The 144,179-nt window shown below is 34.6% G+C and overlaps 1 protein-coding gene and 1 long non-coding RNA gene across 3 annotated transcripts in view; one reads left to right on the forward strand and one right to left on the reverse strand.

The window, feature by feature from the left end:
• Positions 1–5,325, forward strand: part of LOC145666686 (uncharacterized) — a 7,390-nt gene extending 2,065 nt beyond the window's left edge. Inside the window, exon 2 of the long non-coding RNA XR_014127805.1 lies at positions 4,714–5,325. This is a non-coding gene — a long non-coding RNA (uncharacterized LOC145666686). The remainder of the gene's footprint in view (positions 1–4,713) is intronic.
• Positions 5,326–16,748: 11,423 nt separating this feature from the next.
• Positions 16,749–101,560, reverse strand: LOC145666691 (uncharacterized). 2 transcript variants are annotated; one of them, XM_081734181.1, is made up of 11 exons: positions 101,424–101,560; positions 96,570–96,852; positions 80,067–80,177; positions 76,974–77,156; positions 55,463–55,585; positions 39,266–39,353; positions 32,059–32,350; positions 28,562–28,615; positions 25,970–26,075; positions 22,153–22,259; positions 16,749–16,970 (listed from the first exon to the last, which is right to left on the reverse strand). In XM_081734181.1, exons 1-11 carry the CDS (start codon positions 101,485–101,487, stop codon positions 16,864–16,866), a joined length of 1,518 nt encoding a protein of 505 aa, XP_081590307.1. In that variant the 5' UTR covers positions 101,488–101,560; the 3' UTR covers positions 16,749–16,863. The 2 variants fall into 2 exon arrangements, with proteins under 2 accessions (XP_081590307.1, XP_081590316.1); XM_081734190.1 differs by lacking the exons at positions 96,570–96,852; positions 101,424–101,560 and adding an exon at positions 92,982–93,311.
• Positions 101,561–144,179: the final 42,619 nt, after the last annotated feature.

Below are 144,179 nucleotides of genomic sequence, written 5' to 3' on the forward strand. Positions count from 1 at the left end.
TAAAAAACCTATCGACATATTTAACATGTGATATAAAGAAACTGAAAAAGGGCTTCTTTATTAAGCATACTAATATTTTTAAAAATATAGTGACTTTTTCAGTAACAGATTTTTATTTATATTTAATTACCGAAAACTCTCGAAAGCAGGACTTTGGGTCGGAAAATAGAGGAAGAAAAGTATGTGGGATTGATATATGGAGTTGACTACAATTATTACTAGCTAAAAACCATTTGTTGCATTAAAAGGTATTGTTTTGTCATCGAAATAAACAAAAGAGAAAGAAACGGTATTTAAATCACATCTGTGGAACCTATGTACTAGGGAAACTATTGAATTAGCTATATTGAACTGTCAATTTTTATCACGGCATTTAATTATTTATACATATTGAAAAAGGAAGATAAGTAACACTGTGAAGAATTGATTTTGTTTTGTTTCTCTTTACGGAAAGCAAGTAGTAAGAATTATAGTTGTTAGTAGGCCTATATGTGTGAGATCTTCAGACGTGCCGGGAGACATAAGAGTCTTTAAGTTGTTTATTTTTGGTTTTACGAAACATTTTGTATAGGATATTATATGTGAGGATAAATAGATGCAACACTGTGATTAAATTATACTGTATATGGAACTTTGTGACTGTCTGTAATTAAAAAATGATAATATATTAGTATACTTACAGTTATTAGAGATGTTATGAAATGTGAACGTGAAATAAAAGCAAGGATAGGAATGGCGAAAGAAGCCCTTAGGAGGAAGAAAATACTATTTTGTGGGACCTTGAACAAAGAGTTGAGAAAAAAACCTCAAAAAGTTGAGTATTGTATTGTATGGGGCAGAAACATGAACACTACGAAAAATCGACTTAAAACGACTAGCAGCTTTCGAAATGTGGGTGGAGAAGAATAGAGAAAATAAACTGGATAGAGCGGAAGACGAGTGAGAGGGCCTTAGAAATAGTGGGGGAGAAAAGAACAACTTTATATATTATTAATGAGAGGAAGAGAAACTGGTTGGGACATTGCTTAAGAAGGAACTGTGTCATGAGGGACGTGCTACAGGGTATGGAGGCAGAGAAGGGAAAGAGGGCGAGAGTATAATTAATAAACAATATCAAAACAGAATACTCGTACGTGAAGACGAAGAGGTTAGAGGAAGACAGGGGATCATGATAGCATCTCAGTTGCGGCAAGTGACCAAACAATAATGGCAAAATACCTATGATGATGATGGATTACAGTTACAATGCGATTTTAATGTGAACTAAACAACTAATTCGTCTTAAATAGGAGATATATTTAGAGAACTATATTATTTGCTTGGAGAAAAGCGACATACGTGTTTGTATCTATGAGTTTATCATCTTGCAATTATGCTTTAAACTATTTGGTGAATAACTTTTGAATGTTTAGATTTGTTATGCATACTCAACAGAGAAGTTGTTTTAGAAATAGAATTGGACTGGATTTAAAATTAGAGTGCTTTCTTTTATCATCGAAGCCATTACAGACATGTACTTAATAGTTACTTGAGACTTTACCAGGAGAGGAGCACGGTTCTCAAACACCAAGAGCCGGCACTAGTAATATAATCGGCGGACTTGAAGTGTACCTGAGTATAAATTGCGTGAAGCTTAGAACCCCTTGTAGCGCCGAGGTTATACAACAGGAATTTCGATCATATGACTCCACAGGGAATTGAACTGACGGTCATTCACGTTGAAAGCATATACCAAAGCGGAGTATAGATGCATTTGACTACGACTTCTTTAGGCTTTCAACGTCTCGTTTCAACACCGAGATTATAAAAAAACAGAGGATTCCAATCACATGAACCCAGCGGAAATCAAACTTGATTCCCATGCATCAAAGTCACGCATAGGCACCAGTAAATCAACATTATAGATTAAACAGTATTGAGAACGACAATTATTACTATGAGAATCAATGTGCATGAAAGTGTAACGCACTCATTGATACGTTTTTAAAATAATAATATTATACGGAAAAATTACCTTGTTTCGCGTATTGTGTATGTGTACGGGTAATATATAGTAATTGTGTTTAGGATAAAACAGGTGGTTGAGAGCGAATGGTGATATACAATTTGTGGCTGAGAAAAGCACAAACAAAATGTTTCTTAATAGAAAACAAGATATGGATGCAATGAAGACATTTCGTACCGAAGTCGACTTATTTTAATGGTATCATTATTTTACCGTAGCGCTGAGTCATGGCCAAGAATAACATGAACTATACTTGAACAGGAAATGTCTGAAACACTAATTTCAAGAAGACAATGTTGTTGTGTATTTTGGTTTGATTATTGGTTTCTTGACGTTTAGCGTTTTTCTCAACTGCATGGTTATGGAAGATGCAAATCTATTTTTAATAGAAAACAGAACACCCATCGGGATTTAGAACTTGAAATTCCAAGACGACAAAAGTGCTAATGACAAGACTAGCAGAGATACATATATGTATGTTAATCTATTATTTGTAGGCAAGCAATATAGGTAAAGACATTTGTTGCTGTGATAAGTTAGTACTACGATTAGTATTATACCTACGTATATAGCTGAAATCATTATGTGTAATAACAAATTAGTGGATGAAGCTTGTAGTTCCCTTCTAAATTGTTTCCATGCTAGCCATATCTATGAGCGCAAAGAAATGGAAAGCGCGGGTAGCGACATCTATTAACGCAACAGTTAAATATTAGGATCTCGAAAAATTCTTGATACACGTAAGTGCACCCAGGGCTGTCTGTAGGGATAAGTTACTTGTTACGCACTTAACAGTAGTACAGGGGAGCGATACCCATACATTGATAGAGAACTGGTATTATGATGTATTGAAGTATTAGCTGAGATAAGAACTTAGGAAAATCAAATGAAATTATTTTGTTTATTGTCTCCCCTTTAGGTACAGTTATTAAGAAAATTGAACGGAATTTTTTTTTCTGAATCTCTCTGTGTGTATACTATTTGGAGTTTTCTAGTTTTGTATTCTTCTGTAACCTTCTACATGTACATTTTATACCCTTTACTATTGGTGTGATATTATCTTATATGTTTTCGTTTACATTTTTAGTCAACCTATATACTACAGTTTCTTCTTGTAAGTACCTGTCTTACGTTAAATCTTCTATCTTTATTTCCATCTTTGTACTTATATGGATGGATGTATTGATAAATATTCTTCATAATGTCGGAATGATATTCCATACGTCATTAGAATTCCATCGATGTTTTCATCGTGTTGCTGGATGCCTTGACTTGGTGTAGTTCAATCTGTCTATATAATACTTTTACATTTCTCACGTCTTGTCTATATAATACTTTTACACTTCACTCAGAACATGAACTTGGTTGTTTGCAGCATGAAGTTTGACGTTTCACTGCAGTTTTAGGAAACGCAGTTTGCATCTCTACGAGAAACGGACCATAATCATAAACCCTTTGGGAAACAGTTATAACTGCTTGCGTCAGTATGGTGGAACCAGGACTTTGCCGCATATTTCCGTAGGTATAATACGATTCACAGTGGCACACCCTACACGAAACTTACGCACTTGACTCATTTCTACTACGCGTGAGGCCATGAACTTAGTTTCGGAAAGGACTACACGGAACCCCTCTCAGAATCTATTCAGTTTCACTTGGCCACACAGCTCTACTACGTTACTAACGAGATACTCTTGCTGGCCTCGTGGCAGTATCACGGCAATGGGTTGTGCATGTGCGGTACAGCTGCACATTGGGTTTAATATAAATGAGTCAAACTCTGTACTCTATTCTTGTGATTGGCCATTGTAATTGTCAATATACGTCAACTCAGCATGTCTTTAGATGCTGAATAAGTTGATTTACACAATGAGCAGATTAACCAATTCTAAATATGCTTGAAGAAACATCATCTGTGAAAAAATCTGGCTTAGATATTCCTTCTATCTCAGCTAGTTATAGACTTATATCTGTGTTATTCTATATTATTAAAATAAAAGTAAAAGAAACTATGATACAAAAATACAATAAAAAGTATCCACTTGCTTCTGCTGAATCAAATGTTTTTTTCTCTCTCCACATCAGCTCAATTTCGTTATAGTGATTGCATTGAGTAATGTCTTTCATTTTGCCAATATTTATGTCAGTATTTAAGGACTCCGTTATACATAATGTAGTGTTGGTATAGGTACAGTAACTGTGTAAAGAAATTATGACACATAGCGAGATCTATTAGCATTATCACAGGCAGGCAAGAGATAGCGAAAGTAGCGATATTTATTATCGAACTGCTTATTATTAGGAATTAGTGTGACATCCGATAGTGACGTTTATTAGATATTAGGACAAGGTTTCTCTCCCGAAGCATTTGGCCCGCTACACGTTATAGGTTAAAATTGTTTTTCATTAAAAGCTCAAACTGCTTATATTTAACCAATTTAATTGTCATTCACTTTGAACAACAACCAACTCAAGCTCAATACCATATTTATGGTATTATTGAAAACCTTCATTATACCAAACATTGTATTGATTTGCAAGTGATAGGTAAGTAGTGACATCTGTAGCCACAACTGTTTATTATTAGCAATTACCGTGACTTACAGACGAGACTTTACCGTTTGTTATCTGTATTATATTATGTACTTATATGTATATAAACATGCGTAAGGTACAATAGTAATATTTATGTTATCTCCTTTTTTTAGTGTCAATTGGAGGAGTTTTTGGTCTATTTGTTGGAGCAAGTCTAATGAGTGTAATGGAACTGATTTATTTTACTGCGATTCGACCAATTTTTCTACTCTTCAGTGACAAATAAATATTCGAAAATGATGTTAACTGTATTTGAACCCAAACTAGAGAGACCAAGAAAGTGTCACTATAAGTCCTGATGAAGGATAAAGAATGCATTTTAACAAAAGAAAATGAAGAAAGGCAAGAGAAACAAATTACCTAGCTGTTTAAAACTGTGAAATCTATGATGAATGCTTTATTCTGTGGCATTAACTTAACACACTTTGAAACCAAACCATGTACGTTTTGTAATTCCACGGCGCAGTTTACGTTTTGCAATTCTATAGAACACGCGACATTGAAGTTATTGAATTAGCAAATCATAATATTTCGTGCGAGTAAACGGATCCTGAAGGATGGCGCCAATCAACTAAATAACACATTTGAAAAATCTATAAATATGCTGTAAAATAAACCTTTTTCTTACAATTTTATTTCCTTAACTACAAACGTGGCTACAAGTTGTGATCATAGCAGAATTTGTGAGTAGAATAATTCTCAGTAATATAGCAAGACAATTTCCAGTTTACTCATTCTCAGAGACGAGGGATTAAAGTTCGCGTAGTTCTACTATCCTTTGTGCTTCAGTGTTAATGGTTTATAATCCAATACGTCATAAATGTACAATTCTCAGAAATTCTCTTATAATCTTATCAACGTGAATGTAACATATAATTAATAACAGAAAAATGAAAATTAAAAAAAGTAACAAAGAAAGAGAGGATAAGAAAGAATTCTTAGTAACTATAATTATTAAACAACATTCAAGTGTTCGTAAATTTGAAATATGAAATACATATATGTTCAAACACTTTCACCAAAAAATACTAAATTTAGTTTGATCAGTTTTCTTTTTAAATTTTTCATCGAAATACTTTATATGGAGATTTTTTTTATAATTCTTTGATCTTTATTTAGTAGTAGAAAACTATATTTTTATAGTTCTACTCTCTTGAATATTGATATACAGTTTTTGTCGATTTACTGATAGGACAATTTTAAATATTGTGTTAAATTGTATTAGTTATTGCGCCATAGTCTTCGACCCGCTGTATCCCTATAAGTTAAAATGGTGATTAATTAAAATTTCTAATTGATAGCATTTAACTTATTTAGTTTGCTCACCGATCAACATGCGGTTACTTAAATAATTATACCAAAATCTAAGTATGGTTATGGTCCTATTGGTTCTAATAACAAAGAGCAAAGCACGTTAATATTTAGTGCCATCACTGTTATTTTTAAATAATTAAATTGAAGCAATACAGTTTTTAAGTTGAAATCAAATAATCATAATAGTATTAAATCAGTAAATTGCTTGCACGCTATTGACATCTACTATTAATCTCAGTTCAAAAGGCAGTGCAGGTTGCGACAACTATTGGAGAGACTGTAATGACTTAATGCGACTTCATAGAATGAAAAACTGAAAATCTTTCCTTGCATAGCTAGGGTAATACATCAACAGATAAAAGATGATATGAGGCGCCTAATATCAAAATCCGCCACATCCATTTCGCTGAGTTTCGAGTAATCTCACAAAACGTGCAGTGAAGCTCCATATACATGCGTACAAAGTCCCATATTTGAACTAGTTTTTTTAGTATGAAATATTAAGCTTTTAAAAAAAATTCTGTTTCCATGGAATAATCATCTGTTTCCTTTAGACCAAACATATAACAAGCAATATATCACTAAATTTCAGTTTAAAAAATGAATTTGGCGGCTTTTGATACTAGGTCCCTCATATGTCAAATCGTTTTTGCAGCTGTAAATCTATAACAGCAATTTCCTTTGTTTCAGTTACTAAGTTTGGCATCTGTAACCATTAACTTATTTACAATTCACAATCTAATAGATTTTTCTTTGCCGAGTTTTGCACATAAGTATGCATCAGTAAAAAATTATCTCGGTGGAGCTAAATAAACCGAATATTTATTAATTTTACTTAATGTAATGAACGTACTTAAGAATGTAAATAATATATATAATTATAACAATTCATGATATACCTAGGTATAACTCTGATATCTGGTGTGATTAAACTCCTTTGTAGGTAACTTTAAAGCCAAGTACGGAATTATGAGTTATAGGTATTTCAGTTTCTAATATTGAAAGTCTTAAATACTTGAATGTAAAGTATTAAGTGAAAGTACATAATTACAATACATACAATTTATTTTTCTTAAGAAAATCACTTTGTGCTAAGGCTTGTTTTCGAAATAAAGAATACAACAGAAAGGAAACTTATTGTGTAGTTAACTGGTTCCTAGTAAATCATTAATTCTGCACACACTATATCAGGTTAAAATAAATAAAACGACTAGAATCATAAATGATATATTTAACAAAATTAAATTAATTACATGATTAAGACTCTTAATGATACGCATTACAAAGTAAATAATTGAGTAGCATCACAAATGTTCCAAAAACGGAAATAAATTAAGTAAAGTAGTAAATAATACTATTTCAAAATTTAATAAACGACTAATGTTATAAATAATACACACACAAAATAAATAAGTTACTGAGCTCGTAGGTATTATATAAGACAAAAGAAATAAATTACTAATGTCATAAATGATAAACAAGACAACAATAAATTGACGAAGATCATAAGTTTATATACTACAAAAATTAATTAAGTAAATGACCAACATCATACCATACACACAGAAAAAATATTAATTAAATGTCTAAGATCATAAATGATAAAATCTACAAAATTAAGTAAATGACTAAGGTAATAAATTATATAAGAACAATATAAAGAAGTCGTAAACGACACATTTTACAAAAACAAATTAGGTAAATAAGTAATTTTGTAAGTGATATATAGAAGACAAAAATATTTAAATGACTAAAATTGTATAGAAGACATGGTCATAGAAATGCTATATATTACAAAAATAAATTAAGTAAATGAATAAGATCTTAACACAAATGCAAAATAAATTAAATAACTAGGTTCTTAAATTATTCACTAAAAAAAAACTTAAATGAATAAGGTCGTAAATATTATGTTAGAAGACAAAAAAGTTAACACAGGTTTAAATTACATATTATAAATAGAAATTAAATGCATACTAAGATCATAAATAATTACCAAAAAGTAATATAAATGAACTGTTGAAGATGCACAGGATGAAACAAATAAATTATATGACTAAGGTCCTAAATGATATACTAACAAAAATAAATTACAGAATAAAAATCAATTAACTAAGTTCATAAGTAATAAAATGCGAAGGTCATAAATACCTTAAAGAAGACAACAGTAAGAGATTTACTGACGGGCGTAATAAAATATACAAAGGACAAAATAAATTAAGTGATTAAGTTCGTGAACAATATATAGCACATTTATTAGAAAAATAAATAACGTAAATGTCTAAGCTCAAAGATAAACAGAATATAAAAATAATCAAGTTGCATGACTAAGGTCATAAACAATAAACAAGAAAATTAATGGTTAAGATCAAAATTATATTCTTTAAGACAAAAATACGTAAACTGACGTAAATTTTATATTACAGAAATAAGGAAACGACTACTAGTATAAATGCTATACAGAAGACAAAATAAATCAATGACATGACAGGTTGTAAATGATGCAAAGATAAAAATAAATTATTATGTTCGTAAAAATACATAGGAAACAATAAATAAGTACAGTTTAAATATGTAAAGAGATAAAAAGAACAAACTCTGCTGAATGCTGCAACTGAGATCACACGAAAGGTATATATTTATTTCTATTAATAGAAGTTTAGATTTCGCCAACCTCTGGAGAATGTTTTCTACCATCCAACTGAGTGCTCTAGAACTATGATCTTTGAAAAGTAGAGAATTTGATATAGTCACCAGTATCTATGAAGATATTAACGGATTACCTCCATTAAGAACTCGGCCAAAATTATCGTTCTAAGTATCTATGCAGAAACTAGAATTTCAAAATTTGCTTTTGTTCAAGAGTTATTTTCTATACTACGTACATGCACACTAATCCAACTTGTGTGACCCTATTAAGGTAATTAAGAACCTTCATGACACATATTTCAAAAATAAATTATGCAAGTGACTAAGTTCAGTAAATGATTAAAGTCATAAATTACATAAATACACAAAAATAAATTCACTAAATTCGTAAAGTATGTATATTACAAAAACAAGTAAATGTCAAAATATCACAAGTGATATACAGGTGGTAAAAGAAATAAATTAAATAACAAAGATCACAATTGATACATAAAACTAAGTTAGTAAATGATGTACTGTAAAACAAAAATTATGTATTTAAGGTTGGTAAATATATATAGTACAAAAAAGATCAAATAACTGACTAACGCTGTAACTATATGCAGGTGGCAAAATAATTAAATAACTAAGGGTATAAATGATACACAGGACATAACAAACATTAACCTACTCTGGTATACATGATACAAATAAATTAAACGACTAAGTTCATCTATGGTAAAGAACATTTTGACTAGTTAGTGCAAAGTAAAGTTTAAGTGAAGAATCTGCTTTCCACGTGTCTTAAAACAGAATATTGTTTTTTAATTGAATACAAGCATATAGATAATAATCCTCAACAATGATTATTATGTTTTTTTCAAAGTATTGAAATTTATATTTATAAGAAATTTACTTATATAAATAGGAAATGGAACTGATCCAACATGGGGAAGGTGCTATAGCCATCATCAAGTTCTATTTCTGTGTTTTATAAAAATGAACTTCCTGTATTAGTCTAGTGACAACAGAGAAAATCATATGTATGGGCATGTATAGCTTTTATCTTTATCAAGAACTCCTCTGTGGCTAAGCCGTTAGTGTACGCGCCTTTGGCGTGGAAGACCCGGGTCCGATTCCCTGTGGGAGCTCATTTGGTTCGGATTCCACATTAATCAGTAGGTCCCGTGTCATATAGCCTCGCTGCTGAAAGGGACGTTAAACTCAAAATCAACTCAACTCAACTGTCCTTACCAAACACTGAATTCGCGCCTGAGTGCACGTATGAAATTGGAAGATATTTATGGAAATCCCAAAATTGTAGTAGGGGAAGGGTATCTTAGATAATGTTATACTTTGAATAGTACCCTCTTACCCAAGATGTCATTTGATATATTTTGTTCAAGCTTGTAATTTCGAAGATCAGTTAACTCGGACTAAATGTATAATGTAAGTATACAATAGTAAGTAATGTAAGTCTAAATAACTTATATACTTATTTAACGTATATATGTTCTGACTGTAACGTTAGTTATGGTGTGTTTTATCAAATAGTGTTTTCAAGTATTTCAGAGCACAAAATAATATTTTAAAATTCTCTAATTTTTCAGTTTCTAACTAGTATTTAATATTTTATTTCAAAATTTAATTATTGTTAAAACAAAAAATCTGACAATACTTACACATTTCAAGATCTTAAGTGTTTGAATCACTTTCTTTCGACCATTTTAAGAGTGTGTGTTAAAATGATTAATACATATATTAACCCAGATGTAGATATTGACTTTTCAGTTGGTGAGAGAAGACAAATTAATTTTTTCGTTTTTTCGTAATAAGTGACCGTTTATCTAACCATATTTAAAGACCTATATCTTATAATGATTTAACTAAAGTTTCCAATATTGTATTATAGCTTAAGGCTTAGAACTAGGTTCCCTATTGTAATTACTAGTGTGAGTTGGAAACATGAGACAGTATATCAAGAAATGTCATTTGTCAAGTTACACACGTGTTTTAGAAATACAGCTGTTCGATCGAATGTATTAATAGTTTATATATCTGTACTTTCTCTTTCTCTGTATCTATAATCTATATGTGCTTTCTACCACCTATTACTCTAACGAGAATGTACAAAATTAATTGATGCGATTTAAAAACTTTAAGAAAGAAATTGTCTTTTTTTAAAAATATTTATTAATCTTCTGTAGAAGCGTTTCTGTTGTTTCTTACGTCCTTTTCCCAGAGTAGCAAAATGTTCTCGATAAGATTAAATCTGAAAATTGATTTTAAGAAGTTGATCTAAATATTCATTAGAGAGTATTATAAGAATAAAGTTATAAAAGTAGGAGAATAACCGTATAAAAGACAAGTAGAATAACTTTATAAAAGTTATGTAATGCAAGTTTAGCATGTCTTTTGAAAGAAATTCTTAATGAAGAACTTTGGCTTATCAAATCTCTTCCTCCTATTAAGATTATTATTTGATTGAAATTTTGAACTTAGCTATGAATCAAAATAATTTTTCTCATATCATTCATATAGAAAAGTAAAAACAGAATTTATAAATGTTTGGGAGTAGGTGGAAAGTTCAAAATACACAAAGTGAATATACAGTATGTAAACATTTTATTTTAGCAATCATAATTTTTAGAAATAAATGGCAAAATACTATTAAAATTGCTATCAAGTTTCATAGATCTTGAGATAATTCCTAGGAAAAAGACCCATGATTACTATATTATTGACTTTTTATTATTGATAGGCTATCATTTAAATAATACAAAAATGAGTATGAGCAGATATAATTGCAGTATTTATATTCAGTTTTATCAACATATCTATATAATTGTCCAATATTACAAATGTTAATAAACAGAAAACTTTTAATTATATAGTATTTGATTAACCACAAATAAACATAAGTATTATAATTATATAGTATTTGATTAACCACAAATAAACATAAGTATTTATTGTCAAAAATGTTTGTTTCATTGGCCTTGATAATGCATTTCTGTATTACAAACAAATACTGTGTTTGCTTCTTTACCTTTTCTATTTACGTATGAATTATTTTGTCTCTAAATTAATTATTGACTTCCTGTACAGAGAAAGCATGATTCATGGTCATCTCAAAGATAAATATTATCCGGTGACCCATTGGTGTGCCACGCAATCTTTTTAACAAAACTAAGACGACACATCAGTAGGTCATATGATCTCTTTGAAAAAACCAACATAATCGAAAAGAATTAAACAAAAGCTACACTGAAAAAATCATTATTTATCATTTATTATCTAAGTGATCTTGTATTATTTTTACCCTAGAGAGGTTTGGGCCACTAAATTTTCTCTAATACAAGTATATAAACAATCCTGAATCAAATCTAATAATGATAAATATATATTTACATGAGCACATGTCAATCAAAAGAAGCAGTACCAATTTTTTTTTAAAAAAATAAAATACATAAGGCTGTAAGTAAAATGACAAAGAATATACGTTCTATAGATTGAACAGAAAATGCGATACGTATATTATTTATTATTATTATTTTTGTACTTAGATACTATTGTTTGTGATTTAAACTAATTATTGCGATGACATATCTTCTACTTGAATAAGTACATAATTCCAGAGTTAAATACTAGTAGATATCACCGTATTGTCAAGTGTATTTCGGTTCAGTATGTTGGTAAACGTTTAAAGGTGGGAGGTAGGAGGTTATATACATAAGTATTAGACGAGTTAAAGAGGTATGAAGCATGACATACGAGTTAAGAATGCATCATTTATGTATTTAGATATTAACAAAAATTTGAACTAAGAATAGTTGTAAATTTATAGATTCAAATTAATATCTTATTAGTAATCTCGTACAATACTATATTTGGAAATGAACATCTAGTTTTTATAAGTAAGGCTAAATGAGACGTAGACCTACATTTTATTCTGGAAAGAAATTCATATATATTATTACACGAAATCGAACTTGAGACTCCAGCGACACTGAGAAAAGGTTCAAGAATAAGTAATACCATTTAAATAAAATATAGTAGTATGATTTATTGAATTTCAGAATTTACATTTTCATTTGTCTGTTCAGTTTATTATTATCTCAGACATAAAAAAAGTGATACACGCTACTTTACGTTCTTACATTCGGTGTTGAATATTATAAAATTAACAAGTTTCTCCTATTTTAATATAGCGAGAAGTTTAAGTGATTTATTTTGTTTTCTATGAACTTATTCTTGATTATACTATTGTTTATGATTAAAGATTTTCAAAACATAGTGCATGTATTTAATGCATTTTGAATACATTTTTTTAAAATAATTTTGCACAGTGGAAAATTATGATTATTGGCATCACTTGGAAAACAAGTGAGTTTTATGTCACAGTGTGAAACTATGGTTGACTTCCAAACTGTTCGAATTCCATACTCAAACTTGAAGTAGTATATTTATAATTACTGGTTACAATAAATTACTAGTTTCGAATCTTGTTTTTCTGGCGCTGCCTTCATAAAGAATGCATATTTGACCCCTTTCCCCTTCCCGCTTGTTAGGTATACGTACTTTTTGTCTGGCTCTTTCTGTGATTTCAGCTGCAGTATTGAACTCTCAACTCTTTAATAATAATAATAATAATAATAAACTTTATTTTCACGTGCTGAGAACAGCTAAAATACAGCATTAATACAGCACTTTGTCTTACTCTACATTATTTTAGCAATAAATATATAGTACAAGTGATAAAATTATGATTACATCTATAACATAAATTGTTAATAATAAAAACACTGACAGTGTAGTGTACGTCAATTGTTAAAACAAAGAAGTGTCAAAAATTAAAAGTAAAAAAAAAATAAAAACTACTAAGTTATACTAAAAATTATAAAATAAAGGCATATTGTAAGATATGCATTCATTATAGCTTTCTAAAATCCTACGGATTAAAATATGGTTTCTATTATGCGATTGCAATAAAATTTTTACCCTTGTACCATATGTTGGAATTTTAAAATCAACATTTTTTAAAATATAGTCTGAGGTGCATTGGTTGTCAAGTAACTTTTCTACAAATACAGATTCAATCAGTTTTCTCCTGTCAGCCAGTCGTTCCAAATTAAAACACGTTATCCAATATTCGTACGTGCTAGAATAATAGTCAAGTCCTTATTAAAACAAAGTATTCTAATAAAACACTTTTGCACCATCTCAAGTTTGTTTACGAGAGTTTCTGTTAGGCTGTTCCAAATCACTGATACATATTTTAGTTTCGAATTTAGATCATACCAGTAATTTTTATAAGAGTAGATATGTATTTGATTGACAGAAAGCAGGCCATTGATTAAACAGGTAGCCAATTATTTTTCTTGCTTCATTACATACATTTTGTATATGATCACCAAAGCGTAGTGACCTGTCAAATGGTACACCTAAATCCTTTATTGTGTCAACTTTCTGTATTACAGTACCTTGTATTTCGTATTGACTTACATAGTATTGCGATTTGTTACTGTAGGTCATGCACTTAGTTTTCAGACAATTGATATTCATATCGTTGTCCTTGCACCACATAATGATTCTATTTAAGTCATTTTGTTGCTTATCGTTGTCCTCAATATTATTTACAACTCTAAAAAGCTTAACGTCATCAGCATAAAGTAAAACATTGGAATGATTTAAGAGATGTTGGTAAGTTATTAATAAAAATAAGGAAAAGTAATGGGCCCAGAGGATAATAATAATAATAATAATAATAATAATAATAATAATAATAATAATAATAATAATAATAATAATAATAATAATAATAATAATAATAATAAGCAGAACAGTAAAAATGATGCAGGAAATACCCACAGGTGTGCAAAGAATTACTAATAATAGACACAGTAACAACAAACCAAGCGCATGACAAAAGTAAAAACGTATACACAATGTACATAAATTATTAGAAAGCATACGACTCAATATCACACTCCAGGATTTTGTACTCTTTAGAAATATACGAAATAAACGAGAAATTGTTACACAATTTACAAAGCAACATGAGCAGATGAAATAGAGCAGTATATTTGAAAGATAATCAGACAGAACTAGAGATAGATGATGCACAAATAAGGAAAGAAATATTTCAAATAGATAGTATAAACCTGCCGCTATTCTGTTTAGTACTCAACTCACTGTTTGAAAGGAAGGAAGAACTAAATGGGGCAGTAAAAACTATACACACACAGTGGTATATGTATAAAGAGTGAATCTTTGTGTTTTAACTTCTTTGATCAAGATACACAAAAATAAAATTTTACTGCATTAAGATACGCATACAAACACATGGAATTATAAGATTTTGGGACCTAGAACCTTTGCTTCACGAACTTTTGGATATGCCACTGAGTATACAAGCACTTCGGTTTCAACCAAGTGAGAAAAATAGAATACAAAATAGTAATAGACGAAATAATTCAAAATTACAAACAGAGACTGAAAGATACATATGCAAAACAAATCTCAATAATGATAACTTAAGTAAACCTGTTAATACAGCTCTAACATACCCATTCGTAGTAATAGAATGGACAGAGAGCGGATTGCCCGAACTATAATGAAAGCCCACAACAACATTAACAAAGAACAGAACACTACACCCACAAGTAGCTATAGAAAAAGTACCAGTGCAAAGAGAGGAAGGAGAGCGAGGATTAATCAATATCTGAAATTTACATTACAGGTACGTGCAAATATTAAAAAAGTACTCCTATGGAAGAGAAGAAAATTCGAAGCCATACAGTGCAACAATAGCAGCAGTCCACGAAGCATATACTGAAATGACGCTTCTTTTGAAAGTACGCAACTTCATAGTACCAGAGCACTTGACTTTAGGCATCTTGAAACTCAGTAATGTCAAGTACTATAACAAAGACCCATCCAAAGTTTCTCGAATGTTCCTCATATTCCAAAGATGTTCATACGTTCAGTATAAAGGAGAAAAAAGACGGCTATGATAAGTGTCAGTGATTATTTCAGAAGATGTTCATTAGCGATCTATGATCGATCTTACTGAACAAGTATTACAAGTATTTTCACAACATTACTTGTATATCCAAGGTAATTAAAGCCTCCTTAGAATGTGGATGGAAATATTCACCATCAATATGCAACATCCACCAATATGAACCAATATGCAATCCACCAATATGCAACAAAGAAATTGGACTTCAGGTTCTTTGTAGGAGAGGACAAAGAGAGAGGCAGAGATATCAACTTCTTTTTCTCAAAGTGATTGAAGTTTCGCCAGATCAACCACATTCACTCCCTAAATTGATTCCTTCAAACTTTGTTACACAAGACCAAACATCCTCGTTGTCAATGCTGGCAAATATATTTCTTTACAATATGTGAAATTCACCAAAAATATGACCAAACTATGCCTTTATATCACTTCAGGATAAAATACGACCTCAAGCTAAAATATGATTCACATACGCATTCAAATGACCAGTAAAAACCATATTTTCGTGTTCACAACACTCAGAAGTGTTTATATTTATTTAGGCATGTTAAAAAACACCAGGATAAAAATACATGTGGTAGAAATCAGAGCATTACATATTACAAATCAAAGAGAAATCATACAAAGGAAACAGGTACACACAAACTATACTGCGACAAAACAATGGTAACCGACAAAGAAAGAAGTACATCATAACGGGCAAGACATCACAATACAATGAAAAAGAACAAAACCGATACGCTAATAGCATTTCGAATACCAAATACAACAAATCTGCAGAAAGCAGGTATAGAAAATAAAAAAATACAAACAAGTAGCTCAAATCACCAGAGAAGAATGGGAAACCATGGTCCACCGGACGTTGAAAAAAAGTACTTGTAAGTACCGGAAATGAAGGAAAAATATAAAGAACGTACAGAAGAGCGTAAGTCTGAACACATGTAGTATTGTTTGAAACTTCCTTCAAATCCCATAATAATGTAAGAAAAAAGAGAAACATATATATTTTAATGGCCCGTGTATTTCTCTATCGCCTGGTCAGATGAATAGGACAGAAAAATACAAATATCAACAATTTAATAATAAACTAGTGTTTTTTATGCATTGCCACAAGCGTACCAAATGAAAGCTACAAAAGTTAATAGTAGTTGTACAGTATATTTGACTGTGATTATTGTAAAGGTGAATCCATACAATAAAATAACAAAGTTTCATTTTCACCTAGTTTTATAGTGTAATTTGTATCACTTTATGATTATGAAGCAGCTATTATCCAAAACTCACAAAGTTGAAGATTTTACTTAAAGAACTTAATCAATGGCGTTATGGTGAGAAAGTAGATAACTTCTGCAACACTCATGAAGCTCGCTCCAATAAATAACCCTTGAACACTTCCGACGGAAACTGTGAAAATAAGAGAGAAATGTAAAACGAACATACAAATAATGAAGAAGGTTATGATTTTAAAACTTCCAGAATTTTCCAGTCACTAAGGCTCTTTCTATATAGACACCATAGTGGCTGAGGCATTTCGGTTCCTAGCTTTCTTTACTCACCGAAATACTTTACTACCCCCATTCCTCAAAAACTATATATTTGACTCAGAACACTATCTGAACTCCAAAATGTCTTTCTACTATGTTTTTATACATACAAGAATAGTATTTGTACGATTACTTCATGTAAATATAAGATACGGAAATTTTAAACACGGTATATATTTTTTTATATGACGGCGAAAGAATTTTGATTTCCGTTCCGCAAAGGTGGAAACGATTTCGGCTCCCAAACCTTAAAGTATCTAATAAAATATATAATTCTGATATACATGATTCAGATTAGAAGTGGTGACACCTTAAACAGATACCCTCAAAATCATATTTTACATACATCGAAAGATGAAGATAGAAATAATTCTTGGGTGTCGATTGTAGTTCAATTTATTTTAACAAAAGATAGCTTCTTGACCATAATTTGAGGATATGTTTTACATTGTGAAATTTTACGAGCATTTGAACTTTTAATCCTATAAAAAATACGAGTATCAAATAAGATTATTATTATTCCTTCTCTATGGCCAGTAATGTTAGATATAGGTTCTTTAGATTATTAAATAACAAAAGGAACATAAAATTCCTTCATAGAGGTTGAGAACATTCCTCGCGCGTTGATCTTTTAAATATATATGAACTCTTTCTACAATTATAGGAGAACTTTAAAATAAATCGGTAACATAAGTGTCCTCTTTCTATGCGAAATATTCTAGTTAAGGCACATGAATGTTTATTAATCCCTTTTCTCTAATAATTCTGTAATACATTTCAGATTTTCCATCACCTTCATATAATCTTGTTGCGCTATTTGTAATTCGTACTTAAAATGATAGAATAACACTGTTTTATTAGTAACATATGAAAATCCAACACATCGTATGAAATAATACTCAAATTCAAACATTCAAATTCTTCAAAAATTACACAAAATAAATGGCATGTACTTCTTTTCCATTTGTCTGTTCAGCTTTTGCAAGTTTTGAGTTTCAAATTGTAGTACTTGTACAACAGATGAGTAAATAGTTTATGAAGTACTTTCTTAGATCATCATATGCGGGTCAGATTAACGTGTGGCGTTGTTGTTTAGTGACGACAATAAACCTATGTTTATGTACAGTTGAAAGGTTTTAGGACCTGTAATAAACATGAGCTTACAAGAGACATCACCCAAGTGTCCGGGTCCGATTTCAATGATTTTTTTTTCTGATAGAGGGCATGTATGCATAATTTGTGATGACAGAAATTTTTGACATCGTGCATGTTTTCTATCTTTTTATAATTTTGAAGAGTTGTGATGTTGTTATTAGAGATTCCTGCAGAAGTCCCTTACTACCCTTTGTAAACGGAGTATTAATGAAAAAAAGTGAAGAACAGCCATGTAGATACATATAAGGCCTTGGAGAAGTCGTATGGTAGGTATGACCTTGACATCAGCCATATTGAAATCCGCCATTTTGAATTAAGGTCAAGTTTTTTAAATGGGAATAGGTAATATGATGTATGATTTCATGTTAGGATTTAATCAGGAAAATAATGATAAAGTTAGTTTCAAAATATGAACATTTGTGGAAAAGTTACAGGCATATTAATGCTTATACTTACTACATTCATAAGTTTTTAAACGCCCTGTAATAATGATAATAAGTAGATAAAATCTTAGGTAATACATATTAGGCCTAGTAGGAAGTGGTATGGTAAGGATAACCTTGACGGCAGCTATCTTGAAATCTGCCATTTTGAATTAAAGTGAAGTTTTGAAAAATGAAAACCATAGCATGAGACCTAATTTTAATAGCAAATTTTCCTAAAAATCCAATGGTAGGCTTATTTTTTGTTCCATAGTTAATCAGTATGAATTTAGGACTGCTTCTAATGTGCACCAAACGTCCATTATTCGATCTTTCAAATTGGCAACACTCCTAATTTTCACCGCATGTTTTAAGATTCCAACTGGCAGTTTGCAATTGTTGCCATAGTTCATGTTTTCTAAATTTATTACATTTTTTAAGAGTTGCGAGGAAACTTTGCTATTAAAATGAGGCATCACATGCTATGGTTTTCATTTTTCAAAACTTCACTTTCATTCAAAATGGCGGGCACACAGATGGCTGCCGTCAAGGTTACTTTTACCGTACCACTTCCCTCTAGGCCTAATATGTATTACCGCAGCTTTTATCCACTTATTATCATTAATACGCGGGTTAGAAGCTGAGGTAAGGGATTTATGCACGTGGTACGTATAAACAATTAATATGCCTGTAACTTTTACCCAAATGTACATATCTTAAAACTAGTTTCACTATTGTTTTCCTGATTAAATTCTAGCCCAAAATTATGTATCATATTACCCTATTTCCATTAAAAAACTTGACCTTAATTCAAAATGTCGGATTTCAAGATGGCTGCCGTCAAGGTCATATCTACCATACGACTTCTCCCTAGGCCTCATATGTATCCACATGGCTGTTCTTTACTTTTTTTTTCATTAACACTCCGTTTACAAAGGGTAGTAAGAGACTTCTGCAGTAATCTCTAATAACCACAACACTTAAAAATTATTAAAAAAATAGAGAACATGAACCATGGCAAAAGTTTCTGTCATCACAAATAATGAAACAAATATTTCATTGAAATCGAAACAGGGCATTTGGGTGATGTCCCTTGTTAGTTAAGTCTAAAACAATACGGTTTCGGCAGCATATATGTGACTTTCTTGAATCTATGAAGAAAGTGCATATGGTAAATATTTTCAGAAGGAACATTATTTATGCAGAATCATTTATTTTATCATCAACCGCTATGCGAAAGGTCTGAAGGTGGAAAACAAATTCAGAGAAGGTCGTCGACGGAAATGTTGTAAGCAGGAGTTACGTTAACTTGAATAAAATCAATAAGAACAAGGTCGACCTTACCCAAAGGAGTTTGACAAATAAGTTTTGGATTATCCAAGGCTATTAAGGTACAATCTAAAAGATATGAGTCTCCAATTTCCTAAGTGACAAGAAGCTTCTAAGTAAAGTGAAAAAGAATTCGAACAAATGCCTAAAAATTGCCTTAAATTGCGACAGCACCTTATGAAAAATGATACGACAAAAATATTTTGGTTGTACAGGACATAACATACCAAGGGAAACTCGTATTTTACATTGTGTCGGCATAAGATGACATTAGACTTAAACTTATGGAAAAATTCGAAAACGTGTCTTCGTCTGCATTGCTATTTCCTCAAAAACTGCCTCAGAATCTGACATTAGATCCTTTGAGAACCCAGCTGTCATTGTCGAATCGTACATAAATAATTGTTTGTAAAAAATAGTTCCACTCATCACGGGCTATCAGTAAGGTGAGAAAATCCGCATTTGACTCGACCTTGCGAGCAGCCTCGCAGAAAACACTCGACTGACTGACAAACCATAACGTACATTTTGTTCCTAAGGAGGCCAAATCCCAAACCGTACCCAATTCCAAAAATGTCGAAGATTTTGGGGGTATATTAGCTGATATGGTTTATGTGAATCATCACCAAAGTCTTGCTTATTCTTTGTATTAGACAACAAGAGAAATGTTTGAACTATCGACAAATATTGGAAACAAGTACGTCTATATTTTTCTAACTATTTGATAACTTGTTTTATTATCCCTAACTTAATATATAAGGGGACGACACCAGGCTCAATTAATGGAATATACAATTCTCTTCTAATAACACTCGACCTTGACATGTTATTCATTATGTTTTATAGTTTAGCGTGGCAGACTAAACTTCGAGGTTGAGAGAGACGGTTATAATGATAACGAATAAAATTATGAAATAAAGAAAGTGAGAGGAAACATAATCCGGAAAAAAATACAAGTGAATGTGTTTTCTCACCAGAAAGCTAACGTAGTACGAGCTTGGATTGAATCAAGGACCCCACACACCACATATGAACGCTCTACCATTTACCCACAGTGGTTGCAAATTGTTTATGAAATCACACCAGTAGAATGCATACAGAAAAAGATACATATACCATTTCTTGTTTTGGGTACTCATCCGACTCTGGCTTCCAAGGAAAGAACTTACATTCATAAACAAAAATATTTGCAGGCTTATGTAGGTTAGACTCTAGGCCAGCGTTTCCCAACCGGTGTGCCGCGAGGAAATGGAAACGAATTATTAATTATATACAACCAAATTTCAAGACAGGAAAAATGTGTATTTGTATTTCACATTACTATGAACCTCTACAATGAAAAAAAATACTGTAATTGTAATATATTATTGTACATATATTACTACTACATAGATTGAATTTCGAAAACAGAATTTTATTAATATTTAAAAATGTAACATATATTAACCATGTTAATAAATTTAAAATTTCACTGTGTTACTTATCTGTACATTTTTAATGTTGCAAAAAGTATTTATTGTCATTGTTATGACCATTATTACTTCTTTATTGTTACAGGTTATTTCGTAACTTGAAATTTTAAAATCTCATTTTATCCTTTCGACAAAGCAAACACATACAAATTACTGGGGTTTGTTCGTTCGTTATTTAGTGATCTTCCTTCTTAGTGAAAGGTTGGATACAGTCTTCGAAAAAGAAAGTGTATTTTAAAACCCTGAGTAATATATTTCATTGGAATTGTTTTCTATATTTGATTAGAATGAAAAATAAGCATAATGATTTACGATGGGAGAAAACCAGTGTTCGAGCTTTCTTCTCTGTGAGGAGGTCAGTAATCACAGAAAAAATACGATGGTATTTTCTATTTACAAATAATAATAATAATAATAATAATAATAATAATAATAATAATAATATCTATGAGTGTGCCGCGAGAATTCAAGTTACACCCGTAGTGTGCCGCAAGTTGAAAAAGGTTGGGAAACGCTGCTCTAGGCGCATAATTTTATTTTTCATCAATTTTACAGTATATTAACAATGTTATTTAAAATATCTAACATTGCAGTTGTGGTTTCCAGATTCAGTCCTTCAAGCTATACTATGTCACTACATTATCAAGTTGGTTAATTATCTTACCTACTATATCGAGTAATCCGTGGACAACTCTTACCCTACGTCTGAGCTTTGAAAGCCTGAAATTGACATTCACTTGGTAATATTCACCCACTTCTGCGCTTCCAGAACTGGAAATGAAAATATGAAATCTAAATATCTTCATTCAGTTCAAAAACCGAAAATTTAACATTATAATTAGCATTAACCAAGAGTAATACTAAAACAAAAGTCATGAAAATGGTTTAAAATATGGCAAGAAACAGCGAAGTTTGATAAATAGATTATATGAAATCAGGGAAGAGTCAGGGATTTTTTTGCTTTTACTTTGTGTTAGCAATAATTAGTATTTATAAGGAAAATTGAATATGCAACGTTAAGTTGGCTTATGTATTTAATACTTCTATTATTATATATTATTACTATACTTGGAATATAATTTAATTTGTTTATGAGCGTAGAATGCCGAGATATTAAAGATATCGTTAGTGTAATTATTGTTTGCTGCTATTGTTTTATTGTATTTCAAATGCAGGAAGTTTACCCAAGTATTTACAGTAAGAAAGTAAGCTTATAATATATTTGAAAAATCAAAAGGAGAAAGTTGGACATCTATATAATGGTGGAAGCAGATTTTTAAAAAAGTGATTTTTACTTAACATAGTCATAAACGGTAGTTTCCGAGGTATCGTGGGTCAGGGAAAATTTATTACTTACCCGTAAAAATTCTGAAAAAGTCATGGAAATCAATGTGAAGGAATCTCGAATAATAACGTATACTAAATTTGATTTTAGTCCTTTAATATTATGATATTGTTTTTTCGTTGTAGTCAATGACGTAGGCTTTCTTTCATTTTGTAGTGGTGGGAGGGAAAGTATAAACTTCTGACCCGTTGATTTGCATAAATATCTTGAAAGTCTAAAACCTATACTTATTTATATTGTATTTGATCGGTTTAATATAATATTCGTTCATATTATGTCGCGCTCCTTAAAAGTCATTAATTCCAACCAAGGCGAAGTATGAAATACTAACACTTTATATAATATACTGTATACATAAGAACTGACAAATCTTATTACACAATGAAACACCTTATTGAATTTATTTAAAAAGCCGGATATTTTCCGGATATGAAAAAATAACTGTTCACAAGTACTCATATCTATTTAACTATTTTCCGTTCTGAAGAAATAAAATAACAAAGAGAATTGTGATTTTAACATGAAACCTTCCGAAAAGAGTGATCCTATTTTGATGCGTCGATATACCAACACAAAAATATAACATGAGAAATGTAAAATATCATATAGGTTATTTGATACATTAGTAATCAGTCGTGATTATTAATCAAAATAGATATTTATACAATAAGATAAGCTTGATAGTTCTTTAAAACTTTTACATTAGGGGGCTACAGACAATACTACTAATCAAGTTCTCGATAGTCGTTCTTTCGGAAAAATAACATAATGTTTGTCCTGTCCAAAAGTTTTTTGTGCTTTACACATGCGTCCTCTCATGACACTTTCACTGCCATAAACCCTCATATTCGTTCGGTATGTGGTCCTGAATCAAATAAGATACTTATAGTCACTTTTGACATATCATGAATATTTCTAATTTCTGAAGAAATTCAAATTTATAAAATAGTGGCTTACGTTATTTTACATAAAAATGCACATGCTAAATTGTTTAATGATACCTACCGACAGCACCTCGTGTTTCGTCAGTGGGAATATCAATTTTGCAGCTGGATTCAATTTGAAATTATTTCATCTCACAATGTAAACGTCAAAACATAACTAACACACTTTCTTAGATGGTTTGTTTCTCAAAAAATAAATTATGTTGCCTTGTTTTCGTTTATTTGACCCAAATGTTCAATTAGAAAACAGCCAGAGCAGATGTTCTGTCTTGTTTTGATCTATTGCGCGGATACGATTTTAATCTTTTTGAACACTAAGGATAGTTTGCACACACATGAGAGATTGGTAGCGTCAATGCGATTTGAAATTAACCTTTGCTTTGAGAAAATATAGATTTGAGAAATAAATCATCGCAAAATAATTTTGTCTTCATCACTAAAGCGCTTCCCAAGCTTCTTTAAGTGGCCTCTAACAAAGGAAAAACAATATTAACCCGAGAACTTCCGATGTTGGGATGAGATCTTGGCAGTAATTACAAAATTGTTCAGTTTATTGCTTGCGAATTTAATTTTTTTCTTACATTGTTAGACTCTTAATCAATGTTGTTTTTTGAGCACATTTAAATATCTTCTGGAAAAGACTTAGTGATGATTCTTCCTTTTTTGTATCCTGTACTGCTTTTTCTACTGAGATGTTGAATGCATGTGGTCTGCTAGAGTAATTTTCTCACCTTACAGAAATGCATTCAGTCTGTCCGTGGTTTCAAAAATGTGTAAAATTGTGTATAAAGACAAACAATTATGCGATGTTGTGTAGAGATGTGAGATGAATTTATGTACTCTTAGCGTCATAGGGAGACTGCTGCTTCCTATAAAGCTTCAAGAACTATAGTTAATTAAGAATTACTTCATTTTTCGACACGGTTGCTGGACATTGAGATGGCAAAAGGAGTGACGAAGAACTCGATATACGAGAAAGTTTCAGATCAAGTGACATTTGAGTATCTTCAAGATGCCCGTGAGGAAGCACCTAGAGAAAATAATTATGAATACTTTGCAAAAGGTTAAAAATTCCTTTGCTTTTCCTTATGAATACGCATGTAATAACATTAGATTAAGGTGATACTAGATTAACCCGTTTCCGCATGCCATGCCATATATGGCACATATCCTTTTTTCACTTTAGCTTTTTTGTGATTTATCAAAGGCATCAAATGACTATTTTGTGTGCTGTGTGAGATATTGACGTGTATGAATAAGACATTTTGGTATCATCTGGCATGTTCTTTGTGAGTTGTAAGTGTGTCATATATGGCACTTACTTATTTCTCGTCTGAATTAAGTGAAAAATCTAAAATTCAAGTTTTAATTCATTTTTCAAGTTCCCATATGAGGATTTCCAATACTGACTATTTTTTTTTCGCTAAAAGAAAAAGTCATGCAGAAAGAGGTTAAGTCGTAATAATGTGTATATCCGTATAAGGATATTCTTCTTTGAAAATAATTTGAGTTTTTGAAATATGCCCATTCATAACTTTTACACCGCAATAAGCCTGACCCACACATAACCTTTCCGTCTTTACTCCTGAATCCCGCAAGGCATTTACAAAAGCTTTTGATATTGCAGGATTGTAAGTTTTACAAATTTTAAAGAATGTTCCTCTAGTTTAACATATCTTACACATATACTTAGCTGTTCATTGATATGATTATGCAGGTTCCATGCGCTATAGCTCTGAACTTCTTAGCTGAAATTAATTCTTAAAGAATAAATATCTTCACTACTTCACCACAACACCATTCCTTTCAGGTGACAGATAGTTTGCATTTGGTGGGGCTCGATATGTTTTCAGGAAGGGATCAAATAAAAGTAGATAGGATGAATGTAGATGTTAATTGATGTTACACGTATTATTCTCCGAAGCTACACCTTTGTACAGTAAACACAGGAACTATTGAGACTAGTGTTCCTTACCTCTAAACGCTTCTAATGAATTGTACTGTATAATGATAATAATAATTGTTATTATATATTTAAAAGAACAAATGTTAAATTAGTAATCAAAATCAGTTTAGAGACAAATGTAACTTCTAGTCGGCTCGTGCACCCGTAGACCCCTCTAACAAAGCACTGGTTGTAGTTGTAGAAGTCGTTAAATTAGGTCAGAAACATATCGAATAAGATAACCTACCCTTTAAATGTCACAAACATGAAACTCTCTTGAAGACAGTTTCTGTAGCAATTGCACTTAAGACCTTCAGTTTTGGTCGAATGTGTGGTTATGAATTTTAGTTTTCCTGTAAAATCAAAGATCAATACATTACATCAATTTATTTAAAATCGATACGAACTGATTCTATTTTATAAAAATCACAATCAATTACAGGGTCACTAACTAAATCTACCGCTATTACACTGGTGAGTAATGTAAAGTATTAGCAGCCAACAAGAAAATACATACCACGTCAACTATGTTAAAAGAAAATAGTTGATATAATGTTTTATCTACTGCTGAACATATTTTGCAATTAAGTTCTTTCTTAAAGTCTTTGTGAGTACATTATTTCTCGCAGGAAAAAGGACAATCATTCAGATGACTTGAGATGTTTTATTGGTACTTTATATGGTTTTAAATAAGCCTTGCTAATGTATTCAGAAACTATAACCGTTTCTGTTAGTTTTTAAAGTTAATTTAATTAAACAAACTTTAGAATTCACCTGTTAAACATAATATGTCATGATAAATAGTTGCTTTCAAGCTGATATACCAAATCTTTGAGGTTTACGTGCCACGTTTATGCCGGCTAGGCTAAAGAAGCCGGTGATGATTAAAAATGAATAAAGTGGTGGAACGAAGAAAGTGGGTGGAAAGGGGAGAACCCGAGAACCATGTTTGTCCACTACAAAGTTCACTTGGTGAGATGTGGGATCGAACCGGGGACCCCATAGACCAAATGTGAACGCTCTATTGAGCCACTGTGGCCTCCAATGTATACCAAATATTACTTAGTTTCAATTCTTAACTCTTTATTGTTCGGTTATGTAATTTTATCTGAAGTTTTTCTATGTATCAGTTTAAAGTTTTTCTATTATTGATATTCATTGAAAGGACAATTACAGTCTTAATTAATGCGTGTTGTATTCATCTCAATTTGACTTCTTATTTCAGACATTATTATGTCTTCGATGCCTCTCGATGTCTTCGTACATAGCATAAACGAAAGATGCGACACAAATCAGATGCGAGAAGCACGAAAATATGCTTTATCTAAAGGAAGGCCGCTGATTAAAATAAGCACGGTACGTATTAACTAATAGTCAACTTTCTACAATGGAACATAATTGATTCATACCAGAAATGCTTTGGATGCAGTTAAATACCGACCGATAAAAATAAAGGAATGATTAAATTTGAGCAGTATATGCAACACAATATATTCACAAATTAGGAGTAAAGATATGTTACTAAGGACATCCTGACTTTCCGTAACGGTTTGAATCAACGCAACATAAAATTTACGATTTAGTTTGGGATAATTTGCATAGCAGTTATTGCATTGCTTTGGTGTGCCAAAAAGTTTGTGATGACTGGTACAGAATGTTCCCATTGTGCTTTTTATGTGCTATACTTCTTTCGTTCACGAATCAAAATATGCGAAAATTACCATTTGACTTTAAGAGAGAATTTCCCTCTATTAGCATTAGGATGTAGTATGGGATATTCAGATTTAAGTTATTTATTATTATTTTTGCATTAATTTAGTCAGTTCAGAGCAGAAAATCAGCATCGGGATTTCTGACCAATTGTTTCAGCACTGATATTGTCGAGTACTGATATAACACTACCTTACACGGTCCTTTCGTCAATAACTTCGAAAGGAGTCAAATCGACCAATTTTAATTCAGTTTTCCTTGCCGTAGCAGAATATGATTCTTTCTACAACACTGAGGTCAATTTATTCGCAATTTATTACGAAATGAATATCGAGAATATATACATATTTTTGATGGGGACTTAAGATGATCTGGAAATAATTTCTGAAATTTTTGGACTTGTATTTATCGTAACTTGACCATATTTGTGAAGTATTTGTTATGAACAGGACAATAAGAACTGTGATAGATTAATTACAAGTCTATCGCTTGGTACCAAGAATGTTATAAAATAGAGGATCTGCCATACGTATCTTCACCCTATGAACTCAATGAAGCCAAGAAACAACCGAGCTTCATCTGATTGGCTACTCTCGTTTCCGCCATGATTGTTGGCTCGAAGCATTGCGATCTTAGTAGCGCGGAGCAGGCAGAGTGGGTGTGACGAAGCTGTGACGTATGGCTTCACGATTTTGTTTTATGGGCAGATCCTCTATTTTATAACATCCTTGGTTGGTACCACTGTTACCTATATTTTAGTTACAATACCAGCCATCTGCATTTGTTCGCTGGTCGGGATATATTTCTATGCCAAAGTCAATCACACAATCACAGCTGGAATGGGGACGTGTTTTACGCCGGTAGAGATCCTTCCCATAAAGAGAGTTGGGTATGTACAACGAATGATTCAGAGTCGTTTAAGAAGAAATTTTATGTTGCCCGTGTATAACTCCCTCCAGCAAACCAATAGACACGATTTCTATCCGTGTATATTTATTTTTGTAAGAATTTACTACCCTTACTCTGATTGTTAATATTGTTTGGTATCTCTCTGTGATAAATCAGTATAATTATAGTTAAAATTTCTTTTGTAGGGATATTAAATGTTATACAGTATATGACTACAAACCTTTATTACGTTCTATACATTCCATTCCTTTGTCATCACATAATTTCTGATTCTCTGAAAAGAGAGAGAATGTTAAACTAGAAGTATACGAGTACATAGATAATGTAACAAATAATATGAATATACTGTAACTATATTTCTAGAAGTTATATCCAAAAGTTAAATATATATGAAAATTTAGAAATGCAGTTGTTATTAACTTAAAATGTTGTATTATTTTTAACAGTCTCACAATAAATCTACATGTTATTAGATGTTAGATATAGGCTATATATATATATATATATATATATATATATATATATATATATATATATATATATATATATATATATACAATTTTAATGAATGATAATGAGCTATTCATTTTTAATTGGAACAGTGTATTGACTAATGTACTAGACACTACTATCTACACAAACAAATTTCGAAAACTTTTCGTTAAAAATATAATTATTATGTGATTTTATTTTCATGGTATATATTTGACCATTTTTGGCTGAAATCTGTATAACGATTTTTGAATGATCGTTATGGGAGAAGTTCAAGAAAATCTAAGAATGTGGTGTCGTATAGTATTACAAATGAACATGATCTGAAGTTGAACAAGAAGGTGCTTTGAGCTACCACGGTGGATGCTATAACTGCATGTAGATAGTAGTAATGATTTGAAACATCAACATTTGTATTTAGATCAAATAGAATTTGTGAAATTTATATTATGTGTGAATGTAAATATGTAGAATAGATTTGTAAAATCTTTTAATGTACACTAAAAAAGAAGAAAACAATAACATACCTATCATTGTATATAGGGCATCTAGGATAACAGCAGTAACAATAACACGCCTGATTTCAACGTTATTAATCACATATCTTCAAATAGATAAGAAAATAAAATAAGGTGGAAATTCATTTGATTTGAATCTTACGTTAAACAGTAGAACTATCATTGTGTGCAAAAGTCGAATTGACGTTTGACTTTGGTTAAGCTGTTCTAATGTCAATTAATTCGTTTATAGCAACGTTGCAAACACAATGATGTTGATACACTTGAGCAGTCATGTTCTGTGCTTCTAGTGAAAGAAGAATCTCCTTAACATATCGCAATATTTGCTCGCGGAAAGCTAATTTCTGTTCACAGACTTGGCAAAAGCGCATCGTGCTCTCATTGGTTCATGGAGAACGTCAATTCTGGTACTGATTAGTTTGGATTGATATGGTCTTACTGCTGTAAATGTCCATCCGAAAAAGGTACAAAATCAAGTACCAAAACTTCGGAATTAAACATAGTTGAAACTGCGGGGAATTTCATCTTGTTGAAGAAGCTTGATTTTACAATGGGATATTTTCTCAATTGATATTGAAACCGGTAACTGGTAGAAGTAAGTTTCAACTTGTTTCACTTTTAGTACAGAGATTAGATTAAAGATGGAATTTATTCTTGGAACGCGTAATTGATTGCACAGAACTAGTACTCGCCTTTATTACCATTTATAATCTATAGAGATCAACTTTAAAACAGGAAATGCTTGATTGTTGCCACTTCCGCTGTGAGTAGAGGGTTAAGAGAGAATATGGTACCTATTCGTAAAATGCTAAATTGATTCTAGAAAGCGTTTCTCGCTATCTCTTATCGTTTATGCACTATGTGGATCAACATTGAAACCAGAAGCTGTAGTGAATTTCTATGATTTCCGATTTTGTAGAGTTAAGGTTTGAGATGAACTGTACTATTGGACGCTCAATCGATTGGAGGAAACCGCTTCTCGCTATCTATTACTGTTTTTGCTCTATAGCGAGAAATGTTAAAACTGGAAATGGTTGATTTATACCTCTTCCGATTTGAATATCACCTCTTTCGAAGATTCCGATCCCTGACTTTAGACCCGCTATGTCACGGCCTATATACATATGTGGTCAATGTGAGTCACCTCTAAACAACGAGTTTTCAATTTATGTTCATTTGTTCTCGCTGTACCTATTATAACCTCATATGTTAATACACGAAAGAGAGAAGGAGGAGTTAAAGGAGGGGGATTACTTTGAATGGAAATCGTGTTATTGCTCCCAGACATGTTCATATACTCGTGATCCATTTAAGGACATTCTCACCATTGTGACTGCCTGGCAATACCATGTGTCCTATCACCTATTACTACTTACAACGTGACCCACATATTCATTTTTTTTTATATTGGTCATCGCAATGAACAGGTGTATTTCTAGAAGTGTTCATGAGTTGGCTTATGGTTCTCCCATTGTCCAGCATATTTTCAACCTCTTTTCATATTTATTTAATCGTCCGCCTCCTTTAGACTAAGAGACAACATGAAATGTTAATTTGTTTCAAGCAAACCTGCGAGGGTAAGTTACAACTGTTTTCGAGATATCTTGCGTCTTTAAACGACTTTTCTCTCTTTTTGTTATATAGCCACTATTGTTGCTTACATGTGTCATCAGTTGTCATACTGTTCGCTACATGGGTGTGGCAAAAGGGGTACCTCGTAGCTCAGTGATAGTGTGCATCTTATGGCACGGGAATCCCACTTTATACCAAGTGAGTTTATGATGAAAAACATTGTATCTATTGTTCTAATTTTCCTTTCTTGCTGGGAAATTTCCGTTTTTTCGTAAATTCTTATTGGATAAATTCTTCCAAAATCATTACGTGTTACGTATCATTACGTATTTATCTCCTTTAGCACAAGATCATGATTGTGGTTCATGAACCTGCAGAGTAATGGTTTCATTTAATTTCTTTTTATCCACCACATTTAGTCTCTACTGTATTTATGCAACCACGACAACACACCAAAAAATCCTCCGCCATTATATATTTTGTTCAAAACATTGTTGGTGTGTCAACGCCTTTTTTTACTTGGTAGGATATTGTTCCATCTGTCATGAATCGGATCCATCTGTACTAACGGAATATCCGGGACCCTCCACTTCCTGTGTGGGACTCCCTTGTGCCGGGAGCGAACGATTGGGATCCATACATTTTTGGTGAATGGGGCTTCATAATACTCATATGCTTGTAGCGCAGTAAAATATAAGCACAGAGCAGAGTACAAGTCTGAAAAAATAATAGACCGCCTCAGTTTTATAGCTAATACTTTTGAAGATATTCCCCTTCAAAGGTAATTTTCCCACGGTTTTGGATAGTCCTAACTCTGGAACTATGCACTTTTGGCCACGGGTCCATATGAACTCTTTTTCCTTATTTTGATGTGAGGCGAAATCAATAGGGAGGTTACCAAACAATGTAGAGGCTGTGTCGCTCCTGCATGCAGTTCTAAATTATGTGTAGTAAGTTGAATTACAGAGGCGGATCTAGAAGTTAAAAACCAGGGGTCCAGCTAGAACTCAGACTATGACAGATATATCATGAGTTTTAAAAAATATTTAAATATTAGCTTAAATTATTTTTGTCACTCAGAAAAGAGGGGCCTAGGACTCCCGGCCCCGGGCTAGATCCGCCACTTTTGGTTTACCTTTGTTTTCTCCCACAACGGTGTCAGTGCAATTGCAGAGTTCCATACTTCTCTCAACTTTACATTGCCAGAGACATGCTGTATAGCTGTAGTATTCGAAGGCCCATAATCCGTCTGTTTCATCAGGAAACTTGCATCCTCTAGAATCGATCTCAAGAGTTCTCACATTCTCATCAGCTACCTCATTAGTCACGAGAACTTCAGCTTCAATCAGTTTGGGTTGACTGATCAAAGGTATTCCAGTGGAATGAGCACCATCAGTTGGGATTTCATAAGCTTCGTGTGCAAGTATCTGTTTTCCAAAATGCCAGTTTATTATTAAAATGTATGTAACTTACGTATATGTTTCTATAGATATATAAGGAAAAATAGTGTGAGAATCTAACACCTATAGGAACACAAGTTCATTATAATGTAAAGGTACACATGCGATCATGTTGACCGTGTAAGCATTTTTAATGTTTTTTTTACCTATTGTACTATTTAAACACATCGTAAAGCAACAGAAAGGTTAAAGAACATTTAAATTAACAAACAAAGATTATTAGACCTGACTGATAATAATGTATTACAATTTCGAAATATTTACAAATGCAGAAACTTGTTAGTATTGAAAATTATCAAAAATTAACATATTATATACTGGTGTAAGATAAGGTTCACAAACTCCCTCAGTTTCTTTGCTCACACTCACACACATTCTTCAACACAGTATGTCAATTCTTCTCTGACATTATCCACATATTGCGAGATTGCACTTGATGCATGTGTGCTATTTTGATACATTTTCTATTACTTCCTGGTGGGCATTTCTCACATATGTTCCTTTTCTGGAATCGATCACCAGTCGCCCATACAACCTATGGAGTAGCATTATTTTGCGATATTCTGCGTGGTGATAGGGATAAGGGAGAGAGGAAGGTATTGTGAACGACGAGCGCCAAAATCAGCCAGTTTTGCCAATATCACAACGTAAAAGTACCTATCAGTCAAATTGACTGATGTGTACTTATAGGTGCTAAGTATATAGCGAAAAGAAACGTAAACACCTATTCTATGATATGAGCATGAAAATACTGACACGAATTTTAGGGTGAAATGATATAACATTATGTATTGTGCAATCTTCACTTTCTCTATTTAAAGACCATCAGAAAGAATGCCTGCACGAACTTCAATATTTCTTTACTTCCAAAGAATCAAGCCCGCTTATTCACAAATCTTGGTGCTATGTAGATCGTTATCGTAATGAGACAATAAATATGATCGTTTAGAACTACTTCCTATTCTTCTGTAGGTAAATACAAAGTCTGGTGAAAAGTTCTGTCTCGAGATTAGCAGCCCATAAAAATGAAACAAATTACGGAAAGAAAGAAATGTGTAGTGTAATATATACAAGGATAAGTAAGAAGTCAATGTGTACAGGAGTCATTGAAATTGTCGTGCCTGGATACAGGCTCGCGAACGACGCAGCCAATCATCAATGGCAACAAGGACCGCATGCATGTCAATATCCAACTGCTATCACTATAGCAGATTTCAAGTGATCCACAGTCATGTAAGATTCAGCACACACCCTTTTCTCCTAACCTGACCAGATCTATTTGCAAATTCATTTAAGCTCTGGACTGAACGAGGACCCTTCTTCGGTGGTGGTGAACGAAATTTTATTTCGACGAAACTACTCCTGCGTCGTCTTCATATTCTGAGCTGTTCCTCATGGAACTCCCATTGCTTAACTGTGAACAAATGGTGCCAAAGGGTTTCCCCATCTTGTCAAGAATATCTTTCTGGTACCCTTTGGGCTCCATTTTTACACCTTTTGGGCAAAAATTGACTTCAGTAAGAACCAAGTACGACATACTAAGTCAAACCATCACTGCAGCATTATGGGCTCGCTGGACTCGAGGAACTTGTTCATATGTTGCAGTATTGGTTGTATGATTATGTTTATTGAGCTGTTCTTCAACTATGAAAATTTTCTCATCTGTGTACAAAATTTGTCAATGCTTGTTAACCGCATACTTCTGCAGGATCAACATTGATCTGCCACGTCACATTCTCATCATGTGCTGATTTAAAAGCTGGCCTGTCCTTCTGCAATAGGCAGCAGTCCCATTTATTCATTGATCACCCTTTTTGTTAATAATCCCAAAATGTTTATTAGCAGGGAACTGAGTTTCTTCTTAGAGGACCGAATTTTAAGCGATTCTTGCCTTTACTGCTTTAATGACACCTGGTGTTCTAATGGAGAGAGATCTATTGGTGCGACGATTGTCCTCGACAGACGATGTTTCATTATATCACTGTATGGTACGTTAAATGAATTTCTGTGTAATGTTCAGTATCTGTAGTAACTCAAAGATGGTAGTAGAGTTGTGGTACTTTTTCACCTATTGCGCATATGCAAACTGTTCCGGTTCCTGTTCCAATTCCAGTTCTTGTTCCAGTTATTCTTCGGCTCCGATTAGTGTTTCGATTCATGTTTCAGTACCACTTCCGATTCCGGAGCAGACTACGCAACGTGTAGTCTTTTACGGCTATGACCTATTGTATAGATTACACGAGAAAGGCTACAGGCATGAACACCACCGGAACACGCATGCGCAGAAACATTACAATTCGAATTACACACAACAGCAAGAATATGAACATAGCAGAACGACCATGACCTTCCGATAGTGGATTTTCAACCATGATAAGATCAGGGATGTACTTGTTCTCTTTTACAAGCACTTTTTATGATGTGAAAAAAGACTCTGGCAACATAGTAGAGCAAAGATTAAAAAATAACAACGCCATTTAACAATAGAGCACAAGTCTGGTTATTCAAATCGGTAAAAAGATAATTTGCGCGTAACCAATTTCGACGGCAACCAGATTTAATAATTTTTGTTCTGTTTTATTGTCCTTTTTATATGTTGATAAAATAGTACGGCTCTTTGCTAATATATATATATAAAATTAAGACTTATTTACAAAACTAACGTACTGCATGTTATAATTCATGAATGCGTTTAAATTGACTTAGAAACAGATACAGTATAGAGAAATGTAGAGAAGCCAAAATAGTACATAGATTTCAAAAAATAAATAGCAAAAATGTAAATATTTTACTCTTTATAATACAATACAATATTGGCTTGGGAATATATTAAAACGACACATAAAACAAAAGAAAGGAATTACAATATAATGTTCTTCTGTAGATAAGTATAGTGTAAATAATTCATTTTAGAATACATACAGATTAAACCATTATGGCAAAAAAACATCATCAACGAGACTTTCTAATTAAATAAACAAATAATCAATTTTAAACAACAATAAATATCACACTCTCCTTATGCTTATTTTAAGAGCAAACTTTAAAACTTACCGAATTTTATCTTTATATTCTAATAATTGGATAGATCTATTAACAATTCTTCTCCTTCCTGCAAATGATCTAATCTTTGGCAAGATCTCACTTTAAAATTCGTTTGTACTTTTCCCATTAATAGAATATCGACCTCGTTTAAAGTATCCTGGTTCCAATTGAACTCCTCCATATTCTTAAAAACGTTATCGTCTACAGTAACACTACTAATACATGTAAAAGAATAACCATTAAAATAACTTACACCACCTGTTACCAAAGTAGCAAAACTAATATGTTTTGGGAAATAAACAATTGTAATCTCATTATGCTTTTAAAACAAAATCCTTCTTTCTTTAGGTAATCTGTATTGGAATATAACTTAACAAACATACTCTTATAATCACCTTTTAAATAACAAACAAGCTTATTTTCTTTATGGTTTTTCTTAGCCACCAATGCACCTACATATTTAAAAGACTTAATCTCTCTAACAGTAAAAGCAAACATAAAATAAGTCAACTCAATATCAAGTTCGCTCCAAAAATTAGAAAACAAATTCTTTAGCTCTTCTTCTTGCTGTTCCCTGTCTTTAATAACAACTAATAATTCTAGATATCTACTCTTTCTTTCTTCTACGGCTTTCTTATTTAAATCTCGATATTCTACATGCATCTGTTGTATTTTTAGCTCTTCCTATTCTTGCATTCTCTTCTTAATATACTGCAAATATACCTTATTAGGTGGAGATATTTCCCGAACAGTAAATGGATACAAACGGTTGGTAATGCTAATCCTTTTTGGAAACACATAAGGAAGAACATTACTCGTTCCCACTAGACAAAGAGCGGCAAGATTAATACTTTTGGAAATAGTAGAAAAGAGAAAATTTGTCTTAGTAAAGTATGTATTCCCGTCTTTAAATAACACTTCTGCTGGATACAATTTCGATTCTCCTTACACTCCTCTATAGCAATATAGTTAATAGGCAATGCATTTAAACTAAAAGCAGAAAGTACGAACATTATTTACTTCTCTCTACCTTCTCTTTTATCCGGAAACATTAATTGGAAGCGTTTTAACTTTACAGTATGTAAATTACTCCAGTAACCAAACTTAAAAGCTGTTGTGTCTTATTAACTACTAAACAACTGTTCTGTAAAGTATCCGTTAGCCTTATCTACATCCCAGAAATCGGGTCTTTATAAAATGGACCATCTGTAAAATATTCTTTGGTGTGTAACATTAGGTCTAAACAGTCTTGTATCGCATCCCATTTATTAGAATTTATCCAATCTTCAGTGGAATAGTTAAATATAGTCGCTTCCAATCTCGTGATTTCATTTTGTTGTGCCAAGTTACTCTCGAAAGTATCCTGTAAACACTTGTCTGGACAATGAACAAAATCAATTAAATGGTTACCAAAAATTTTAGATACGCCTGGAGAAGTAATCTGGCAAATAAATTTGTCGTAAATTTTATTGGAAGAATGGAAAAAATCCATCTAAACCCATGGAATCATCGTTGTTACAAATAGTGTCAATAGGCTTGTCCTCGAAATTAGTTACAGAATAGCCTTCCATTCTAAAATGAAAATTAGCAATAAGATACTGTTCCGTTTCTCTCTTAATAAAAATACCTGTAAAATCCTGTGTAATATCGAAATCTAAAAGAAAATAATATTCTGTCTGTAAACGTTTTAGGACCTCTAGTGAACGCTCTAGTAATTTTTCTATTGGCACATCTGCTAATTTCACCTTACATAGTATATTGACCGGATCCTTATATTTCTTAGTTATATTTCCCAAATATTTTTGCACAATTTGCTGTTCATCTCTAGCTCTTTTAGTACAAGAATATAGGAGGAGAGGTAATTTTGCTTTAACACCGTGCAAAGCTAAAGAAAACTCAGAGAAATTAGATCGTATAAGTGTTAAAAGAACTACAAGCTTCCTTCTTAATAAGAAATTTAGTGTTAACTCTTTGTCCCCTCGCACATAAATCCCATGAACTTACCTTAAAAAGAAGTAAATTATCACAAAATGGTGGTATAATGGGTTCTAAGGATCGAAGTATTGGGTTCTCCACTGGCATAAGTAATATCTCCAATGTTTGTAAGTAAATTGATGTTGTGAAAATTTTCTAGTAGTAGCCATTGATTAAACCTCTCTGCCGTTGTTTTCTCTTAACCTAATGACTCTCTAAGAGAATAAACAGTAGAAATTTCTGCGGCCATTTATCATATAAAAAGAAAAAAACAAGAAACTTAATCTGTCGCTATTATTGCTGGGACACTAGGAAAAAAACTTGGGAAATGTACACTATAATAAACAAATTTAAAACAGAGAGAGAACCTTAGTACATATAATACAAAATAGACAGTTGGAGAGTCTTATGCAGAGAAATTCATTTTTAAAAAAGTATGTTATTGCCCTTGTAAAACACGCTAACAATTGGAAGATCTTGTGCAATGTAACCTATTTAAAACTGCTGCTATTGTTCTTGTAAAACCTACTATTAATCGGGAAATTAACTGTATACTATGGACAGTTATTGTTATCGACGTATAGTGTAATACAGCCGAAATTCTCTTAAGACTGCACCAAAAACACAAGGGAAAAGTAGTATTAACTGTTGTTTAACATTGATATTTATTTTGTTTATTGAATTAGAAAGTTTCGTTTATGGTGGTTTTTTTTTTGTCATAATGGTTTAAACTGTATGCATTCTAAACTGAATTATTTACACTATACTTATCTACAGAAGAACATTATATTGTAATTCCTTTCTTTTGTTTTATGCGTCTTTTTAATATATTCCCAAGCCAATGGTGTATTGTATTATAAAGAGTTAAATATTTACATTTTTCTGTTTATTTTTTTGAAATCAATTTACTATTTGAGCTTCTCTACATTTCTCTATACAGTATCTTTTCCCAAGTTAATTTAAAAACATCTATGAATTATAACACGCAGTACGTTAGTTTTTTTAAATGTTTTATTTTTATATATATTTTAGCAAAGAGCCGTACTATTTTATCAACATATAAAAAGGGCAATAAAACAGAACAAAAATTATTAAATCTGGCTGCCGTCGAAATTGCTTGCGCGGAAATTATCTTCTTACCTATTTGAAAAGAAAGTCATAGTCTTTTATAATGGTTGAAAACAGTGGTCGTAACAGGCTACTCGTTGCGTAGTCTGTTCCAGGAACCGGAACAGGTACTGAAACTTGAGTTGGAACTAGAATCGGAACTGGAACAGAAACCGGAACAGTTTGCGCATGCGCAGTAAGTTAAAAGAGTGCGTCAATTGCCACTACTCTACTGATAGTTATCGGTACGTGTCAGCATTCTGTAAGACCAAAATTGCAACACGATCTTCTTTCTTTCCCTACCCCATCTCCACTCTGCAAGAAATAAAGGATAATAATGGAGTTGTAAGAATAACACTAGGGTTTCATTAGTTTCACCATAATGCTAGAATATTTTCATACATCATTTGTAGCTATTGGCATTTTGCGTACATGTTTGAGAAGAAAACTTTTGTCCAGACTGTGTATAATATGAATAGAAATTGGCTGAAATTTTAGTTTAACGTTGCATTGTTATGCTTGGTAGGCTAAAGAAGACGGATGATTAATAAAAGTTTCGTGCTCTTCCATACGGAATCCTAAGACGTACGCGCAATCCACTAAACTAGCGGAGATGGCATGGATCGATCGATAGGTACCAGTAAATAGAAAAATAGGTAGGTAGTTTAATGATAGCAGTATAAAAAGTGCATTTGTTTTAGGATTCTTACTTCTGATCGTTGCAGTTTTAAACGTTCTAAATTATGTTAAACTTACTTGTTTCTTCTTACCCATTGCCAACGCATAAAATACCAAGTTCAGTTCTTTGTTTTCATCTATAAATCCACCTTCAACAATCGAATCTCTAAAAACATAAAGTAAAGATATTTCAAATAAATAATATGATAAATACATATACAAAAGAAAGTTATAGAAATACAGTATATTACCCAAACTATACTAACAAGTTTGTTGCCAAGATATTGTTCAGGCTCTCTTTATTCCTCCATCATTTTTAAATGTTCATAAATATCGCCGAAACAATGAAAATTATTGAAAATTTAGCAATTGGAGGCGTCGAGTATTTATCAAACGCTATTGAATAAATTAATACATATTTCCAAGTTTTAGTTTACCGTGAGGATTGTGATAACAGTGTTTAACATATACAATGTTACAGAAATAATACTGCATAAGCTATATTTATTTTGTAAAACTGGATTCTAAAATGACATTGGAATTTAAAGGTTGCCTCTGGCCTTGGACTTAAAGTTTTTGTACTAAATTTTGAGTTTTCTACATATAATCACTTGATAACACTGCAACAATATACGTATTTTTCATAACTATTTTCATGTTATCGGCTACCTCTCTGCGCATTTTATCGCGTGATACGAAACATTTTAGGCTGATAAAGAGTTTCAGTTCGAATAAATTGTACGAAAACTTTGTAATTACTGTATAATGGTTAGTGGCGTTGGAATGTGTTTTCTTGTGCTCTCTTGTGGCTAAGTATTTAACATACGCGCATTTGGTGTGGAACACCCTGATTCCATGCTTGGTGTGAACTCATGTGGTTCGGATCCAAGATAAACTGTACGTTCAACTCTTATATAGCCTCGCAGCTGAAAATCGCACTAAACTCAAATCAAAAGCAATATGCTTCTATGTTAATTGCGTTGTGATAATTTCAGCTGACATTCGTGTGCTATAGAGAGGTAGAAGAAGTTTCGGTTTGCTTCAATATTCCGATGATCGATGAAATTTCAGAACTGACAAGACAGAGTTGGAGTTAGCGCAAGCAGATTTTGAACGAGGATTTGTAAATGGAATGGGATACTGTTAATCTTGTTCCTCGTCTGATCACACAGAATCAAAAGAACATCCGTTTGAATTTGAGGTAGGAATAGAAAAATAAGATTAAAAGTGACCTTTATATTTTGACCAAGGTCATTACAGGTGATGAAAATTGGTGTTAGGTGTATGTCACAAAACCAAGCAAGGGTCTAGACAGTGGAAGATCCCGACTTCTTCCGATTAAAAGAGCGAGAGAAGTGAGGTTGAATGATAAGATGATGATCATTGTCTTTTATGTTCATGGAATTGTGCACTGAAAATTTGTGCGCCCTGATCAGACTGTTAACCAGCACTTTCCTCTGGAAGGTTTAAGACGTTTGCAGGACGATGTGTAGAGGAAACGTCTAGAACTCTAGCGAGCAGGTGATTGGTTCCTTCACGATGATAACCACCAGCACACAAGACGTCTGTGAACCGCTTTCGAACTCATAGGGAGAGCTCTTACTCTAGCCTCCATATTTACCAGATCTAACTCATGCGATTTTCTTCTCTTCCCGATATTGAAAAAGGAAGCGTTTGGATGATGTGGAGGCTGTAAAGAAAGCTTTGCAGAAAGCAATGAATGAAGGAGATTGAAAGAATGTCGTAGAAAAACTTTTTTTCTTGGAACAGAAGACATTTGTTTTGGGTTCCTCTCATATTATAGCTGTTAGAGAATCAAGACAAAAAATGGACCATATATACTGTGTTACGTTTTCATTGAAACTCAGCGAGTGGGTTAAGGAAAAAGGACTTTATATTCCATCTGTGATATGCATGGTTTAGTGGGAGTCTAGAATCACATTACATATTATTATATTTCTGTGTGGTTTATTTTTATTGAGAAATGGATATGCATGAAAAGAAAATCAACTTTTGTACTAATATATTCTATGCGATAAAGCTTGTATCTGTCACAAAGAGCTTCCTATTTCTGAACCTCGAGAAAATAGAACACTACAGAAAATAACAGTCTTCTCTAAAACTGCGAAGAACACAAGCTATTAACTCCCCGCAACAAGTTTAAAGTCACTCAGAGAGAAATTTTGTCACCTGTATGGAAACGTTAATATATTTTCGGAAAATTTTAATAGAGAATGGGATAAAAACGAACTTCATTTCAGGGTGGATGCTAATTTTGCAAGGAAAAGGATTCGGCGTAAAAAGCGCTTTTTAATTAAAACTGCTGTGATGAAGACTCGTCTTTGCAAGAAGCAGTGTAACCACCAGCAAAAATATTTCGTACTAACCCATGCAGAAAAAAAAGTACTATATCTCGGGACAGTACTAAAATTTTATCTATTCGAATACTTTTTTAAACCTGGAATGTCCGACTTCCGTCTGTCTTCTTATGAAAATGTCCAGTAATTCAGGGAGTTTGTATCAGTTAATAATTCCGCATATGTTTCATAGAATTTTTCTCTTGTTAATATTCCAATAATATGTGTGTTTGCATACAGGTAAAACACATCTTCTTCAAGACTAGTTGCAAACCATAGACTTCTCGTGTCAGAGCCTGTCTTAGAAGGTTGGGGTCACAATTGGAAACAATTTTGGTTGTTAATAGTCAAGTTGCGATGTACTGCTTGTACTGTACTTGACACTGAAAATATATTACACTCTATCGCGGAGCTCTATTGGGAGTAGCTGATCCAATCGGCTTAAGGCCAGCCCTACCTCTAGTCATAATAGAAGGAGAGCTTAATGTGATCAGAGATCTAGAATTCCCTAAAATTAAGATAAAACTTTTTGGGTATCATGGTTATAACAGTGGAATTATGTTAGCATTCCGTTAGTATTCGTATAAATGTTAGTGCTCCCAGTAACAATATGAAATACTTTGAAATCGAAGATGATCATGACATACTCCTTAAGGCCTGTGTTGAGTTGAATAAGAGGCACAATTCTGAACAAATATTAGATAAGGTCAGTAGGTATTTCCATTATGTTATTGTATTGCATCATACGTACAGCTAGACAATAGAATTTGAAATGGAAAATTGAGCTGATCAAGCTCACTATTAAACCAACATGAAAATTGCTAGGATGTGCATCGTAATATACATTCCAGTTAACGACCTCTATCAATGTGCAAGAGTATTTCTTAAACGTTTTATGATATAGCATCAAAAGTGAAACTGTGTCTGGGGTTATAAGCGTTTGTATACATATATTTTTATTAAAATCTATTTTTAAGCACCTTCTCTTCGGCGATTTACATCAAGACGAAAAGTTTAGTGATGTACTACTTAAAGCTCATGGGAAATATAGGCTCTTCAAAATGTATGTAGTATAAGACAAAGGACACCACTCACTCAGTTCAATATTCTGTTACTTCAAAAGCAAGAGTTAGTCAATTAATTTCAGTATAATACTCGTGTTTAGCAAACCAAAAAAGATAAAGAAATTATATTCATTTCTTTGTTAACATCTAACTTTTGAAGAACTGGTGATCAGTGTAATCCTTTGCCAGTAATTCAAATTTAACGTTTTTACAAGAAATTGAGAGAAACTGCAAATACCCGGGCGTAAGAGTTATGGATGCAATACAAATACTCAGAAATTCTGATAATTACAGCATTCCTAACAATAAAAGCAATGGAAAGTCCCAAACAAATTTTCTTACTTTTACCGCATATCGTCGGTAAATCCACGTACAAGCGTATCTGCACGTTTTTAATTTTACAGTAAAGCGATTTGAAATTCTTCGTATACCTTACTACTCATTTCATTTTCAACACTGGTGCGAAGGCTTGTACCAAGAAAGCGTTGACCTTAGTGTTTCTGAAGATAGTATTAAAAGTATAACGTTATATAAAGAATTTCAAATCGCTTTCCTGTAAAATTAAAAAATTGCAGATACGCCTGTAAATGGATTTACCTACGATATAATAACAATATATCCAACACTACTTCTTTTCAGTAAAATGTTAAGTCATTGGTATAAGTAAATTCATTGGATTTCTTAGAATATGAGAATAGAGAAATATACAGTATCTGTAATAGAAAACCGGCAATTATTCAAATAGAGACTCCGAAAATTCCTATTAAATATATATTATTACATTATATCATATATATATTATATTATATTTGTTTACATTGGAAAGAAACTGATATTTGGCGATTCTGATATCTTTAGTTCGAATAATCGAAGTTATATTCTATCTTAAAAATAAGTATTTATTTGTTGTTACAAGTGCCGCTTTCATTTACGAATAGATGTGATGGTACTATCGCATCTTTTTCCCTAGACCTTGGAAAGAGCCAAGACATGCATAATGGTATATTTTTGTTCTTTTCTCATAGATGCACTGTAACAAACAATTTATATATACTGTATATGGTGGACCATTTATAAGATGGAAGTATCGAAGGAGAAACTTGTTTGACATCTTCGTAGTACCGTCAGATTAACAGTATTGCCAACCTAAAAACTTATATTTTTTCAAATAACATTACGTCAGATTATTAAATATTCAAAATACATGTTAGAATACAACTAACAATGCAGCATTGATAACTCAGCTGTGACACTGCAGTATCACAAATATCTTTTTCGGAACAAATTTTGAAAGCTTTTTCAACAGTACTACAGTAATAATGCAACTGAAACGGAGAGGGTAATGCACATCCAAAGTTCTTATTATCGAATATTATGATTATGACATGACGTATTTCAAATAAAGTTAGAAACGATTGAAAATTTGACTATATTCGAAACTTTTTATTAAGAAAAACTGCTTAAGAGGCCGCGGTGGCTCAGTGGTAGACCGTTCACCTCTGGTGCATGGGGTCCCGGGTTCAAACCCTGCTTCCGCCAAGTAAACTTTGTGGTGGACAAACACCGTGTGCGTGGGTTTTCTCGGGGTTCTCCCCTTTTCCTCCCACTTTCTTCATTCCACCATTTCATTCATTTCTCATAATCACCGTCTCCTTTAGCCTAACCGGCATAAGCGTGGGACGTAAAACTCAAAGATTTCATTTCATTTTCAAAACTGGTTAAATAAATATCACACCCAATTACGTACGTGGTTTACAAAAAAAAAAAATAAATAAAAAACGGGGTTCTACCGTTTACAGAAATTTGATGTCTCAGTTTGTTCTGGTGAAATTATAAACATTGGTAAAGTTTGAAATATTGCTGAGAATTATGTAATTTCGACAATTTGAACTTACAACTACCCACCCCCCAAAAAACTGTTGGTATTGTATAGCAACATGAAATTATGTATGTTACTGCTATTTATGTTAAAACTGAAAGCGAACAATTGGACAGTTTAATATCATATTTAAAACCAAATTACTTTAAATTCATTCAAATTATTAATTCAGCCTATACAAAACATTTAATCTTGAGTGTACATTCTCAGACGAACTTGTGTAAGCTTTCATATTCACTTTGTCATTGTAAATCAACCAACAAAGATAAGATTAATGCTTCTTCTTTCCACATAACATTCCTTTCTACTTCGCAAGAGTTTCTTAGTTGAATGAACGCTTAGCGCCACTCTCCCTTTTGAATAAAACTAGACACATACGTGTCGGGTGGGGAGGATTGCGTGCTACAATGAAATTTAGAGCTATGTCGGTGGTAGTTCAATATCAGAAGGGCCACCCTACCAAATTGGTGAATGAAGTAGCCAGACGAAGAGTGTTCTGGGAGGAGGCAGCAGTTCTCCAGTAGTCAAGTTGAAGGAAATCACAGTGATTGGTACGGCAACTTGAACATTAGTTCCAGGCATGGTCAGAGTGACTTTAATGGCTGGTATACTGCGGAGTAGAAGGCAACAGGAAACCACCACACTATTTTTCCCTAGTTTGCTGACTACAGAAAGAGAATAAATGTACAATGGTCTTTCGCAGGCCAAAATATTGTTCCGGAGATAAAATATTTCCCCCACACGGATCTCCGGGAGGAGGATGGCTTGGGAAGGACTATTGGACAAGAAGATAGCAATGTGGTGAAGATAGATAGCGAAAGAAATACATGCAAGAGCAGAAGGTTTAAGATAGGGAAATGGAACGTACGTACCGTGTTACAGGGAAGGAAATTAGAAAATCTTAAATGAAAAATGAAACAAAATAATCTAGATTTGGTAGGAGTTCGTGAAGTTAAATGGGAAGGTAATGGATGCTTGAACAGTGAAGGATATAGAATGTTATGACCGCAGGTAATGAAAAGGGCGGTCATAATAGTGTAGGAATAATACTTGGTAAGGGCTTAAAAGACAAGGTAATGAAGTGGAAAATGTTGATGATCTGAGTTATAATGTTAAGACTTAAAGGAAAAATGGATCTAGTAGTGATACAGACATACGCACCGACGAGTTCGCAAACAATCGAAGAAGTAGAGGAAAATTATGAGAAAATAGAATAAATTATAAACAGAGAGAAGAGGGGCACATGTATAATTATAATGGGAGATTTCAAAGCAGTTGTGGAAGAAAAACAGGAAGGTAGTGTCGTAGACAAATATGGTTTAGGCTAAAGAAATGAAAGGGGAGAGGGAGTGGTCAATTTCTCTACACAGAAGTCACTAATAATTGGGAACACATGGTTCAAGCAGCATAAGAGAAGATATACATGGGAATCTTCAATAGATGGTGGAAGATGTCAGATAGTCTATGTTATGATTCAGGACAGACATCGCAATAGCTTGAAGAACGCGAAGGCCCTTCCCGGGGCTGACATTTTATCTGATCATAACCTTGTGCTGGTCGAAGTGGATATTTAACTTTAAAATGTAGGCACAAGAAGAGTAGGCAACAAATTGTTGAATACTTAAAAGTTGAAAAACGAAAAGGTAAGAAATCTTTTCGTTGAAAAATTCGAAGAAAAATACTCGAATGAGGAAATGATAGGTGCGGATAGTAGCAGACGGTGAAAGTATATTAAACTTTGCATTTGTCAGGCTGCAGAAGAAGTAGTAGGTAGTAGGTAGAAACAGACAGAGCAAAGGAAGAGTTCTACAAGAGAAAATATGAGGACATAAAAGAATTAGAAAGAGTTGGAAAATATGAGGAAATGTACAAGGAAATGAAATCTATAGAACTTCAAAGAAAACAAGAGGGTATTATAATGGCAATAGAAAGTAAGAATGGGAAGGTAGTCAGCGAGAGAAGTGAAGTCTTAGGAAGATGGAAAGAACATGTTGGGGCCTTATATGAGAGTAGGGATAGACCATGTGACCTAGCTGTTGAACTAGGCGAGGATGTTAAAGGGTTTAGTATTCTTCAGGATTAGTTTGGAAAAGCTGTATGCGAGATTGGGAATGGAAAGGCAAACGGGATAGATAATAATCAGTTGAATACATTAAGAATAAGGGAGACAAGAGCAAGAAAGAATTGTTCAGACTGTGCAACGAAATATATAAAACAGAGGACTGGTCAAAATACTTCCTGAAGATAATCAAGATACCGATGGCTAAGAAATGGAACTAAAAGAGATGTGAGGATTATAGGACTATAAGTCTCATATCTGATGCAGCAAAAATTTTGCTTCGAATTCTGAACAGAAGGTGGTATAAAAGAACAAATTAAGTTGAAGAGGAATAGTTCGGGTTCAGGAAAGGTAAAGGCACAAAAGGTGCAATTGGATTATAAAGGGTGATCGATAAAATGCTTATAGAAAAGGAGAAAGAGGTATATGTGATATTTATTGATCTGGAAAAGACTTTTGATCGCGTAAATTGGAAATTGTTGTTGGAAGTTCTAAAGAAAATTGGATTGGATACCAACAAGTAATGGTTAGAATGGGAGAGAACATAACAGAGGAGAGTGCAATTGAAAGGGAAGTTCGACAGGGATGCTGCCTCTCTCCAACAATATTTAATATCTATGTAGAAGGGATAGTAAAAAGGAACCTACAAAATGAAGACGCATTTCGGTAGGAGATAGAATGATTAGGTGCATACAGTTTGCAGATGATATGGTGCTTGTTGCAGAATCTGAAGAGAAAATCAATATGTAAAACAAATTGAGGGAGGACTGTGAAGAATATGGGATAAAAAGAAATGTTAGAAAGACAAAAGCATGGTGATTGGAACGAAGCGGTCGGTGTCAAATATAGAAGTATAAAGAAAGAAAATAGAACAGGTGACTAGTTTTCGATACGTGGGTAGTAGGGATGGCCAGACGGATCCGGATCCTATAAGATCCGGATCCGAAGTTTCGGATCTTGGATCCGGATCCGGAATTTTGGATCTTGGATCCGGATCCGGAATTTCGGATCTTGGATCCGGATCCGGAATTTCGGATCTTGGATCCGGATCCGAAGTTTTGGATTTTGGATCCGGAATTTCGAAGTTCAGATTCGGACTCCTGTTTTGAATATTTTAGGCCTTAGATTGAGATCCAGAACTAAAATATCCATATGTATAAAATTTACTAAGTGAATTTTATCTAACTCAGTGGGAAGAAAATGCAATTTAAATGACAAAAGATTACATGAAAATCTTATTTTCACATTTTTCGGGGTTAGACCACTGTTGCGCACACCCCATCCATCATTTAGTCTTTAGTATATCTTTAAGCGTACTACAAGTATGCCACTTTCATCTCAAGTCAGTAGTTGTATAGATCTGCCTTTTGTTATACTATATTAATCAAGTTAGGATTAAAATTCCATTGTTTGTGAGACCTATGATAATATTTTCAGAATGAGTTAAAACGTTGAAAAACTGCATAGTAATGTTGCATATTTTCTTTGTGCCACATTGGAAATTAATGTAGTCTATCTGATACAGTCGGCTTTTATGATTAATCCAATGATCTGAACTCCTGCAGCATTACGCTAAAATCATGGATGTCTTTGAATTTTCGTCATTATTTCTATTTTTTTATTACGAGCAAAGTATATATCATAAGCGGTATTTTACATAATACATATAGACGCAGATCAGTCAGTTGATTGCTTAAAGTTTATAGCAAAGCTATTACATTTCTAAGACACTGGCGGCCTTAGAACAAAATCCATGGCTTTCCTATAAAATCTTAAATATCTCTATATGAAAAGGGCAAAGTCCTGAGTGAGTGAGTGACAGATCATCGTACAGGCCAAATCGCTTAAGCTACAAATTTGAAATTTGGATAGTTTATAGGCTTTGTGACGTAGGGTACCACTAAGGAAGAACTTTGGGAAATTCGACGAGGAAGGGGGGAAATGGGGTGGAAAATATTGATGATTCTTGACGTTAGATACTTCAAATTTGGTATTTGGGTTTCTCATTGAAAATAATTTGATACTTGTTTAAGTGTTTTTTGATATTTAAATTAGTAGGGGCAGAGAAGATGTAGAAAGTAAAAGAAGGGGTAGTAATTGCAATTATTGCAATTAGTATAATAATATGCCTATATCTCGGAAACTTAAAGGGTTAGAAACATGGAATTTGATATTTGGACTTTTCACTTAAAATAATTAGATACGTATTTCAGCGTTTTTTTGATATGTGGTCCAGAAGAGAAGAAAAAGGGCGAGAAGAAAATTAAGTGGGGATTACAATTATTTTATTAATATGTTCAATCCTTTGAGGTTAGAGACTAGAAATTTGGTATTTATATTTCTCATTGGAAATAATTTGACATGTGTTTCAGTGTTTTTTGACGTTTTAGTAAAAAGGAAAAGAAAAGAGATGGAAAAGAAAGAGGGTGGGGATTGTAATTATTATAATAACATGTCGATATCTGGGAACCTCTGAAGGTTAGGAGCATAGAATTTGGTATTTGGACTTTTCATTTGAAATAATTAGGTATGTACTTCAGCTTTTTCTTATGTGTCTTAGAAGGGAAGAAAATTGGCGGGGAGAAAAGACTTTTATATCTCGGAATCCTGGAATGTTAGAGAAATGAAACTTGTTATTTGAACAAAAATTCGTTATGAAATGAAATCCTTGAGTTTTACGTCCCACGATTACCCCGGTTAGGCTAAAGGAGACGGTGATTATAAGAAATAAGTGAAATGGTAGAATGAAGAAAGTGGGAGGAAACGGGAAAACCCCGAGAAAACCCACGAGCACGGTGTTTGTCCACCACAAAGTCCACACGGCGCGAGCTGGGATCGAACCAGGGACCCCAAGAACCCGAGGTGAACGCTCTACCACTGAGCCACCGCGCCGTTTCGAAAGTAAGTTCTGTTTGAAAGGAGAGGATGTCAGAATCTCTGATTGACTTCGAGAAGATCAAGATCTACTGGTTGAGTGCTTGGTAGCAGTTGGAGGAGGACTGACAACCACCAAAGGAATGCATGGTGTAAATGGTCCACATGGGCCCCTGCTTACCTCCCTTACTCCTAAGATCTAGTTTACTGGTTGAAAGTTTGGTAACCGATGAACGAGCAGCCAGCAGAGAAGTGTTTGATGTGGATAATCCGCATGAGCTCCTACTTGCTTCTAGTGAGAATCCAGTGTTACTGGTTGAAGGTTTGTTAACAGATAAATGACAATGAGCAACCGGCAGAAGAGTGTTTGAATTGGACAGTCAACATGAGCTCTTACTTGCTTCTAGTGAGAATCTAGCGTTACTGTTTAAAGGTTTGGTAACAGATGGAGGAGGACGAGCAACTGGCAAAGGAGTATTTGATCTGGATGTACCGCATGGGTCCCTTTTTACTTCCAGTGAATCATCCGATGAACGATTTTGGGCTCTATTCAGGTCTGATGCTTGATTTTTTGCTTCAGGAATGCTTTCGTCTTCAGACCTGGCTTCTACATTTAAGTCTATCACATCCACAATAGAAGAAAGAAAATCTTCTTCAGTGAGCACATCTGGATTCAGTAGGACAACTTCAGATTCTTGAAGGCTGGATACCAATGGTTGCAGCTTTGTAGTCATCATCATCATAGGTATACTGCCTTTATTGGCAGATCTTTCTGTTTTTATATCATCCATTAATTGTAGTCTCCTTCGTCCCTTCCCTCTCTTTCCCGCCACCGTATCCTCTAGGACGTCCCTCATGATACAATATATTCTTAGGCAATGTCCCAACCAGTTTCTCTTCCTCTTCCTAATAATATCTAAAAGTGTTCTTTTCTCACCCACCATTTCTAACACTCTCTCATTCCTTTTACGCTCGACCCAACTAATTCTTTCCATTCTTCTCCACACCCGCATTTCGAAGGCTTCCAGTCGATTTTCATCACCTCTACGTAATGTCCACGTTTCCGCCCCATACAGTACAACACTCCACACGAAGCATTTTATGAGTCTTTTTTGTAGTAAGCCTCAGTAAACAAACTCGTGGGATGTTGGGATGGATGGTTCCTCATCCATTTATCACACACAGTTGAATATCAGGATTTCATCGGGTCAAAAAAAGGAGCGATCTAATAGTTTCAAATTATGACTGGGATTTGGTGGTAAACTCAACATCACTATCCTATTTTGCCTGCAGAAATCAATCGCTTCGATTGAAATGTGAGAGCTCTGATTGTCAACAAGTAAAAATACCTTTTTCGTAACCGAATTTGATCGCACATGTTGGTGTAAATAATATAACCATTCTACGAAAAGTTGTGAGTTGATGAACCAGAATTAGATATTCCCACAGAACCTGGCGGCGAGCCATCGAATAATTCTTGTTTCATTTGTTTTGTGGGAAATATCTGGGGAATAAAGGAACCAGATGCACTCACCATGAAACAGCTGTTATGTTAACTCCAAAATCACTAGATACAGTTTTATTCACAACTGATTTTTAGTCGACTTTTGGAACTTTATGAGGAGCCGTGTTTATTCCAGTTTCGTACATGTTGTAGATATCCCGTGGAGAAAAGACGTTTTGTCTTACAAGATCTTTTAGACAATTAAAAAACATTCAACTTGTGGCTTGCTAAAACCACGAACTCTTCCCAGACCAGTCTTTGAAGGCTGTTGCAAAGCAATTGTTAAATGTCTACGACGGAAAGACTCTGTCCAATCTCTTTCTGCCATTCGATTCACACGACTAAAGGATATGGGGCACTTAGTTACGTTCAGCAAAATTGTATGCCATTCTTCTTAGATCTTTTAAAGTTAATTCATAGAAGAATTGATCCAGTAATGTGATATATTACACTAATTCGTTCTCCATTTCTTCGGTAAATAGGCCTACTGGCTTTATTGTACCTAAAGACGTTGCAGATTCTCATTCAAAAAAAGAAAAGAAAAATCCTTAATTCTCCTTATATCAGTAATAGGAATGCACAGGATACAAAAAAATCAGATAATATTTAGACCCTTTATAAAAATATATTTCCAGCTTATTCCATCAGTTACAGAATGCTTGTCACTTACAAGGGTAACTTGAAAACTTCCCGACCTATCCTTGATGAAGCTACATATTGTCAAATGTTAGGTTAGGTTAGCTCCATAGATCCCTTACCAATCATTGGACTGATACCGCCTTATGCAGAGTCGTTTTAACGTATGATTACTAAAGGACTGACCACTACAGGAAACATACGGTAGTCGAACTTTTTAGTATGGCACTAATCACGCGTCAGAACGACTCTGCATAAGGCCCATTGAAATTTATTACTGAAGACTACTGATATTTAAGATAAAAGAGGACAAAGCGTAGTATTTCTGAAACCTGAATAAAATAAGCAAGCGTAACGTTATTCAATAGCTGCAGATATCACTATCTCGCACGTTTATCTGTTTCGAAAACTCAAACACCATCTTAGATACTGTTATGTAAGGAATGGAATTTAGAATAAAAATTTATCCCTCGTACATAAGAAAATATCAGGATTCTTCAGAATTCTTAACGTTAGAGGCTACATATGGGAACCAGTATTCGTAAAGTTTGCCGTCACTCTCTATTACAACGGAATCTACATTCTTTTTTGATTGTTAGTTCTAAATCAAATTGGATTCTTTTTCATAGAACAGAAGGGGCAAGAGTACGCACGCGTACCCTTGCCCCGTAGGTATCTGCGTACCCTTGCCTCCTCACTACACAATTGACTTTCCCGTGATGTTGTACAGCCAACTGTTGGAAGAAAGTCAATTTACTCCATCCTGTCAAACAATGGATATGTTAGAAACTAACGCTTTATAGTACTTTGAAATCGTTATAAAATTGTGTAAGTTATTCATTAACTACTTATGTTCCAATATTATATCAAACTATTAGAAAAACATAAATAATTACCTAGATAGTTTGTAGTTTACCGCAGCACACTCAAATTTGTTTAGGTTCTAGACGCCATTAACATCAAACTCCACGTGACGCATTATTGCCATACGCGAATATATTCACCTGATTTTAGGGAATCGTATCCTTACCCCCCACGTACTCTTGCCCCCCTCTACTCTACAACCTATGCAGAGTTAATAGTAGTGGATTACTAATTACAAAGATACGTGTTACTGCTCGAGGCTCCATATGGTATTTTGTATACATTAATACATTGATTTTGATACCTTAATTGCCATTTGGATTACTAATTACACAGATAAGGTGTTACTGCTCGAGGCTCCATATGGTATTTTGTATACATTAATACATTGATTTTGATACCTTAATTGCCATTTAGAACTTTATTTCTACTACAATTCTTAATTCTATCTGGAGTGGTACGGTCACAGAGAAACGTATTTTTAAAGAAAGAAAAAAAAGTTTATCAAGAGCAAGAAAAGGAAGTTGCTAATTAATTTGATTTGATCTATATTTTATGGGCTGTTCTATTAGCAATGGCCTAGCCCATCACGACTAGGAAGTGGCCTCATTCAGTGACCACAATAACTCAGAAAGAATTAGGAAACTAAGCAGCCTGAGCCTAATGAAGAAGCTTGTGCTTGAGACTGTTTCATCCCAGCATTTGACTAGTGTTACAGAAAACAAAGGACAAATTTTTCCACTAGAATCGAATCTGACAATGAGATTGCTCTCACCAAAGTCGACAGTTTTACTCAATCAAATTTGGAGTAATTGTGACATATTAAGGCACGAAAACCAAATATCAACAGATTGAAGAGAACTCAAGGCTGTCACACGAACACATACCAAAAGTGTCTTAAAATCTTATTTTAAGCATAGGAATGAAAATCACTTTGTCAATAATTTCGAAAATTTTGCTTATTCGGAACACCCTAATTTTCTGACACACAGTTTCGGATCCGGATCCAAGATCCGGATTTTCGGATATCCGGATACCGGATATCCGGACCCAAGTGGATCCGGATATCCGGATCCAAAAATATCCGGATCTGGCCATCCCTAGTGGGTAGTATTATTAGTGGTGTGAATGTGAAATAAAAGCAAGGATAGAAATGGCGAAAGAAGCCTTTACGAGGAGGAAAACACTACTTTGTGGGACCTTGAACAAAGAGTTAAGAAAAAGACTTATAAAATGCTTCATATGGAATTTTGTTTTATATGGATCAGAAACATGGACATTACGCAAAAGTTACGAAATGACTGGAAGCTTTCGAAATGTGAATTGCGAAAAGAATGGGGAGAATTAGCTGGGCCAAGGTTCTTAGAATGACCCTTCCCGAATGAGAGGGGTCTTAGAAGTGGTGGGGGAGAAAAGAACGATTTTAGATATTATTAAAAACTAGTTGGACCATTGGCTTCAAAGGAACTGTATCATAAGGGAAGTGCTTGAAGTTATGGTGGCAGGAAAGAGAGAGAGAGGAGGCGAAGGAAACTACAATTAATGGACGATTTCAAAACAGAATAGTCATAGGCGAAAACAAAGAGGTTAGCGGAAGAGTGTAGAGCATGGAAGCTTCTTAATTGCGGTAAGTGATCTGCTGATACTGGCAGAATACCCAGGATGTTGATGATAGGAGACACATTTCAACGGGGTAGTTGTGATTAGTTTATTAGAACAGAAGAACATTAGACGAGAACAGCAACCAAATTGGAAAGAAGTTCGCTCCAAACACTTGGCCTATAGGTTCAACGCAACACAAGTAATCTATAACAAGTGTCCAAACTATCATCTAGCCCTTACTCGTCATCGATTCTCATTCCGTGCCCATAATGGGATTTGACTAACTATGTTAGGCAAGGGTTCACTTGCACCAAAAATTATGAAATACGGTGCAGCGGTCTAGGGGAAATTAGCCGTCAAACTTTCTTACATTTCATTTTTATTTATATAGAAAATTCTCCCCTTCGGTCCCGTAAAACGGAAAATTTTAAGAACATTCGTATATTTGTTTCCTTTATTTTTAATAAAGTATTTTATATACCGAGTTTCATCTTCCTATCTTGACGAGCTCGTGAGAAACTGGAAAATTATGACTTCCAATTCCCCCTTCGGATATGCATTTTAATACAAGTAATATGATAAAAACCCAGATCGAGATAGTTGATAGCTATATCGAAAAATTCACTTCAAACGGTTCACTGTTTAAGCATGATTCGGTCACACACAAGATAACTTTCTCTTTTATATAATAAACTAGTTGAAATGTCTGTTCATCGCAAGGGAAGAATAAGTTTATGGGAAAATATTTGAACCCCTTAACTGCTTAACATCTCATCTCAGTGAAAGTATAATAATAAAAATTAATAATGTCACAATTTCTAACTCCCCCTATCATCACCCCACATGGCGATGGGGACTGAATTTGAACTTAGATGACATCGGATTGTCACTATTCATCTCAATGATACCGAAAACTGTCACTAATATAAGTTATTTTCCATTTTTATATGTCTCTACCTTTTTACCCAAACTGCACTTTCCCATTCGGACGTTGGATAAATTTGAACTTCAAACGACATGTGGAGATTACCACTATTCAACTTAGGAATCCCCAAAACTACTGATTGGGCACTAATTTCGGTGCTTGTCGATTATTTTCACTTCTTCCCTCACCCCTCATTCTAATACGGAGAGAATGTGGACTTAAATGACATCTGTGGGGTAACTATTCATCTCAGCGACCCCGAAAACTATGGATTGAATACTAATATCTTTCGTTTTCGATTATTTTTACATGTCACCCCTTTCTGCCCGTACCTTCACCTCTTCTCACTCTTATACTAGTAATGTTATAGAAACTTAAGATAAATCCACCTGTATTGTTGTTGTTGTTATTATTATTATTATTATTATTATTATTATTATTATTATTATTATTATTATTATTAGTAGTAGTAGTAGTAGTAGTAGTAGTAGTAGTAGTAGTAGTCACATACCTTATTTGGTAAGAATTTCCAGTAATACAATTAAAGGTGCCAACGGTCATATTCTTTACATAACGACAACATGGTATACGAACTCGATTAAAGGAACAATTGATATACATCGTTTCACATGGTCTAAGGAATAGACAGAAGAAAGTTTCAATTCGATAGTTGTGTCGTAACAACAATTTTATAATATTATTATCGTTTAACGTGATTTAAAAATGTCCAAACACTAAACATATACTAATCAATACATACAAAAAGTTACATACAGTATGTCAGTACAGAAACTCGTATAAACAGTATATAAAATTGATGTAGTATGTCAGTACCGTCAAATGGGGTGAATAGAAACATGGGGGTGAATAGAAACAAAACTCCCAGATTAGTTTTGGATTTATCTGGACGATAAATTAATCAAGAAAACTGAAATTTCTTAACATAGTCTTATACGGCTAAAGTGTTCAGGGCAGAGACAAAATGTTTTACTGAGTTGGGAACACTGACCTAGACGAAAGTAGCATAAATGTGTTACTGAAATCTTACACGGTATTTTAGCGCTCCTCAAACTTTCTTGGTAAGTATGACATTTTCATATTTGTTGCATTTGAACATATGCCTATTTTGTAGTTTGTTGTTTCATTTACTGACGTTCATAGTAAAAGTTCTCCTTTTGTAAATTATTTCTAATCAAAATTTAACTTTACTGGGTTATTGTTATGATTTTTAATTAGTGGGGTGAATAGAAACACTTCTTGAGGAGTGGAAAATTCTTGAGAAGCGGAAAAAAGGACCTGAGGATATTGTTACGAAACTGTTGGGTTTTATTAGGAGTTCGTCAACACGCTTTAAGTATATGATTAGTTTCGGGCTACTTCGTGGCTAGGCGGTTAGCGTACGCGCATTTGGCGTAGGAGACCCGGGTTCGATTCCCGGCGGAAGCTCATGTGGTTCTGATTCCACGTTCATCAGTAGGTCCACGTCTCATATAGCCTCGCTGCTGAACGAGACGATAACCTCAAAATCAACTCAACTCATGATAAGTTTCCCTGATGATTTCAGTGGTTTAAATCTTATTCAAATATCATCAGAACTGTATGGTCGTTTGTACCTATATTGTGCATTGTATTGTTTTATAAGTTTGTAACTTATATAATACTGGTCTTATTGAACTTATATCTTGCAGGTATTAAATAAATAGTTCGTTTCAACAAATACGCTGTTTCTTTTAACCTTTCCAATAGTATAAAAGAAACAACAATGGAAATAAAGTCATTGTTTCTATTCACCCCTACCCATGGGATGAATAGAAACATTAAGAAAAATCAAGGTGAAGAAAAGTGGATTTGATAAATTAATGTTACGTTTACTGAACTTCATTAGCATATTAAGACCTTTTGTTTGGAATAATCTGATACCGAAATCTTTAACATCACCAGACTTATATACTCATATAGCCAAAAATGTGTTTCTATTCACCCCATTTGACGGTATAGAAAACTGGTGCTGTACAAGTGAAACTGATAATGAAGTTACCCCCACCAACCTCCTTATTTCGACGCTTGCAAGAGAACTATACACAGTGTGATGAATGAGATAAAACCTACTATTATCATTAACTCCTGAATTTCAATTTCTGTTGAAATAAAATATTGTCGAAAGATGAGTTATATCTTATATCAGAGGATCGAAGTGAACAGAACTACTTGCTTGACGATAAACGTAGATTTCGAGTAGTCTTCTTTGCCATTTCCCTGTCTTTCTTTTCACCATCCCCTCTAGCACGTCCCTTATGATAGGGTTCCTTTTTAACCAATGTCCCAACCAGTTTCTCTTCCTTTTTATAATAATGTCTAAAATTGTTCTGTTCTCCCTCACTATTTCTAAGACTCTCTCATTCGCTTTCAGCTCGACCCAGCTTATTTTCTCCATTTTTCTCCATACCTACATTTCAGAAGCTTCCAGTCGTTTTCATCATTTTTGCGTACATGTTTCTCATCCATACTGAACAATACTCTACACGAACCATTTTACGAGTAGTTCTGTCAACTCTTTATTCAAGGTACCACCACAAAGTAGTATTTTCTTCGTCGTTAAGGCTTCTTTCACTATTTCTGTCATTGTTTTTATTTCACGTCCACACTTCATAAAACCACTAATAATACTACCCACGTATCGAAAACTATTCTGATTTTCACGACGCTTTTCACCCCTTGTAAACAATGCAGACTGCAGTGCACAAATGTTGCCAACTAATTAAACAAAAAATGTTATATGCAATTTTGTGCTAAGAAATGAACAAACTGAATGGGGAAGAACAATGAGATTAAAAATGAAATGGCATGGGCTTGTGATAGGAGAATTAGGAACCATTTTCTCTCGTTTGCAGTGGCGTACGCACTGCTCTCCTGAATCTTACAACTACTATGTAAACGCAGACACGCATCAGAAGAAAGAAGGGCAGAACGTTAAATTTCTTCTAGCAGTGTAAATTACAACTAAAACTTACTATCCCCACTCCTAACGTTTCCTCTAGCTGAGAATCTACTTAAAATGTTAGGATTCAGATCCACTATTACATGATGACTTAATATTCCTACTAGCAGATCAGTGGTGGCGATACTGGCTTCGGGGCCTCCCCGCAAAAACTGAACAAAAGGCCATGTGTTACTCGAACTTAATTTACAATTTCCATATGTATTACTATTGTGCCATTTTACATTGCTAACAGTATTACCACTATGATTACAACTATTACGAATAATAATAATAATAATAATAATAATAATACAGTATAACCAGGGTTAACCGAAGTAAAGTAGGGGCCTTATTTCGGATATATTTGTTTGTTTGTTTGTTTGTTAAGTCATGGACATCTATTACCGGGCCTGTACTAGGGCTACAGTATTTTTCATTTATCTGAAATGTTTTGAAGATCAAATAACTTGAAAACTGTTTGTAGGCTACACTTTCGTTCTTTATTAAATTTAAGGAGCTCCATAATCTAGTGGTTAGAGCGTTGAATTCATATCCACGTAATCCTGGGTTCAATCCTCCGTTGGAGTACTAAAAACTTTTGGCATCTGCCAGTTTCGTGAGAAAAACTGGGGAGTGATACGCCTGTTGGGAGAGGTTGACGCAATGGGCTGATAACCTGTTCGTTACTCAGGTGGTCGAGGTCCATCAGTCGTTAACAGATGGCATTGACGCTGGCTCAGGACTTAAGGTCTGTTACGCCAGTGGTTCAGGCTTTAGTTTTTGTAAGTTAAATGAACATTTTTAGGACTACAGTACATCTATATGTAGTTAATACTGTAATAGTTTATCTTTCTAGCACATGGATTAGGCATAGCCTAGCGCGCCACCGTCCTCTAGATTATTCCCGTGTAGTGCAATACATGTTCTTTTGGATCGGGGAACAAAAATAAGAAGGTAGTCAAGGTCCTATTTTCCAATATCCGCTCGCTCAAGACAAACCGGGTATTACTTGAAACCATGGCATCCTCCCTAAATGTAGACTGTATTGCACTCAATGAAACTTTCTTGAAAACTACTGATCGGTACTACTTTCCACAATATCACCTCTTACGGTGTGATCTCCCTAACAACATTGCTCGTGGTGGAGCCGCTCTTGCCATCAGGCACTCTTTACCTCGTCGTCTTATCATCCCACCATATTCTGAGCAATACTCTGAACACGTTATCAGTACCGTCTATTTTTCAGCTCTTACTTTGACCCTAGCAACCATCTATGTACGATCTACTCAACCATTGCCATACCGCTTTCTCACTTACTTGGATATCAACTTTAAAACATACGTAGTTCTTGCGGACCTCAATTATCACTCACGTACTGCGGCGCAAAAGCAGCGTTTCCAGGACTTCCTTCAAACTACCCATAGTTCTTGTCTTCCTCTGCCACACCACACTCGGCCTGCGAGTCACACCACCCCTGACGTGGTTATCATCAGTAACAACCTACTGCCCAAATCTTCTGTGGAGGTACTTAGCTCCGTAGGCAGTGATCATCTCCCGGTACTACTTACAATAACTCCATCTAACACCCAATCCAGGGAACCACCAGCCTCAATTGCAACCTACAATTTCGCCAAGGCCGAGTGGGAGAAATATCGAATGTACATCACGGAGAACCTAGCTTCTACTTCCACTGCAGTCTCGTCTCTATCTGACATTGACAATGTCTCCACATCTCTTAGTACTCTCATTGCAGGCGCTACTGAACACGCAGTTCCTAAACGTACCTTACACTCGCATCGCCCGAGCCTACCACATCATGTCGTCACTCTACTTCACAGGTCTCATGCCTTTCTGACCGAATACAGGCGAACTCACGATCGACACTTTCTTTTACTCCATCGACAGTTTCAACGCATGGTCCAACACTACATCATAGCCCGGAAACGCTTAGATTGGCGAAATTCTTGCAATGAGTTGCGCAATGAAACCAATGCCACTAAATTCTGGCACCTGTTTAAACGGCTCACTTATCAACGCCGGGGTTCCCAATATCCTATTCTGAGCGATGGCAATGTTCCTACTACCGATTCCGAAAAAGCGACCGCCTTTGCTACTTACCTTGAGGATGTCTTCACACCACATAATGCTCCATTATTTTACCATCCATCTCACCGCCGTATTACCACTTTGGGCAATCCTGAGCGAGTGTTATTTACACCAGCAATAGACCATAAACTTGATCACACTAATCCTTTGACAGCTCCGATTACTAGTGCTGAAATCGTCACTGTGCTTCATCGACGCCTCAATACAGCTCCTGGTGCCGACACTATTACATACAACCAACTTCGGCAAGCCGGAGAGGCATTCCACCATGTTCTCGCCCAGTTGTATACAACTATTTTAACAACTGGCTATTTTCCTCCTCTCTGGAAGCTCGCCAAAATTGTGGTTTTTCTGAAACCTCAAAAAGATCCTACCAATATCGGCTCCTATAGCCCAATCAGTCTCACCAACGTCTTCAGTAAGACCATGGAGCGCATTTTGGTCACCCGCCTTCATCCTTTTTTAGAAACTCATCATGATCTGCCTACAACGCAAGCCGGCTTCCGACCATCTTTCAGCACCACGGATCAGCTGCTTAAGCTTTCGACCCTCTTGACTAACCACTTCAACAAACGACTACCTTCTGTCCTAATCTCATTTGACATTGAGCGAGCATTTGATACGGTATGGCATCAAGGCCTTCTTTTTAAACTGCTACATCTTCTTCCTATACCGTACGTCCGCCTCATAGCCAATTTCCTTCATCAACGCCCAGCTTTTGTACAAATCAACCAGGCTCAGTCTCACCATTTTGTTCTTCGTGCTGGGGTGCCACAAGGTTCCGTGCTCTCCCCCTTACTCTATATCTTATATGTTGCAGATATGCCACAACCTCGGCCACCCATCCATGCACTAAAATTTGCTGACGACACAGCCTATCTCGCTCTGTGTTCTTCTGTGGATCGTATTAACACTACTCTCCAACCAGCAATCGATCAGTTGGTCACCTGGTGTCTGAAGTGGAAACTTAAACTAAACCCCGCCAAAACCCAAATGGCCTTATTTGCCCGCAACCGCAACAAATTTTGTCTAACACGAAATCCTGAGCGTCTCCATCTTACGCTTCTCGGTTCACCGTTGACCTTATCGAACAGTGTGAAATATCTAGGCGTCATTTTCGATAAACATCTCACCTGGAGAGCCCACCTTTCTCAGTTACAAACTAAAATTCGACGCCGCATAAATTTGTTGCGAAGCCTCTGCGGTACCAACTGGGGTCTCAGCACCAGGCTTCTTCTTCATACGTATAAGGTATTTGTCCGCCCAGCTCTTACCCATGGTCATATTGCTTGGTTGTCTGCTCCTCAGCACTTCTACACCAAATTACAAGTCCTGGAACGTCATGCTCTGCGCACCGCTTATTTCTTACCGGCAAATACTCCTACTAGGGAGGTCTATCGGCACACCACCATACCCACGCTCTTAAAACATCTCTATCGTCTCCGCACTCGCTATATACAGAGCCGTATCGCTGAGGCCCATCCAATTCTTGGTGCACTGCTCGATCAGACTCCTGCACGACCACTACATGCCTATCCACCAGTTGACCATCTACTTGCACTGCATGAGCTTGACCAGGCCACGCCAACCTATAACCCACGTCGTCGCATCTATCAAACCCATCAGCATATCTATCGTCCATAATCTCTTCTACCCTGCACTTCTTGTACTGCATCTAAAGATATAATCATGATCATACATCACCACCGTCAATAACTTCCTGTATCCCATCTATAAACAGGCACCTCTAACATTTCAGTTTTTCTCTGGCCCCGGAGAAGGCGTTACCTTCTGTGGCCCGCCCAGTTTCGAGTGGGAATGAAATTGCAGTTAAAAAAAACTATTTTGGATAATTCATATTTCGGTTATCCGGAATTATATTGTAACTATATTCCACACAGGAAAAATTAAAGTAGAATATTTTTGTGTACTAGCGTAAAATATAGTATTTTCATTGCTCAGAATAAAATGGAATGGAAACTCTTCTTGTGTTGTCACACCGGAACACGAAACACACACACACATAAAAAAAATAAAACTAAGGAGAGGTATTGTAAGCATCATTATCACTATATTTCACTTGGCATAGAATAGAACACTAAATTTTTAAGAACTGTTTACACGATAACCTTCGGTTCTTCAGGAGCAAGAATTTGTCTATAATTTTATCCGTTTTTTCCATGTTCGATGCTCAAAATGGAAAGCGCACGCAATCAACCTTCTGTTCCGGTGCTCCGTAAATAATTCTTGATAATTTTTAATTTTGAAAAACTTCTGTCTGCTGCAGCAGTTGTGACAGAAAGTGTGAGGTACAGCTGTAAGTCAGTTGTCAAGTCCGGCAATCTACTGAATAAGCAACTGTCTTCTTCAATTAACAAGTTACAATGTCTCGAATTGTTTTCTTGGTAGATATTTCCAGCGAACACAATAATTTATTGAAATACGTTATAACTTATTGTAATACACGGTAATTGTAGTCTAAGATTCACGATAACGAAAATACGGCATAATAGACTCATATAAATAATATTGTAAGGATTCCCACGTTACAAGAAAAGCACATGTATAACGACACGTGCCATTATTTACAAAAGCAGACGATACACTAAAGAGGAAGACACGAAGGAAACCGAAAGAAGATGGACCATACAAAAGGATCCGAAGGGCGAACCACCCGAAGAGGACAAATAATAGAGGGGCCACGGAGGAACCCGGCATCAGTTTGACCACTGACCGACTAACCATTACCTGCTCCGAGGTCGCACTGGACTAGGAGTACACCTTTCCTAAGCCCTATGTAGCACTGGACTAGGGATTCTAACTACAACTAAAAACCTCAAGAAGATGCCATGAGATGAGAGGGTTTCCCATAAATCTCACCTATAACCTAGCAAGTGTTCTCAACACTGCCATGAGCTGAAGGAGCACCCGCAAAACACCAATCTCCTTCATCTGGTCAATTAGGAGAAAATACACTATTAATTACTCTTTGGAAATTAGACATTGTACTTAGAAATTTCATAATAAAATTGATGAAAGAAAAAAGACACGCACGGACCGCTATTTGTCTCTACCTACAAAACATTTCAATAAACAAATGTTACACTGGAAAATAAAATCTTTGGAAAATCGCAAAGATCAACCTGACATTCATGTTCACACTCATATCTTATTATTTAATTTTAATGATTACTTCATTATTTAATTTAGTGAAACTGTTAGAATTAGTTATAGGCTGTGGAGAAACACTATCAAAATGCATTAAAATTATAGGGTAAATGACGTGTGAAAGGTGCCTTGATAAGCATACTTTGTAGGGGCCCCCTCAGGTCCGGGGCCCCCCGCGCCGCGGGGTCTGCGAGGCCCTTTTTGCCGCCACTGTAGCAGATCTATGGTTGGTTGGATGGATTAAAGTTTATAGTCCCCTTCAACACTAGGTTCTATGAGATTTGGACCTACAGCCGAACGAGTGATCCGAACTACATGAACTTCCTCCGGAAATCGAACGCGGGTCTCCCGCCCGACGACGAGTACGCGGATCATATAGCCACAAAGAAGTTAATTATCAGACCTAGAAACATGTACAGTTGTACTCACGACTTCTATTCAAAATTGAGCTCTTTGGGGGCCGCGGTGGCTCAGTGGTAGAGCGTTCACCTCTGGCACATGGGGTTCTTGGTTCGATCCCAGTTTGCGCCAAGTAAACCTTGTGGTAGACAAATACCGTGTGCGTGGGTTTCCTCTGGGTCCTTCAGTTTCCTCCCACTTTCTTCATTCGAAGATTTCATTCATGTTTTCATCATCACCGCAGGCACGTAGCCAAGGGGGGGTCCGGGGGATCCGGACCCCCCCCCTTCGAGACCAGAAATGAAAAAATTAAGGAAGGAGAAAACAAAATGAAATGACAAAAGAAGGATCAGCGTTAAAAATTAAAAAGAAAACTATAGGAAGCTTTTGCTTACTCTTTCTTATGAGGAGATTTGTATTACTTGCAATATGGTGGCGAGGTAAGCGAGGTATTCTGGAAGAGTCAGGGAATTTGAAATTTCAAGAAAAGTTATGGAATTCTCAGAATTCCTGCTACTAATCAGGGAGATTTCAAGCTTTCGAAAGCATAAGTGCCGTTGTGTAACAGCGTGGACAATTTTAATCATAACTTTTCGTCATCGCATCCTTGCAGTATGAAACATGTTATTTCAAGGACAATTTTCTGTTGCTCCTTTAACCTGTCATTTGGAACCGACAGTAGTTGACGGAATAATAAAAACAAAAAAACTATGTTGAAAGAAAGTTCTGTTAGCATTTGATTCAACAGAGAAAGGAACGCATATATTTTAAAATCAGTTGAATATACACATGCTTCGCACAGGGGCTGTATTTGGAAGTCAACGCCTGTGGGAGTATTACCATTGATCTCAGCGACCGCGAAAACTATGGATTTGATACTAATATCGGTTATTTTGGGCTATTTTTTACATGTCTCGATATCCACCCCCGCTGACTCCCGGCCCGCATACTTGCAAGTCATCGCTAATGGAAGTGTCACCATTGATTTCAGCGACTGCGAAAACTATGGATTTGACACTAATATCAGTCATTTTGGATTACTTTTATATGTCTTGATATCTCACTCCCCTCCGGTGACCCCCGGCCCGGAGCCGAATAGCGTGAATTTGGAAGTTAATGCAACTGGAGTTTCACCATTGATTGCAGCGACCTCGAAAATATGAACTCGACACTAATAGCTCAAGTGGTAGAGCGTTGGCTTCGCATTCGGGAGGTCGTGGCTACGAATCCCGCTGCCTACCATCCTGACTGAGGTACTCCAGGGGTTCCCTCAGTCCTACCAAGCAAATGCCGGGATGGCACCTACTAAACAGGCCCTGGCCGATACCTTCCCAAATCCATTCTGAGCTGTATCTGGTGATTGTTAATTAATTAAATAAATAAATATCGGTCATTTTCTACTACTTTTACATGTCTCGGTAAACGCCCCCTGAGACCCCCCTAGTTCGAATTTCGACAAAAACGTTTAACTCTGGTCTGGAGCCTGGACCAAGGTATTCGTGACTAAAATTTGGTAACTCTCGGTCCACTCATCTGGTCCCCATGCCGCACACAGACAGACAGACAGACAAACACACAAACAAACTCTTTATTCTATTTATATTAGAAGATAGTTTATAAGACAGTATTCAGTATGTACTTTTTATAATAATTGAGGTTTTAACGAAAGGAAAATTGTTATATTTGAATAAACAGGAGAAGGACGTAAATATTGCAAAATCTTTTTCAATACTTTTTTTTTATTATTTTGTTCGAAATTCCTTCATAGTTTGTTATTAAAATACTTGCCAATATATCCTCATTTTATTGTCCTAACAAACCAATATATGTTGATGGTAAAGTAGTTTAGATTGATCGACCTCCTTGGCCTTCAGAATTTCATGTCAATCCTTCCCCCCCCCCCCCGTTACGAAATCCTGGCTAAACGAACCAATATATGTTCCAGTAAAATAGTTTAGAGTGATCGAGCCCCTTTTGTGATGACCACAGTATTTCATGTTACGGACCCCCCCCCCCTTCACGAAATCCTGGCTACGTGCCTGATCACCGTCTCCTTTAGCCTAGCCTGCATAATAGTGGGACGTAAAACTCGAAAAATTTCATTTCATTTCATTTCAAAATTGAGCTTCTTGTACGTTTACATTATAGGCGTGCGAGTGTTTGGAATAAGCAATTGTTCATTCTGCAAGAACTTGAAAACTAGTGAGTTTACTTATTTATTGAATAGAGAATTTATTATTTTATTTCCTTTGTTATATGTAATAAAATACCTATAAAATATATTTTGAATCCTCGTGACTTATCCTTTCATTTGATGTCTAACAGAAAAGTTACGCCACAAACTAATATCAGTCATGAGAGAATGAAGACTCTATCGACATCTTATTCAACAAATTCCAAGAAACTTTTTAGATTCTACATAGGAACAAAGACATATTACTTAACATGCACATAGTACCTCCTCTCAATTTCACTGCCGACAGAAAAATATGACTCAAAAGTTATGAACATTTCTATCCAATATTATAAAAATTCTTAAATGTTGAAGATTCCTTTGTACATTATTTCATTTCTGGCACCGAATATTCGGTTTTTGCATCTTTTAAATGGTCATTTATTCTGATCGCATTTTAAAAAGGCGATATACAAATTATAACTGAAAAAATTAGCCTCATATTACTTCGTAGTGAATCACTAAACCAGGTTTTATCCTCTTTAACTTATCTCTATCTCCCTGATACACATACTCTCTCTCTCTCTTTCTTTAATTGACTATTTCCTCATCTCTAATGAAAGGTCAAACAAGGATCTGAAATACTATAAGGAACTTATTATCTTCAATTAGAACAGCGGGTTCACTTGATTTCTCGTTTTCATTTTCTTAGCCCATTTTCATGAAACGACACAACTTTTTGACAACCATTCTTTGAGAAAAACTGAAAAATAAGTATGAGTTAGCAACATTGAAACTGAGACTAATAACAGTTTATTCTTCCATGAGCAAATAGTACACAACAAATGCAATGTATTACGGTAATTCATGTATTGTTAAGGCACAGTAAGAACATTTAGGTTTCGAGTCAAAGTATGTATCTATATGGGATCGAAATCTTGAACCAAAATCGAATTTGTAAGGAAAAACTGTTACAACAAATGACAAAACACAAGAAGTGCGCCCAAGAAAGCCAGTAGGTTACGTACCTGCTGCTCCGAGTTATTCTGTTAAACATAAAGAAGGCAAACCCGTAAGTGCAGAAGATAAGAAATACTTTATCAAACGATATCAACGTTGTTCAATTCACTTGAAGAAAATTAAGGCCTATAATAGCCAATTTTCATGTTCTCATAGAATATTTATTTACTTACTTTGTAGTACTGAAGTTAGTATTTGTACATTCGCATGCTAAGAAAGCACATCAATAAATTGAACTAAATGAAGAAAAGTACCATCTGTTTTTCATGGATATGCTTAATTATTTAGGTAATACATGAAAAAGAAATAATTTCCCATAATGATAAATATGGTTGCTGTTACATACCAGCGCCATCTCTTTAACGTTCAGTTGATAATTTGACATAACTCATTGTAATTTCATCTATAATTACAGTTTGGAGAAGAATAACAATGTTCAGTTGCTCTTAAAGCAGGGGGGATTATATAGTATTGGGTATTTGCCCTATATCACGGCAATGGTGTGAGAGTGACACGAGTAATGCATATCGCAGTAGCAGAAATACATGCACGTGCTGCAGCAGAAATATTGCGGGAAACAGACTAAATAATTTCCTCTTCACCAATCAGCAAATAGTCATGCGCGCAGTGATACAATATCAAGTTACGCGGTTTGTTTTTGAAAGGTGCAAAGGACTGTGAAAAATGCTTTAGTCACCTGTTCTATTTTGATGTACGGTGATTCGGATGATGAGTGTGCTACATTAGCATTTTATCTGAGAAATGTACTAGTCACTATTTGAATGCATGGTTTTGTCATCACCCTTTGGAAGCGTGGTAAAGGATGAAGATGTTGAGGAGAATATTCCTCATCAAGCCACTGTCTAGATAAGAGATATTAAGATACAAGTACAGCACAGATCAAAGAGATATATTCTTTTATTTTTATTTAGTTATCGTTTTAGTCTTCGAGAAGAGTATAAAACGATTTTCGGTCAGTTTCCAAAGGATATGTACAAAATCCGATATGAATATAGTGCAGGTAATATGTATATAGAAAATTGACACTATAATTTCTTTCCTTTCCCTATCTTATATTTACCGGCAGTCTATGACGGCCTAATATAAAATTCGTTTAGATGGTAATTTATTTGCTTGTCATTAATTGTTTGGATTGTATAGACCTCAAATGTTTTATAGATATTAAGAATGAGTTATCTTCATCTTTTAAGTGCTTTATTATTATTTTCTACTTTTTAGCACTTTTTTAAAGTCGTTTAATATGTTTCTGCTAGTTTTTATTTTCTGCTTTTATAGTGCGTTTTTAAAGTAAGTTATTTTTATTTTCAAGTTTGCAAGATGATATCGTCGCATGAGAACCAGAGCAACGTAACTCCAAAAATGCGGTTTTCGTTTTCTTCATGCTTGGACATAAGTTTGAAATCCCCACTTGGTGTAAATGGAACGTAACGAAATCTATTCTCCTTGACGATCATCTGTAGTAATTAGTGTTGTAAAATTTCCGGAAATTTTGAACTTGCTGGTAAAAACCCGTTTTTTTCCGGTTTATTTCCGGAAAAATTGGGAAAATAACAAAAATCGTTGTATTAGGTTACTTCTACTAGTAATGGAACAGTTTTTTTTTTCAAACTCGTGAAAAATGTAAGTTGAGAAATATCAATATTGTGAATATATATAAAAAAAGAAGCATTAGAAAATAAAAGTGTTGTAATTATTCTTGAAAATTAATAGTCTACACTCATTTTCTTTATGTGCCTTTTCGTCGTTTACTCCTGGTTGTGCATTAATTACAGAACGTTTACAATTGCATACATATCTACTATCATGAAGCGTTTATACTGCAACAAGTAGGGCTCTGGAATGAAACGGAGTTCTTAATGTGCTCTTTGATCTGGTGAAATTTTGTTAATTTTAACCAAATTACTTCCTAAAAGAAAGAGCAGTAGGCAAGTTTCACTAACACTCATGCACTAAGACACAATGGCGCCGACTTTCCAAAATTTCTGTGGTGCATAACAATGGCGGGACGTGTTAGCCTATATGTTTTTAGGAAAGTCTCGATATTTGATAGATTTGTTTTTATTTAGAATCTTTTATGAACACTGAAATATAGGGCTATATTGTGATAAAGCAAAATATACCGGTACCATAAGGATAAGTTGGGGTTGCTCTACCTAGCTCAGTCCGTAACATGTCTGATTTAAACTCAAGAGAAATGGGTTCAAACCCAGGTCCAAACTAAAAATCTTGTGAGTGCGCCCCACGCACAAGATTATTTGTGAGAGTGCCGGAGTTCCGGAGCACCCACGTAGTCGGCGCGCATGCTAAGACATATAATTATTATTATTTAATATTAAAATACAGACTTTAATGTAAACTTTATGTATAAAATTTTGTATGTAAACAAATACGTGTTTTCTAGTGCGACACATTATCTATATGTACATATAAAAATGAAAGTGATTATATTTGTAACTTAACAATTCTTGAACCACCAGATTGATCTCGATAAAAATTTACAACCTATTTTCTAGATGAGGTTTTCTAGATGAGATGGATTTTACCATTTCACTTTGAAGGTGTAACTTGGAGGAAGAAGTTCGGATATATATTGAAAATTACCGATCTTAGTGTCGAACCTATAGTTTTCTGGGTTGCTAAGGTGAACAGTGACATTTCCAATAAAGATTAAATTAAAATTCAGCACTGTAACTTGGGGCAAGAGTAGGGGAGATATATATATCTAAAATGATCGAAAATGACCAATATTAGTGTCGAATCCATAATTTTCGGGGTTGCTGAGATGAACAGTAACACTTTCGATGCGGTTCAAATAAAAATTCAGGCCCGCAACTTACGGGAGGTGGAAGGGTATATATAATGATTGAAAACAGCCAATATCAAGTGTCGAATCCATAGGTTTTCGGTGTCGCTTAGGTGAACAGTGACATTTTCGATCCAGTTTAAATCCAAATTCAACGCCGAAATTTTAAGGTGGGGGAAGGTAGTGATATAGACTGCTATAAAAATGATCGAAAATGAATGATAGACTATTATTGTCGAATCCATAGTTTTCGCGGTCGATGAGATGAACAGTGACGCTTCTAATGCTGTTTAAATACAAATTCAGCGCCGTGAAATGGGGCAGGGGATATATATATATATATATATATATATATATATATATATATATATATATATATATATATATACAAATGATAGAAAATGATCGATATTAGTGTTGAATCGATACTTTTTGGGGTTGCTGTGATGAACAGTAACACTTCCGATGGCATTTAAATGCAAATTCAGGCTCACAACTTCAGTAGGAAGACACATATAAAAATTACTTAAAATAGCCTATATTAGTGTCAAATTCATAGTTTTCGGGATTGCTGAGATGAGCAGTGATATTTCCGATGCCGTTTAAATCAAAATTCATCCCCGCAACTTGGGGGCGGGTAGATATATAAATATGATCGAAAATGACCGATATTAGTGTGGAATCCATAGTTTTTGGGGTCGCTGAAATGAACAGTAACACTTCCGATGTCGTCTAAATCAAAATTCATCCTCGTAACTTGGGGGCGGGGGAGAGGGGAGAAATATACATAAAAGTGATCGAAAATGACCGATATCAGTGTCGAATATATGGTTTGAGGGTTGTGAGATGAACATTAGCAATTCCAATATTGTTTAAATCCAAATTCAGGGCCCAAGCTTTGGGAAAGGAGAAAGGGTGGATATATAAAAATGATCGAAAATGGCCGATATTAATGTCGAAACCATAGTTTTCGGGGTGATAAGATGAACAGTGACCCTTCAGGTGCCGTTTAAATCCAAATTCTGCCCCTATTTTCGTAAAGAGGGAAGGTGACATGTAAAAGTAATTGAAAATGACTAATACTAGTGTCGAATTCATAGTTTTTGGGGTCCCTAAATTTATTGGTGACAGTTTTATTGTCCTTTATACCCAAAATGAAAGTATTCTCTCCGTACGAAGAACATTTATTCTGTTAGTCTTTAAGAATAACGAACGGAAGTTTCACATGTTAAATTCTTTAATATATTTGTGGCTTCTCAAATTTAGACTTGTGCGGTGCATGTGTTTATATGCAAATAAGATCATGTCTCTTTTAGAGTTGTTCGAAATATATACAAATAATAAAGACGGATTTTCATCAAGAATCAGACAACTAAAAAAAAAAAATTAAAAGTTGTTGCTTTAAGTATTTTTCCTGCTAGCGAAATACGCTGTATATATGCTGCTGACACGTTGCAGCATCAGGCGAAAAAATAGTTTTTAAATTATATTTTCCGGGTTTTGCCAATATTTCTGAACAAAAGGTTTTTTTCTAATGGGTTTAAAATTTCCAGAAATTTTACACGGAAGAAGGAAGATACGTATTTCCATAAAATATTTTATTTTAACATACTGGTATTAATTAAAATGATTCTGGCCCTGTTATTTTAACACTTCCCTGCCATAAAACGCTGACTTTATAAGATTACTTAAGATAATTAAATGTGTCTATATAAAAATTAATCTAACTAGGATTTATTTTAGTAGCTTTCATAGCCATAACTCTATTCTATCACAGTGCTAACTTTAAACAAGTGGTGCAAATATATTTGTTGCCATAAAATTTCCCTACTCTAATACAAGAAACATAAGTACTTAATGATCTTAACCGTAAACTAGTAAATATAAAATAGTTTCATTTTAAAAGCATAATGTAGTAACATATTCGAAATTTTCAATTTTTCCCAATTCTTCCGTTTTTTTACAAGCTCGGGAAAAAACGGTAAAAAACTTTTTTTACCCAAAATTTCCGCTTTTTCTCAGGCCTTTACAACACTAGTTGTAATGTAGATCAATTACCATCTTATTAAAAACTCGTCTTTCTAAGAAAAAAAAATATTTTTGTCGTTTCACCTGTAAACTTACGAAAATGAAGTTAACGTTCCTCTGGTTCTCATACGACCATATGTCCGTTATTTTCACGGGGAGATTAGCTTTCTGAAAAAAATCAGTTTCTCTCCTCCTTAGGATATGCATCTAAGCGAAAGTGCAATGATAAAGCTACATAACATAAATTTCGAAATACCTTTGCCATAAAATACGAAACATCCTATTCCCACAGAATATGACCTTTAATCCAAGTGGCATGATAGACACCGAGCGTGAAGTAGATAATAACAATGTTCCGAAAGTCATTTCAAACGAATCAATCAATTTCCCGATCCCAAGAACTATGGTTTTGCCACTAGCCTTGGTCATTTTAGACATTTGATTCCACTCCTTCAACCTCAAGTCAATTGGGGCTAAGAGAAAAAAATTAAAAGAGAAAAAATTACGAATATTTGTGGGTCGATTGGTCTGGTAACATTAAGTTGAGAAAAAGAGCAGATGACTCTGTAATCTATACACTTCGTACAATAGAGGATATTCGACAACTAACATAATTTATGAGTAATAATGATAGAGTGATTGCAATATGTTACCAGAATGTACGAGGAATTAATACTAAATTAAATGAAGTATATACTAGTATTTTAACAGAAAACTACGATTTCATTGTATTAACAGAAACATGGTTGAATAATAGTGTATTTGATAGTGAATTCATTGATGACAGATATATAGTTTTTCGACAAGATAGACCAAATAAAATAGGAGGAGGTTCACTTATAGCAGTATTAAAAAGGTTTCAAGTACAAGAAATTAGGATAAATATTGAACATGTACAAATTGTCTTATTAAGATGATAACAGGAGGTAGTACTTATATTATTGTATCAGTACTTTCCACCTAACTCAAAAATTGAATCATATTATGATTTTTTTAAAAAAATTTGAGGAGATCACTAATTTTCAGTTCCGTAATATTATTATCGTAGGTGACTTTAACATACCCTCAATTACTTATTCCAGTTTTAATCTTATAACTGGAGGTCATATTTGTGTTGCGCTTGCAAACTTTTTGTCTTTGTTTAATCTTCACTCATACAATAATATAAGGAATAATAATGGAAGAACATTAGATTTATTATTAACAAACTTAAAAGATATTAATATTACTAGGAATAATTGTCCTTTAGTAACTGAGGACTTACATCATCCTCCTTTATTAATTGAATTCTCTATTACATCTAAATATTTAAAAACAAAGTTTAGTCCAACTATTATCTTTAACTATTGTAAAGCTGACTTTTACAATTTGTATAAGGATCTTCATAAAATTGATTGGGATCAGATATATCAATATGATAATTCGAATGATTCATTAGATTATTTTTATAAGAAACTTGATGCTGTAATTAATAAGAATGTTCCTAAACGAAAAATAAATAAAAGAAGATCTTATCCATGTTGGTTTACAGCTGAGATAATAAATCTTATAAAACAGAAAGAATATTTTAGAAGAAAAAGGAATCTTCCAATTTTAATCTCCTCAAATTTGTTGAATTACGCAAAAAGTTGAAAGGTATGATAAGTAGATCTTACAAATTATACATTAGTAAGGTAGAGAATAATATAATTGAGAATCCAAAAAAATTTGGAGTTTCATAAATAATAAAAAGAGGGATAACAGGAAACAGAATCAGATGACTTGTGAAGGTAAACTGCTTAATTCCCGTAAATAAATTGTGGATTCTTTTGCATTATTTTAAGTGTGTTTATTCCTCGGATTGCTCTTCTTATACAATTTCTGAACCGAGTTATCATGAAACAACCCACTGTTTAAATATTTCTACTATCACTGTAAAAGATTACGAGGTATCTGTAAAAAAATTAAAATCAAGTAAAGTGAGTGGTTATGATGAAATACCTACTTATATATTTAAAGCATGTGGGGAAGTTCTTCGTGTTCCTCTTTTATATATATACAATAGCATCTTGAAATCTCAAATATTTCCAGATATTTGGAAAATTAGTAAAATTGTACCTATTTTCAAGTCGGGCAATCCATGTGAAGTAAAAAATTATCGGCCGATTTCACTTATATCTGTTCCTTCGAATATTTTTGAGCATGTTAAATCTTATATATCAACTTATCAACATGGCTTTTATCCGAAAAGATGTACTGTTACTAACTTGGTCACATTTACTCAATTTATATCTGATTTTTTCAATGATGGCTACTCTGTGGACGCAATATACACTGATTTTGCTAAAGCATTTGATAAATTGGATCATACCATTTTGCTTCAGAAGTTGTCTAATTTTGGTTTTTCTTATAGATTACTAAAATTAATTTCTTCTTACTTAAGCAACCGGAAGCAGTTTGTAGTATATAAGCAATATAGATAGTTGTTACATATGGTCGCTGCAAAATAAACTTAATTTTAATATAAAGAAATGCTTAGTCTGTACATTTTCAAGACAATGTACACCATACACCCATGAATATGTTATAAATCGTGAAACATTAACCAGAGTAAATTTTACTAAAGATCTGGGTGTATGGCTAAACAGCAAACTTACATATGAGTTACACATTGAAAAAATAGTTAATGATTCTTATAAAGCACTTGGTTTTGTGCTACGAAATTCTAAAGTTTTAAATAATATTCAAACTGCATTCAAGCTGTTTAATAGCTATGTAAGAAGCAGATTAGAGTACGCAAGCGTGGTATGGAATCCTTTTTATCACTGTTATATTAAGAAAATTGAAAGAATACAATTTAAATTTTTGCGACATATGTATTACAAGAAATATAGAAGATCTTCATATGAAGAAAATATTTCTTATAATAATTTAGTTAATGAATTTACTTGTGATACATTGGAATTAAGGAGAGAAATAACAGATCATTTATTTTTGTATAAAATTATAAATGGCCTTCTGGAATGTGATAAGTGTTTACAACTATTGAACTTCAATGTTAAAATGAAGGCGTTACGTAATCGGCAACCATTCTATTGTAAGAAATCTAATTCAGTGTCTCATCAAAACTCACCACTTATAAGACTCTCCAGGAAACATAATGCCACTAAAGGAAAAAATGAAATCGATTTTGCAATGACAATGAAAGTATTTATGGCGAATTTAAGGGAGAATTTAAGTACATGAAATAATAGTACTTGTAATTGTGAATAACGCCTAGTGTTACTAAATTTAGAAATTATTTTGAAATGTTGAATTTATATTGCCTTGAAGAGATTATTGTTGTGTATTTCATGTATATATGTTTTTGCTTTGTTTCGATTTATTGTGTTATTTTATTCCTTAAGTCTTTTTTCTTATTTTTGTTATTGGTATATTCTTCTTCACAGTATGCTGTGGCTGTAATGTTGTGCAATGGTTAAGAATTATCATGTAATTGCAAATATTTATATTATATTAATTATTTGTACAATGTAATTTCGAATATGTATATTATATTGATTATTTGTACAATGTGATAGCTTATGTATATTGTGATGTATGTTCGTAAATCTGCATATTACTAATTACATAGTTATAATGCCTATTGTAATTGGAGCTTAAGCTCTGTTATAGGTGATAGATAATAAAATAAAATAAAAAATAAATAAATTGTACTTAAACAGAATTTAGATTGCCACTATTCATCTCAGCAACCCCGAAAACTGTAGACTGGACGTTTCTATATTATTTTTTACATGTAATTAGTTCCCACCCATACCCGTAGAGGTACTAAGGATGTCTTATGCTATGGATTAAGATCAATTTTAAAAACAGTCACTAAGTAAGAGAAAAAAAATAAAAAAGAAAATATCATTAGCGGTCTAAGAGACCGGAACAAAGAAGGAAACCATCTAAGAGTTAATGTATTTTTTTTCTGCTTTAGCTCCTTGCTAAAAACGTTTGCACATAAATGTTGGGGGTCCGATGGTTCAGTGGTAGAGTGCTTACATCTTGTTCGTAGGATCCCTCGTCCGATCCCCGCCCAAGTAAGTTTGTAGTGGACAACGGCGTGTGGCCGATTTTATAGGGGTACTCCAGATTCTACTCACATTTTCATTCCACCAATTCTTCCTTATCATTTACTTACTTTAATCGTCGTCTCCTTTAGCCTAAAATACATAATCGTGATACATTAAACTGAAAGATTTCATTTCATTTATATCACTGCTCTAAGAGTTTTTTTTTTTCTGACTGTTCCTATGTATTTAACATTACGAATCAAATGGTAACTTTAGAACAAAATTCCTATGTAGGCTAACCATGTCATCATACATTTTAAATATCGTTGTTTCTTCTTTCATTTATTTTCAAAAGACTATATTTTCAAAAGTATTATTACACGTACAAACATAACAGATATATATGAAAATAACCACAAACTCACGAAGTTTCCTGCGTCCTCTACAAACGTTCTATATATGCCCATTTGATCACACACGGGCCGGAGTGGCTCAGTGGTAGAGCGTTCATCTTTGGTGTATGGGGTCCTTGGTTCAATCCCAACTCGCACCAAGTGAGATTCGTGGTGAACAAACACCGTGTGCGTAGGATTTCTCGAGGTTCTCCCGTTTCTTCCCACTTTCTTCATTCCACCATTTCACTCATTTCTCACCATCACCATCTCCTTTAACCTAGCTGGCATATCTATGGGACGTAAAACTTAAACATTTCATTTGGTCACACGTCACCCGTGACCAAGTCGTCCAAGTGGTAGTCGACCAAGTTCCACACAGTTTGTGGCGTAGTGCTGTCAATGTTCTGCACTGCATCATTGGTGGGTTTCCTAAGCTCGACTAATGATTTGTGTAGTAATGGTACGTAAACAAGTTCCTTAATGTACCCCAAAAAGGAAGAAGTCACAGGGAGTTAAATCAGATGATCTGAGGGAGGGAGACAAAGGAACAAAGACAGGCCATCTTCACCAACTACTTCATATGTTCTAACACAAAACTCTTTTCTTGCCATACAGGTATTAAACTCGTGGTGCCATTTTAGATAGGTATTAAACTCGTGATCCTGCCTGGTGCCACTTAGAATACAGAATACAAACTTGGTGAGTTTGTGGTCATTTTCATATAAATATACAAAAGAATTTAACACTATTGTTTCAGATAGGCATATCTATTCACCCATTAGATCACATTTTAATTTTATAAAGCTATCTCTAATTTAATTAAACTTCTTTTTCACTGTGAGAAAAATATCATTATTACTGAAAACACACTATGCATTATAGTACATACATTGCGGTCCAATTAGGGCGACCCCAGTAACAAAAGCTGAATGCTAATCTGCTTCCTTTGGAGTTGTCGCTAAGCGGATCCATCTCGTAAGCTACTGAATTGTAATAGTAGCTATTCCAAAGTGAAATGGATATAAATACAGATACTGCCAGAGCCAGAATCCATATGCAAAACCAAATCAATCTGAAAAATAAATAAATAAGTAAAATAACAATCTGTTTTCTTTATTGGACTGAAATGCTGAATAATAAATGAAGGTGCTAAGAACAGAAGTTATGTAAATACACTTCTACAAAAATGAAACAATCGAAATTACTAATTTCTTTACATATTATAAAAAAACAGTTTTAAGAGTGTTCAATCTCAAGAGAATTGTTCAAACAGTTTAACTTTTAGTAAGAGGTGGCAGTCAAATCTGTATTGTTAGCTAAGGGCGCCGATGCTTATGTGGGCACCCAGGATTTTTTATGAATATGAATCTTTTATATGTATCTTTTATTGTTATATGTATATTTTATGAATGGGCTCCCCCAAAGTTACAGAGAAATCGGCACCCTTGTTGTTAGCTCAAGGAGAAGAGGAAGAAAACCAAGGACAGGGAATGCAGTTTCCTTGTGGACTATATCAAGGATCTCCTCCAAGTGTTACAGAATTGTATATCTTTAGTAATGCATACGGAAGACAGAACCGCAACCACACTGTAGTGTAATTTCTACTCTATATGACAATGCCTAAAAGATTTAACAGTATTTTCCAGTGTGTGAGCACCCCTTTCGTCCATACGAGCGTGACTTTAGCGTTCCTAAACGTATAGTTAAAAAAAAATGATCGCATTTATTCGAAGATGGATTGCTTTGCAGCTGAGTGAAAATGGCAGACTAAAGAGTGATGTTCATCAGGAAATGCTACTGATTCGAAGAATATAATCGATTTTAAAAACTAGTGGCTACATTTCTTGAAAAATGTGTCTGCAGTAATGAGCAACACAAAAGAGAAACTCTCATTGTCTATATATCAATATCTGAATTATAGTGGCATAACCCAGGATATGTTCTGATGTCTCTGTACCTAGGTACATTCATGGTTCGTTTTTTATCACTCAGGCTTCCTAAGGGACATGTAATTTCCAAGACTCCTAAGCGGAAAGCGTACAGAGAGCGTATTCCTCTCAATCAACTCAAAATGAAGAGCTTGCTAAACTCATACAGTATACTTACCATTAGAACATCAAGGGTTTTACAAGACCATTATTAACTGGCCTGAAGCAAATAACAGCGGTTCAGATAACAACGATTCGAGAAGTGAATGAAATGGCTTGTTATTGCAAGAGCACACAGACATATCTTCTATTACAATGTTGCCTAAGTTTATTAGAGTAGCATTTTTGTGTTTTTTTCTACAACTTTCATTATTATATCACAGTTTAAATTAATTTTCCTGTTATAATTCATGTAAATATATTAATTTTAAAAATTTATCTTAAATGTCGGAACTTTCAAATACAATTTTGGTACTGGGTTAAAGAAGGAAGAAACTCCATCGATATTAACTCTTGCTAAATGAAATACCATGCAACTTATTTGCTCGTTATTGACTTTTACATGTTCTTTGAAATCAACAATTTTGTAATAGATGTCGAAGATGTATGAAACATCGTTTCTATAAGAACATATTTTGTCAATTTTACCAAATTCAGGATGAAGCAAGTTCTTCCCTTTTCAACTTAGCGATTCGTTCTGTCTTATAAAGGCTACATGATAAGCGTATATATTAAGTTCAAGACATATTGTATCGTAAAAGCTTTATAATAGAGAAAAAATGCCTAGTTCTGATTATTACTATTATTAATAGCCCTTCCAGCTTGTCCAGTACCTAGGACGTGCCATTGCTTCAGGGGTCCCACGTTCGATTCCTGTTGACCGAGATTTGAAAAATTTGAATTCATTATGGTGGTTTGAATCCCACCTTAATCTGTAGGCTTACATATCATATAGCCTGGGTGCTTAAAACGAGAAATTTCAACATAGTCAAATAACTTAAATCAAAAATGTCCGTGTACATCGGGTTACAACAGTAGACAGTTCGTTATTTTTAAATTTTGCCAAAATTGATTTATGAAAACTATTATACCACACCTCATTAATTTTCGTTTTGGAAATTTCAATATCCAAGATGCTCCTCGTAGTGGACAGCCAATCACTCAAAAGTGGATGATCGTTCAGCTAAATTGCTCCTCAAGTAGATTGTGTCATGTTTGTGTTCAAACGATGTTGCACATGACTTGAAGAAGAAAATTTCCAGAGCAGACAACTCTGCCGGTAAGCAATAGGTCAGATCAATATTTCAGTCATTTAACTGACGGAACGGCCGATGTTAGTGTAATGACAGCCATTGCCTTCAGAGCACCCCTATCCCCATGTGAGCTTACGAACACTAAACAATATTATTGATGGCACATCTACATATATTCCTTTACTCCACTCGAGCGATTGTCTCTGTCATCTGCGTATCGATAGTAGCGAAAGACAATACAGTAGGGAATGGATGACACTAAAGGATGAAAGTTATTTTTGCCTTCTGGGGTACAGAGCTAGGTTTTGGTGTGCCTGTAAATGTGCAACTAAGCGAGGAAAATCCCTTGTTAGTTCGCAACCGTCATAAAGGACGCAAAACTATAATTCTAATATGGGAGAAACAAACTGCAGATTTCCTTCGCCTCTGATCTTTAACAAGTAGTGCATCACTACGTCATCAATTCTGTTCCCTGATCTTATTTGGACACTTTGAGGGACCCTACCTTTCATCTTGGTATTGTCCGTTCCTATACTACTAGAGCAATCGAGTACTTGATATTAGCTTTCTATCCTGGTCATCTCGGAGAGGTTAGATGTGCTGTTACGGTAATTTCTTAAGGTGCATACATGTTGTGATGACCCATACAGTATTTTGGAATAATTACTATCCACCATCACATTCTTCTTGTGTATCAACCTTGGAATGATCTATGAATTTCTACTGGCTGTTCTGAAAAGCATTTCCACTGTATATAATCATAACGCTAAATTATGAAACAGTAATTTAAAGAAAATATACCTGATACAGGGAGGCAAAGATGAATAGCCAACAAGTTTCAAGGCATCGAGCGTGGTGTTAGAGACAAATTCCTTCACAGCAGACCAGAATCCTAGTAAACATATTCCATCTCTAAGAAAGAGAAAATAAAACAAAGGTGCTGTAGCTTCCAATATGTATCTTGCTCAACATTTATACAAATACTTTAACATAGATATAAATTATATATATATATATATATATATATATATATATATATATATATATATATATATATATATCCAAAATCCATGTCATCCATAGGATTAGGGTGGTCCTTAGGTATATGGGAAAAAATAAATTTTCGAATTTCTTCCGCTGCACCCCCTCTTTCTTTTCCTTTGGTAATAGAAACATCATACACAAAATTTCACAAAAATCCATCAACGTTAACCCGTGCCGCATAGCAGTTGATTTCTCTAAAAAGAAACCCATTTGAATTTCAATGGCACTCGATTTGCTATTTGTCAATAAACGTATAATAATTATCACAAATGTAAATAGGACAATATAAAGCTTTCCTCTGTAATTCAGAATTGACTGGGTTTCTAATACAGTCGGTTGGTTATCAGGTAACAAGCTACAAGCATCATGATCATCGTCCGTATATATAGTACTTATGGTAATGCACAGTGTTATGAACCAGTGTGGAAAAGATATTTGGATCTGTTTCTCATGACACTTGCTTCGTTGGTAAAATTTACATGAGTTAGAAATCAATCAGGTAATAAATACAAGTAAAAAAATTAATGATAATGGCTGATATTCCAAAAAGTGGACAAAAAATATATTTGAATCGTAGATCGACTTAATGATAACTTTTACCTTTTACGCAAGGTAACTTTTCCACATCCTGGAAACAAGTTTCTATAGTCTTTCACCACTTACAAAAGGAATTGTTTCAGTTTTACATTTTTAGTTAGAACTGCATTGTGATTTTCCATTTACTTTACGCTCTTTTCGCTGCGTCATTTGTAACATGCAGCTTATCAACTACTTTTTTCCCGAAAAGAAATTCATCATTTGTCGACCAACAAACCGGATCAAGGTCTAGAAAACCTGTAGAAATCCGAAACCTTTCGAAGAACTTCTTCGAATTTCTTATCACAAAATCAGCAATTTCTTTTTCTTCAATATCATCTATTTCACTAGCGTGCAGTTCAAATCGCTTCATCGTTTCATATGAACTGTTACTATTTTTAATTTTTTCTGCTATTTTGTGTTTTGTTCATTATTGATATTCTCGTCAAAAAATAAAAGTGCTCACACTCCTCTGAGAGGTACCAAAGATGTTAGGAAAACTTCAATAAAGTCACTCTCGAGACATCAGAGTTTATGAGTTTGTACGTTTGAAGGCTCTTCAAAAATTGTAAATCTTGATGTGGTGAATAAGATGCACTTGGACAAGAAAACCAAGCTTTTTAGAACAGGAAAAGTGCACACTTGACGTGTTGAAATCTCGGCCACTCTTTCTGGAAACTTTTAAAAATTGGCACCTCTGGACCGGAAGAAACTGAAACACATTCTTCAAATACACACTTTAATATCAATTAAAAAAAAAATGTGATGCCTACACAGAAGATATAAAAGACCTTTTTTTCCAATTTTTGTTCAAGAAGAATACAAGCTCCATTGATACGTCCAGTATTAGAAGAAGTTGTGTACCAATGCCTCTGCTGTTGCGATCAATATGCGCATTGAGCTCTATCAATCACTTCATAGCGATCAACAGCAGCAACGAGTCGTGGAGTAATAAAACGTACTTTCCCTCTTCTTCTTGAAGATCCTATCACTATCTCATCAGAATCTACTCCTTCCATTGGAATTGTATTTTCTGTGCTGTGGTGAGTATCCTTGATCGGTATTCTTGCTTTAGACCAAAACATTTCTGTTTCACGAATTGCTAACCGAGCATTCTCTCTTAAAGGTAATTTCACATTCGTATGTTATAAAAGAATGCACCAAGTACTTGTCTGTTGGACAGTAACTTACAACCCAATATCTAGTCACTCGTATTACCAACGAGGTAAATACAACAACGATAACTGATTTGCACTAGACACCGAACACATAATGATCACTTTGTTCATTTAATCACATGTAATGATACAAGACCCACAATGAAACTTCAAATCCCTAAAAATAATAATCATATCAAAAGATCGATCATAAATGCAAAACAAAAAAGAAAAAAAAATTTTTTGTCCGTCGTCCCGTTTAAAGGGTTTTGCCCTTTCTTCGGGTAAGTGCTTCATGAATAGACAGGTTGATTGCACTTTAATGTGGTTGGTCTATGAGTTGTACATATTAATATTTATTCATTTATTGAGTACACCTACATACAGAGAGGTGATTGAAGGGTGAAATATAACATATAATGAAATCAAACAATATGATGGGAGGCCAAGTGTGCCACAAAAATACTGTAGAAAATAATACATTTATTAGCATGTCGTGATGAATTATGGCGAAGCAAAACTGTATGATTGTAGTGCAGGATGCAGTGGGCAGAGAAGTAGATGAAGATGGAATGCAGTGCTCTGAACGCCACACACAGGGTTATGTTAGTACTGACGAATGCAAGTTATCTTCTGGTCCTGGGGCGATTCAGGAACTGATGGAAATAGAAGAAGCCCATGTTAATAGGTAGTTACGGTGCATATGATGGGTAGATGAATGATGAGAGCTCACGTGGTTCATAGATGTGAAAGATTTCGGGATCCACTGCGGCATCATCTAGTTGTAAATGATAGAAAGTCATGAAATGCTGGAGAGGAGTATCGACGTAAGTTGGAGGTGCGTCGTGATCCCGATCGTACCGTAGGATATCAAGTAACATGGGATGCTGCTGGTCAATTCGCTTGCAAACGTACCGAGTACGAAGCTGTTCGAGATGATGCAATAAAGGTGGAAAATCAATCAGCTCGTAAAGTAACCGTGTCGGATGCGGTAAGGTGATGCGATGCGCTAGGCGTAAAGCATGACGTTCTAGGATTGCCAATTTCTGATAAAATTTTGGCGGGGCGGATGTCCAGGCAGTGTGTCCATATGTTAATGTGCTGCGCATAAAGGCCTTGTAAGTATTAAGTACTGTTAAAGCTTTTAGCCCCCAGGTTGTAACAACTAAGCGCTTGAGTAGGTTGAGCCGATTTTGTGCTTGGCGTACGATCTTGGTGAGATGTGGATTCCAGGTAAGTTTGGCGTCAAATATGACACCAAGATAAGTCAGAGTATTTGACGCCAGTACAGGTGTATTATCTACGTGAAGGTTTAATCGACTTGGATTCCTGTATATTCGTGAACGGCGCCTACGTGGCAGGAAAACAATAGCCTGAGTTTTCGTAGAATTAATACTTAACCGCCATATATTACACCAGTGAACGAATGCGTCAATTGCCGTTTGCATGGTTTTACTGATTGATTGCACTGTGCGGGCCGCCGTGAAGAAGGCGGTGTCGTCAGCAAACTGAAATATGCTTATGTTGTGTGGGACAACAAGGTCGGCAACATACAATAAGTATAATAGAGGAGACAGTGAGGAACCTTGAGGAACGCCGGATTGTAGGAAGATCGGATGAGAGAGTGTTCCGTTAATAGAGATATATGCCAGCCTCCCTAATAAGAAGGAATGTATGAACCTGATATATGATGATGGTAGGAGATAGTTATGGAGTTTGTAAAGTAAACCAGGGTGCCAGACTTTATCGAATGCTTTCTCTAGATCAAAGGCTACCAGACAAGAAGGAAAACCTGTGTTGTATTGATTATAAATAGCCGTGGATAGTCGTAATAGTTGATCCAGCGTACTAAAATGAGGTCGAAAACCGGCTTGGTGAATAGGAAGTAGGTTATGAGTTGCAAGGTGATCGTGCATGCGGCGGACTAGAATTCGTTCCAAAATTTTACAGAGGCAACTAGTGAGGTGAATAGGGCGATAAGACTGGACGTCAGACGGAGGTTTCTTAGGTTTCGGGAAGAGAACAACTTTTGAGTATTTCCAGTCGATTGGAAAAAATCCAGTTCGGAGGATGAAAGTATATATGGTGCTGAGAAAAAGAAGAAAAGAAGGTGGAGCTTGCCTGATGAGTACATACGTAACAGAATCAAATCCTGGGGCAGTGTTGCGTTTACGGAATAATGTTTGGCGAATGTCGTCTGATTGGATCGGAGTAGTAAGTTGATTATTGGGTTCCAAAGAGTGGTTGATAGATGGGCGCAGAAAAGCAGAAGAGGGATCTGTAAGTCGGTTTATTGACTTTTGTAGGCGTTGCGATGTATGCCAACTTGGGAGAGGTGTAAAAATATCTTGAAAAAATGAAGCAAACGTATTAGCTTTATCCCTATCAGTGATGACTGCCTGATTATTTTGAACAATGGGGTATGGTGTGCGAGAAACTGTCCCTGTGAGTTGATGAAATTTGCGCCAATATTTACTAGGGTGTGATTCACTTGCAAGTGTGTTACAAGTCTGAATCCAATGGCGTTTCTTATATGCAACAATATAGTTATGCGTAATCCTAAGGTATTGACGATGAAGCCGAAGCGCTTCACGATTACCTGTAGCGAGATACTCGCGATGTGCTCTACGAGAAGCGGATATGAAAGGTAAATAATGGGGAGGCAATTTTGGTTTATGCAATTGTATTTCTGTTGTTGGAATGGAGCGTTGTGCTGCTTCTTGAATAGATTCAGTAAGATTAGCAATTGTGTGATCAAGATCGTATTGTGTAGTAGGCATGAGCAAGTTATTAACAGCAGTGTCCAGATCGGAGCGATATTGTTCCAAATTGGCTCGTTTGTAACAGAATACTTTCTGAGGAGGTATGTTAGATTGAGAGCGAGGAGAACAGTGAAGTGTAAGTTTGATAGGCACATGATCACTACCAATTGAATCAAGCACTTCGATATGAATACTCTGCGAGAGAGATGTTGATGTGATGACAACATCAGGAGTAGTTTTGCTGACGGGGCGTGTAGGTTTCGGTAGAACATGGAACTCAGCAACTGTTTCAGTGTGAAGAAAGTCTAAAAAGTTAGTTTTGTCCCTCTGTGACCGACTATGAATGTTTAGATCCGCCATGATAATGTAGTGCCGAAAGTTAGAATCGATGTATCGAAAGAATTCGTAGTTGATTGGTTTGCCTGGTCGAAAATATATGGTAACGAAGGTAACAGTGCGGCCTCGAAAATAAATAGTCGTGACATTATGCTCAGGAAGGTGGAGTGTGAGCGGAAGTGGAACTGTGACTGCTCTATAAGGAAGGCGTTGGCTAACACCTATAGCTGTACCTCCGTAGACTCTTGGACCAGATGGAGCATCATGTCGGAGCAAGTGATATTTCGGAAAGTAACAGTTCAAATGTGGTGCGAGGTACGTTTCGTTAAGTGCAAAGGCTGCAATTTGTTCTTCTTTAAGAAGTTGTGTAAAGAGCACATGATGTGTTAAGACTGATCGAATGTTAAGAAAAAGTAAGTTATAAGCCATAATGATACGTATTATTCTAGCGTATGCAGAAGTACCCATATTAAACATAGACTTCGAGTGGTTGAATTTGAAAGTGAACTGTAGGTCCGGAATATGTAGCATGAAGTTGTAAGTTAAACAGTAATTTGGCTGCATACATGATCTGATTCAGGATATGGTTGCGATCAAAAGGATGGATATTTTGTAGAGAAATAGTGAGGAAGCGTAATAGGTCTTCAACAGTTATTGGATGGCACAGCGAATTTGCTGGCGGTGTTGGAGTGTCAACAGAGCGTATGGGTACAACGAGTTCTGGCTTAGCTGGATCGGGTTTAGGTTTAGCTTTACACTTATAGCTATAGGTAGGGTGTCCCTCAGAACATCGAACGCAATGTGGTGGCTCCTTAAGATTAGGGCAGCTTTTTGTGGGATGGTCAAGTGAACAGTAGCCACATTTGATGGTGTTCGGACACTCAGATGTTGGATGGGAATTGTATTGTTGGCATTTCTCGCATCTAACAGGCAGAGGTGTAACGACGCCGGTATATATATGCACCGTGGAGAAGCAGTTGGTCGATCAGTTGTTGTTGATCAGTAAGAACGCGGACTAAGTATGTTGGACCCTGGTTATTCTTGATACGTATACAACGCTTGACAGGTAGTCCTTCTTGGTGTAATTCGGAGTAAATCTCCTCATCAGTGAATTCAGGTTCCACTCCCCGTATGACGACAGATAACATTGGAGGACGCCGTGGTGGAGGTGGTGTTTTTCGTCCGCTGGAATTTAAAGTTGATATTTTTGCTTTTAACCCAAAAATTTCGAAAGTAGCTTTGTTGCGGACATGTGTAGCGAAGTTCGGATTTGTCGATTTCAGAATGATACCCCGGCGCGTCTTGATGATTTCTCGTATTTCTGGACGAGGAACATACTTTACTAGTTGTTGAAAGACAGCGCGCACTGTGTCGTATTTTGGATCGAAATCAGTTAGTAGGAAGTTATAAATTGTTTCTTGGTTTAAAGTTGATTGATTTCCAGTGGAAGTGGATGCCCAATCCATATTGTTGCTGACATTAGTAGCAGTAGGATCTGTTATTGGTGTAAGCCGTTGTTTCTTGGGATCTAAGGTTTGTTCGAGATCTGGATCGAATTCGTTGTCCGGTAATGACACAGTTTGCATAAGTGGTAGGAACCCTGGTGTTAGTTCGTACTAGCCGTGTAGTGCCGGTAACAATACGCGGTTGCGTTTTTTGGCGACCATGTGGACCAATGTTCAATGGAGTTGTTTGAAACAGAGCCGATGGATCGGAAGCATTGCCAGAGTCCGCCATAGGGATGAGAAGTCCTAGGGCCAAAGCCGAAGAGGAAGCACTAATAAAATCGGTATCCGGTGGAGATGCCAAAGTCGTCAATTAGTTTCTGTGATATAGGCCTCCGAAGAGGAGAATATCAAAAACAAATCGTTAGCCCAAGAGAGTTGCAAGATCGTCAACAGTAAAGTCAATTAGATAAGTTAGCCTCCGTAGAGGCTTAAACCAATTCGACGGTTGTTTCCTTAATCCTCAGTGAGGCAAGTAATCCAACCGTATTTCAGAAGTTCGCGATGGGGATGGATAATTCAGTGACTCGCTTATTTTTCTCCGCCAGCTACGGATACCCTATTTTTTTTACCTGGTTAGAGATTCCAGGTGGCCAGTTCAAAAAGAAAAACGACATACATGCTACAAGTAGTCTAAAATAATTTTATTTACAATAACAGTTGTAATTAAGAACAAAGGGGAGAACGATTTAGTCATAAACGGACGTAAAAAATAATTGTTTGACATTTGTTTATTATTTCCAATTTAATTTTGTTCATAAATCTGCTTCAAATTACTTAAGAAATGGAATTAAGTAGAATAATCTAAGTCTGCAAATGTATTGCCATCTATTGAGCAACATAGGAAACTACTGTTTCCTAAATCTCATTCCTATAAAGATTAAAATGTCTTTGCGGCACCATTTATCGTTGTCATAACGAACTCAAATTTACAGATAACACTATTCTCATTAAAAGGAAAAGGATTAAGGGGTGCGGTCTCAGATATACACAACTTGAGAAATAACGAACGAAATAATAATATGACATAGGATTTTATGTGGTTCCAAGATTAACAATTCTGTAATATGCAGGTGTATACCCCGTTTCATTTATCTTAGGACTATGATTAAGTTTGGCAAACTGCTAGTCCGGAATAGTAGCTTCCAATAGCCAGATTAACCTTGTTATCAAAAAGAGAAGAAATCGACTAGAAGAAATGATACCTATAATGGTTATCAGTAAGTAAAATAACATGATAACCCAGTAGCATAAATGTTTGTTTTGTGTTCACTTCCCAAGATCATGCTCTGTGAACTGAAGAGGGTGCGTGAAGTTGCATCCCGCTCCACCTCTAGGTAAAGACTTGCGAATATTATCACGAATTTATGCCGTAAATTTTAGAATTTGTATCCCATTAACAATGAAAGAATTCAACAACAATGGTGGGGGCTAACTTCATACTAGTCCCCTCTATCTCACATTGGATTTAAACCTATGCCAATATTTAGATGTTAAATTGTGCTGATATGTGCCGGATGTTTTGGAATTTGTACTGTTATGCCCCACTACTGGCATTAACAGTTCTGTTTTTATTTGTTACTCGTGAGAGTTTATTTTATTTACAGAATTAGTTTATAAGTTAATGTGTTTATGTTATGCAATTCGTAATAGTTATAGTTTGTTTAATTTTTCTAAAGTCGTAATTTCCTACTGTATTTAATTGGCCACTTTATTATTTACCTGCACCAAAATTTCTATTTACCTATTTAATACACTCAGTGGCGTATTTAGGGGGGCTTCCGGGCTTAAGCCCCCTCCGAAATCTTATTTACCGTAGTAAAGTATATGAAATATCTTGCAGAATTTTCACATTTTCAGTCAAAGCCCGTCCCCCCCGAAACAAAATCGTAAATACGCCACTGACTCTGAGTCAAATAAGCAAAAGGAAAATAAACATATATCTGAACTGATTCGAGCTAATAGTACTTATTTTAGGACAAGTTGTTCGCAGCACAAAAGTCGCTAGATTTGTAAGTCGCCATCATTCCTAAATCACCAAAAAAGTCGCCAATCGGAAAAAAAAATTTTTGTCGCTATCCTGGAAGGCGAATCCCCTAGATTTAGGGACTTTTCCCCCAAATTGGCAACACTGGAGGGAAATGAATCGCGGCCTATTACCGCGTGAACCTACCGGTCGCTTCGAGAACCATCATTGACCACCGAAACTTTCAACTTTGCTCTTTCCATTGGTATAAAGATTGGTCATTTTGGATATGTACTTTAATTACTACGAATTTTTAAAAATGGGTCCATTATTTATAATAACCATGTATTACGTATATCTACATATGCGTAACTCCGTTTTTCAAACGAATGAGCGACGTAAATTTTTCTATTTGAATAACAAGAAATATTTGAATAACAACAATTTAAGCTTGCATACATACCACAAAACTAAGGATAATGTCACGTGGTTAAAGCGAATATTTTCTATGAATGAGATCCAGATTTAACTCCAAGAGGAGGAACAGACTTATACAAATCTTAGAAGTGATATCTAAATTTAAGCAGTAGGACCCTCCAATACAATTGAAGTGTTGAAGAGATCCTCAACTCAAACAATAAACTGAGTCACCTTTTGCCATTATGAGTAATATATTTAAAAAGTATTATTATTATTATTATTATTATTATTATTATTATTATTATTATTATTATTATTATTATTATTATTATTATTATTATTATTATTATTGTCACGTATGGTTTCTGAACTTAGTCTTTACTTTGGTACATGAAGTTGTTTCTTCTCCATCTCTCGATAAAAGCTTTCGAAAACTATGCCGAATCAGTGCTTAATTTGCGCTGATTTGTGCCGTAAAGCTTAAAATTTGTTTGCCAATAACAACAAAAGAATTGAACAACAATTGGGGGCGAGTAACTGCACACTAGCACAATGATTTGTGCTATACTCGGAGAGGGAAAAATGAATAACAATTGTTTGAGGAGAGGTGTGAAGTTAGCCCCCACAGCTTGGATTCGCTGCACAAATACAATTATCACAATGAATTGTCTTGTTTCTTTTTCAGTCCAGAAAATGTTTTTAAATCCTTCCCTCTTCCACTTTCAATTAATACCTTACAAACAATTAAAGATTTGATAACAAACGATTTTGCAGTACATATTCAAGTATCTGAAGATAAACCCACCGTAATGAGTGGTTTTGTTATTTTCTGTTGAAAATTGTATTGAAAACTGTTATTTATCAAATATTACTTATTATTTATTAACGGTTTGGACATAAATTCTGTTTATACTGCACGAATACAAGCATCAAAAGGCAAATACATGACACTGGGTGCTTTTAAAATTCCAGTCCAGAACAGGGGTAAAAGTGTGGGGGTACGCGGGGGACGCCCTCTCTACTTCCAAAAATAAGTACGGAGTCCCCCCAGTTCCTAAAAATATTACAATGGACAAAAATGCACGGGGACTGTAGGAAGTCATATCGCTACCTACCGTCCCTCTACTTTTTCAGATCCACTTTTACCCCTTTTCCAGAAAGTATGAAGACTATTATTTCATTCTTTCCGCTCACCTTTTAATTAACGCCGATAACCAATTAACGGTTTGACCACAAATTCTAATGTCTGCTCCATAAATTAACACTTTTAATTCTATAACACGTGGCACATATCAGCGCTGAACATCAGCATAGCTCTGAATCGATTACGGTTGTGAGAAGCTAACTTTACCCCTTACCTATCAAACCATTGATATTCACTTTCCTCTTCTGGATATAGCACAAGCTCTAAAATATGCCACACAATTCAGTACAAATAGACCAATAAATATTGGCATAGGTTTGAATTGAATCCGAGTTGGTGGAGGGTTCACTTTACACTCCCTCCAAAGAAATTTGTTTCACATCTTTCCCCTTCTCTTACAGGACAAATTCTAAAACATACAGCACAACGTAAACACTAAAATACGTATTGACATAGATTTGAATCAAATCTGAGATGGTTAGCGTGCTATCTTCACACTGGTTCATATTAGTTTTGACATCTTAAATAACTTGATCTAGTAAAACAAATCGCTGAACAATGCAACGCTTATTTTAAAATAATAACTGTGTGGCAGTTATTATTTTAAAATAAACGTTGCTTTCTTCAGTGATTTGTTTTTCACACCTCCTTCAAATCATTGTTTCACATTTGTCACCTTCTTGGTATAGTACTGACATGCTCTTAATTCACCATAACTTCCAATCCTGTACGGAAGTAGCCACTTTTGAAATATTCTTTGTACTATGTTTATATATATATTGATTTGACTGGGTCGCCACCATGCGTTCTGACGTGGAAAAGTCTTCTCAGAAGATTCCGGTAAGTGTGGAGATACTAAGTGTAACAACAACCAGGAAACAATCACATCGCGCGGGCACTGAACACCGCGACTTCACTATTATCTGTGGATTATGTATGATTGATTAATTAAACTGATAAGCATTAAAGAAATCAAATGTCACAGTAACAAGGAGACAAATTTATGTTCTAATGGAATTACAATAGCTTCTTGTAGGTGAAACAATATACATAAAACTGAATAAATTGAAGCAGCATAGACAAAATTACACATAGCTGAATTTATATATATTTCACATCATCCTGAACGCTATGATAATCCAACGTAGTAATTAGGTTAGTTTTACAGAATCAATATTTATCTTCGGAAGTACCAGACTATGTGTAACAAACAGCTTAATGACTCCTGGACATTACATTTTACTTGTACTTGTAGAATGTCGGCTGTATAATGGATTTATTCCTTATTCCTAGATTAGGTTACAACTTCATGCACAAGCACTCACTAATTGATATGTATTTAGTGTTAAAATTATTCTTCCTCAGCTTTAGATTCGCTTTCATACTAACATTGTAAGAATCCGGCAGAAGACAACTGTATATATATTCATATTAAACTTCATATTAATTACATGATTTCAATGGGTTAAGTTTAGAGTTACCCCTCCGCTTTTTATAAAAATCAGGAAAATTTACAGGAGAAATGAGGTAAGAAATGATAATTTGAAGTTTTTATTTGATGTTTAGGAATGTAAGTTCAGCATGAGAGTTATGTTTAATACGAGAAAAGATATGTGGAAGTTAGTACTATTTGCCGGATGCGGAGGCATTCGCGGAAGGTTTCAGCAGTATGGTAGTTGTAAAATATGGCGAATATGACGAACAGATGTAACGGATGCTCAAAAGTAATGAAGAAAACTTTTTAAATTTTTGTGAAGCCCATGGAGTACTAAAGTTAAGTGAAATGTAACAATTTTTAATACTTTAAGGACTTTTTTGTGTGTTGCCAAGTCCAAGGGCACCTTCAGACTGGAGGGGCAACTCTAAACTTAAGCCATTTCAATTACTCTTAACACATTTAATTGTATAATTCAATATCCTTATTATAATTATGTATCTTTTTTATCTTAATAAATCTTCGCCTATGTCGAAATTATTCTTACTTTGCCGTCAATTATACAATGCATAACTTCATAGCTTCGTAATGCTGGATTAACTGGCTAATCTTGAGTTATTCAACTCCTATAAATCATACTAGGTGCTGTGCTACTGAATACCATTATCGACATTTTTTTAAATAATATATTTGGCCATTAACATATTAGCTTTACTAACGATGAAGGTCACGCCAATAGCATATATCATATCAGGTTGTATCTCCCTCCGAAGAAATTCAATTTTAAAGAAATAGTCATTGCGAAATACTAAAATTTTGTTTGCTTTGCATTTGTTAAATCATATTTTTAACTAAATCGTATTTATCTGGTATCACGGCGATACAGAAGAATAAGGGCCTATGCCCCCAGAAGAGATTATTTAGCTACTCATATTGGTTATTTTCAGGTCCACCATTATAAAATATCTTCAATATTCTAATAATTTATCTAATTTTCTGTTATTTCAAACATTAATAATTGTTCTTTTTTATATCATATTTTCTTCTTTTTTAAAACATTTTTAAAGTACAGAATCTCTTTTCTCTTCTTCTTCTCGCAATTAATTAGATTTAATTAATTAGTGTATTCAGTAGCGTATTTACGATTTAGTTTCGGGAGGGGATTTGCTAACTTTCGGGGGGGCTTTGCCTGAAAATGTGAAAATTCTGCAAGATATTTCATATACTTTACTATAGTAAGTAAGATTTCGGGGGGGCTTAAGCCCGGAAGGCCCCCTTAAATACACCACTGCTCAGAGTAGATGTTGACGAGCTGGGAAAGTACATAACATTTATCTCTATATTCTCGCTTTGATTGCTGTTATCCCTTACCTTCTAACGGGCGCCAACTCCATATTGAACCACCAACTAGAAAAAGCATCAAGGAAACTGTTTACATCCCACCTCTACCAATAACTCTGGACGATCTGCGGAAACGTATCACAGCTGGCGTGCACTCAGTAACAGTTGATACACTTGCTCGTGTGTGCCGTGCAGCAGACGGTGGACACATTGAACATTTATAATGTATTGCACAAAAAAAAGAAAAGAAAAAGAAAGAAAGAAAGAAAGAAAGAAAGAAAAAGAAAAAAGAAACTTCAACTTTCCATTGGTATAAAGATTGTTCATTCTGGACTTGTACTTTAATAAATGCACATCTTTAAAAATGGGTCCAAGGCAATCATGAAAAAGAGCTCTTATAGATAATGGTAGCAAATATTCTGCAGAAGTTTTTCAATACATATGAAAAGACTTCATTTAATAATACTGTCCAACCAGTGACGACGCCAGCTTTACGTTCTTAGGGGGGGGCAAAGGAGGGGCAGATACATTTTGGGGGGGGCGACTATTTGCCATACCAAAAATGACATATTTATTACGTTTGACTTATTTTACATTACATTGTGTATTTCGTTGCAGTTTTTGTATTAGACTTATATGATTATAAATTAAACATATTTCAAGTAAAATGTGTAACTAACAAATAAGTAACGTCTGCACATGAAATATTTTTCAATGAAACTTTTGAAGCCTAAACATAAATTGAAATACTTTCGCGTATGCTACAAGAAACCCATTCCTCTAGTACTATATGCTACGTATCTCTCTCTCTCACCTCTCTCTCTCTTTCTCTCTCTTTCTCTCTCTCTCTCTCTCTCTCTCTCTCTCTCTCTATATATATATATATATATATATATATATATATATATACAGAGAGAGAGAGAGAGAGGGAGACAGACAGAGAGAGAGAATTTACGAGGAGCTGCTGGAAATGTCGTAGTCCAATCCAGACGGAGTGTAGGTACTAGGTAGAAAAATGAAACCGTAGTTTAGAAAAACATATCTTTGTATGTACAATACAAATTTTCATATTAATAATGAAATTCTTATTGTTTCTCAGGCCTCTAAAGTGATTATGTATGTCCAAACAGCGAATTTCACGAACGTCCAGATCGTAACTGTTATAACATTTTTGTTCCACCAAGGAAAGTCACCGAAGTAAATTAATTAGGAAATCAGCGAAACACCACGGGACGATGCTTCGTTATAGAAGTGGTGAAGAAGTGGCTTAGTATAAACGTGGCGATTTCTCAACAAATTATGCTTTACATCCAGGATGATTAAAAGCAATGACTCTTCCCAAAATCATGGATGCAATTTGTGACATTATTCTTGAAAATTGCAGCATTTCTGCCAGTGGTGGATATTGCCCGGGGCCGGAGGGCCTACGCCGCCTCAGTTTTTGAGTGACAAAACTAATTTAAGCTATTATTTACATAGTTTTTAAAGTGTATAGTAAACTCACGATATACTTATTATAGTCAGAGGTCTGGCTGCAGCCCGCTTTCTCAGTTCTATGCATTTCTTTGGAACTCGTCGGTAGCATAATTCAGAATGCCTTGGGTATGCGCAAGGTCTCGGCATAATGGGTTCTCAAAAAATCTGTCAGGAGAATGAAACAGTGGCGGCATTAAGAGAAGTCTTCTTCCAATTTGACTGTAATACTGACCAATTTCGCTCGCGAATAGTAATCATAGATGAAATATGGTTGTACCACTATGATCCTGAAACGAAACAACAGTCAATGGAGTAGTAACACTCATTTCTCCCTCGCCCCAAGAAGTTCAAGACACAGAAGTAGGTTGAGAAACTGTTTGCAACATTCTTCTGGGATAAGTATGGAGTCTTACTCATAGACTACCTACGCAACGGTCAGATATTTAATCCAGAATCTCTACATTACTTACAAAACTGAAAGAAAAATTCAAAGTTCAACGCCGCGGAAAATGAAAACAAAGGAATTCTGTTCCTTCAGGAGAATACACCTGTCCATCAAGCCCCTGCGAACACAATTGACATTGCATAATCAAGGATTTCAATTTCTAGATCATCATTCTTATTCCGCAGATTTAGCTCCGTCTAACTATTACGTGTACTTATTTCCCAAACTTAAATAACACTTGAAAGGACGCCATTTTAGATCTGATAGGGGTAGTGCTACGAACAGTGGTGCCAGGAAATCTTCAGATTTTTTAACTTTTCTGCAAAAACTGGAGCACTGTACAAGGTAGTATATTGACTCTCGGGGGAAGTGTAGAAGAAGTAAAACTTCACTATTCCACGTGCACTCCTTCTGGGTTGGGCTACGAATTTTTCAGCAGTTCCTAGTCAATATGGTAGACGTCACGTCAGTATTTTGAAACAAAATAAGTAAGCGAGCACTAGTATATACCAATTACTAACGAAAGATAGCACTCTGACAATACGTTTTATTGGGAATCAATTTAATTCCATAAATTTATTATTATCATTTGCAGGAAGGGAAAACACAACTCTTTTTATCCCCTTCAAAAAATTAAGCCCTGGTAGTTGAATATTGAAAACCGAGAATAATGTTTCAGAAGAAAGAAATATAGAACCTTTAAATAAAACAAAATATGAAACTGAAAACTTCAAACCTGGATAAATACAAACAAGTTACATAACTGGTTTTATCTTTCTTTTGTTTCCAATCGAAGTTGAAGTCGATCCAATGAGAAAAAAAACAAGTCGACCAAATCTACTATTGTTCGCTAGGCATGATAATTAAAAATCATAAGAAAGAAGTATAACTAAAATTTACCTCAAAATGCGCTAAATTAGAGAACAGAAATATGCGTGCATACCCAGACGCTCAAAGAAGAAAGCTTGAGGACTAATCTGTCACATAGTAAATGCATGGAAAGTAGACTACAATTTGACAATGAGATTGGTTATGATACTGATATAAAATACTACATGTAGAATGTTTAAAGATAGTAGGAGTCTGGGGAGGCAGTCTAAGTGGCAGTCAGGGGGACAGAAGTAGCTACTAGGGAGGCGATCGCCCCTCTTACCCCCCCTCTGGCGTCGTCACTGTTTCCAACTTAGTGGTGCTTTAACTATCGAAAAAAATATAACGAGTGCACTGTTGCTAAGATCGCATGACAACGCGAACAACCCTATCGTTCAGCCATATCAATTAGCAATTAAATTATATGGCGGGTAGATGTGTAAAGGGCATTAAGTCAAAAGTTAGTGTTTTAGAGAAGTCGTATTTGAAAGTTCAGATGTAAGTCCAAAAATCCGGTTTTTGGTTTCAGACATAAATAAAAATGAGTCTTATTAACATGAAGAACTAGAACAGCTAATAATTTTCAGAAAACCGGATTTTGGATTTATGTTTGAACTTTCAAATGTGATTTCTTCAAAACAATAATTTTTTACTTAACGCACTTTACATACACACCATTTGGAGAAGGGCAAACTTACTTATGCACCACCCTTGAATGAAATTCAAACAACACAAACTTTATATCTGTTCAAACAACTAATGTCCATATATAAAATTAAACCAGCTCTCTCAGTAAGTTTAATTGTGTAATAACTTTTAAAATGTACCTTGATTTCTCTTTCCAAGTACTCGATTCCCATGATTTCCTATTGATATCGCTTGATTTGCCTCCGACATATACACGTCTAACATGATGTAAATTTGAGTTCTGCTTTTTGCTCTTCGGAATGACCCTATTCTTCTGTAGAAGTTGTATCTCAGACTTCTCTTTCATCTGTTTGACTTTCATGTAAACATATCGAATTCCTTGAAACGTGAAGAAGAAACAACATTCGATTATCGAAATTAAAGTGCACCCAAAGAAAAGTGCACCAACGCCTCCGAATGATACTGGAAGAAAATAAAAATATAAAATGTTAATAAATCTTGTCATTCTTTATTTTGTAAATCACTACCAAAGTCAATTACCTTAAATTATTTTTGTTCCGAAATTACTTAGAGATAAAATGGCCAATTCTATATACCAGTGATGAATCATGCACTTTGATGCACAGACAAGTAATTTACATTGTTCATATTTTTATATTTTCATATATATTTATATATTCCATTCACATATTAATTATGTAATATTGTAAGGTGAGAAGTTAACAAATTCAAGCCTGGTCAATATTATATTTTATTATTACTACTTAATTTAAATGTGATATTCGAGTTTATCACCACAAGTCCAAGATTAATTAGAGTAAAAAAAGTTTGAACAATGTCTAAGATATGTAGGGTTTGATAGTTTTACTCTTTACCATGTCGGTGCGTGATTGGACAAGGGGAGTAACAATTAAGGAATAAAGGAACTAAGCTTGGTTCCCACTCAATCTAGTATTTAAATAACTTTTCTTTCATTAGCGATATTTATAGAAAATAAATTATATTCTTCCTAAATACAGTTTTCAATTATTTTAAACTAAAAAGCACGAATCTGCAATTAATTTCGCATGTAATACAAAGTTTATTCCAAAATGGAACAGTTTAATATTAATATTGAAATGTCTTATTGTCTGTCTTAGAACTTTTTTTCTGTATTGCAACCTATATATTCAAAATCTAAGGGAATTCTATAAAAGTAACCAAGAATGTTCTGTCGTTTCTTCACTCACGACTTTGAACATCGATATAGTCTAGGATTCAACTTAACAAAAATGCTCTCCTTTTCGAGTTTAAGGGCCAATCATTTAACAATTTGGCATCCGATATTTTTTGAATATTTACCCATCACTGACTAAAAAAATTCCGGAATCCAGAAAAAATATCTTACGGGAAGAGAGGGAAGTAAACCCAAATTTTACCCGTTTCTATTATATTAACTATATCTCCGTAACTAATGAAGTTAGAGCATCCGAGCCTTTTTTATTTTGTTTGTCTAGCCGTCTTCTACAATTTAATTTCAGTGCATCTTTCTGCTAAAATATAATGGTTTTCTTGTTATTTTGATTTTTACTCAGAATTGGTTGCGCGTGACGTCAGCTTTTTAGCCACAGATTCTTTACAACATCGAATTAGGAAAAATGTTTGCTCTAAAAGTTTCTCGTCCAAGAAATGTATACTTCTAGTAGTGTAGGACTGATAGTGCCTGAGTTACAAGCGACTTTATTCTGTCATGTGCGAAACTGTTCACGGCACGGCCCAAGAGTTACCTTCCCACAAACGGTGGATATTAGCAGCTTATGATGATTAATATATATGTAATTTTGTCTTCCTGCAAGTATATAATCCTGATTATTAAGTCTGTCTATAATCTAACTAAAATATCCATTTTTAATACCAATTGAGGCCTCAGGGACTTTTTGCAAAAATAACCCTTGTCAAAAAATCTGAAGAATGAAAACAGGTCTCCAGTATACACACTATGAGAAACTCTACGAATCCTTTCTTTATACGTGCTATGATACCTTTTAAAACATGAACAAACACGCAACTTTGTATTCATTTTACTGAAAGATATCATATTTTGACAAGGTCTGCTTTTCCTACAAGTCCTTCCGTTTATGTATTACAATGGTACTGAACGAAATAGAGAAGGAAGCAGGTTCCAAATTGTCTTCCAAGAGGGGGTCACGAACAGTTTGCCATCCATGTCTTTTAAATATATTACCACCTTTCCCTCTTAATACTTATTGTAAGGGTAAGAAAACAGCATGAAATAAGAAATGCCTAAAATACTTAATAAATGATCAATTTTTAAAGTTTTAAATCCTATTTACAAAAGAAACACTTGCCTATTATTAAAATTGTGTATAGTTGCTGTAATATAATACATCTATAATAAGAAAAGTATCAACCATATACTTAAGAAATCTTTACACAAGAGAACAAATTATTTGATTTATAGAATTAGTTCTCAATTATGTTATATCACTCTTATATCTTCAAAAAGGTAAAGAAATGTGTGATGGCTTTAATGCATCATTCAGTTGTCTTCATCACTCTGTTCATTAACTGATATTGAATTTCTACACTCGTCGCTCGGACAATTGGAGTGCACAAGAAACCACGATTCTTACATTTGCATTTCAAAAATACACACTCAAGTTTCTGACAGCTACACATGGTAGTCCTTAAAGATGCCTTGGGAATATATTCGAGTGTTTTCAAAACCGGTTTCCGAATTTGGTCCTCCAAGTACCATCCGGAGTCTTCTGGGCTTGGTAGATCGATCTCACACTTACCGGCGTTTTCTCAAATAGCTTTTTGGTAACGGGATCACTTTATATGTTGTTTCAGAGTATCACTAGTTACAAGTAATTTCACTTTCGTAAAATTTTCGATTTTTAAGTTCCAATACACGAACTGAAGATACTATCAAATTTCTATTTTCTTTTTCCTGAATATTCCCGCATGGTTGGGACAAATATAACCGCCATATTAAAACTATTTTATACAGGGTGTTCCAACAAAGTACGATTTTTTACAATTTCACGAGATTTTGACCTTAGAGCAAGAACTGAAGATATTATCCGATGTTGATTTTCTTTTCTTCTGTGTATTGTTACATGCCTACTTGAGAATTAGCGTTCGATAACATCCACCAGAAGTAACCTGTGTTTATACAGGGTGTTCCAAATGTAAGATTTTTGACAATTTGGTAAAACTTTAACCTGGATGCGCGAACTGAAGATATTACGCGATTTCCGAAAAAAAATACACTTACACGTTTCGATAGATGGTCCAACTTTTCCGCACTACTAGCATTCGATTTGAAAGAAATCGGTTTTCTCGACCCACCCTAATGGGTATATATTCAAAAAATGTCACATGCCAAATTGTTACATGATTTGCCCTTAGAACTCAATTTTTAAGCTCCGATGCCTAGAGTAATATGTTACCTAAGACGTACATGGAGGATCAAAAGTAGTCTGCATTAGCATCGACGATTTTCTGCCAACGTTGTTGAAGGCCATGGATTCCATCGCGTTAAAACTTTTTGGGCCATGAAGCGAGGAATGTATCAAGTGCGTTTTCCACCTCTACCAGGGTTTTGAACTGGCGTCCTCTAAGGTAATTGTCCAAGGAATCGAACGGGTGATAATCGGACGGTGCAATTTCCTGGGAGTATGGTGGATGCAACAGTGTTTCCCATCCAAGGCGTAGAATGGTGTCCCGGGTCATCGTAGCCACGTGGGGCTTAGCGTTGTCCTGTAACAAGGAGACTCCTCTGCGATTGAGAACTGCTTCAGAGTTTTGAGTTGTTTTTTTTAATACGGCTCAACTACTGACAGTACACCGTTGCATTGATACTCTGACCAGCTGGTAGCAGTTCCCGATGCACGATGCCGCGAGCAATTCACCGAACACATAGGAGAACCTTGTTCTGCTGTAGTGCTGGTTTGGATGTTTTGGAACCAGTTCATGGGATTTTAACCAATGATGACGGCGACTTGAAGCTTCGTATAGGAGCCACTTCTCATCAATGTCAACAGCCTGTCCAGCAAATGCCCCTTCCTCAGACGAGGCAGCAAAGAAACACATGTATCTACTCGTATCGTCTTCTGGCCCGGAGTCAAATCATGTGGGACCCACCGACCCAAATTGTAGTGCTTCTCAAGTTGATGGAGGTGCTACCGAATGGTTTCTCCACTTACACTGAATTCTAGTTCCAGTTCTTCACATGTCTGGCCACTGTTTTCCTCAATTGCTGCCTGAAGATCTTCACTTTGAACGTGTGTTGGTCTTCCGGAATGGTGTACTTCTTTGAGTGTATCGTCAACGTCCTTAAACTTGTTAAACAACCGTTGAATTGTCCGCGTAGTCACGACACCCTCACCAAAGGCTTGACACATCTTCCGTTGCGCTGTAGCAACATTTGACCCCAATTTGAACTCTTACAGTCACACCCTTATGACGCGTTGTGGAGGTCCCATGTTCACTCTGTCCTTCACAAGTTCACGATGTAACTGAACTGCCACAACCAGGTAGTATGTTGGATATACCCACACCAACAACCGACCTTCGCCGTATCTCCATTCACATTCAATTCATGGTGTGAGGGCCAATAGAACATAGACCTCCACAAGAAGCGACAGAGCATCCTTGGTTACCTTTACAGAAGCTTGGGTGAATTTTTCTTTCTAATACATATGTCTAGACAAAACATTGTCAGTATAACGAATAAGCACTGCTAATAATGTACTATTACAAGAGTACAAGTTTCAGATGGGTAATTTTCTCCACCTTTCTTGAAACGTACATGTTATTCTGTGAAAGTAGACGCTTTTGTTTACTTTAGCGTGAATTTAAAAGTCGAAAATAGGATAGACCAATCTTGTATGTCCTTTATATTATTTAGTTAGAACTAACAAGCTGAATAGATATTAAAATCGTACTATACTGTAAGACCGCACTTTTGCTGAATTGACTTAACTACTAAGAACTATGAGTCTATCTATTAAAATCTTGAAGCTTACCTAACATTTCCAACTTTCCAAAAAGTACATCTCTTGTGTACCCAATTGATGGAAAAGCGCCCATAAGGTATGCAATACCATGTATACCAGAATATGATCCTCCATACCTTCAAAAAAATTACATTTTTATAAGTTATTAATGTTTTAAGAAGTGTTATTTATTAATTCTTGTTAAAGTGATTAATTCTAATGACATTATTTCCCTGACAACAGGGAAATATATTGTTACAGTTAGTAGTTACTTTTTTTTTAAGTTTCAAAAGTTTAATAATGAAGTGATGGTTGTCTTGTAAACAAGGTAATTAAATTTTACAACTACTTTGTACAAATTAATGAAAGTTCTTTAACGGTTTATATGTTTGTGACATATATTACTAGGTTTATATTAAAATTACTAGGTTTATATGTTTGTGATCAAGAAAAGTTTACATTTTGTGCCCAATCCTTTCGGCACTGAGTTCTCGGCAACCATAGCCTCTAGAAAGATGTAGTTTTCACTGATCGATTGCAAATTTTACCATGTGTGCTGTAGATTGTTCAGTTCTAATTATATATTTTTAAAAAATGGCCGTTATTTCAGTATTACATTTTTAAGAGTACACTGGAAGTGTTCAAATTTTAAAAAGCACCATATCCTACGAGTTATATATTCCAATACCACACATTTGTAGGGTAACTGTCCCAATAATTGACAGTGTACCAGTAATTGACACTGTCGTCTTTTTTTCCGACGCAACAAGACTGCGGGACTAGGTACAAGCAAATGCTGCCACCCTTTCTTCCTTTGAAGTGTTGTTAATCCCCCACTACTGTTAATATTTGCCTCTAAGTAGTAGTTCTCCAAAGAAAACAGAAAATCGATGGACAGTGCAAAATAGTACTATAATAGCTATATTAGCGAAAGAAATAAACATGTTTATCCAGGTGGAAACTTATAAATCAGCTTGATAAGTTGGTAGAAAATTATATGGTTCATTAGAATAAGATATTAGGAGATTTCAATTATTGGGTCACAAGGTGTCAATTATTGGTGAATCTCACAAATCTTGGTGTCAATTACTGGTACAGTGATCAACTTTTCGGATACATATTGTAAAAAATAATAATTATTAGTCCATTATTTTTATGATGGTCTATATAAATGAAGGAAGGATGCCTTCGTACCTCTACGAGAGATCAGTAAGCCAGGCTCATTTAAAGGGTGAAGAAACTTGCAATTTGTCAAACACTGTTCTTATACTGTCAATTATTGGGACAGTTACCCTACAAAGGGTTAGCATATTTATCCAGTGTTTGTTTCATGACCAAATAATAATGAAAAACGAAGGATAACCATTTCTCCAGTCTATGATGAATCTTCATTGTTTGAAGTGTTTTGCCTAATTAGCACAATATATCACTGACAATTAATTATGTGTGTCATGTAATTGGTTATTTCGCACTGCATGAAGAAGAAAGAAAATACTGGTCATACAAGAATTAGAAACTCCAACTGGAAATAGGCTCAAATCTTGCAAACAGTGTGAAATAGTAAAAAAAGAAAATAAAATCTCCCCTTTATGGTACCCCTTTCCGTCTTTCATTTGTGTCTATAAAGGGGCTGTACATATGTTGTGAGGAATAACAAGGAGATTCATGCTCATATGTAAATGTAGAGGGTGCTGGTCCAGCTAGTTAAATATTAAATTTGTATTTAACAAAATTTTATTTTATCTAAGGGACATTTAAATAAATTGGCGGAAGAAAAAATAAAATAAAACTTAAAATTCCTAAAGTTCATTTGAAAGGATACAAAAAAATCTGTATATAGAGTAAATCAATAGGCTAAAAGAGTAAGAATAGAACACGTCTTTAACATCGTTAAAATTACATTTTATAAATTTGCTAGTTAAAACGATAAAATGTGATGAAGGTAATTTTAAAAATATGAAAATTAGATACAACAGTTCACGTGCGCAAAACGGTTGAGTAATCTAGGTTAATTGAACTAACATGGTAAGAGTTAAAAATGAAAATCATAATTTAAATTAGAGATGTTAGCCACAATAATAAATTTAACGGATATGCTTCTACATATTTATTCATGCCGTATCAAATGTATCGCTTTAAAGAAAGAATTCTGTTTGTAGCTTTATAAAAACTTGATAATATATCTGTCTAGAAAAGTTAAAACTTATTAAGTAGATATTGATATTTTAAAAGAGGTCTTTCAGTTTAAAGAAAAAAGTCATAAAGTGAAACTCCAGAATTTTATTTTGTGTGATTAAAGAAAACACTTATGATAGTCGATAATGTTTATTGTCATCTTTTATTTTATACTGAAGAAGTAGCATTTAATATTCCCTCAATTACCATAAAGAACATCTCGTTTCTTTGAAAAAAAAAAATATGATCTTTTAGATATAGTTACAAACTAAAAGAAAGAAAAATTCTGAAAAACAAATGTGACATTTACTGGGGATTTCAAGTAATACGTTGGTACAATTTTTCAGAGCTGAATGGACGTACTGAATATGGTTAATCATTGTGTAACAGATGACTTTCATTAGAAGCAAAAATAGTGATTACTTGGCAACGAACAACTCATTAAAATACTACTTTCCTAGCCTATATTGAACTTCATTTCTCAAATAGCCTTATATTAGAATCTATTGAAAAGATTTTAATATTTTGAAAAAAAAAATACTTCAGTGCAGTTGTACATTTCGATTTATTAGCTTTTATTTGGAGAAATTATACTTATATGTTCGATTTTTTAAAAATGTTACTTAGTTCAGAGAACAGTAAACCTCAGAAACCCCTTCCCGCTTCTTGTACCTCTATTACTTACTTAGCTTTCGAAGCCAGGTTTGTTTCATAATTCTCCTCATCGCAGGACGGGTAGCATTCACAGTTGTCTTCATGATCTGGAATCAAGAATGATAGTCTATGACTTTTAATTCCAGTATAGCTGGAAAGCTTACTTCTATTAGCTATCACTTAGCGTAAAGTGAACTATAATGATGCGTTCATAGTGAAGAAGGAAGCGAACACCAACAGTAATGTCAATAATAACACCAGAATAGGCTATACAGTTTTAAGTAAGTTTTGCAATAAACTCTCTATCTTTTGGATCACTCTGCTAAAGATGTAGTAGGTAAAATTGAATATTTGTGTCAATAAATTTACCGAAAGAAAACATTATGATACGGAAATTGCGTGCTTACGGATACGGAATTGAAATCCAGGTGGAGTCCCCTTCGTTGAATATGTACCTATGAGTCAACATTGCATGACAAAATGGATGGTAATTGTAATGATTCCTTAAACTATAACAAGATTCCGACGAATAATTATAACAGGCACTTTCAACTAGTGTGTATGTTGTCTGCACATCAATTTTAAGTATTTCATATTAGTAATGATTTAACTTTTATCTTACACTTAAAATAGATCCACTTTTACTTCATGTTATCTATATTACGGTAGACAAAGTTTTATTAGTGAGTATCTGTAAGTATGAATATGGCATTTTGCTCTTGTTTTATTTAACTAAAATGTACAGGAAAGATCTCAGTGATGTCCTCCTTCGATTTCCAGGATAATAATAGCTGTCGCCATGCTTCGATTCAATGGCATAAGAACTAAAGTAAGATTAATTTAAAAAAAACAATTCGATTAATTCCTATAATTATAAAGGTAAAGCAAAGTTCCTACCTGAGTACCATGAAATTTATATTTTGCAAATAGAGAGCATATTGGCTTTTCACACTATGTAAAATTACATATTGTTTCTTTACATGTTCCGCTGTAAATTGTTTAGAAACAATAAAAGGTGCTATAATTTTTGTATAATACTTATCTGTAAAACATACTTTAAGGAACTATTCATGTATCCACTATACAGAGGTTGATAGATTTCAATCCGAAGAAATTGAAGTTGTTGATTTCCTAAGAAATTCCATTCTACCCGTGCCATTCATGCTCGATGTAATGGCCACCGGTATGGACCACAACAAAATATCACAGTTTTCACTGGAACAGATTTTACTGTAGCTGTACCAGAGGTACATTGCGTGCAGGCTTTCTAGAGTCCATTTACCATCTGAATCTGATGAGCTGAACTGTGATAATTGAAAAGTCTAAAAGCATAGTAATTTATAGAAATAGCATCAGAAGTCTTAACGAGAGAAGCCTCGAATAAAACTGCAAGGATATCAATTTTATCTGACATTCGCCGGTTAAACGCTAGCAACGATTTCACTATATGACTTGGATCTTTGCTTTAGTACAGTTTTAGACAACAGGTGTTCTTGTCATACAATGTTGGTCTTTCACTGGGGACATAATGTTCTTGATAATACTTTAAGCACCTTAGGACTTTTAAATTTCCCTCTGTAAAAAAAAAAAAAAAAAAAAAAAAAAAAACTTTAGAGAAACTTTCATTGCATTGATGCGGAAAATTACATCGATTTCTCTCATGAGCATGTCTGTCTCTTATGACCCAAGCGTTTCCACAGTCACTTAAAAAATTCTTTCCTGGACCATTGTCTTATTGCAGCGAAATAGACTTGGTAATTTCAAGACTTTGTCTGATAATTGGATATATACTTTACAGAGTAGAAGTACGTATATACCACAAGGGTTAGATATAATTCTTGCAGTACTCTAATACGCATCTTATCTGTATTTAATACAGTGCAATGAAAACAGATAAACATTTAAAGTAGGATGTTTAAATGTTTTGTGTGTCTGCAGAAAACTTCTTGTCAGTACCATGTTTTGTTCTTAGAATCAAAGAAGTTAGTCATTGCCGTTTCCGTCTCCTGCTGATTGGTGAAAAATTTTGATTTCAAGATGTATGCCATGGACGGAAACATTAAAAAATCCGAAGGAGTAACTTAAAGCCTATATGTCGGGTGTGACTTCAGTTTGATTATGGAATCACTACTTTATCTTAATATTAGCTACTCATTTAGAACTGTACACATTATCTTGGTAGAAAGTATGAATTATGAAGAATTATGAACATCATTTCCTTTCTTTTCACGGAGTAATAACTTTCAATTTAAAATTATGAATTATTCCTTCCAATTAATTATGTTTTCAACTCTTTCAAGTATTGTAGTGTTAGCCTTAGCACTTCGGTTTGTTGAACACTTGTAATCAGAATATTAGACAAATTACGTAATATCTACCTAATAATACTCTACGTTGTTTACATTGTCTACGTTTTTTTTATGTGAAGACGCACTTTTACGCGTAGACACTTAGAAGATAGAAGAGTAGTTCATACGATCCTATCATTTATATCCAATCAATTCATCTGCGTGAAAGAAAAATACAGAAGAGCGAATTATTTATATTATCGAATCGTTTCTTACCCATTCATAAGGTCAAATGAGTTATCGGCGGAAAAGAAAGTTCAAATGAAATGAAATCTTTAAATTTAACGTCCCACGATTATGCCGGTTAGGCTAAAGGAGACGGTGATAATGAGAAATGAGTGAAATGGTGAAATGAAGAAAGTGGGAGGAAACGGGAGAACCCCGAGAAAACCCACGAGCACGGTGTTTGTCCACCACAAAGTCCACACAAAGAAAGCTCATTAGTTACAGTGATTCAGATAGATGAATATAATGATCAACTCATTTCTGTGGACCGGAGGAAATGAATCACTAATAAAATAGTATTACTCAAAAATCATCGTCAGATCGACAGCATGCAGCCACTTTAGGTATTAAATTGTCATACAATATACACAACCTAAAACGTCAGATCTACTTGGTTCAAAGTTACCTCATATATAGTGAGAAGAATTGAACTTTGCTAGCAGATGAACAAATATACTTTAAAGCACTGTCCTTACCAGCAGTGTTCTCCTGTTCAGCAAAACATACAAGACCCTCAGCATTGCATTCCTTATACCTCCCTGAAAGATAATAGTAGGTTGCAATGTAATTTGTTTCATTACACCTAGTTTTCATTTCTATTTTCGAGACTAGTTATTTCTACAGGATGCCCCAAAAGTAATGGCGAAAGATGAAACCACAGATTCCTGGCATCAAAACAAGAAATTAGTTTATATTACATATAGTCCGGAAGTGGACAGGGGCGGAGCTAGACAGCTTCGAATGTAATGGGAAAGGAACTTGCTGATTTACAAAACCGCATTGAAGATGCATATGAACAGTTACGCAACACACCGGGAGTGATGGAATGCATTCGATTATTGTTAGTATGTATGACCTAGTAGTTTGTAGTACTATTCTGTGTAATATACTACGTTACAAATACAGTACGTCGTTGTGAATTCTGGCTGTTAATTCATTACATGACACGACTAGTTACACTAATTCTTATTTCTACCCTCTCTCTGCAAGTTTCTCTCTAGTATATCACTTTCCGTTACCCCTGAGATCATGCAACCATACTAAGATATCTTTCCTTTGACTTCTATAGTTTTGTAGATGTACGTACAATCGTACCATGGATAACAATTCATTTTCTGTATGGTTTCCGTCTTTACTGCACTGTTTCATTACCCCTACCGTACAGGCATTCGGTGAATCTCTAATTGACATATGGAAAATCTCTGGCGCAGTTATGTAAAATGCGTTTAATATGTCAAGCCGATATGATTTTTATGTTTTTCTGAAACCCCTACCTAGCTCCTATTATTATTCCGCTGGCAGGTATGAAGATCCTTTACCCCCACATTCAAAGCTGTCTAGCTCCGCCAATGTCCATTTCCGGACTATATGTCATATAAACACTTTTTCTTATTTTGGTGCCAGGAATCTGTGAGTTTATTTCTCACCATTACTTTTGGGACACCATGTGTAATTGAATAAATGTAAAATATTGTCTGAATTATAGATAATTTCTAGTTCATATAATAATCATGCCTACAACGTGATATTCAGTTAATTTCACCTTTTTTAAAATTTATTTTGCAAGGCAACCCAACGAATTGGACTGTGATTGTAAGAGCTGCTCTGACATCGACCAATCATCTTATAGTGACGTTAGCAACTCCATAATGTGGAAGTCTGCTTTGACCGACAATGATATGCACAGAAGAAACGTCTGATCTGCTAGGAACTTTTCTCTCAGTAATCAACTGTGAATATATATGTATATTTTACATATATATATACAGTGTGAACAATGATTTTATCTTGATTATCCTCTATAACGGACAAACCAAAAGAAAGTGAAAAGCAAAACTTTGCACAAAACAACTACAAGAAGGGGACAGCTTTGTGTGTAATTTTTTTTTAAGTTTTACGTCCTACGGTTATGCCGGCTAGGCTAAAGGAGACGGTGGTGATAAGAAATGAATGAAATGGTGGAATGAAGAAAGTGCGAGGAAACAGGATAACCACGAGAAAACCCACGCACTTGGTATTTGTCCACCACTAAGTTCACTTGGCGAGCTGGGATCGAATCAAGGACCCCATGCATGTGAGGTGAACATTCTACAATTGATCCACCACGGTCCCAGTACGTATTAAACAGAAAGATCCAACAGTGTTGCCAACCCAATATAAAGTTATATTTTTCAAGTGGCACTATGTCAGGTTATTGCATATTTCAAATCAACGTGCCAAACGTAAACTTAAAATACTACTGTTATTATTCAATGTTGCAAACTAAGGATATTATAGTATCACAAACATCCAAAGTTCGGAAGCCTCTAAAGCACATATAGCACAACGGAGATGCACAGCTTAATGCACATCGAAAGTACTTTAGTGTTGGATACCATGGGCATTATATGACTTGTTTCGAATGAATAGGAACAAAGTTACCAGGGCTTGAAAATTTTAATTTTTTGAAAGCCTTTAATTCAAAACAATGTCGAGATAAGTGTCGTATCTAGTTACTTGTATGTAATGAATGTGTAAGTTATTTTGCCGTTTATAGCATTTCGTTATCTCTAACCGTTTCGGATATATGATAAAGATTGATAAAGTTCGCAACACTGCTGAAAATGACGTATTTTTGAAAATATTTACAATTATTGTTGTTTCCCTTCTCTTCTATAACATTACAGCAATAGCTTTTAATAGTTGTAATTACAAGTTCTAGCAATTTCATGATTTAAGCAGTGTTGCAAACTTCAGCGATATTTATCATATCTCCGGAGGAGTTTGAGATATGGAAGTGCTATAAACGGCAAAATAATTTACACATCCATTACAAACCATACAAGTAACTAGATATCATTTTTATTTCAGCATTTTTGTTTTTAAATAAAGGCTTTTAAGCCCTGGTAACATAGTTCCTATTCATTCGAAACAAGTCGTACCATGACCATGGTATCCAACACTAAAATACTTTCGATGTGCATTATCCTGTGCATCTCCGTTGTGCTATATGTGCGTTACATTCTTCTGAACTTTGGACGTTTGTGATACTATAATATCCTTCTCAGCAGCGAGGGAATCCGAACCACATGATCTCTCAGCGGGAATCGAACTCAGGTTTCCCACGCCATACTTACAGTTTAATGTGGAATCAGAGAAACAAATGAGTTATCACTAAAAATCCTGACAAGACACACAGTTACGTGGATCGCCAAAAGTATATTAGCGATATAGAAACAAGGGAGGTCACTAGCTTCAGTCGTTCTTATTTTATAGCTATTATATTTCGCGTGATTTCATATTGTTACTATTTCCTCATGAAAAATAATAAATTAGAATCAGGATTACATCCAAAAATATTAATTAGATTTCCGTAGCTCTACAATTTCACTGTTCAAAACGTTCGATCATACCGGAATTCAGATAATAAAATATCTACAGCAGAGATCTAAAACTGTGTTTTCGATTCAAAGTCTACTGAACATTGTAGAGGACCTATATGATCATAATAACATTGTTAAAAACCGCAAATTTACAAACTTACTGGTAGATACATTGGCTACCTCTGCTATTTGTACACTATATTCAAGTCGTGAATCTTCAATTTTATATCCCAAGATTATGTCCTGTTTATCCCCAAAATAGCCCAAGAGAAAAAGGAATATAGAAACAGAAGGAGCTCGGTAAAACTTATCGACACCTTTTCCACTACAAACTCGCATGACGTGATTGTAGATCAGGAACAGGCACGTAGCCAAGGGTGGGTCCGGGGGGTCTGGACCCCCCCTTCGGATCCAGAAATGAAAGTATTAAGGAAAGATGAAACAAAAGATACGAGAAAAAGATGAATCGGCGTCAAAAATATATACCTACAGCAAGCGTAACGAAACATTCCGAATTCCATCTATCTCCATATTAATCCTATGGACTACAAATGACGATCGATAAACCGGTTCAATAAGATAGACTCTCAGATAGAACTTAAGAAATGCCCAGAATCACCAGTAATATAATATGAGTTATTTTGAATTTCGCGGCACCACTAATCCATTTTATAGCATGCCTTTACTCCCGAAAGAGTATCTCGTTCCTATCCTTGATGGCATTAAACGAAGATTAAAAAAAGAAGAAAAAAGACAAGTAGAACCGAGTTCGAATGACCTCGGAAGTCTATATCTTTGCAATGCTTTTTGATTTTCTTTTACTCAAGATTTCATCATAGTCTTTCTGATTAAAATACTTACTAACTTATCCTCATTTTATTGTCCTAAAATACCAATATGGGTACGTTGCGAGTAAAATAGTTTAGATTGATCGATCCCCTGGTGTGTATTTAGCCCTCCCCCGCCACTACGCAATCCTGGCTAAACGAACAAATATATGTTGCCAGTAAAATAGCTTAGAATGATCGAGCCCCTAGTGTGATGACCACAGTATTTCGTCACGGACCCCCCCTATTGCAAAATCAGGAATCATTATAATTCAAAAATGAGCTCCCTAGTTTTGTTTTCATATTTTTGTAAACACCAAGTCATTGTACTCCAAAACGAAAGCATCATATCATACGTATGCAATTCATAAACTGTTTACATTACGAGTAATGAATAATGAGCTTCCTGTTGGAGGCTCTCTTCTGCTCAGTGAAACATTGGTGGGTTAAATTAGTGGGTCAAAATTAAAAACTAAATCCTTAATTACAAATCAACTAATATTTGAATCAATCGTTCAGAGAATTATACTATTTATCAGATACTAGTGTTACATATTTTTTGTGTATTTTATAATTTGCTATATATTCTTGATGAAAGAAAACCTTATCAACATGTCAACATTATCCCATTCAAAGTTGGTTTCTCACCGAAGTTGATGTTTCGAAATAACGCTCTGCATATTTATTAGCTCCCTGGATGTGCCAGTTCCACTACTATACTGTACAATACAAACACAATAAATTTGATTTTTTATTATATTAGAACTAGATATTAATAAAAATGTTGTTGACAGCAAAGGAAGAATGTAATTATTTTTTATCCATACTTCGGCACGCATATAAATAGAAAATTTGAAATATGCCGAAGCATATTGATTTTTACAAAGTATGGAGTGTCTGTAGTTCAACTATGACTGAAATTTAAAAAAGCAAATAATTGATTAACCTTGGTTTAAGTAAAAGTAGAACACAGTAAACAGTATGATATTTGTAATATAAATGTGTTTAAATGGAATTTTCTGCCTTTACAATTAACCAAAGCAAGTGAAAAAAGTTCTGCTAGCATTTAGCTTTTACAACCGATTGCCAGTTACACCAGCGATTGTAAAAATTAACGTAGCATTATGCAAGGTGTAATGATATTTAACGTATCATCAAGAAATATAGTGTTTCAACAATATATGATATGAATGATAATGGAAAGATTAATGAATGGAAACTCAGCGTAATTATGTCATTTCGGTTTTGTTTAATAATTCATTGTCATAATTGTGTATGGAATTTGACAATGTAGTATATTTTGTGGATTATTGAAAATAACAAAATAAATTTTAAAGAAAGATTAATGATATAACTTAATGAGTATTTACATTCTTAATAAGAGTTGTTCAACTAACAATATGGTTATTTGATAATGTAGAATCTAAGAATATATTCGATTAGATCATTTTATTTATTGCAGTTAGTCTGATCAGTGGCTTCCGCAGTTTAACTCGCCATTATACAACAAAATAAAGATAAATAAGTATCTAATTTTAAAGATACGTATATGAAAAGGCTTATGTTCTGAAACGATGTGTGTTTGAATTAATGAAATAATTCTTTGATGAATTTTGCATGTACCACTAAGTACGACAAGTAACTAACGTTAAACGCAGAAAATATTATTTTTAATATATTTGGGAAATAGATATCCTTTTTTGTATTAAAACTTCTAATTATGTGATACATTTCGCGAAACTAAAATAATAAATAATTCAGTTTTAACATATGAATAGACTATTAATTAATTGATCGTTTATCTTCGAGTTCGAGGTTTTTTTTCACCAAAGTCGCTATCACAGCAAGCTGATATGTTTCATTATAATAGTCCTAACACCAACTTGCTTCACTATATTTTACTCAATAACTAATTTTACCTTGGAAAATAATTGATTTGAAGCGTGCACAAGGTTAATCCTTCGCTTCAGAACGACAAGACCCGACACTTCTTTACAGCATGTGTGAGTGCTTGGAATAGAAAGATGATGTGACGGGTCTTTACATAAATATATATGTATTTTTTCCAAAGACGAAATATTTCCTGCTCATAAGTTAAAGTTAATTAACACAAGTGAGTGTGGTACTTGAGAAAATGGACTAATCCAAAGAGTTCAGGGCAAAAAGACTCTAGGCCCGGGATTGGAGTCCAAATCTTGGTGACAATTATTAGAGCAAATTGAAGCCCAGGGAGACAGAGTACAATCAGTACATTCCTTCACTGCACTTTGAGTTTTAAAAGGACAAACCACACTATAGATCTAAGAAATGGGTGTTCGAAATGAAAGTTACGGTGTCGGTAAGTCATATTTTCTTGTCTGATTTACAACATTTTTCTTATAAACAGAACAACTGTTTCAATTTATCACTAGAACTTTCATAGTCATCTGCTAAAATTTGTCATCTTACTTCACATTTTCTGTTAACAGATTGGCTTATCTAAATTTGGATCTTGTGTCTGTCATTTTTTGTAACAAACTGACTCAAACAAATGAAACTTTCACCCGCTATTTTAGATGCTCCTCTCATTATTTAAGAAAATATGTTAATAACTGTGAAGAGAATATGGAGCACCAGCACAATGGGGATACAACATGTTAAATATTCTTAAAATAACTACCAAGATGAATTCATATCATGTTTACGAACATTTACTGTTGTGAAATCGAGGAAATCTGATCTAAGAAAGCTAAGTATAAAAATGCGATTTGGCACTTTTTCTCCCACGGATCTCTTCAAATGTAAATGATTACATTTTTTTCATTTAGAGACATTGAAAAAACAAGATCATTTTAATACGTTGATATTGGTATAAAGCATTCAAGCTATATATATTAATTGAACGTATAAATATTTCGATATCAACTTACCAAAGTTATAAAACACATGCGGAATACATTTGCACCTTTGTATGGTCTGTTTAAATCTGCATTGTAACTTACACCCATAAGGAGTATAGATAGGACTTATATCCAGGTGATACTCGTCTTGAAACACACATTTTCTCTGAGTCACAGTAAGCTCTTTAACTGCTGGAGTGCTTTTAACAGCAAACAAATTTACTTGAAAAGCGTGGATCAACTTATCTCCAGGGTACACATAGTAGTTCATAGATACCTGGGGAAATTCATCTGGAGATGTGAAGAAAACCTGAAAAGTAGGTGTTTATTAAAGAGATGGAATTATATCTGCTTGATTTTTATTTAGATGTTGAAAATGACGAATATGAAATTAGAGTAAAAAGATAAAAGTATGTATTGACAAAGTACGTATACTTAATTAATCGAAATTTGATACTCAGTTCGATAGATGGCTACAAACAATAAGTTGGTAGCATTTTTTCAATCTTCCTTCTCATCTACTCAGAAAATGTATGGTTCCTTATTAAAAGTACTATTACTGATTCACTTTATATTTTATCTGATAACAGTTCATAGATTTGATTTGATTTGATTTTGAGTTTCGTCTCCCTTACAGGATTGAGCCTCTATGAGGCATGGACCTACAGTTAACGTAGGATCCAAACCACACGAGCTTCCGCCGGTAACCGAACCCAGGTCTCCCACATCAAAGACGCGTACACTAACCGCTTACCACGAGGGAACTTCAGTTCATAGGTTTTGAGAAATTGGATTTCATAATTATGTGAGTAATGAAAACAATACCATTTAATGAGGAATTTCATGTATTTGTTAATAGTATACAAAGACTTTTAGTTATATATGTTTGGTTTAGGTAGGGATGTTTGATTAGATTAAATTCTGAAATTTATATCTCCCGTAAGTAGAGTGGTCAGCAGTTCCTCATAAGTCAGAAAGTAGTAGAATTAGAAAAACACTAATTTCTTGAGGTAATGTTGATAAGTATTCGGCTCATTTGTGAATCTAGACTTTTTTGTGCCCAAGCAACTTAAAATATAATGTGCCAACTTCCAATATATATTGACAGATTTGAACAAAAGTAGCACAAGAAAATATATAACAGCACAGATCGGGATTCTCTTAATTTGAAGATTCGAACATATTGACCACTGTAGAAGACAGGATGATCCTAGTTTCAGTATGGGATATGCTGAAAATAGTTTGATGGTCAAAGCGACAAGTTACCTGTAGATTACATTCAAATCCTGCAGTGCAAGCACGACGCAATTCGTAAATTTAGTCAGTTTGAGCACGCAGTGAGGCGACGAAAGGTCTGGTGGTTATGCCGCAAAATAGCTGTTTACGTGAATTGTGACGCATCAATATCCTGTCAATGATGTATACGATTGTAGGCAGTTGTTTGCACAACAGGCGTATCGTGTAAACGAAACCGATGAGCGTTTCAAGAGGATTATTAGGACCACTCTAACTGACACGACACCTAGCACTTTGCAATCAGAGCTACTGTGGCATTATGAAATGCACAGTGGCAATAGCAACACGTCCCTTTAACACGATATCTTCCCATCTCCAAGAACGTCTTCAGTGGTATCTGGAGAAACTGTACTCACGAGGCGAATGGAGAGAAAATGATATTCAGCAATACAAATCGTTTCTGTCTCGCTTATAGTGGCGATCGCGCTTGTCCGTAGACTTGTAAATGAGAGAGAAAATGAATGACATGCTCGTACTCGACATATAGAAATCGTATTAGCATTATGGTTAGAAAGGCAGGCTACACACCTGCACTTAAATATACAATACGAAGAACGAAGGAGACTGAATTGAACCCTTGTTTGCAGAATGTATAAAGGAAGCAAAGACATAAAATTACGAGGGTAAGTCAACTGAAAACGATAAAAGTAGAAATAAAAATCCGCATATGGCGCCAGTGAGCTGTAAGTTGGCATGCCTGTTTACGATAGTATGCCGGATGTCTCCTAGGTGGCAGCAGCCGGCAGATGTACAAACACCGGCGCAGCAACAGTTCCAAAATGGCAGCCCCACTAGCCACATGCACCAGCGAGCAGCGAGGAAACTTTTTGGATTTCTGTGATGAGGAGTGGCGCCACTCCTTGCTCGCTCGCTTTGTTTCAGGCTGATGGTAATGCACTCATGTTTCGTCACCAGTGACGATTCGTTACAGGAAGGCATTACCGTCATGTTCAACACGCCACAAAAGGTCTTCGCAAGCATCAACACGTCGCTGTTTCAGTTCAGGCGTAAGTTGTCGGGGCACCCATATTGCAGACACCTTATGAAACTGGAGAACATCATTCACAATATGATGTGGCGATCCATGACTCATGTGTACACATGCTGCAATTTCGTCTATTGTCACACGCGGTTTTCCAAAACGATGGCTTCAACGGCTGCAATGGTCTCTGGAGTCACTAAGCGCTGATCCTGGCCGGGGCGTGGAGCATCGGCCACAGACGTAACACCATTTCCAAATTTCCGGCACCAGTAATAGATTTGTGGCTGTGACAAACACGCATCTCCATACTGAACCTTCATTCGCCTAAAAATGTCAATCGGTTTCACACCTTCACTTCGCAAAAACCGAATCACAGAACGCTGCTCCTCGCTAATGCATGTAGCTAGTGGGGCTGCCATTTTGGAACTATTGTTGCGCCGGTGTTTGTGCATCTGCCGGCTGCTGCCACCTAGGAGACATCCGGTATAATGTCGTAAACAGGCATGCCAACTTACAGCTCATTGGCGCCATATGCGGATTTTTATTTCTACTTTTATGGTTTTCAGTTGACTTACCCTCGTATTAGGAGTACAGTTTCTCTACGATCTCGTGGTACGATTTTCTTTCACAAATGTTATTACTTCAAAAATAACATAGTGGTAGCTTGTACTTAGAACGTTCTTTAGGTTAGCTGCTTAGTTGGCTTTGAGTTTAACGTCCATCTCAGTTCCGAGGCTATGTGAAACGTGGATTTACAGATTAATCTGGAACTGAACTACATGCGCTTTCACCGGGAAGAGAACCTAGACCTGTCGTGCAAAGATGTTAACCATATAGGGACGAGGAAGCTCGGGACAAACTTTAGGGTTTCTGATATCAGAGTTAAATATATGAACAAATTTGAGCATATTAATATGAAATTCATATTATTAAAATTTTCTATTGCGTAAAGGTTTCATTGGCTACTTGAACGTTTGTGGAATAGATTGGCCCAGGGAAAGTGTCATCTTTTATAAAATTATATTATAAAACAAATGTACTTAAATTTACTTAAAACTACTTATAAACTTGTTAGAACATAGGCGCTAGACAATTACATAGTTTATCGAATTTAACGTGTATAGTTGTTTTCCACAACAGACGATGAATATAAATAACATCTGTAAGGCGTAACACAATAGAACACTTCTCTATGCATAACGAATTATTGTAATTTATTATTCGCCTCTAAAATTGAAATTTAATTCATTTATATTCAAGTACCTTAAATGAATTGATTTTAAACAAACGAAAAGTGGCGGCTCTTAAAAAAAAAGTTATGTTGGTAAAGATTTCAGCGTCTTAGCTATAAACTAAGGGAAGAAAACTTCATACAGCTTCAGAAAGATGAATACAAGAATTATTACATTAAGTAGCCTTTATTCCTTTACTTGCTAGAGATAAAATTTAGAGCTTTACCAATGTTACTTCCCTCAAGAGCCAGCAACGAGCATGATTATAATAAGGCCTGAAAAATCTTACTTTGTGTACATTTGTTTATTTCCCTTGATATCTGTTTGATGCCCTCCTGTACTTACAATGGCTGGATCTGCTCCGTCCCAGTATAAACCAAAAGGACGGGAAATGTTTCTGAGGAACTAGCTGATACGATATCTCAGTATTATTATTCTGTGTCTTGACATCGATTTACTAAGAATTTCACTTTAGTATGGACAACTCCAAAACTGCATTACTACCTGCAATTCTCCATTTCCTGCAATAGTAGGCAACCCAAAAAGGGTAGTTGGATAGGTTGAGAATAGCAAGTTGAAGTTTGTGATTTTGATGCCATTTTGGGGGCATAATATCCCAGGAGGGAACATTACTAAAACATGCTGCTTAGTAAACAAATAAATTCTGTATGTGAATAAACTATTGCAAAATAAAATCAAGATTGATATTACGTGGAGAAAAAAGTGAGGACATGGTAAAAACGAGAAGAAATCACGCGCTTGATGATGGTCTTAGGCTGGGAAAATTTAAATGTTTCATGCTAGATCTCAAAAATTACGCATAGTTCAGCAGTTTGGCCTGTTTTTGTTTGTGTTCAGTTGTGCGAAAGCTCGTGAGTGGCGTCTGTTCCATTTCTATAGATCCATGATCATTGCCACGTCTACAGAGCGAACAATTTATCTTGACCATCCGCTATAGCGGACAAACCAAACAAGAAAGAAAGTGAAACTTTGCACAAAACATGCTATCTTTGTATGTTTTAAGCAGAAAGACTCAACGAACAGTGTTGTCAATCAAATATAAAGTTATATTTTTTTCAAATGCCACTACGTCTGATTAATACGTATTTAAAATCAACGTGTCAAACGTAAACTTGAAATATCACATCTATTATTCAGTGTTGCAAACTAAGGATGTTATAATATCACAAACATCCAAAGTTCGGAAGCCTCTAAATTAAATACAGCATAACGGAGATGCACAGGATAATGCACATCCAAAGTACTTTAAAGTTGGATACCATGGTTATGATACGACTTGTTTAGAATGAATAGGAACGAAGTTACCAGGGCTTGAAAATTTTATTATTTTTTTGAAAGCATTTATACCAAAAAATGCTTACATAAGTGCCATATCTAGTTACTTGTATGATTTGTAATGGATGTGTAAATTTTTTTTTCGCATTCGGTGCTTAAATTACAGCACTTCAATATCTCAAACCATTCCGAAGATATGTTAAACATTGCTGAAGTTTCCACCACTGCTTAAATAGTGTAATTGCGAAAACTTGTAATTGTAGGTACTAAAAGCTATTGCTGCAATGCTATAGAAGAGAAGATAAACAACAATCGTTTTAAATATTTTCCACAAATACGCCATTTTTAGCAGGATAGGATAGGTAGGCGTAGTGCAATCTTGTGAACACATTAACTTAAGTAACTGGAATTGGATTTCAATGATACTTTGCTGATGCATTAAGTGCCTTAATACCGCAGTCTAGTTCCACGATGGGTGTCTGGGTGCAATGGGAATCAAACCTCCTTACCATATATACATGGCAATTATCATGGTGCTAGAAAGACGAAACAAGTGCCATTCGCTTTTGCACAACTAAACACAAATAAAGCGATCCTAATTGCTGAACGTGGTGTAGTTTTTGAGTCTAGCATGAAATATATCAAAACATTTAAATTCTTCTGGGATACGACCATTGTCACGCGCGTTCTTTCTTAGCGTTTTTTACCATGTTCTTACTTTTTCTGCATGTAATATCAGTCATTATTTTTTTTCAATACTTTATTCACATACAAAATTTCTGTGTAACCTAAGCAGGAACTTTTAGCACTTTGCCCTTCTGAGATATTACGCCCCCAAAATGGCATCAAAATTTCGAACATAAATTTTTCGGAACCCTCATAAATCTACGATGCCAGTACATCAAAGCTGTGGATATTTCTACAGGTTTTTACATGGAATAGTATTCAGCACAAAACTTATCAACCCCCACTTTATGGCATTCCAATTTACAGCCTCTTTAAAAGTGTAAGTTGCCGTACTTTTTCTAGTGATTTCATGTATTGGTTTGCAACACTGTATATTTATTTACGAGCTAGAATATGTGTTCTTCGTGTACCTCAGTCTCTCCTCTAAACATTTGTTTTTGTTCGGAGTTCGTATGATACGTACGTCCTGAGTAACTGTAATTTTCGTAAACGCTTGCAAATGCAAAAAAAAAAAAAAGGCACTCCATCGACCACAAAGATGGCCACCATTCAGGAACACTTCTACATAGAACAACGTGAATGATGTTATTGACCTTCTCATACACAAGGTTCATTACACTCCAATTTCTATAATTTTCGGAGATGCTTTTCCCATCTTTGGCCCACTTCAGATGAATAAACCCCAAGCAATTCAGACAAGATGAGTGGTAAGAAATAGATATTAGAGGAAAAAATTTTCAAAAAAAAAAACTCATAAAAAATGAAATGTTACATAGTGTAAATGTTTAATATAAAAGTTTAACACCACAAAAACAAACATCTACACGACGGAGAAAGAAACACAAACACAGAATAAGAGACACTAATGGCGTAGCAGTCTTGAGGGTCTCCCATGCAAGATAAAGAGATGGGACCGTAATTTTAAACACAATTGTTATAATAATAATAATAATAATAATAATAATAATAATAATAATAATAATAATAATAATAATAATAATAATAATATTGCCTAAAAGTATGTTTGCATATAGCGGTCATGTGTGCACTTTTTCTCAATAAACGGTCCCAAAGGCCAAAAGGGATGGAAATCTCCGAGAGGGAGGAACAAAAAAAAAAAAACTTTCGGATGACAAATTCCAGGATTCTTGTTTTCGGAAACAAAAATTCTGGCGACTGCAAAATCACAGTATATAATATTGCAAATTTACAAGTGGATTTATTTACATTGCAGTTTGCGGCAATAAACAATTCTCGTTAGAATACATTATTGTAAATATTATCGCAAGTCTTACGGGTCAAGTATACCTCACCCTTTCCCCTCGCATATTGATATTGAAAATTTAGGAAGTTGATATATCGAAGTCGGTATATATGCGATATCGAATCTTGATATATGTCAAAAAGGATATCGACGATTTCGATATATCGATGTATCTCACAGGCCTAGATCCGAGAAATGATGCTTGAAATATACTGTAATCAATAATCAAAATCGAAATATGTTCTTCCATTTTCGTACCCAACTTTGAGGGGGAAGGGGATGAACCCGAAAAAAATAGAAAGCCAACAAATTACTTAAAATAAAATTAGTTATGCTTTATAACGACTCTATAGAAAAGCGTCGTCAACCTGGTCCGTCTTGTAAGATATAAGTTACGAAGCGATAATTACTTTTCTTTATACAAGAATCAACTCAGATATTCAAAGATCATTATTCTCACCTTTATTGATTGATATGTCTTAAATATTCCTTTTTAAAACCGTGAAATACATAAATTCACTTGACTAGGTCAACACATAACATGTACATAGCCACAACTATCCCATAATAATCTCTTACATATATTAAAAACATTCTTCTTTTTTTGTTAATTTAAAATGAACATTCTACTAAGTATATTACATATTTATGAGCACTTTTTGCCCACGGTACAGGTAAATATTATACAAACTAAAGTATTTCGTTATAGAAAATGTCGCCCGACAAAGGGACTGAATATAAAAGTCATGAGTATGCTTGGCTTTTATATTCAAGAACCACTGGTCTGATTAGATTAATGTTCGTACATTACATATGTTCTTTATATTTTGATCACACCTCGTATATATCTTCATTACTTTTTGGTTAACCCTCATATATATATAAAATATTAGTTATTATCATTCACATAAATACATTTACAATAAATCTTTGATTTCATTAATATTTCTATTTTATTACATCATTATTTATTCTTTATCATTAAAAACATCGTCGCTTAGAAATATAATTAACGAGGGTGAAACACAAATTATCAAGATTACTAGTTTCGATCATTATTACAAACGATGATGTGACAAATAATATTTGTTCTTTTCGGGCGCATTGTATAACAAATAAGTTAGATGTTGCAATTGTAATGTATACATAGTAGCATTAAGATGTCCAAAATAAAGAAGAATTGCACTCAAGGTAGTCATTGAATAATTGACTTTGTAGAATGGATCTTATTCTTAACATAATCTTTGATAATTAAACACAAATCAATCTGATATAAAATAATTTTTGCCTTTAACTAATTATAAATTGAATTATGATTCTTCACATTAATAAGAAAGAATAAAAATTAAACATAACCTACGTTTGAATAATCAAATGGAAGTAAATAACTTTATTTTACAGAAACAAAAGACACCTTTTTGTTATTAAATAAACACATTTTTCATTATTATTGTTATTTTTCATTCTTATTTATTTGATCAAGAAAGTTGGGTGCTACTAACTCTTTAACTAGATGCATTTCAAATATTTATAACCATCGTTTTCATTATCAATATTAACACAAACTTTAAAACGAAAATTCACAAGAATCTATAACCAACATGGGTTTAACCTAATTTCGTTAACGGTAATCATGTTACATTCGCACTGGCATATGAATCTAATAAAGTGCATTGTACCGCACAATCGTGGTTAGGTTCTACATTAGGTTGTACATGTCTTTCATCGTGATTTGAATTTGGATACGAAGTACCATCTCGTGAACAATGATTATGTCTATACATAGGATTGGTAGCATCTCTAGGATTTCGACATGTATTTCTATTATTTTTGTGTCTACTTCGGTTGATTAGGTTAGGCGGATTCCCTACATAACCTTGTCTATTTTGTTCATTTTGATTGCTAGAGTATACTCGTCTTAGGTTCGGTTCATTATTATTCACACTTCGGATATTCAAATTCCGAACAGGGACCAAATGATCTGAATTATGCTTATTTTTACCCATTCCTGATTGTGTTAGATTCATAGCGTGGTATTGAGTTTCGTAGCATTGTACAAGCATTAATAAATGACTGAAACTCATACACTGTGTGGAAAATAAGATCTGCTGTAATTTAAATGGAAGCAAATTGCGAATCGATGCAATTATTCTTGATTCCGATTGCAAAGGATTAACAACCTTTAATTCATTATAGACATTTACAACAAACTCTACAATAGATTTGTGCAATCGAGGATTGAAATGTTGATTTCTAAGAGTGGCATCTCTGTTTGCCAGCAAAAAGTCATTTTCGTAATTCGCGATCAATGCCGCTTTAAATTCCTCATATGTACTAATGTGATCACGTATTGCCTTAAACCATAAGGAACAAGGTGGGAGTAATACATGGGGTATTAATTTCATGTATTGTGATCGGTCGATAGACATTATATTGCATTCGTCTTGGAACTTCTCTAAGAAAGAACTAGCATTTTCATTGCACTTACCACTAAATTTACTCATGGCTTTGATTTCGCTCATCTTGACACTTAACTTTACCTTTCTTTTCTCACTCCTTGTTCTTGTGGTGTGATTGTTTCGGTCCGTAGCGTGCTGTGTCATGATACCATTTATATTTCGTTCGTCAGTGATCTTCGGACAATTTTCCTCTAATATAATATCCTCCTCAGATTCTGGCGAAGGCGTATTTATATCCGGTGATTGAGGAAACTCGAAGCGATCACTGCCCAGATTATTGCAATAAATGTTATCTCTAGCCTGTAACGTTTTAATTTCTTCCTGCATAGTAGCCAACTGGATCTTTTGATGTTTAACGGAAGATTCTATTAACGTTAAATCCTTTTTTACAGCACAGATTTCATGATTTTGATGATCGTGCTTTTCTTGACACTCGTCGGCTAACCTTTTTAACTTCTCTTCAAACTGCGAGGATATGTCGTTCATCACCTGGACGATTGTTTGCTTCGTATCGTCTGATTTCAGTTCTATCCGTTCTATTCGTTTACTTAATTCTTCATACTGCTTGCTAGCTTCGTTGAATTTCAATTCTATCTTCTGTTCCATGGTCTGGTTAGCTTCATAGAACTTCTGTTCCATGTTTGTGTTAGATTCATTGAGCTTCTGTTCCATGGTTTGTTTTATCTCAGTCGTCATTTGCATAATTTGTCGCTGCACAGCTAACAAAAGTCGATCCTCAGATGACAAACTTGGTGTTGCACTAATTTCACCTGGATTACTGGTATTAGATTCATGTTGCCCTATTTCACTATCCATTTTTCTTTTGATGACCTTACCGCTTCGTAATACGGTTAAGTTTGTATTCATAAATGGTAATATCAAAGTAAATTCAGCCCTACTTTCCTTCTTCGGGTACTGAATTTTCAAAAGTCCCGGGTTTGGTAAACCAAATTTTTATAACGACTTTATAGAAAAGCGTCGTCAACCTGGTCCGTCTTGTAAGATATAAGTTACGAAGCGATAATTACTTTTCTTTATACAAGAATCAACTCAGATATTCAAAGATAATTATTCTCACCTTTATTGATTGATATGTCTTAAATATTCCTTTTTAAAACCGTGAAATACATAAATTCACTTGACTAGGTCAACACATAACATGTACATAGCCACAACTATCCCATAATAATCTCTTACATATATTAAAAACATTCTTCTTTTTTTGTTAATTTAAAATGAACATTCTACTAAGTATATTACATATTTATGAGCACTTTTTGCCCACGGTACAGGTAAATATTATACAAACTAAAGTATTTCGTTATAGCTTCCCGTTAATAGAAAACTATTTCTGCAATTTACCATTTACTTCCGTTTCTGATTGTCATCACAAATAAGCGACAAGACACATACTTCACATACTATAGCAATATACTCTATAAATGTTCATAACTAAGGAAACCGGAAAATGAAATTCCTGTGATAATAAGTAGAATGCTCTGAAAAACAATCATAAGTTATTGTCCTTTCTATCAGTACTTTTGCCACACTCAGAACTATAAAACCAATAGAACCAGAAATTAGTCATTTCATTCCTTTTCTCCTTCAGACTAAAAGACTTCTTCATTTGGCTGAGATTGTTATTTTTTAAATATATGTTCGCATTCAAGGAATAATTCTGGCTATCGTGATTTCGAGTTAATTGATACACGAAAGTGTAAAATTTGACGACTCTCAAATCTCGACAATTTGTTAAAAGATATTTCATATTTCACGTTGCTATTTCTTCGTTATAAAAAATACTTCTGGTTGACTATATTCATGGTGAATTACTGAGTTTATACATTTAAAATTATTGAATAATGAATATTTTTAAACATAAAAATTATTACAGTTGTGTAGAATGCAGTAGTAGATTGATAAAAATAGAAAAGAAATGAAAATTTTGTTTATTTGTGGAGACGTGCAAACTGAATGTGAATAATAATAATAATAATAATAATAATTATATATATATATATATATAGGATGCTTGAAATATTCATTATGTCTCTTTCAAAATTAATACCAAACTTGGGGTCAAATAAAATACTCTACTTTCAGTAGAAATGTAGATATCCGAGAAACATCTAGCATAATGTCAAAAATTTAGCACATGCTTTGCTTTCGCGTGGTTCGGTTGCAAATTCGATAGTGTTCATTGGACGTACTGATCCAAAATATATTCTAATAATCCCAATAGGTAGCATAGATCATACCTTTCATTCTATACTACTAATGCAAACTAAAAGAAAGAAAATAAATAAAAGAAAGGAAAAAGAAGAAAATGAATGAGTTCTATTTTACTGCTAAATTTCTATCAGAAACACCCCATAGTAGAAGTTCAAACTGTATCATTATGAAAAGTTACAAATGTGCAAAATGAAAATTGAATGAACCTCTGTTTGCAGCCATTATTTTATGCGAAAAGGTGATACTCCCTGGCGAGGAATCGAACAGAGATTTTCAAAGTGATATGATAAAAACAACGTTAGATCCTGGGATAGATTTTACCATTTCATTTTGGCAAATAACGTAGGGGTGGAAGGAGGGAAGATATACAAAAAATGAATAAATATAAAAATAAAAGTGACCATGTTCGTGAGTTAATAACTCTCGAACCACCAAATCGATCTGAATCAATTTTCAACATATATGAAGTTTGAACCTGGGACATTTTCTATCATTTCATTTTGATTGTAGAACCTAGGAAATAGGAGGGGCAGGAGGGTAAATATATGAAAACTTCCTGGACTATCTGATCAAACATTTAACATAAATAAGGGTCGGATCTGCGATGTTTTAATTTTACTTTGAGAACACAATATAGGGGAGGGGAAGGGGGACATATATATAAAAAAAATAATAATAAAAGTGACTGTTGTTGTGACCTCATCACACTTAAACCACCGAATCGATCTTAATCGAATCGTCAACATAAATGGGGTTCGGACCTGGGATAGTTTTTATCATATCCCTTTGACGGTAGAACTTAGGTAAGCAGGAGGGGAGGAGAGAGATATATAAAAGTAAATAAAACTTAATAACTCTTGAACAACTTGACCGATCTCCATCAAATTTTCAACATAAATGACGTTCGAGCCTGGAAAGTTCTTTTTTAATATTTCCACTTTGACGGTATAACCCAGGGAAGGGGGAGGCGATATTAATATTAGAAATAAGTAGGACTTAACTCTTGAACCACCCAATCGGACTCGATCAAATTTTTAACATACATGACATTCGGTCCTGGGATAATTTTTATTATGCCGTTCCCCGCAACATAGGGAAGGGAGAGAGATTATACAAATCTCCGAAAACGACCTAGATCAAAGAGCGATTTAGTAATAGTAAAACCGGAACATATTACTATTTTTCCTTAATTTAACCCACCGAAATCGGAGTTTGTGTTAGAGGACGTTTGAAATTGGAGTCAGTATCGAAATTCTCAATTAAAGATATTATTAACGTGTTATTAAAACTATTTTGCTACCCATAAATATTTTTAATTTTGTATCATATTCAATCATTCAGATAACAATAGTGTCATGCGCTTGCGCAAGACGTTCGGGTCTGTTAGTATATATATATATATATATATATATATATATATATATATATATGCACCTCCTTCCATCAACCCCTCTAAAACACATTGTCAAAATAAAATAATAAAAATCATCGCAGGCCCGAACCTCATCTATGCTGAAAATTTGATTGAGATCGGTTGGGTAGTTCAAGAGTGATGAAGTCACAAAGATAGTCACTTTTATTTTTAGTTTTTTACGTATATATCCTCTCTCCCTCTATATGTTGTGCCATCAAAGTCAAATGGCAAAGTCATCCCAGGACCGAACCTAATCTATGTTGAAAATTTGTCCGAGATCGGTTTGGTGGTTCAAGTTATTATGTCACTAACCTAGTCACTTTCAATTTTATGATATAGATTATTATTATTATTATTATTATTATTATTATTATTATTATTATTATTATTATTTGCGTACTTTTGAACTTGCACGGTGAAATTACTGCATAATGTTAATGTTTCTCTAATTTTCGTGGATTTTATGTTATTTTGTTTACTAGCGGGCACTAATTTGTCTCTAGGTTGTCTAATAAATTAATTTCGTTGTGTGCTTTGATCTAAATAACCTTAGAGGAAGAAGCTGGTTCGTTCCAAAGATAAGGTCTGAAGAAAGTAATATTTTGGTTACAGTTTTAGATAAACTGATAGTGTAGGAGTAACGTAATGGATTTACGAGTAGTACAGCTATTCAACATAGGTTCAATTTAGGTCCACGCCGAAGTTGTCTTTTCACAAAGTGATCGTGAAGAATCGACTTTTCATACTAGACGAGCAATCCTTAAGAATGTGGAAGCAAATATCAGTATCATGACAGAGACGATTTACGAATGTTGATTGCGAAAGAGAAAGGAAATTACTAGGACGTTCGAAACAATTCATTGATCTGCAGTATCCATTTTTCGTGTTATCATTCACAGAAAGTAACATTACACCATTTGTTAAACCCAGTTTGGGTAGAGCAATCGATGGAATAGTGGTATCGGCCAACGGCCAAGAGTTCTAAATGGTAAATCTCGTTCGATTCCCCGCCAGGTAGTATAACTTTTTTCACATAAAATATTGGCTGCTAACAGAGATTTGTTTAGTTTTCCTTTTGAACATTTGTAAATTTTGAATACGATATAGTTTGGACTTTTGATATAGGTTATTTCTGATAGAAATTTAGCAGTAAAATAGAACTCATTCATTTTCTCTTTCTTTTTCGTTTCTCTTATTTATTTATTTTCTTTCTTTTAGTTTGCATTAGTAGTCTGGAATGGAAAGTACGGCCTACGCTACCTATTGGTTTATTGGAATGTATTTTGGATCAGTACGTCCAATGAACACTATCGAATTTGCAACCGAACCACGCGGAACAAAGCATGTGTTAAATTTTTGACATTATCCTAGAAGGTTCCTGGAGATCCACAGTTCTAATGGAAGTTGAGTATTTTATTTGACCACCAAGTTTGGTACCCATTTTGAAAGTGACATAATCAATGTTTCAAGCATCCTCTATATTATTATTATTATTATTATTATTATTATTATTATTATTATTATTGGTATAATTGCAGTACAGAGGATATAAATATTCTTATCATTCGTATTCTTGTTCCACGCGTACTTATGTCTTCTTTCCAGAAAATTTAAAACTACACACAGAATATGCTTCGTTTTGAATAGACTCGACTTCAGTTGGAGAAAATTTTGCGAGTCGAATCAAGTTTCAAATAAAACGCGTTCCAACGTCCTTATGACTTTCCCTAGAAAGCAGGAACAGTAATCATACAAGCCAAATGTCTTGAAACTCTGCCACGGAAGAGTATAGGTGTACAAACACTTATTATTGATATTCAGTTTTCACGTTACAATAAATAAACAATATTTTCATGTACTTCCTATTGTTATGCGTCTAACACTCTATTCTGAATTGTAATGATTTTTATATTTAGAAATAATTATTCATTTTTCAAAAATTGTAAATGTATAAGTTCAGTAATTCACCATGAAAAGAATCAACCGGAAGAACTTTTGTAACGAAGAAATAACTACATGAAATGTGAAATCTCTTTTAAGAAACTGTCGAAATTTGAGAGTCGACAAATTTTACACCTTCGTGTACCGATAACCACGAAACACCAATAGCCAGAATTAGCCCGGGAATGGGAACTTACATTAAGAAGTCTTTTAGTCTAAAAGAAAAAGGAATGGAATCTCTAATTTCTAGTTCTATTACTCATGTAGCTCTGAGTATATGGCAAAAGTACTGATACAAATAAGGACAATAAATTATGACTATTTTGTAGAACATAACCCTTTAATATCGCAGGGATTTCGTCTTTCGGTTTGCTTAGTTATTAACGATTATAGAGTACATTGCTATATGAAATCTTTGAGTATTCCGTCCCATGTTTACGCCAGTTAGGCTAAAGGATATGGTGATTACGAGAAATGATTAAAATGGTGGAATGAAGAAAGTGGAAGGAAACGGGAGAGCCCGAGAAATCCCACGCACACGGTGTTTGTCCAGCACAAAGTTCACTTGTCGCATGCTGGGATCGAACCAAGGACCCCGTGCACCAAAGGTGAGCGCTCCACTACTGAGCCACCACAGCCCCTGCTGTACTATGTAAAGTATGTGTCCTGTCGCTGATTTGTGATGACAATCAGAAGCGGAAGTAAAAGGTAAATTACAGTAAAATTTTCTATTAATTGTTTTATATTAAGGGGAAATATAACTACTTTTATTTTAAGAAATTTTTTGGCTTACAATTTTTTTCGGGTTCACTCTCTTCCTCCTCAACGTTGGGTACGAAAATGGAATAACATATTTCAATGTTGATTGCTGATTTCAGTATATTTCAAGCATCATTTCTCGGATCTAGGCCTGTGAGATACATCGATAATCGTCGATATTGTTTTTGACATATATCAAGATTCGATATCGCAAATATATCGACTTCGATATATCAACATTCTAAATTTTCGATATCAATATTCGAGGGGAAAGGGTGAGGTATAGTTGGCCCCTAAGACTTGCGATGGATGAAGAAATAAACCTTAATATTTTCAATAATGTCTTTTAACGAGACTTGTTTTATTCCACAAACTGCAATGTAAAGAAATCCACTTGCAAATTTGCGATGTTATATACTGTACTTTCTTAGCCGGAAGAATTATTCTGATCACGAAGAAAAGAAACAAAAAAGCACCTGTCCAAAGCAAGTGCTTCGAACTTCGATCTAGAATTTATCGGAAATTTCCATCCCTTTTGGCCTTTGGACTGCTCATTGACAAAAAGTGCATACATGACCTCTATATGCAGACATACTCTTAGGCAAAGTCAGACAATTTAAAAAGGAAACGAGGTTTAATAATAATAATAATAATAATAATAATAATAATAATAATAATAATAATAATAATAATAATAATTATTATTATTATTATTATTATTATTATTATTATTATTATTATTATTATTATTATTATTATTATTATTATTATTATAAAAATTGGGTTTACAACTAGGGTCCCTTCTCTATATCTTGCATGGGAGGCCCACAAGTCTGCTACGCCACTGGTGTCCCTTATTCTGTGTTTGTGTCTCTTTCCGTTTCGTGTGGATGTTTGTTTTTGTGCTATTAGGCTTTTATATTCAATCTTTTACATTATGTAACATTTTGTTGTTTTACGTCTGCTTTTTTAAAGGAAAGAAACTGCTTTCCTCTGATATCTATTTCTTACCATTCATCTTGTCTGAACTGCTTAAGTAAGATAATTTTGTAACTTTTTACGTAATCCATTGCTCTCATGATAATAAAATCGTCATTCTTAACAATTTATTTTATTCTCTTATTTGCAGTTTGCCACACTGATATATTTGTAACGAAATTCAGGTTTGGATCAACGCCTTTCCAATTCTCAACTTCTCCAATAACCTTGTATTTTGGATTGCCTTCTATTGCCCGAAAGGGAGAATGCACTTTTAGAGTCATATATACAATGTAGAGTAAATCCTATGAATAAGTAAGTTATGTTCTTTAGTTTACATTGACATATAGGTAATAACCCAGCTAATTTTCGGCCGTACTTCGACTTCACGAATCTTGACTTTTAAACTTTATAAATCGTGCACCTTCTATGCATACGGAAGACTAATTTCACATAACGTTTGAAATGCATATTGCTTTTGAAAATTTACATTAATTGCTTTCCAAGAATTATTTTAAAACTGCGTTTTAAATTATACAATTTTATACTAATTTAATTAGGATTTACCTTCCTAATAAATATTAAAAAAAAAACTTACCCTAAGTCCTTTTTGTAGGTAACTAAGAAGATACCCAAATTTCATATCATGCAAGTCCTGAGTCGGGATTTTGTGTTTTGGTTTATCGTTGTCCGGTAACCTACAAATTTAATAAAATATTAATTTATTCATGTATAGATAAACTGTTGTTAGAATTCTTAAAAAGTCGATGAAGATTCATGTTTATGAAGAAAGTCAGGCTAAAATTTTAAAAAAATGAGACTGCTATGAGGTTGGTTGAGATAGAAAGTTTTAATGTTACGATTCACTAGTCAGAGATACGGGCTTTTGAGGTTTGTAAAAATTGAATTTTAGTGTGTTTTGTGTTGATGATATATCCCATATTTTATTTTAACCAGGTTGAGGTTCGTATTGAATCTCTAAGGACTTTGCATTAGGGTTATCGAAAAACCTTTTCTCAAACTGCTAAGGTGGGTGTGTTGAAAAGTACCCATTTGTGACCAAATAAATATATATTTTTAAAAGGTTTTTTGGAGGTCGTTTAGGTGGCCCGCATCGACCTTGAAGTTTGGATAGTGATTTGGTTATATAACACGTACAATAATTTCTTGAAAATGTCTTCAGTTGGCTACTTTATGTATTTTTCAGCATTATGATCGTTTGTTGTTTTGTTTCTGACAAGAATGTTATATTCATGTTTCAGGGCTGATTTCCTATGCTGTTTACTTGGTTTAAAAAATCAATTTTAGGCTAAAAATACTAAAACTAAAAGTACTAAAAATACAAAATAAAAATACTTGTTGATGTTTTTCATTTGGTTCTGACTTTTATTCGAAAGTTTTCAAAAAGAGACTGCACAATTGGTCTGGACCTTTTTCGCTAGACTGCGCAGATAAACACCACTCGAAACAGCTGAACAGAGATCCAAAAGATATTGTTGGTCCATGCTTAAATCCTTTATAGCAAGAAATCCAGTCCAGGTGGTTAACGACGGCATACCGACTGCTGCGGTTGTATGTAAGCGCGCTCCACCTCTGTGAACAACTGCAGCTTATTGTAACGCACATAATAAAGATGAAAACACCGGTGTAGTTTGAAATCAAGGAGGAACCTTCGATAACTGACGAAGTAAGGCACTTCTGGAATGTAATCCACTGGTTCCGACTTCTTCGGCACCACTTGACAGATTTGATTGATAGAGTCATTGAATAAAACGCATTCTTCGCCCATCCTGAAAATCTCCTGTTGACCTCAATAACCGACAAAATGCCACACATAAGAAACCTTGGTTGGCAAGAAATTGAGAAAGCAAAAGGATTGAAAAGAGGCAAAAGACTTCGCAGTTTTATTTTACCAACCTCAATTTTAATGCAGAACATTTGATGTGAATGATTGGATTTCATTCTCCCTCCACGAACCTCCGTTGACTTATAATATTACAAATGACTAAAAAATAGCGGAAATTCAAGACTTACCCTTCTACACCGTAGTAGTGGAACGACTTTTAAAAATTTTATAGAGGCTGTGATGGCTACATCAAAACGAAATTGAAATCTGCGGAAATATGCGACATTTCGAACAAAAAGTGACTATAAACTCCAAAGAGGAAGCTAGGAGAAATTCTTGGTCTGCCTCTTAATAAATTCATGTTTGACAACATAGTTTGGGGTGAGTGAACCTTGCAGTCCAGCCACCACCTCATGGCGAGTTCTGGATTATTTTCAAAGTATGATAAACTTATAATTAAGAAACTGTTATCAATTAGGAAGCTAATTCTTTTATTTAGTCTTTTAAATAAGAAAACTTTCGAACAAAACTCAAGTGAAAACCCATTGGAAAACATAAATAGAAAAATATTTTTAGACTAAATTTGACCATTTATAACCAAAAACATAAGTAAACAGCATAGGAAATCACTCCTGAAGCGCGAATTTAACATATTTGTCATAAACGACCATAATGTTGAAAAATACATAAAATAGCCAAATAATGACATTTTCGTGAAATTGTTCGGCGTGTTGCATAATCATATCTCTATTAAAACATCAAGGTCGATGCACGCCACATAAACGACTTTCAAAAATTATGAAAAAAGTCAGACACCTTTTTGGTCACAAATGGCTACTTTTCCACACTACTCACCTTAACAATTCGAAAGGAAGGCTTTTTTTTCGATATACCCTACTACGTATACACATATTGACACGTTTTTTTTTGTTTTTTTTTTAAGCGTTTTGTCCAGTTCCTAATATTTGAGAGTTAGCATGAACTTGACTTTACATGTATATTTAATCTAGTCGAGTTTCTTGTTGGGCTAGATATTACTTCATTTCTGGTGATTTGACTAGCAACTTTTGGTGTTTCATTCTAGTTACATAGATATGGTGAAATTGGTGCTTTTTGTGTAGGAGATATATTCAATATTGTTTTCCCTCTAGCTGAAATTCTGATTGGATCAGGCAGTACTCTTCATGAACTACACATACTTGACCTATTATATTCAAGCGTTTGGACTGCTCTAATACCAGTAGCAGGGCGTATCCAAATTTAAAGACTAGTATAAAGTTGGCTTTACAAGAATTCGGGTTAGTTCATACTTTTGTTGTGTTGGTAGTACTCATTTGGACTCATTCGGTTAGCAGCTTTTCGCGTTCGGACTCCTTTAGTTCCAAAAATGTGGCTTGTTTGAATTTTGTAAGATGTGAAATAGGAGCTGTCCCGTGTAGGTATATCTCCTTTACTATCTTCAATTTAGCTAAGATTTTTATTGGACCATTGAGTACTTTACAGAGCCTTGTTGTGAAGAGGGTAGATATTAGCCTTATCTTTGCATTAGCATATAGTCTAATGTATAAAAATAAGATTCACAAAGTAATTATTCCTGTGTAAACAATTAAGACGAATTTTGTAGGGATACGTATTTTAAAATATAAAATAATAGCAACCAAAGTTTTGTAGTTAAATATCACATTTCAATAAAATTAATAAATAGTGACATTAGATCAAAGAGATTTGAAGAAAGAGAGAAATCAAAATATCAAGTGAAATTCGAAGAAAAGTACAAACACTAAATGTTTCATTAACATTTCAGGAAAGATGTGCGTGTGTTGGAAATAAGAACTAAAGCTTTCCTGATGTCGTGATGAATATAGTTGTTCTCGGGCGATTAACCACATGAATTTCACGTTGTCCAACGTTTCGAGAACGGCCAACATTGTTCTCGTCTTCAGGGTAAAGTATGAAAGATCAATGACAAGACAAGACAAGTCGATTTTCCACTCTCACACAGGGAGAGTGGGAGGGTATCTAGCCACTAGGCTACTTTATCCAGAGCATAATAAAAATATGTATGCTGTTTTGTAAAGTAAGACAGTGCAGAGAAAATGGCATCTTATGTGTGTTGGCCTGAACTGGTGGTCCTGTTGTTTATTGAAGGTGAGATGCGTGTTCTTCTACGGAAGCCTATATTATATGGATGCTGGCAGGAAGAGAGCGGAGTTTGGTTGGTCAACAGCGATGCCCAATTACCGCCAGTCTGTGATCTCAATTGTGATTGTCTATTTGACTAAACCCTGTTCGGCTTAAGCTCTAAACTGTGATAAACAAAGCCACGTGAAACTAAATCTCGCTGATTTGCTGTTGGCCTACCAACGCTTGTACTCCTGTAATGTACCATTACAGTTGAAAGTAATGGCAACTTTTTTTACGCACCCTGTACCTAGTAATTTTTTTAGTTCGATTTCGGTTTAATTACACAATTTATTTATTCTCCTTACTTCAAATTAAATGTAATGAATCGAAAGGTTTCGTTAGTAATCATATTTTAACTGAATAATATATTTATTTATATTTTGATTATTTGTAAATCCCATTTTCGCATATACAAGTTGAATAGTTACAAGGTTTACCATTCTGATGACATACCGAAACATAGTTCCGTCATTGGATATAAATTTTCTTAATTTCAGACCAATGTAGATTTTGGCCAGGTACCTAAACTTTCCCTCACCCCCTCTCACTAGTCCATAGTCACTTTCAGATCCGGTTATATCTGGATTTGACAAATTTCTATTTGTTTTGTAATTTCCGCGGCTGGAAGACTCCGCCCTCATTGGTGGAATTTTCCAATCCCTGTCGTTTTCGGCGCAACGTTATCATAATAATCGAGGACACGTCGAGGAGCACCACTGCTCATCAACTGGACTGACAGTTTAATTACATCAAGGTAAAATCTAAGTTAATTTAATAGTTAAGAAGATTGACGACCGTTTAGGAGCACCAAAATATGCTTTTTTTATTAAATAAACAGTTCATAGTAATCCAGTGAAATATCAGACAGATTCCGGATTTCTGTTTATTAGGAAGCCATGTTTGCTGCCCAAATAGGATAGACAATATAGGAGAGTGATTCTTGATCTCTTAAAACTCAGGGATTAGGGAAATACGACCTGGTTTCGTACATAGTTTGTATAGTAAATGTGATTTTTTTTATTTTTCAGTAAGTGCATGTACGTAGTAGGTTTGATAGTTGTAATGTTAATTATCATAATGGCAGCTTAAGCTAACAAAAAGGGGCTCCTATTTCTCTCTCCAAATTGAACCATTTCTAACGGGGAATGGGTTAGTTATTGTTTGTTTTAGGGCCCTTTTCCCCTCTCAGGGGAAGGGTCCCTCAATAAACCTCATTAAGGTGCCCCCAGGGCATCAATCTTTAGCAATCATTTTGTAAACAATTGGTCAGGTCAATTGGACCTAGGGTTAACTCTTCTCATTTTTGCCCCCCTAAAGTTTAATAAAGCCAACTCTCTATACCGACAAGGGAGTATTTTCCTCAATACGCATGTAATTAAATGGTGCTTGTTTAATTAGTATTTATGTGTAGTATTTATAGTGGTGTGTGTAGTCAGTAGTTCTGTGTGAGTGCGTGATTTCTACTGTTAGGACAGTGTAGTTCACATGCGTTAGTTTTACACCATTTGTCTAACTCAAAGCACACTAAACGAGAGTAAATATTAGATTTCTGATTCATAAGTACAAGTATATATTTCAGTACACGGTAAATTATGTCTCCACTACAGCGCCATCGCGTTCGTTTTCTGTAATCAGTCGTTTGTTGACATTACGTCATCTCCCAAGTTAGTGATCTAGATTGTTTGATTTTGGCCCCTTATTTCTAAATTACATCCCGTGGACATGGTTTTCGGTTCAAATGAGTGTAGGTTTTGATGAAATAGCATGAGATCTCGTAGTTCTGAAATTTACAGCTTGCTAGGTCAAGTAGCAATCGAAATATCCACTGAAAGAAAGAACGCCTATTTTCTTAATATAAATAGCCCACATGATGTTACTGTTTGTTTCAAAATGTAATATTAAATTCTCTTTTCTCGTGGCTGTAGAAAAATTCCATTGTTGCTTTAGTTTTATCAGCAAATCAGAAATAAAATGATCGTTGACAACTTAACTTTCAGTTAATACACGTATGATTTTTTTTAAATTGCGAAGTAAATATAATTTGGGTGCTTTGAAACAAAGAGTCCGTGGTTCGATGAATGTTATCGTGTAGTAGTTTAAGTGCGATAGATTGTGATAAATATATATTTATTAGTGTGTATTATAAATATGTATACGGCCTGCGTGTAAAATGTATGAAATAGGGTGTCTATAAAATATTACTTCGTGTGGAAATGAGTAAATAATAATTAAATGTAACGATATAATAATAATACGATTATAATGTGAAGTGAACGAGATGATATGACACCTATATTTAAATGGATAGGCCTAGTGTATATTATATAGTGAGAATATGAATATGTTTACTAAAAATCTCTCGCGTTTTGACTTCTACACCAGTACATTCATCCAACCGAGTTTGCTATTGGATAGTAACGTGTAGTCGGGAATTGTATGTCACTTCGCATTTAAGTACCTCATACTAACAGCCCCGGATCTTAAGCCTTTCAACAGATAGGGTAGCATCATGTGGGAATTACTTTTAAAGGTTGACAGAAATGATAATTAAGAAAAATAACTGCTATATCCTGTGATCATCGAAAAGTACAGGTTTGGTCATTTGTACCGCTAACATTCATTGACTCTCCGAGATTTTTTCTTCGTTGCTTACCTTATTTATTGTGCAGTGTTCATATAGCTGACAGCTCAGTTCGGACTATCCGATTAAATCAACCACTACTAAATTAATATTTATGCCCATGGCGTACCCGGACGTCGACCCATGACCCTCTTAAGTATTTTCGTTTCTTTTCTTAGTTTAATTAGATGATGGAAATTAACGACGTCCCAGACTTTGGCATGTCTGCGCAGGGTAGCCATCGGTGATGTTTGGTCACTGAAATCACCGATCCAAAATTTATTTTATTTTATTTTTTTATTTTGGCAAATTATCATTAGGGATATCTTAGCTATTACTTTAGTTTCATTACTATTCTGGACTTTCTTAGTTTCTAAGAGGTCGGATGTTTTTTTTTCTCTTTGAAATTCTAAATTAGCACCTTCTCTAACCTTCCGGTGAATTCCGGGATCTGCAATGGCGTTGACCGGATACGGTGAGTGGTGGGATTTCCCTAAAGCCTTTGTCTTTCCGAAAATCCCATCGAGGACACAGATTCGTCTCGACGTTGCAGACTTGTTTTTCGGCTATTTATTTGGTAAGCCGAACCCCTTTTGGCACAAAAGAGAATATTTGGTTATAGTATGTTGTATACGTAAATTCGACCACTTATCTTTCGTAGTTGTAGTGTTCTGTCTCCTCTCTTTTTACCTATCCTTCTTCTATTCTTTCTCAAAAGTTTTTTTATTTTTTTTATTTCAACCTCCCCCCCCCCCGGTTCTGAAACTCATGAAAACATACAATATTCATATCACTTATTTCGATCGTATGTACTAACTGAGACATCGAGGGATACAGTTCGTGGAGGTATTTCAGCACAACTCAGGACCATTTTCGCGATATTCAATCCACCATGGGAGGGGCTGACGAGAAGGTACACCATGGTTTCAGATTGCTAGAAACTTACTTGTTATTCATCGATCGTACAAATTATATCCATTGACTACTGATTTCTGGTTTTCTTTCTATTGATTGGTTATATGGTATGTATGTATTAGTAGTTTGGGCCCACTAGTTTCAAATAATCTTGATTTTTTTCTTTCTCTGTATATACATATATATATATATATATATATATATATATATATATATATATATATATATATATATATGTACTTACATAGTTTGAAAAGTTACGTGCCTGCTCTATTTGTTGTATTTCCACCTCTTATGTCAACTTATTAAATAACATCAACTATTTCTTTATACGCGGATCTTTAGTAAATTGAGAATTATTATTGACTATCGGGTTTACATATAAAGTCCAATGTTGCAACCTTATGAGAAAAAAAAAGAATTTTGTTAGTCAGGGTTTTTGTTTATTTTGAGCCAAACAAGCGTGAATACTTGTTGAATATAAAAAAGTTATGTAGAATTTAAACGTCGACGAAATACTAAGATTGATATTAGAGTGAAATTTATTATATTGAGTAAATTGAATATATATATATTCGCTCGGTATTTACCCTGGTTGTTTTAGGTTGTCATAGATTTTTGACACCCGACATTGACCAATTATTTGTGATGTAAAGTATTACCGCGTAACTTATAATTAATGACATCTTACTGATTTGTTAATAACGTTAGTAACTATTAAATTTTTAATAACATGTTAAATATTGCATGTAAATAGAAAAAGTAGCAGGTCGTAAGAAAACAAATCCCTAACCCTTATCCAAATTTATTTTGCGAGATCATAGTGAAATCAGTAAACTTCGAAACAGTGCGCCCCACCAACAAATCCTTCCATCAGTAAACTATGAAGCAAATCCTTCCCCTACGATCGGAACCATAACCATTTGTCGTTCGTCAGTTCAGTGACTAAAATCTCTTGACTCCATGATCTATACTACAAATAGAAATTCAGTGATCTTAATTTGAACCGATTTTGGTTAATAATTTACTAATGTGAATACGGGACCTAGATAGGTCCAAAGGCCTAATTCCATTGAAATATCATATAGCATTATGGAAATATGTTCCTAATGTCTGTGACTGGATTTGATAATTTTTTTATCTTAATAAATTTTGAAATTTTTCTACCAAGTGCGTCAAGTGACGAAATGGAAAATATATATAATATGAAGAAACTATTTTTTCTTTCGTCTGTAGTTAAGACAAACGATTAAATACTCTCATGGACACCAATCACAGTGAATAAAGAGAGTTGAAAAAGGAGTTACTATCGACGTGAGAACAAAGACTCATAAAATTGTCGAAATTTCTCCTCTTGGGACAGAGACTCAATAAAATGCTACCAAAGTTTTTTTTTAGATTAATTAACCAATTATATATTTCTTTCTTTTCTTTTTCACCATGATATGTATTCATGGTACTGAACCTGAAATATGTTTAATGTTTAACTTTGATTTTTTTCCTTCTCTCTTCGTCTTTCGTTTTGTCGATTTTTTTAAAATGTAATCCAATTTTTTAATATCTCTACAAGAAAAATGTGTTATTTGATATTGGTTGAAAGGAACAGATTCCTGTGCATGCCTATGTATTATTATTAATATAATTTTTTTTAATTCATGTATCAAACTTTTTCTGTTATGTCAAACTAAGTTTTCTTTTCTTGAAATATAATAAATGTCTATAGAGATGTAGTTAGGTTAGTTTAATTACACTAAATGCAACCTTAAGTATACATTGTCCTGTATGAATGTGTGTGTGAGTAAAATGTAGGTTTAGTTTTAAGTGCACCAATTCTTTTGACATACTGTATATGTGTAACTTACTACAATTAATGGTAGTTGGCAATTAAAGTCTTTGAATGCCAATACTAACCTAATTTAAGTTGGCTCTATAAAGGAAGCAAAAAGGACCGAAGTAGCCTGAACGAATGATCATCATGAGAGAACTTTGAAAGTCAAAATCTTCGACAAATATATGTATTACTTTGAATTTTTTTAATTCATCTCTGCGGTCAAGAATTTCGGAAATATTGAATAAACTGTTAAATCAAACTTTCTCATCCATCTCAGATCTAGATTGGGATAATTCGGTAGTTGGGGTTACATAGATCTAGGTCTGGGAAGTACGGGTTGACGGAAGTACGGGTACGGAAGTACGGTTATATGCACGTGATAATTTGCTCCTCCCCCTGGGGAGTGGAAGTGATAGCCAATCGAATTTGTGACGAGCAGAAGGATATAAATATTTTGTTTATCGGAGTTTAGAGCTTACGCTGAACAGGGAATAGGTAGGTTAACATGCTCTGGTTGGTTGTTTTGTATACGCTTTCTTCCAATGAAGGGAAACCATGTTTGGATGAATTCAGATCGGTTTCCCTATTGAGGTTCCTACTTGTTTCAGAGAAAGAGATGCTGTGGTCCGTCACTTACGCTATGCTCTGCCAATCCTGATTTTTCTGTTTGCTGTCGTTCGTTGTAATCGGAATGTTGTTTTCGTCCAATTTCATATATACGTCCAGACTCTTCAATATAGGTCTTCCCACATTCATATAGAATACAGTACATCCTCGGTGTTCTAAATCCTAAATTAACTTATTTAAAGGTGTCCTAAGACTTAAGGTGTCTTAAGGAAGGAAGAACTTATTTGTCAAATAAGTCAATGGATACTCAATTATAAGTTTGAAAAGGGGGCTCGGTGGCTCAGTGGTAGAGCGTGCTTGGGATCCCTGGTTCGATCCCAGTTCGCGCTGTGTGGACTTTGTGGTGGACAAACACCGTGCTCTTGGGTTTTCTTGGGGTTCTCCCGTTTCCTCCCGCTTTCTTCATTCCACCATTTCGTTCATTTCTCATAATCACCGTCTCCTTTAGCCTAACCGGCACAACCGTGGGAAGTAAAACTTAAGGATATAAGTTTGAAAAGCCTATAAGACGTTTATCTGAAGAAAGACTGAGGGGCATCCCTAAAGGATTAGGTTCCCATTCCCAACAAATTCAATGCTCAACACTTATAATATTCCATTCTTTCATATCATTCTAACTTATTTATGTAAAATACATTGTTAAAATAAAGAAGAAATACATGTCAAAATTCTGAACCGTTACACTTGTTATTTTATAATAGTTAACTGGAATGATTTATAATATCTGACGATTCCAGCTCGCGTCAAATTAGCTTTGTGGTGGACAAACACCATATGTGGGAGTTTTCTTGGGTTCTCCCATTTCCTCCTATATTCTTGGTAGCAAACTTGTAGAAAAAGTACAGGGTGTCCTAGAAGTCCTTCCCTGATTACAGAAATTGATAACTCAGGCTGGAAATAAGATAGAAATATGAAACTGGTGTTGAATTGTTTACAAACTATAAAAGTTTTTGTCTGTGTTAGGTTTGTTCTGTTTTACCAAGTCTCAATTTTTTTTTGTTTTAGGTTTGTCGTACGTAAGTAAGAAGCCCAAGAAGCCATGCCAACAAACCATGAGAAGGCACAGTGTGTCCTGTGGTACCATGAGACACGATCATCAACCACGGTGCAGAGACAGTTCCAGACAACATTTGGGAGGACTCCACCTGATGTCAAGAGCATTAAAGCCTGGTATGAGAAGTTCAAGAACACAGGGTCGGTTGCTGACCTTCCGAGGTCTGGTCGACCAACAACCTCAGCAGACACGGTGGAGGCTGTGCGGCAGTCTTTTCTGAGAAGTCCTAAGAAATCGGTGCGCAGGGCCTCACGTGAATTACAGATGCCAAAAAGCTCTATCCATGACATTTTACACAAACGTTTATTGTTTCGTGCTTACAAAGTGCAACTCGTTCAGGCCTTGTTGCCCGACGACGGTACACGTCGATATGACTTTGCGGTCGAAATGCTATCACGAGCTACCAAGGGTGCTCATGTGGAAGTGTACTGATGTGACCAAAACTTTTATAGTTTGTAAACAATTCAACACCAGTTTCATATTTCTATCTTATTTCTAGCCTGAGTTATCAATTTCTGTAATCAGGGAAGGACTTCTCGGACACCCTGTACTTACAGTATGCGAGTGTTGCATCATAAATTTAAATAATGTCATGCAGCTTGAAATTTGCATTAACTCAGAATCCTTATGCTTATTATCGTGTTCAACAATATATTTCCTACCTGTATGTTTCCATTAGCTCGGAATGTATACCAAAACATAATCCATACGGGGTTCTTATTGGTTGCTTCTCGTAGGTTTGTTTCAGGTAACTGTGTATGATTGCTATTTTTGGTGAATTCGCCACCTATCAACACAAAGACAATAATATATTTTGTTAGTGATCACAATATATTAATTTTGTTAGTAACATTAACATAGATATACAGATCAACATCAGCAAGTCTGAATATAAAATCAAGTCCCGAACCAAAAGTCTAAAATACAAAATAGAAAGTAAAGTAAAAAAAAAAAAAAAAAAAACCTTCAATAAGTTTTTACACTGGCGTTCTTGCCTTGTGCGCGGCAGAGCAGAGTTCAATTCCTGGTGGATTTCAAGTGATTTCTGATATGATGACGCAACAGATTAAGGTTTCATATGACACAAAGCTCGAAACATGTTATACTGCAACCACCATCATCAAATGTACTCTGCAGATTACTAATAGAGTTCTTGTTGCGACTTTCATAAATCTTCGACGGTACTACGTCAACCTCTTTGATTTGACACTAGGTTTGAATTTCATACTATCTTCAAAACTATAACTAACATTTCTGTACTGTTTTCCTCGTTTAACTCAGCAAATATTTTCCATTTTTCTCCATATATTCATTTCCAAGGTGTGGTGGTGTTTTAGTGTTTTAGTTATCAGACAGTTTCCATTTTTCTCCATATGCCTCTTTCAAAGACCAGTGGTCGTCTTTCATACATTCTTCGTAATACAGGGTTATTGTAAGTGATTTTCCTGCTGTCAAACTTTAATAAAACTTACGTTTATTTATTCACGATGACATCCAACTTATGCTAAACGAAAGGAAAACTTAAAAAGTTCTAATAGCCTGTATAGCTTATGTTTAGCTACGCATTACAGACGACAGTAAATCAAGCTGCAGGAAATGAAAACAAGAGAGCATTTTGGGTTTTCAAATTGCACGCAAAAGAAAAATCTGTGAGTTTTACGTCCCACGATTATGCCGGTTAGGCTAAAGGAGACGGTGATGATGAGAAATGAATGAAATGGTGGAATGAAGAAAGTGAGAGGAAACGGGAGAACCCCGAGGAAACCCACACACACGGTGTTCGTCCACCACAAAGTTCACTTGGTGGGAGCAGGGTTTGAACCCGTGACCCCATGCACCATAGGTGAACGCTCTACCACTGAGCCACCGCGGCCCCTTCACGCAAAAGAGTCTGTAGTTAGTGTTCAACGAAGTTTCAGAACAAAGTTCAGCTTAGATCCACCCAGCGAGCACTCTATTCGGAAGTGGTGTAGGCAATTTAAAAAAAGGGGAATGTATTTGTGAGAGGAAATCAGCAAGCCAAAGAAGAGTTGATGAGGAATTAGTTGAAGCTCACAAAAATTCCACTTTCGCCAGAAGCTCACAAACATCAACCGTTTGTGCAAACAAAGAATTAAATATGAAGCAGATAAAACTTTTGAAATTACACCCATACCGATCGGGCCCGCAACCAGTACAGAAGTTTGAGGGGGCCAAGTCATCAAAAATACTCTTACAAATATCTAAATTGTGATTTTTGTATTAATAATAGCATTTTGTATTGAGGTCTGGAAGGCCTCCCTGGCCTCCCTCTAGTTGCGGGCCTGATACCGATTGGAATTATTGCAGTGCTTCAATCTACTGATAAAAATAAAATACTTCAATCTGGAGTTCCGATCCCAAGCCTTATAGAAAGAGATAGTTTTATTGAGTTAGTTGAGTTTAGTAATGAATGTCACCCGTAAAAGAGTCTATTGACGTATGTTTTTCAAGGAGAACATTGTAAAGGGACTTTCCTATTTCCACATGCTGAAGATATGGCTTTTCCCGTAGTTGGAAGATGACATGGACAATTTTATTTTCCAGTAAGACAGGACACCGTGATTTTAGGAGACAACTCAACTGAAGGTATCCAAATCAATAGATAGGACAAGTTCATAAGGTTCTGCTTCCTTGCCTGCCCGCTTCTCGGCGGCCAGATACCACCCCATGCGACTTTT

Source organism: Thermobia domestica, chromosome 1 (genome assembly GCF_964235325.1).
Source record: "Thermobia domestica chromosome 1, izTheDome1.hap1.1, whole genome shotgun sequence".
Lineage (NCBI taxonomy): Eukaryota > Metazoa > Arthropoda > Insecta > Zygentoma > Lepismatidae > Thermobia > Thermobia domestica.

What these genes read in the sequence shown, in the direction of transcription:
- LOC145666691 (XM_081734181.1), bottom strand. Translation starts at nt 101,487, where the DNA reads ATGGGCGCTTTTCCATCAATTGGGTACACAAGAGATGTACTTTTTGGA. An exon ending in ACTTGGAAAGAGAAATCAAG is followed by an intron (nt 80,178 to 96,569) that starts GTACATTTTAAA and finishes TCTCTTTCTTAG; the next exon opens with AGATGGAATATGTTTACTAG. An exon ending in GGAAATTCTTACCAAATAAG is followed by an intron (nt 39,354 to 55,462) that starts GTATGTGACTAC and finishes TTATGTTTTTAG; the next exon opens with AGATTCGATTGTTGAAGGTG.